Raw genomic sequence first — 115,638 nt, 5'->3', positions numbered from 1 at the left:
TCAGAGCACACTCCACAAGGGGTGTCGCCTCGTCGTGGGCATGGTCTACTGGGATCTCCTTGCAGGATATATGTATGGCGGCAGGTTGGGCCTCGCCATCTACATTTATCAGGTTCTATAACCTGGAGGTTCCCGCCTTGCAAGCAAGGCTGCTGTCGGTATAGTCGAATCAGGGCCCTGATGGGAATTCTGAGTTTGTGAGCGTTATGCGCTGCCGACTGTTATATGGGCAGTATTGCGTAAGACCTGCATTACCACATTGGTCAGGCCTTGCCTCGGCTGTGTGATGTCATATTGCCGCATCTACGGGTGCTGCTAGATATGGGACGGAGGGCACCCCCCCCCCTCCTGTCCTGGACTCTCTGTGAGTCCCTCTGGTGACTGTGCACTGTAAATCCTGGGCGTTGCTTCAGGTTTATTGGTGTGTGATCCCTGCGCACACGGCGTTTTACATGGGGTTCCCGTAGTGTCTTAGCTAAGACATAGTACGAGAGAACTCTCGTAAGAGAACGTACTCGGTTACTAACGTAACCTCGGTTCTCTCTAGAAGAGGGAACGAGTACTGCATTCTCTGCCGTGCGTACGATTCACTCTGGTTCGCTTCGGCGATGAAATAAATCAGGTGAGTCAGCCTTTTCGAGCTCCTCGGGTTGGGCCACACCCGTTTCGGCGGGAAGTGGCATGAAGGGCGCGAAGCCCTTGGTCTGATGTTGCATCAGCCTGCGCTCGATAGGCTGTGCAGTTGCCGCAGAGCAGCCAATGAGCGAGCGAGCCGTCTCGCCTATGGCTGTGTGCTGCTGCAAATGCGCTTTACAAAAATTCAAAATTAAGGATAATTTTTTGCTTCAGTATTTCGTGAAAAGAGACTTTTCATGTGCAAAGAGCAGAAAGGACTCATGGGGACAACTACAAGCTGGCACAAAAACAGGCAGTGAAGGGTAATGAATGAAGCTGGTAAGTCAAATTAACTAACACCAAAGTGACAAAAGGCTGTACCCAGATATGAGACCAACAGAAGAGCTAATGGGAGACAACAACAAATAAAATATCATTTAAATAAAAATTTAATTTATTCCTGTGATGGCAAAGCTGAATTTTCAGCATTATTATTCCAGTCTTCAGGGTCACATGATCCTTCAGAAATCATTCTAATATGCTGATTTGGTGCTCAATTCTTCTTATTGTCATTATTATGGAAATCATGATACATTTTTTTCAGGAATCTTTGATAAATAGAAAGTTTTAAAAAAACTGCTTTTATAAAACCAAAAACAATTGTAACATGACTTTACTGAAACTTTGGATCTATTTAGTGCATTCTTGATAAATAAAAGTATTAATCTTCTTTTCTTTCTCTTTTTTCTTAAAAAATTAATCAAATAGATGTAATGACCATTTCTTTTATGTTTCATCCACCTTCAGCAGTTATGTAAAAAATCTTGAGTTGTGACTGAAGAACCCCACATTGAGTCCGAGGGTCATGTGTACAGTAGGTTCACATGTTATTAATGGTTAAACCCATACAAAATGGCATATATAGTGCATGTATAAAATGTGTATATACATTTTTGTCATAGTTTGTTATTCTGCAGCCTGTGCCAAAATGCTTCATTTTTTTCACATCAATACACACTCCATACCCCATAACAAAACAAAAAAACTGATTTGATACACATTTGATGCACATTTTGATGCACATTTTGGCAGCAATTACAGCCTCAGGGTTTTTTGGGGTAGATCTAAAATGCAACAAGCTTTTAACATCTGAAGAAAAGACAAACCCCTCTAAACATGCTAATTGGTAATGACCATCTTAATTTTTTGTACAAATATTTTATGTAATACAAGCCAATAACTGTCATATCAACTACCCATGAGTCTGTACAACATCAGTTATTGAATCAATGTGTTGAGGTAGCTGCTGAACAAATAACTTCTTTGTTTTGAGGGAAAACCAAAGGAAATGCACCTGAAACATCTACTGGCAGGAGTATGAAATGTGCAAAACTGCATATATGAAGTGATGAATCAAGAGCATCAATATAAAATGGATTATCTGTATGTTCTCTTAGTTCAACTTGTGGTAAAAACTCCGAAACAATAGGTTTTAATTCCCAGATAAAATTAGAATGATCTGGAAGTCGCTTTAAATTACCTTGGACACAAACTAAAAAACACAACTCTGCCTTTCACTGGTTTGTAGACTGAATAATATGAGGCTTGTTCCTTTAATATCCATCCATAACAAGATTATAAATTCAGTAACTTAAGGTGAATGGGGATCCCGGATTTCTCCTAGTGCGAGAGACTATTGGATTATATGATTGAGCAAATCACATGAAGTGGGTTTCCTTCAGGACCATTGTGAGAAGAGGATTACATTTGGAGGCACAAGTGATCATCTAAGTTCATTATGAAAAAAAAAATGCATTCAGTAGATGCGCAGCAAGACAAACAACAGACAAATGATTTACTTCCACCCTCAGAAAAATCTCCAAAACTGTATGAAAAATGTTTAAAAAATGTATGTTTAAAAAAAAAAAAAAAAAGCTTCCTCACTATTTAGACTAACAGAACTAGAAGTATAGATACCCCAAAATAATTTTTAAAGGGATAGTTCATACAAAAAACGGACATTCTTTCATCTTTTACTCATCCTCACGTTTTTCTAAACCTCTAGGAGTTTCTTCCTTCTTTGGAGCAATAAATGTTATCCGTGTGGCTACCAGCAACAGTTTGGTTACATAAATTCTTCAAACTATCTTCTTTTATGTTCCACAGATTCACTCAGGTTTTGGACAATTTGAGTTGGAGTAAATGGTTGCAGAGTGTTAATTTTTGGGGTGGACTATCCTTTTAAGAATAGTTAAGTGTTATTTTGTTAATTGGAGAAAATAGCTACACACAAGAGTGCTTTTACAGACAAAAAAAAAGTAGAATAATTGATTCCTTACAGATTGTTTACATTAATGTTGATTAACGTATTACGAACTAACAATATCTTAAATGAAAATTGGATCAATACATGCTCTAAACACTGTTAAAGGGGTCATATGATGTTGCTAAAAAGAACATTATTTGGTGTAATGAAATGTATAAAAACATTTTTTTTTCCACATAATGTACATTATTGTTGCTCCTCTACGCCCCGCCTTTCTGAAACATGTTGATTTTCACAAAACTTATCGTTCTGAAAAGGTGTGCTCTTATTAGCCAGCTAATAAATCCAAAGTTTCACAATTCTTTCTTTGCATGAACATTTGGGTGGTGTTATGCAAATCTTGCCACACAGTGACGTTAACATGTGGGGGTGTGTTTAAACCAGGCATTTTAGGAGGGGTGGACGAGTCTTAACTTTTATAAAGATCTCCTCTTTGGGTTTGAGACTTTAGTCTTTGCAACTTTATGGATCTTGTCTATGCACAATCAGCTTGTAACACTCCAAAGAGAAAGGAAAAATTGAAATTGCATCATATGACCCCTTTAAGATATGTAATGCACTTATAACAAGACTACATTTATAGTTACCAAACAGTTTTATTTGAAAAAAAAGTTTTGCAGTACATTTCAAATCAAGTTCTGTTTTGGCTTTTACATACTGTACAAACTTAATTCTTTACAGTTCAGTTTCTCACAACAAATTCAAAAATAATCGTCCTTATAATTCATCCTGTTTGTAATACTATACATATTAGATTCTTTCTTTTGTCTTTGAATGGCTCTGTCTGAGACAAGGATCTATGAGTTGTCTTATTAAGATGCAGGCCGTCCCAGAAAGTGTGATGTCTGGGCCTGCTGTCTCCAGATGCTGACGGTGCATCAACGGGCCGTGAGGGAGTTCACTTGCGGAAGCGTTTAAACAGAGGATGGACATTCTTGATTGCTGAAGACTTGCTACCGCGGGATGCCTGGTATTCCATGTAGACGGTATCGTCTGCACCAGACATGGAGCTCATAGTTCCCATACGGCGAGAGAACTATAGAAATGGGTCAATTAAAAAAGAAAAAAGACAATCCTTACTTATACATGTTAAGCAGGTTAACAGAAATACAGATTAACCCACTCCTTGGAAAGCTTTAATGCACGTCAACACTATAAACCAGAAGCAGAAAGGTGATAGGCTGAGGGCATGTGGACGAAGAACTAAAATGGTTGGCCGGTTTCTTAGTTTATCTAAGCTTTTATTCATTTTAAGTCATTCCAAAACCTGCCTTTCTTTCCTTCGTAGGATAAAAAAAGAAGAAATTTTGAAGAAAGCTGTTCTCTATGTTTTTCCAAAACGGACATAAAAGCACCATAAAAGTAATTCATACAACTCTTTGATTTCTGAAGCCGTACAATGGTTTTGTGTGAGGAATAGACCAAAAAATTTTGAGTGAAAATGTCACTCTTCATTGCTGTAGTCAATTTGCGTCTGAACGTTCACACATTCAAATTTGTGAGAGACAAGAACCGCCCTATCTGAAAATACCAAATGCGCGAACAGTGTCTTAATTAAATCTAAAATTACTAATATAATTCTATTAAAACCTATTAAAGCTAAAATAAATATAAAATGAAAAACAAACTAAATGAAAATTCTAATTGCTAATTGTGTAGGCAACTAATTTAAATAATTGTAATTACTACAATTACTAACAGAAATAATAATTTAAAAAACATTTATTGTTATTTTTTCATTTTAAAGAATAAAAATTACAATAACGCTTAAAATTACTAACAATATAACCAAAATTAAAAATGACAACTGGAAACATGAAAGTCATTTTAAATCATTCAAAATGTTCATTAAAAACTGTAGAAGTAAATAAATAATACTAAAATAACACGGCAGCTGCAGGGAAGAGATTTTCAGTGAACAGTGAATAACTGGTTAATTTGGTCTGTTCCTCACGTATTGCTTCATAAGATATAGCATACAAGTTATACTGATTACTTATGTTTTCACTCCCTGAGTTGTTGTTTTGGGAAGTGTCACAGAGCTACCCTCTGCTCTTGTGACCCCTTGTTAGCCCTTTCAACAAACACATGTACACACATTTGGTTTGTAAAAGACTCTTTATTTACCTTGAAGTACCAGCAACAGGAGAGATGGATTAGCCACAAAAATGTATACCTACAACTATACTGTTGTGTTTCAGACTGGCCATCTGAGCACTAACTCAGAGGACATTTAAAGTTTGCTACAAACTGTTGATTATCGCATGGATCAGCATATATGGGGGCGGCCATCTTGATTTGAGTAAAAGACTGGAATGGACTTTTCTCATGCTTTTTATACCTGTACTGTGTTGCATCATGGGGAATGGGAGATACCAAGTATGGTGGGAAAAGAGGGGGAAGTGGTTTGATGTTATTGATGTTTATTTCCTCTAATTACTATTGAAGTTTATGTATGGAAGCTTGTACTGTTTTTTAAATTTGTGTGGTGAAGGAACTGGTTACTTGATCACATACTATTGTGACTTGGAATGTATTACATGTTTATGGTCTTAATTACTTTCCCATGTGATTATTGCTGAGAAATGGTTGTACCCAGGTGTATAAATTCTCACAGAATTGAGTGATCAGGAGGGCTAAGACTGTTGGTAGTGAATGCAGTATCTGCTGAGTACTCTGATTGAAGGAACCAACCTGATACAAGGTTCTTGTGTTTTTATATTGAAGTTTTTTTTCCTCTTTTTGAATTTTTCATGCCTTGGCACCTGTGAGCACCCTGCACTTTGCTGGCTTGGGAGAACCTAAAATAAATACTTTAATGGCATTTAACGACCTCCATGCGTTATTCTGAAGAACAGTGAATGGTCCTTGTGACAGGAAGATCACCTATGAAGAGTAATAACATAGCTACCCGACCTTTCCGGAGATCAGGGATTCTCTATGTATTCGTGTTGTTATCTGTCTGTGCAGGACCAGTTGCTACCAGTCTTCAGGGAGATTCACTCATGAGTGCAGACCATATGTGACCCTGGACCACAAAACCAATCTTAAGTGGCAATTCAGCTTATGTAAAATTGAGATTTATACATAAGCTGAAAGCTGAATAAATAAGCTTTCCATTGATGTATGGTTTATTAGGACCGGACAATAATTGGTCAAGATACAACTGTTTGAAAATCTGGAATCTGAGGAAAAATCTAAATACTGAGAAAATCTCCTTTAAAGTTGTCCAAATTCATTCTTAGAAAATCTCCTTTAAAGTTGTCCAAATTCATTCTTAGCAATGCATACTACTAATCACAAATTAAGTTTTGATATTATTTACAGTAGGAAATTTACTAAATATCTTCATGGAACATGATCTTTACTTAATATCCTAATGATTTTTGGCATAAAAGAAAAATCGATAATTTTGACCCATACGATGATTTTTCTGGCTATTGCTAAAAAAAATACCCCTGCGACTTAAAGACTGGTTTTGTGGTCCAGGGTCACATATGGGTATCTTCAGTCACCCTGGTGTCTGGGTGGCAGATATACGTCTTAGAAGAACGTTGCGCGTGACCTTTAATCACTTGTCACCTAAATAACCTTTGGAGAAATGCTTTATTAACCTTATGTACATCTGTTAAGACACTTGTTTTTCTGCAGACTGACCAATCAGAATCCGTTTTACCTATGTATTTTAATTACCCATATATGTAATTTCTGTGGTTCATAATCTAGATCATACAGCAACTTACACCTAGCAAACAAATGAGGCAGCAGAGAGGAACAAAAACGAGTGGAGATACCTGCGGCTTCCCTCCCACGTCTCCTATCACAACTTCCTCTTCTGCGTCAAGATCAGATGCTGCCAGAACCTTCTGCAAGAGCTGCTGCTGTTCCTCACGAGAGGAGAACATCAGGTCTTCCTCCTCCATCCCAGCCAACTTTGTGATCACCTAAAATGAAATGACAAGAATGTGACAGACTGAGACTCAGCATACCTGGTATTACCATCCAGTTTGGCTAAGGTTTCCAATCAGCATAATCAAATTCAGGGGTTGGCAGCTCAAGTATTGCCTTGATACCTTGAAACTGTATCCCTGGTCCACCAGGAAGCGCTGTCTCTTGGTGGAATAAGCCATTTCCTGTGTGTCCTGAGAGACGAGGGAGTAGAAGTAAGCATTGTATTCCTCTGCAACCATACCTGTGCAAAAAAAAATTTAAATAAAGAATGACAGTTCAGTTTTATATACAGATTTGAAATTTTGTTGAATTAGTCCAAAAATATTGCATTGTAATTTCTTCACTAGAAGTTCTAGATGACCTCAGAAATCATGTATTATATCAATTTACAATATCAAATAAAACTAAAATGTTCTTTCCAGATATCCCATAACGATGTTCAACGTGTTGACTTCCTATGGCTGGTTACCTTTCTTGGCTCGCAGCACTCTGCCCAGTCTCTGAGCTTCCTGACGACGGGAACCACCGTGAGAGGAGATCTGGATTAGCACGTTTGCCTCTGGCAGGTCAAATGACGTATCTCCTACCTGACAGAAGAAGAAAACAAGAGAAAGCATGAGAATAGAAGCGGAAGACAGCCATTCTGAAGCAGTCTCAATCAAACCTGCTAAATAGGACTGTAAAAAAACAAAATGCCTAAATCTTTAATGGGAAACCAGATAAAGTGAACATATGAGAATGCCAGAAACATAAGATAGCTTTGGCATATTGTAACATTTCAGAATGTAACGCACTGTAAAAATATGATTTGAAGCCTTTAAGTTAGTTTAGTGAATATACTAATAAATCCTGGAGTTAATACATTTCCTGGAGTAAAAAAAAAACTAAAACAATATAGTAGTTTAAATGGATACTCCACCCCAAAATGAAAATTGTCATTAAATCACTTACCCCCATGTCGTTCCAAACCCGTAAAAGTTTTGTTCACCTTCGGAACACAATTTAAGATATTTTGGATGAAAACCGGGAGGCTTGTGACTGTCCCATTGACTGCCAAGTTACACTGATAAGGTCCAGAAAAATATATAAAGCATCACCAGAAAAGTCCATCATTAGTTCAACCGTAATGTTATGAAGCGGTGAGAAAACTTTTTGTATATGAATAAAACAAAAATAACTACTTTATTCAACAATTCCTTTGTCAACCTTGGAACAACATAGGGGTAAGTGATCAATGACAACATTTTCATTTTGAGGTGAAGTATCCCTCTGAAATAAATGCTAATCTGTGATTGACCTGTGAGTGAACAACTCTTATTGGTGTTGTCTACAGTACGGAATACCGCATCTAATAGAGATAAAAAAAAAAAGATGCATATGAACATTTTTAAAAATATATATAATTTTTAAATACATATGGTGTTCTTTGCAATTGTAAGTTTCGGTTATCCAAAGGTGTTTAAGAATATCCATAAATAATAATTATTAAAACAAATAATAAAATAAAAAAATACTCTTATCTTATTTGAATTTGAATAATTTCCAAACCTTTGCATTAGGGTCGAATGTAAAGTTAATTAAGTCAGAACAGCATCCCAGAAGTCCTGAAATCATTGTCTCAATTAATCACATGAACAGTTTGAACCTTTGTTGGATGCAAAATTTCTGAAAAGGTTTTTATTTTTATTTTTATGCCTACAAAGTTAGTTCTCTTGGTACTGCCCAAATGTATGGCATATGTAAAATGAGTAATGCATTTTTTTATATAACTTGAAATAAAGTGTGTCATTTATGCATAACATCAAAATAATAAAGGTTATTTATAGGGCTGGTAATTTAACACGTTAATTACATTAATTAATTATGGAGAAAAATAACGCGTTAAAATAATTAATGCATTTAATGCACTTGCCCCGCCCCAGACCTATGTGGATCATCTGCTATTTCATACAGTCGATTGATGACTAATATGCAGGGGGGCAGGGTTTCATATTTTATTGAAGCACCCCTGGGCGCTGCCATTGGCTAGCGGACCCCCACCTGCTGTTAGCATTCCATTGACTCCCATTCATTTTGGTGTCACTTTGACAGCGAATAACTTTACATCTGAGGCATTTGAAGACTCCTTTTGCTCATTCATTATTTCTACAGAAACACGAAAATGTATAAAAGGCTCCATTACCTTGTATCTTACGTTATGGTCCCATAGAAGCAGTTTTTGTAAAAATAGGCTAACGATTGCATCATAACCAGTGACTCTCTGTCGCACAGTAGAGAAGTTACCGTATGGACAGGAGGAGAAGCTCGCAGGCAATCTTTTACTGTCTATGAGGCAATCGGGGGGACGTGGAGGCATGAAGTCAAGGGAGAAGCCCATAGAGAGTCCATAAAAGACACGGAACAAAATTGTTCAACAACGTCTGCAAGATTCGGTGGGTGATTCAGATTTCTCTTGGCACAGTGGTTAGAAGACTTACAAGTTGCTCACGTGACATCGACGTCATCAAGTTCAGTTTGACTCTGCGCAGTACGTCCGACCCCCAGGAAGTGCATGCTTCTAATTGACTTCACTTGTCTCCCGTTGAATCCAATGTGGTCGCTGTGTCCATTTCTTTTACTGTCTATGCTAATATGAGGCAGAGCAACAACTTACTGTGTGATGGAGCCTAGAGAATGTCCCTAAAATTCAAGATATAGGGCAAAATGCCCGTTTGAAATTTTGTCTCTTATTTACATCACAAACATAAGAAATATCACACGAGCTGTAGGCTAAGTGCAATATCACATGCGTGCAATTGTGATACTCATCTCATACAACAATTCATTAAGAAGTTAATATTGTGTTATTTTAGACACAATGTTGTCTGTTTTGCACAATTTTGACAACCAAAATATAAAGAAAAATCATCCCCGAGCAACCCACAGTGGCATTTCATTTCTTAATCCACGTTTTGAACAAATCAGACCTCTCGATGTATGACATTACTGCGAGAGCGATTCATAAGCACAAGGAGTCGTCCGCTCTCGAAGCTCTCGCAGTACTTTGATGTCACACACCGATCGATCTGATGGTGATGATCCGCTTCAAGTCTACAAGCCTAATGATTCAATGAACCATTCATAAAGAACCTTTTACTTCACTCCTGACTGAATAAGCCATTTGAACGAATCAAATGAATGAATAAATGACTTAATCATTAAGACATTTACCACCACCTACTGGCAGTTTTAGTTCATTATTTAGAGTATCATTTCATTAAAGAAATAATTTACTATTTTCATGGTAATAATAATAAAATTAAGAAAATTTATTTTTAAAGTTATAGTTCACCCAACCAAAAATGACAATTCTGTCAAGAGTATATTTAAATTTGATCAAACAAAAATTTCTTGCTGAACCTACTTGCTGTAATCTCTGTCTGATGCTTTACACAACAATGACTTTAAATGATCTTTTCAGAGTAATTTATCCAAATTTGATGTGCGATTAATTAGGCTAATTAATCATCACATTGTGTAATAAATTAGATTAAAAATGTTAAATCGCTTACCAGCCCTAGTTATTTATTGTTTGATTTACTTACCATGACTTGTGGACACAAGGGTTTACTCTATGGTTTACTCATGACAACATTCAGAAAGGTATTGTTTAGTCTGCTAGGATTTTAAAGATATATAGATGTATGGTATTTTAAACAGCAGCAGAGTGATTGCTTTGTTAAATGATTTATGTAACAAACAAAATGTTTTTTTAAAGATTATGGTAAAAAAGGTTTTTTTCCAGGTCCTAATACATCTTAGACACATGAATGTTATTAGCTTTTCTAAATCACCTAAACTGTAAAACTGTGTGTTTATCTTGAAATATGGCTAGAACGCCAAGTTCTGAAAGGAATTAAAGGCTCACATCAGTGTATCAACACTTCTGCTGAACTTGCATTTACAGCAACACACCAACTTCTGACTGTGTTAAAATCATTTTGAGATTCAGTTAAATGCTATTTACATAGAATAGCATTATTTATTATAAGTTGCCGACTTTTCATTTGTGTGAAACAGGCTAAGAATAACACCTCAAAAATGAAACGTTAACAATTCTAAATGAAAATGTTAAAATTTACATTTTCACAGGAAAGTGGAAAAAAGAAAGCCATTTACCTTGGAGATGAAGATGGTATTGATTTTGGGATTGTGTTTGAAGTTTTGAAGGATCTGCATACGTTCTCCTTGAGATGTGGGTCCATAAATATACGGTCTGATGAGAGAGATCAAAAGAGAATGTATGGGAACACTATTTTAAGGTGTCCTTGTTACACATGTTGCAGGTACTAACTATTATACTAACAAATAATTATGCATAATTACATGCAAGTAACCCTAAGCCTTAAGTATATGTACAAACCCGATTCCAAAAAAGTTGGGACACTGTACAAATTGTGAGTAAAAAAGGAATGGAATAATTTACAAATCTCATAAACTTCTATTTAATTCACAATAGAATATAGATAACATATCAAATGTTAAAAAGTGAGACATTTTGAAATGTCATGCCAAATATTGGCTCATTTTGGATTTCATAAGAGCTACATATTCCAAAAAAGTGGGGACAGGTAGCAATAAGAGGCTGGAAAAGTTAAATGTGCATATAAGGAACAGCTGGAGGACCAATTTGCAACTTATTAGGTCAATTGGCAACATGATTGTGTATAAAAAGAGCCTCTCAGAGTGGCTGTGTCTCTCAGAAGTCAAGATGGGCAGAGGATCACCAATTCCCCCAATGCTGCGGCGAAAAATAGTGGAGCAATATCAGAAAGGAGTTTCTCAGAGAAAAATTGGAAAGAGTTTGAAGTTATCATCATCTACAGTGCATAATATCATCCAAAGATTCAGAGAATCTGGAACAATCTCTGTGCGTAAGGGTCAAGGCCAGAAAACCATACTGGATGCCTGTGATCTTCGGGCCCTTAGACGGCACTGCATCACATACAGGAATGCTACTGTAATGGAAATCACAGCATGGACTCAGGATTACTTCCAGAAAACATTGTCGGTGAACACAATCCACCGTGCAATTCACCGCTGCCAGCTAAAACTCTATAGGTCAAAAAAGAAGCAATATCTAACCATGATCCAGAAGCGCAGGTGTTTTCTCTGGGTCAAGTCTCATTTAAAATGGACTGTGGCAAAGTGGAAAACTGTTCTGTGGTCAGACGAATCAAAAGTTGAAGTTCTTTTTGGAAAACTAGGACGCCATGTCATCCGGACTAAAGAGGACGAGGACAACCCAAGTTGTTATCAGCGCTCAGTTCAGAAGCCTGCATCTCTGATGGTATGGGGTTGCATGAGTGCGTGTGGCATGGGCAGCTTACACATCTGGAAAGGCACCATCAATGCTGAAAGGTATATCCAAGTTCTAGAACAACATGTGCTCCCATACAGACATCGTCTCTTTCAGGGAAGACCTTGCATTTTCCAACATGACAATGACAGACCACATACTTCATCAATAACAACATCATGGCTGCGTAGAAGAAGGATCCAGGTACTGTAATGGCCAGCCTGCAGTCCAGATCTTTCACCCATAGAAAACATTTGGCGCATCATAAAGAGGAAGATGCAACAAAGAAGACCCAAGACAGCGGAGCAACTAGAAGCCTGTATTAGACAAGAATGGAACAACATTCCTATTCCTAAACTTGAGCAACTTGTCTCCTCAGTCCCCAGACGTTTGCAGACGGTTATAAAAAGAAGAGTTGGCCTTGTCCCAACTTTTTTTGAGAAGTGTTGATGCCATGAAGTTTAACTCATTTTTCCCTTAAAATTATACATTTTCTCAGTTTAAACATTTGATATGTCATCTATGTTGTATTCTGAATAACATTGAAATTTGAAACTTCAAATTTGCATTCATCATTGCATTCTGTTTTTAAATCACAATTTGTAGTGTCCCAACTTTTTTGGAATCGGTTTTGTACAAGTACATGTAGTTAATTAATATTACTCAGTAATTTATATGTATAATTACACTGTAACAAGGACATCTAAAAACAGAGTGTAACTGAATGTATTTGTACATATATACCATCTTGTGCATGTTCAACAACGCATCAACTCTTCGTACAAGGGAGTTCACACGCCTACAATTTAGGTACAATTTTATTAGTGACCAATATAATATAATATCAAGGTATCAACTTAGAAAAAGCATATTTCTAGCAGAATCATACTGTATTCACATTATTAAACATACTTATCTATGTAGACCTTTATATAGCCTAAATATACATACCTATATATAAATCAATTTTATAAAGAAACCACTTGAAGTTGCGAGCTTCACCTCACAAGCCCTAAGAGTCCTTCAGTGTCTCCATACAGAATGAGATGAAAGTGAAAGTGACGTGACATTCAGCCAAGTATGGTGACCCATACTCAGAATTTGTGCTCTGCATTTAACCCATCCGAAATGCACACACACAGAGCAGTGAACACACACACACACTGTGAGCACACACCCGGAGCAGTGGGCAGCCATTTATGCTGCGGCGCCCGGGGAGCAGTTGGGGGTTCGATGCCTTGCTCAAGGGCACCTAAGTCATGGTATTGAAGGTGGAGAGAGAACTGTACATGCACTCCCCCCACCCACAATTCCTGCCGGCCCAGGACTCGAACTCACAACCTTTCGATTGGGAGTCCGACTCTCTAACCATTAGGCCACGACTTCCCCTAAATTTAGAGTATAGTCTTTCAAACACACTTTCAAACACACAAACACAAACACACAGATTTAGAGTATAGTCTTTCAAACACACTTTGCACACATTAAGCCCATTCATTTGGCAAAGTTAAAGGTGATTAACAGCAAAGGAAAGCTGATTACAGGTTGCACCAGGGCCAGTCGCATATAACTGCCTTCTAGAAAACCCAGACACAAAGACGGGTTTGCATCATGGCCTTACAACATACATAGTTCTGTTAAGTACGTTTTTTGTGGATCATTTGAGCTCATGCGGTGTGCTAAGTTCTTTTGTGTAAGCTGCTCAGTACCAGCTTTTAGAAAGTTTATGACTTTGTTGATGCTGCACGTTTCTGGAACTCGGAACATGGTTCTGAGAAACATTAAAATGATTAAAAGAAAAAAAAAATCACTACAGTCCTCAAAAGACCCTAAAGAAAAGCCATGAAAAAAAATCCCATTCATTTTTCGAAAGCACATTATAAGTGGCGAAGCATTTCCTCACACACACACACACACACAAACTAACAGAGCCAGTTGAAATTATTTAAATGCAAAACCAAAAAAAATATATATATATTAATGCCAACAGTACAGTCCTCGATTAAGAAATCATGATTTCTTATCGTGAATTGTGTGAACAGCAGATATAGTGTTTTTTCTGGAAAAATCAATCAATCGACCAAATTTTATGTTTGAACGAGGCTAACGAGTAGTTTGTTCATGTATAAAGGAATTGTATTACATTTCTTTTTCAGATTTTCAAATACCTTTTCACATTGAATCAGTTTTTACTGTTATCCTTCATGAAGCTGGTTGGTTTGATTTATCTGAAAAATATTGATTGTCTATAAAGCAGATTAAAGGGACAAATACGCCTTAAATATAAGAGGCCACTTTAAGTGATTGTTGAGCTATACAAAAAAACCTTCCAGAAAGAATTGGCATGCATAATATTGTTGGGGAAAAGCACTAGTGTATGCATAAGTGATTGTGCACAAATAAAACTAGGCATTACTTGTTCAGGCGGATGGCATATTCTTTCAGAGCAAAGACGTTGTCGGCAAAAACGATGATCTTGTCGTTTCTCCGCTCATGGAAGCGGATCAGGAACTGACATGCACGGAACTTGTTGGGATTCATGGTGTAGAGCAGAATTCTCTTCTTCGTCTTTATGGCCACATATTCACGATAAAACTCAGGAGACATGGGACACCATACCTAGACACACATAGAGCAAGAGGGTAATGTACTGTAAGCTTAAAGCAAAACCCATTGGATTACTGCACCCCTCCAATTAGTTTAATTAACAACATGGATTAGCTCCTCAAAAGGGCAAACTCCAACAAACTCTCATAGTCACTAATGAAGCTGCCATTTAATTAAAAACATATATGGAAGTTATTATATACCTTATCTATACATCTGTAAATATACAAAAACTGAAGAAACAAAGACATCTTGGACAACATGGGGGCGAGTAAATTAGCAGGAAATTTTATTTCTGTAGTGAACTATTCCTTTAAGGGCTATAACAGGGAAGGAAATGTTTTTTTTTCTTTAAAATAACCTACAGTGCTTTGCATTGGAGGTTTTTAATATCTACAGAGCTTTTTTGTAAAGATGGTGTTTTGAACACAGTGAACAATGCATGGATGGCACATGTGGTTTTCTGCTCATGTGGCTAAAGGGCCTACTGGGCTTTTTGTGTAGGAAAATCAAAAAATGAGAGGCAATGCTGAATAACAATATTGAATTTGTTTGTACACCAGGCTCCAAAGCCTCCCATCACGGTGTTTCACAACTTCACGCGCATTGTTGACCCTCGACAAGGTTCAGACACAATCTAAGTTCACATTATTAAATATGCACGTGAAAAGGTCTTTTGTTGTAACATTTGGGGAAATGTTCACTTTCTTTCCTGTTACATATTTGTTATAGCAAGATAATTATATTTTTAAAAACTCACCTCAGCACACTGGACTTTAGCAATGTAACCATTGTTCTGTAGTTCCATCCAGTTCGCCTCATAGAGCTTCGGCCCAATCAGGAAGTTAAGATCGACAATCTTATCGTCCTCTCTCACTAGTGTGGCAGTGAGACCCAGTTTACAGTGAGCCTGGACTATGGTCAGAACCCGACGGAACATCCTTGCTGCAAGACAAACATAAAACATTCAGAAATCTGTCTGGTTTTCATTTATATAATTATGTTATTTGTGTTTAAATAATTTCTCTGTTCTCAATGAAAGTGAAATGCTGAGCTAAGTGACAAATCCAGCCAATCAGAAAATATTTCTCCGATATTTACTTTAATTTTGCTTCTCCACAATTTTCTGAAATTAATTCAGACTAAAACAGTTTTAAACAGAAGAACAGATATTTGAGCTTGATGTGAAAAACAACCTCACTGGTTCTGCAGGATTTTTAGGCTCAAATTTAAAACTATATGAATACCATATGTAGGGAAATGTTGATGGTAAGATATTAATCGTTAAAATGACTGTAAAAGCAGGTCATATACAGATTTCCACAAAAACAAAGTTTTATAAGTTTATAATAAATATAAACTTCACTTTCAGTCTTTAAACCATTTTTAAAAAACTGGATGAATCAAAAATATCAATAATTATATAAACTTGAACAATTATTATGAATCCATTATTATATTTATTAAATAGCATTAAGTAATTAACCATTAAATATTTTACTTTCTTAATTTTTATAATGCATTTTTGTCTTGTCGATCCACCAGTCCACATTTACGTGTTTTCAGATATTTCAGTACAAATATTCGATTTTCGCATTGGTCTGATCAAAAACAGCAAATAGCTGATTGAAAATGCGGATTCATTCTCTGCCAGCAGGAGGCTCTTTTGGAACAGAAGACATGGCGGTTTCCCTGGTAACAGCAGAACAAAGCAGCGCTCAAGTTTACTCAATGAAGTTTAATCATCACACTAAACCATATCGTGATTCTTGTCTTTACATCCCCAAATTTAAGACCTCTTGAAATCATAATTTTTACTTTCTTGTACAATTTAAGACTTTTTTTGGCCTTAAATTGGATACAACTACATTTAAGAATTGTTAAGGACTGCAAAAACCCTTTACCATATTTGATGTGCACTATGCATGTGTGTATGTTCAACTCTAAATAAAAGCCTAAATTAATTCTCTTTATGATATAAAATGATTTCTGGCTCTTCAGAAGAATTGGATTAAATCAAGTATATATTAATTCCATTAAATGTCCATTCACTAATTGAAGTTATAAGTAGTCATTTTTGGGTGAATTGTCCCTTTAAGACTGCAATAAGAAAATGTTAAAAACAAAGACAGCAGGGATGCCTTTTTAATATTTGCACTCTGAATTACGATTGGTTGTCTGTCTTGAAATTAGTGGTCTACCATTGTATCGCCATGACCGATATATCGGCCGATATTTGGCATTTTTCAAATATCGGCCGATATTTGGCATTTTTCAAATATCGGCCGATATTTGGCATTTTTCAAATATCGGCATCGGCCGATAAGTTTTTCTGCTTGGCCAATGTGTTATAGGAGGGACTTTATTTTGACGGCATTTATATAATTTAAACAAATCTTTGAATGACTAATGAACATTTACATTTATTCATTTAGCAGACGTTTTTATCCAAAGCGACTTACAAATGAGGATAGTGGAAGTAATCAAAAACAACAAAAAGAGCAATGATATATAAGTGATATAACAAGTCTCAGTTAGCTTAACACATGTAGCAAGGGCTTTTAAATAATGTAATAAATAAAAAGAAAACAAATAGAGCAAGCTAGTGTTAGAGGTCTTATATATATATATATATATATACACACACACATACACACACACATATACACAAACACATAATTGCATAACAAATGAAAAGAAAATAGAATACAAAAAGATGAGAAAGGTAGTTACATTTTTTTTTTTTTTAAGAATAGAATTAGAATAGTGAGTGCTAATAATATGAGGGTCAAATAAAGATGGAAGAGATGGGTTTTAAGCCGATTTCTGAAGATGGCTAAGGACTCAGCTGCTCGGATTGAGTTGGGGAGGTCATTGTACCAGGAGTAATTTACATTTATTCATTTAGCTGACGCTTTTATCCAAAGCGACTTACAATTGCTATATGTCAGCGATCGCACGCCTCTGGAGCAACTAGGGATTAAGTCTCTTGCTCAGGGACAATTTAACCATTTAATTTAACAAACCTTGCAAACTTAGTCAAATCCAGCTGTGAGACCTTGTGAAGTGTGTATGTGTATCCAGCATGATCACATGTTCTGTGCGATAGTCGGTCCGTGTGAATTAAATGCTTTAAACTTTAAGCTTGTGATTTCAAATTATGCTGCGCTTTATGCATTTGCCCACTGTCATATTCATGTAATTTTCACTGTGTGCTGTGTGTAAAATGAGGGTTACCCTGGCTATTTGAAAAATATTATTCCCAGTGCACACAAACTTCCCAGAATACTGAGTGCCCCGTTGATTACAGTTTACTTCCTTTTTATATTTTTATTAAATATTTATTTGTGAAAAATACCTTGTATAAGTATGTTTATTTTACACATTTATTTTTTAATCCATTGCATCGGCTGTCAAAAAACATATCAGTCGACCACTACTTGAAATTACTGATATTTCACAGTGGGTGAGCCAACTGATAAAATAACAAATAAAATAAATAAATAAATAATTGCACTGATGACATGAATTCTCACTTGATATTTTATCAAGTAGCAGTCATGGTGTGTGACCTTCACACACTAAACCTACCTGGGATTGTGTGCACCTCATCTAGGATAATGAGCCCCCACTCCTGACTTCTCATCCACTCCATGACCCTCTCAGCCTCCCATGAGCGTTTGGTGGTGTGCCCTAGCATAGAATAGGTGCTAATGGCCACTGCGCAACCGATGGGTTTGTCTTTTGCGTCTGAAGTAAAACGGCAGATCTGGGAGTCATCAATGGTGGACCACATCTTAAACTGAGCCTTCCACTGTTCCACTGACACAGAGGAGTTTCCCAACACCAGACAGCGCTTACGCACTGTGCAGGCAGCCGTGACGCCCACCAGTGACTTACCAGCACCTGTAGGACAGAACAATACAACAACAAAAGACCATAATATAGATTCGTTTGGTTTTACCCCAATAATACCATTATATATATCAATCAACATCTTCTGGGAAAAATATGGTTTAAACACTGTACATATGTTAAGAGACTGTTTACCACAAGGCAGGACGATGACTCCAGATCGAGCTCTGCCGTTCCCAAACATCTTCCTCAGACTCTTTTCCTGATATGGTCTCAGCACAGCGGTGGGCTTCAGGTCCATGTTGATGTCCGGGTTCACCGTGTCGTTACGGAAGTCATACTCGGCCAGGAGGGGATACTCCAACTGAATGCAACGTTTCTGAAGCTCCTCTATCATTTCCTAATAAGGGCCAGCACAGATAAGAAGAATGAATATGCATGAAGTCTTCACTGAATGCTCTAATCTAAAGGATAGCCAACATGAAAGTTTCAACTCAATCAGGCCTGTCAGAGGTACAGTCAAAGATAAATTAACTTTTAATTGACAATGAAGAAACATTCTCATCCAAGCACAGACACACACCTGACGGATCTCGAATGACACTGTTTGTGTCTCTTCCTCCTCCTCCTCCTCTTTATCCATCTGTTCGTAGTAACTATAGATGTCCTCTGGCACCTGATTTCCTGTGCGCTGCCCATCCGAAGGCTGGGAGGTGGATGGACCACCACTGTCCTGCTGAGACTTTGAGATCTTGACAGGATGACACAACAGGTTTTGGTAACAGGTATGAGCCTTTTGCTCCACTGGGAATGTTTAAAGTCATTATGTTTACACCCAAACAACATGTTTTGTGCTCACACTCACTGCTGATTTGCTAGAGATGGTCTCGGTGATGAGCTCAGTCTCCTCACCCTCAGCAGACCGAAGACGACAGTCCCGAATCACGGAGTCCTGTAAGAGCCTTTGAATGACATCAGGGAATGCACTCTCCACGAAGTACCTGTTCTCAACACACACACAAAAAACTTTACCTTCTGCACTATCAATGGCATGTGTCTGTTGCACAGTCAAGCTTTTAAGGACTCACAGGTAGCAACCAAAAATTTGTGATCAATAAAAAAAAACAAAAAATGTAATAACAGAAATGAATACGTTTACATACAAGCCAAGGAAGCATTAAATCGATCAAAAGGGACAGACATCTACAATGTACAAAACAAAACTTTCCATTCATTAAATAAGAAAAATACAATATAATGTAATATAATATAATAAATATAATATTCAATATACAACATGCTCTTACACATCTAATTTTCTAACCTTCTTTAGTAAGAAGTTAAGAATGAGGAATTTTAGCAAAATGGACTGACCTGTTATGCTTCAGGACTAGTTTGACTTTCCCGTAGCTCACGGTGCACAACTACAGGAGAAGACAGAGAGCAAATTAGTGGCTTTGTTCCACAGAAATTGAATATAAAATAGAATTCTTATATTTATGCATTTATCCTAAGCAACTTACAAAAAGGGCAGCAAAGCAATTAGAGCCAACAATACAGTAGTCGTAATAATAGTCATGCATTGGTCAGTGGTCATGCATTGGCATATGCTCATGGTTCAAACAGACTTCACTGCCAGCTCACACATACCTTAATAAACTGCACTATGCCGTCTGGCACAGAGGTCTTGCTGAGTTTCTGCAGGTACTCTATGATGTCAGAGGTCTGCAGGCCGACGCTCACAGCGGCGTATAGAGAATAAGCTGTCAGCTTGTACTCGTGCACATGGGTAGGTCTGCACACCGGCTCCGATATGGCCACCAGGAAGTCCTGAGCATATTTATACACAGGAGAGAAACCCTCTAGGAAGATGTGACCATCTGGAGCCTAGAGAGTCAAACACATGGATAATGATAGTTCAAACTAGTCTTGTCAACTTTAGATCTAGGCAAGTTAAGATGATAACAAATACAGCTTTCTGTACAGCAGTATAGACAGTATATTTGAAGCAAAATATAGGTCCTGAAACATCTCTACACCCAGTCCTTATTATTAAAAATTATTATTTAGGCAATAATAATAATAACAAACAAACAAAAATCTCTAATTCTCCCTTTTCGTTCCCATGTCAAGGATCATGGATCTTGAGTCTTACCACCCATAGGGGCCGGGAAGTGTAATCATTCTTGAGAAGCATCTGTAGTCTGTAGTCTTTGGCTCCATACTCATCCAGTTTAGTGCTGGATTCATCCACATGCTTCCCAGCAGCGGCTGGAACAGCCTCCTGAGACTCACTGCCAATCACCTCTTCATCATCTTCTTCCTCATCATAATAACGTTTCTTCGACTTTTTATCTAAAGTGAACAAACAACCATTTCAGCCATTTAGACTAGTGATGATGGACAACCCTGCTACTGGAGATCAGGTTTTAGTTTAAAAATCAGGTTCGTTTTGGAACTCACAGACGAAGACCTCGCTGGTGAAGGCGTCTTTGGTGATAGTGTGAGTTAACAGCATTCATAACAAATGTCTGAATCTACACTCGACTTTTGTGAAAAATGTACATTTGACCATGCTTTTAAAAAGAGTGACTCTTACTTAATGCCTAGAATACTTAGGCTATCTTGATTCCATTTTTTTCCCATATCGGTGCTTTCTTGAGTCGGAATTAAGTATATCTTTATGTAATTTCATAATTACGTAAAGTCATTTCTATTTAAAAATGCATATTTCATCCATCTTACCTCGATCACTCTTATCTTTCTTTCCCATGGTGTCAGCCCTTGTAAGCACACCCCTATTGTGAATTCAGTGATGGTCAAACACAATTTAATAACAAAAACGCAGGAGAATTCATTGAGTCGTCACCGCTAGCGCTGTCATGTCCATATTGGATCAAAACCATAACGCGCTATCTCTACGGATAAAGCGCTGGAGAAATTTAAAGCAACATACAACAGTAGCGCCACCTGCCGGCTGGACGTACACGCGCGCAAACGTCACTGACTGCACGGTCAAGAAACTGTCCAATAACAAATGACTAAAAAATTCGAACTCGGTTGTCACCATTTTAACTGTAATTTAGAATTTATTTCACTTCAATACAGTCCAAAGATCAGCATAATTTGGAAAAGTGTAATATTGAATGACAGGGCATTATGTGTATTAAAACTACAGAATACTTCAGTTTACCAATTTACCACACAGCTAACCAACAAATATATCATTTAATATTTGTTATGAATGAAAAGGCATAAAACCTGACACATGACTGGTTTCGGACGCTGTATTGAGCATCACAGAATTTAACACTGAATATAAATGCAAACAAAAACATAAGACCATGTGCCTCACTCATAAGACATGATGAAAACATATTAATTTGTGTGTAAATCACTGCTAAACCCATTATGTAAACTTTCACATTTAATTGAATGAGGCTGGATGAGTCAAAAAGCCTAATTCTTTGAACAGAAGCTCATCAAATTAGTGCAAATGATTCTTTAAACCATTCTCATGTAGAGCATCCCACTGAATTGAATGTGACAGTTTACATAAGAATAGTTTTAAACATGATTTACACAGAAATGTGTTCATGAACTACGTGTTTGTCTCTTGCAAGGCAAATATTTATTTTGTAAGTAAGATTTCTGTGGGTTATGAAGTCAAAGTTGATGTTTCTTTTGTTCCCATGATGATCTTGAGGTAAAAAGACAACCGGCGACAGAGAAGAGTAATCTATGCCCCTGCATCCGAGACGTATGTCGAGTATCTGTATGTGTAGAGTTTGTTATCTGCTCCTCCACTCAAAATCAACTAGAAAGAAAAGCAGACAGAGAAAAGAAATGGATAAATCCACATAAAAATATACTCCAAGTTAACTCACTGTTAAAGACATGAAATGGTTTAAAATACAGCTTTCTTTCTCATGTTAATGCAGTTTCTTTTGAAACAGGTAGAGGACAAACTTTTTGACCCTCTTTTTCCAAGACAATATTTGAAGGCTGTCATATCTAAGCTGATAAGTACCTCTGGTTGTAATAAAAACAAACTCAAAATATGTTTAATGTTAGATCTGTTATACATCTTTATAATTAGGGGTTTTAACCATTTTAATTAAAATTGTTAGTATGAGTAAATGTTAACAGTTTTCTGACTTGGTAATTTGTTGAGGGCCCCTGGTTGAGAACCAGTGCGGTGTACTACGGATAATTAAACACTTTCAAAATGAGCATTTCACCATAAACAATTGTTAGTCGTGCAAACCAACAACTCATTTATTGTGACTATAGAGATTGATAGTCAGAAGCAAGCGCTATTCATATTTTATGGAGAAGAGACATTGCCATTCTAGACTGACTGACTTCAGTCATCAATACTGTTTTTATTTCCAAAATACAAAACAAAAAGGTCTAAGCATGCTAGCACTTTGATAGCTTTAATGCTAACAGATGTAAACTAAAAGCCTGTTCACACAAACATTAATTTGTTTCATATTAGCAAGGTGCTAAAACATGGCAGCAGTGTTAAATCATGCTAGAAACATGATAGCAACCTGCCATGCTACCAGTGTGATAAATCATGCTACCTATGAGATAAAACATGTTAGCAGTGTGATAAATCATGCTATCATTCAATATTTTTCACATTTTTGGAACTATTTTAAACTTTCAGGCTAGGCTTTTCCAAGCCAACGTCAAAGTTTGTCTACAAACTTTACTATCTAGTTCAAAATAAAATGTTTATCACACAGAGTATGTGGTGTGAACAACCCATGTGATTTCTTGGGGTGTTTAACAGTGCTAATAAAACAAATATTTGGATGGTTTGTCGTACCCCATTCTCTGTCCAGTCAACGCACAGAACTTTGTCTTCATGGGCAGCAAGATCATAGAGTGGAGCTTTACAGCTGTAAAGAAGAAACCAGGACTGTTAGGGACAGATATGTGGGAACAGGATGGTTTTGGGTTATAATGTATCTGTAAGTCACACACCTCCTCGTGTCCCACAGTTTGACCACATTATCTAGAGATCCTGACACAAGCTGATGCTCGTGCGATGGAGACCACCTGACCGCTGTCACCCAACCGTTATGGGATGTCAGAGACAGAAGGACTAGAGAGCCATCTGGAAAAAACAGAGATATGAGCAATTAAAATAACTGTAAAGGGGAGAGGGCATCATTATAAGGGATCTCTGATAGTCACCTTTAGATCTTGGGTCCCATAGACGCACATGTCTGTCAGTGCTGCCCGAGGCCAGACGGCGACACAGTGGAGAGTATGAGACACAGCTGAAGACCTTATTCCCCGTCTGCAATACAAGAACATCAGTCTGTAAATCCAACAGTCCTTTAATGTAACGTGTATATATTTATTTCTTAAAATACCTTCTCCTGACCCAACTTAATATGCAGAGACTAGTAGTAGTAAACTGAAACCATGGTGGTGCTTTAAACATATTGCTGTATCTTTGAGCATCCTGATCAGCCCAACAGACCAATTTCTGTTTGTCTGTTTGGGAAACATGTCTGAAAACAGACGTTATTTTATGCTTGGTGACACAAGTGGTGCAAAATTAAACACTTCACTTTTCCAGAATCCCTCATCCATCATAATTATAAATAAAAATAATAATAAAAATTATTATTATTATTACATTGATTATGAATAAGCTTTTTAAAAACATATTTATAGGTAAAGAATAAGTATAAACTGCTATTTATAAATAATAATTAATAATGCATAATTTATAAAATACATAACTTCATTATTTTTTATACATTTTTATTTACAAACATTAGCATGTATTATCATTATTTTACAAATAGCAATTTATAAACTTTATATAACTAACATTTTGTGCTCTCCTGTCCATATCTATGTAATACAGGCACTAGAGAACAAAAAATTGTATTGTTATGTTTTACATTTACAATAATTAATTTAGCAGATGCATTTATGCAAAGCGACTTAATATGAGCACATTGAAAAAAAATAAAACCAACAAAAGGGCAATAATATGTAAGTGCTGTGACAAGTCTTAGCCTAACACGGTACACAAAGCAAGTTTTTTTTTAAATAATAAATAAAAAGAAAAACAAGTAGATAGAATAAAAAGAAGAAGAGGGAACGCTAGTGTTAGAGGATCTTTTTTAAAAATACAAATAAAACATGTCAAAAGAATAGGAAAAAAAACAGAGAAGACAAGTGTTAAAAGGGTCAAGGTTATTTTTTAAGAAAGTTTATAAGAAAAGCAAAAACATAATTACGATCACTTTCAAATAAAAAAACAAAAGGATCGAACAGTTGTCACTCACAAGCGTACTCTTCTGCCCGCCAGTCTCTGCATCCCATAGACGTATGGTGTGATCCCATGATGCACTGCACAGCTCCTCAGCATCCACCCAGAGCACAGAGGACACTGCCTCATTATGACCAGAGAAAGTCATGAGGGGAGTCTAAAGCAGAATAACAAGCATTTATAAAACTGTAAAGCATTAATTAATAACCAGAATGCGCAGACACTAACCCGTGTGAGCCCCATCTGTTCTGTTTTCTGTTTTTTGCGTGGCCTGTTGGGTTCCTCCATCTCATCCTCTTCCACTGTTGGCACTGAGGACAACAACAATACGAGTAAGGTTTTTTTTTTTTTATGTATTATCTTTTTTGAACTTAGATATTTATCTTGTCTTTTTGAATTAAATATCTCACAGAATGCATGTTCCCAAGAAAACATACCTGCTGACCATATCTTAAGCATTTTGTCCCATGAGCCACTGCAAAACTGAAGAGAAAACAAAACATGATACACACATATGTAGAGTAAATCAAATTTTGGTTAATATTATTATAAAATGTATGCACTACTGTTCAAAAGTTTTGTGTTGGTAAGAATTTTTTGAATGTTTCTTAAAGAAGTGTCTTATGCTCACCAAGGCTGCATTTATTTAATCAAAAATACAGTGAAAATATTATTCCATTTTAAAATAACTATTTTATTAAACATATTTTAAAATGTAATTTCTTCCTGTGATGGCAATGCAGCCATTACTCTTCAGTCACATAATCCTTCAGAAATGATTATAATATGCTTATAATAATTATAATTTTGTGCTCAAGAAACATTTCTCATTAGTATGAATCTTGAAAACAGTTGATGCTTAATATTTCTGTGGTAATAGTTATACATTTTTTGTCAGGAGTCTTAAATTGATTGAAAGTTTAAATAAACTGCATTTATTTGAAAAATAAATATTTTGTAATAAATTTTGTATAGCTTTGTTAATAATGCATCCTTGCTGAATATTAATTTCTTTCAAAAAAAAAAAGGGAGTACCAGTACATAATACAGCAAAGGCAAACAAAATTAGCAAACACACACAAACCTTCGTCCTGGTGGGGTCGACGGCAACTGTGTCAACACTCCCAGCGTGTCCACGGCAACAGTGCCGGGCCTTCACTTCATTCCGTTCGGAATTCCACTCCCACAACATGATTGTTTGATCCAGAGATGCGCTCAGGAGCAGAGAGCTCAGACCATCTAGGAGGCACAGAAGCATCAAACACAGGTAGAACTGACAGAAACCTCATGCATCATTAACTCTCAGATTCATACATTTAAATACATGTTATGCATCTCATACTGGGAACCTATCAAATAAATGCACTAATGAGCCAGTTTGAAGATTCTCACCTCTCTTCACCCAGGCTACATCCTTCACAACATCAGTGTGTCCAGCCACAGTCATCACAGCCTTCCCTTCCATAGACCAAATCCGTGCAGTCTTATCATAAGAGCCTGTGAGGATCCTGGGATTCGGGAAGAGGAGCGAGTTTAATAGATCAGCCACAATTCTGTCTAAGCAAATCAAATTTTGGCTCTGCATGAAGCGCACCATTCAGAATCTGCCTCCACCGAACTGATCCAGTCATCATGCATGATGCACTCCTCCGGCTGTGGGGCTGTGAACTTCTCAACGTACTCTATTTCCACCACTTCTTCCTGTTAACACACACACACACACACACACACACACACACACACAAATGAGCATGTAATCAAACTGCTAATATATTTTTGCAAGTTTTCATAGCAGTTTAAACAGCTTGAAAAAGGCTAAACAATTACACCAATTCATATTGATTACTTTTACGGTGTCATTTTTCGTTTTTACTTTTGAAGATTTAGTTTGCATGTACTTTCAATGGATAGATAAAAATGATGAGCGAACATTAAAACAGTAATACTACAATCTAAAATAACTGTTTTCTGTTGTAATACATTATAAAATGTCATTTATTCAGTCATCACATGATCATACTGAAACCACTCTAGTAATATGCGATTTGAAGATCAAGAAATATTAAAATTATTATTGAAAACGGCTGTCCTGCTTAATATTTTATATCCTTTTTACATATTTTTTCAGGATTTTTGATGAAGAGACAGTTTTTTTTTTGGTAATAAATAAATTAATTAATTGATTAAAAGTCTAGTATGTTTTAATAATATGAGAGTGACTAAATGATGACAGAATTGTAATTTTTGGTTTAACTATCCATTTAAATTCAGTCTCAAATAGTTTGAATGAAATTATACTTTCTGGTCAAGCAATATGATTTGAGCTTGTCATTTTTGTGCACAAACTATGCATCACAGGGTCAGTGAAAAGACTGTATATATGTGTGCACTGCCATACCGTTGAGATGTTCTCGCTCTCCATGTGATTGGCCAGTGAAGTGCGGAGAAACTGACCTCGAACCAGGAAATCAAACTCAACATGTTTGTGTCCATCTGTAAAAAGACACGAGTGAAGTGAATCTAATCTAAGAAAAATACAAGGAAAATATAACCAAGCACTGCCACTCTAACAGTCAGGGGCTGTATTACAGAATCCTTCTATTTCACTTTTTGAAATTTTCAATAATTATGACAGGAAGTTTCTGTATTACAGTCCATGATTCTTAAATCGGTGAGCGTCTTATTAATAGATCCCACAGTTTTTGGAAAATGATTTTTAGGAGGTCCTGCAGCATAACAATGTGAAAACAGTTGATTCAAATAAACTAGCTGACCATTCTTGGCTTCCAGCAGCTTGTTGATGACTCCACTGAGATCCGCCACCTCCGAGGCAGCAGGGATGGAGAAGGGAACATCATCTATCAGATACCTGCAGAAAAGAGGACAACATCTTACATCTCGTACAAACACAGCCCACGTCGATTTCACTGTTCAACAGATAATTCTGAGCACAGTTTATAAAGAGGAATTGTCACTGTATGTCAACAGCACTATGAGTAACGTTCTACCAAGCAAAAATCTTATCTAGCTAAGCTAAACGTTTGAGCTATTTGTAATATTCACACCAAATATACTCACTTTTTGTTTTCGGTGAAGAACCGGGCCTGTACCTGCGACATTTTATCTTGTTAGACTGTAACGATTTAGAAAACACATCAATTCCGTGACGAACTTCACTGTAGACACTTAGCCACCACGTGGTTCTCCAAAGCGTGCGGGACTGCGGGTGGAAGACATGAGAGTCGATCACAGAGCCATCGATGGTCGACAAGCGCGCTTGCAACTGTTCATGTCTGATTTGAGATCCACGCTGAATCCATATAAAATAACACGAGATGCTGCACAATGGAAACATTTTACTGTTCTCCCATGCATCTCAGATATTTTCCTGGAAAAAAAAAATCTAGTGTCAAAAAAAAAAAAATGTGTAGAGTTACAAAAGAGATCTTAACCATGTATCACACTGAGTCTGAACTTTAGAGTGGCTGACTAATTCAGGGGGTCCATAGACCATGACCGAAATTCAGTGTATAGCTCCAACCTGACATAAAAACCTTGAATTAATCCTACAATTACTGATTACTTCACATTACCCCACATTAGCTATACATCCTACCATAACTTCACATTGTTGTCGATTGGAACTTATTGTTCTTATTTCTATCATCTGATTAACCAGCGGTTGAAGCAAATGGTCTAACATGAATTAACTTATACAGTGAATTTTGTAAATGTTGTTCAGGAAACTTCAGCGTACTTCAAACAGGGCTTCCAACTTTTGAGTTCACCCTGGAGTGAGAATTATTTAGGAATAATTAACAAGCTTGCGATTAAGTATGTTATTTTTTATTCTCTTAGTTTCTCTTAACTAAACAGGGAGCCCTATTGTTAAGGTTAAAAGTAACAACACATTTGTATACAAGTTCATATTAGACAATTTTTATTATAACTTTATAATAATATACATTTTTATAAATTATTATAAAAAAGTAATTATACAAGTAAAAATATAATAAATGTAATTTTATTATAGGATATATTTTTCTTGATAGTTTATGGACACTGAATGTATTTATGTGTCAGAGTTTTCAAGCTGCTGTCTTTCCACGGTTGAAACACTCATTGAGTGATTACATGAGGCACTAAACATTAAGTATAGTTAAGTCCTCGGATGTTCAGGTTAAAACTATTATTTCAATGTTAAGACCAAAGCTTAGTGCTTTGGCTTTGTTTTTATTTATTTATTTATTTTTTTGACAGAAGAGTTTATGTTTATATAATATGGTTCTAAAATATACTTTTCTGTGAGCAAAATATATTTTCTTTAGATTTTTGGATGAAATGCAACCTGGGCATGCTCTGCCATGGTTTGCCTCATGCTCTGACTATATGTTAACAGTTTTTTCTTATTCAATTCTATTGTTATTTTCTCTACAGAAGAAAATAATATCACAATATGAATACCTTTATATGTAAAAATGTCTGTATATATCTCGAGCTTTGAAAGAACAACCGCTGATCAATAATGTTTTCTCTTGGGAAATAGTATTTTAGTATTTTTTATATTATAACACAGACTAGACAAAACAATTTTTTTTTTTACTTCTAGAAACTCTGAATCCATAGTTCAATAAATTGTGCAAGTACAGAGGAACTTTGTTCCATGTTCCTGCGTTCTTTTCAAATATGTGATGACAGCCAGTGGCAGTTAAACAGCAGATGTGATATGTATTTCATACTTTGTCTTTTTAAAAAGCCATGTCCTTCTACTTACTGTTGTTGTGCTCTTGTATACACCACAGTTCTGAACGAACAGCAATATTTCATGTTTACGCACAACACCACATCTTTTTATCCAGACATCCTTGACAAACACGTCCCAAGCAGTCTGATCAACACCCATCAAGCTGACAGCCGACATAGTAACTTTGCATTGTTTAGGTCACGTCGTCCCAGCAGGCCGAGGGGTCAAGGTTGTGTCTGGTGTGGGTCTGCAGCTGCAAAAAGGCCTCTCTGTTTTTCCCAAGACTCTCCGATGTTGCCGACCTGTCTGGGGACACCATGCAACTCTCCTGAGTCCGCTCCCTTGGCAGTGAGCACCCGTGGGAGGCAGTTTGAGAGATAACGTACCGCTTAAAGATCCCCACATTACCTCACCAGATAAGGGAGGGGATGGAGCTGAGCGGGGTGGACATTGGGCCTTTGGGTGGAGGAGAGGGCCGAACCCCTTCAAGCATTTCGAAGGAAACGCTCAAATGCTGTCATTTACACACTGTTTCAGTGGTCTGGCCAGTGGTTCTCATGGCAGAGCGAGCGCTGGAAGAGGATGTGGCACAGGAGAGGAGAGAGATGGGAAGAAAGAGTGTGCGGACACAGAGATGGACACAACCATGCATGAAACAGGGAACGCATCGAGAGCCAAAGAACTGGGTGAGTGAAGGAAGAAGTGGATGAAGTGGCTTGCGCTCAAAAGGATTTAAAACGGTGATTACGAAGAGAAATAAGACATCATGAGTTGGGTTTTATTGTGTATCAATATGCGCATCAAAAGTGAATATCATGGCTTTTCACAAATTAGTTCCAATTTTATTTCTAAAACTATATGAAAATTGTAATATAAATATTTAATTTTTACTTTTCACTTCTTTGCTGATAATATCATATATAATGAAAAGTATGTATTACAATGAAAAATCATGGATTGTTTTCATCAGCTGTCCATAACAGATTTTTAAACCCACTTTAGATTATATTTAAATACTAATGTTGAAATTAATCATTTGATACATTAAAAATGTGTAGAAGCAATTTTGTCTTAGAAATTGCTTAATTTCACACAAACATTACAAAGAAACACCAAGTAAAATAAATGAAGTAGAAAAACTAATTTCAACTAAGTAGACTAATTCAAAACAAAAAGTAAATGATTTACTTTGATAGAACATTTTTCAAAGTGTACAATGCAATTATTGTGTAGACAAAGGTATTTACATTATATTTTAAAAATACATTCAAATAATTACGGCTGTAATTAAAGTAAATGCATCTGTAATTACACTGTTGACCCCATTACCACCCTTAAACTTACCCATACCGCTAAACCTGTCCTTAAACTACCCGTACTCAACATCAGTAGCAGCAAAAGTGTTTTGCATTCCCACATGAACACAATAAATACATCGTACCTAACAATTATTCTTTTTTGGATAGCATTTATTTAACATTTTCTTTATGTACATACCATGTACTTATTATAGCAATTACAATAACTTTATAATAACTAGGTACTAACCCTGATCCTGAACCTAACCCATGTAGCTACCTTATACTACAATACTTTCTTGGGTAAGGAAGCACTAGTAGTTTGATACTACTAGTAATTAAAGATACATTATATAAATTGGGAACCACCTTTAAAGACTCACAAGACATAAGAAGTATTCCCTCATTCCCTTTTGACTGACTTCTCAGGTAAGGTCTGGACCGATAACTCCATCCAGGGCATGTAAGACCCAAAACTCTCCTGAGAATGCAGCGAGAGAGAGGAGTCGTGTTCGGAACCTTAGACAAGCCTTCCACAGCCTGCAGGCTGCTTTACCCTCCGTCCCTCCCGATACAAAACTCTCCAAGCTGGACGTCCTGGTACTGGCCACCAACTATATCGCCCACCTGACCGAAACCCTGGACCAGGGTGGGATGTTGGGTGACCATACAGTCCTGCAAAGAGCAGAGTACCTGCATCCTGTGAAGGTGAATGCTTGTTAATATTAGGTCAATATGATAACATGTTAAATATTGATTTATAGTTCTATCTATTTAAAAATGTACATTATTGTACCATTTTTCTAGGTTTTTTAAGGGATTCAGTATCTTGTGTATTTAGTATATAACTGGAGAAAGATTAAAGTGATGGACTTGTGTGTCTTCTTTCGCAGAAATGGCCCATGCGTTCTCTTCTGTACTGTGGGAACATAGGAGAGCGACTGACAGGAGCACAGATCAGTCGGGAGGCATCTTGTCTGCCTGAGGTGAAAGCAGACTAATGGACTGAGAAGACATTTCAGATACTCAGTAATAGTTGGATAACACTGATGCATGTTAGAAATTGATCTGAGCACTTTTTTTGTAAATATGATTCCTTGTTTAGTTATGTCTTGAACATACAAATACTAGATATTTCCACATAATTTTTCATTTATTTTGATGAAACACTAGTATATAATTGTGTTTATATACCATTCCACATTTATACTGTAGTCGGTTATGAGAGAAAATATTGGCTGTGGTTATAGACATCATGACACAGAGACAGTCAATAGAATATTAATCTGTGGTTTTTAACCATGCGAGTCAAAAACACAGAGCATTCACTTTTTTAAATATATTGTCACATAAAGTTGTCTATTCATTTGCATTCCATAAATTCTGTAATTAAAGCTGCATTCCGTAACTTTTTTGTGTTCAAAATTGTGTGTTCTTCGGCAAGACGCACACAGTTCTGTTTATTGACCGCTAGAGCGCAAAAAGTTACGGACTGCAGCTTTTTTTTTTTTTTTTTTTTTTTTTTGGTAATTAATGTTACTATTTAAAAATGGTTTAGTAAAAAGAAAGGATGGTATTTCAAGTGAACATGCATGTAAAAAAAACCTAACTTTTTTTTAAATGACATATATTAAAATATGTTGAATTTTTGACCTACTTGAATACATTCTAGAATAGATACCTTTTAATCTAGAATATTTGTTTATGTTCTTACCCATTTAGAGAATAACTAAATTAACAGGTCACTTTATCTCTACTGGCCGAATCTTGAGTATTTGGGTTTAATGTGCTTGTTTTGTACTTGATAGTAATAAAATGAATGTCTTGATTAGTGGGAAGGGAGGATTATCATAAGGAACACTTGGCAACCACACATGAGTGGAGAACCCCCATGTCCTCTCAATCATGGGTAGCTTAGCAGATCCACACTAAAAACACAGCTTTTCTTATTTATTTAACTGCACAAATCCCATATCATTACAAATTATAAGAGGCAGTAAAAAACTAATATTTCCCCTGCCAAAAGTGACAGTGTTCTTTACAGTATTTGCTTGGAACTGTGCTGCCATATTTTGCATTGTTTAATTAACTTTCAACCAAACACACGTCTGTGAGATTTATATGACTCTATGATGTACTTTTGCAGTTTTTTTGCTTTGTTTTTCTGATGAGCATGACAATTTGTGATATAGTCTAAATTCTTGCAATGCACACTTCTAGTCAATAGATTTCACACACTTGGCTGAATTGGGCTAAAGCATTATTTTAATTCACAAGAAAATATGTTACTTTTTCAAATAATGATGCAAGTTACTTTTTTCCCCATTTATTGACTGACAGCTCTCCTATCTTCATTTTGAGATAAATTAATGTAAACATGATGCTTACTGTAGTTAGACCAAATGTGAACGTGCACTTACTCATCTCACTCACACAAAAACAGAATCAGTATTCCTTAAAATGAATAAAGGAAACTCAGAATATGACGCAAGTGTGAAATAATTAAATATTAAATAACACAAATATCCTTTATTTAATCCCATTTTATCAATCAATTTCTTTGCTGCTCACCTTGAATGTCATACTAATAAGCAAGGTCAAAGCATAATGCTAAAGGTCAAAGATCATCACCTATGTCATCTATATTATTTAATAAAGCCAAAGTCTGACTTCTCATTGATGTAAAAGACCATGGAACTAATTTTTCAGCACTCTAAATCTAGATTTTTTATTTGACTTGTATTATACTTTGCTACTTGCATCAGTTATTTTACAAAATAAACGCTCTTTCTAGAAAGACAGTGGTTCAACCAACATAAACGTGGCTAAATTTGTGTTGTGTTTGTGTAGAGAGCAACATGACCATTCTCAATTATTCATATCCAGAGCTTTGCAAAACAAGGGCTCCCATCCATAAGAAATGGTCAAGGCCAACTCCGTAAATCTGTCTAAGTTCCTGATAAAACCATTTTCTCATGTTAATAGCCAAAATGGACCAGAGAGAACTGCACTAAGGCAAGGGTTATGGAGTCAGAGAACAAGGGCAAATGTTTGCTGCGTTAGAATTTCTGCCACCACAACTCATTCTCACCATTTAAGGAGTGTTCTCACCAAGTAACGTTAAGCTGGAGATGAATGGATCTGGTTTTAATGATAATAATACTGTAATTGAGGAAATTCTGGGATGTATGGGATAAACTTGTCAAAATAAGGATACCGGTTAGGATTGATTTTTTTTTTTTTTTATTAACAAGCTGACACAATATTAGCACCTATTTAAGTTGTTTTTAAAGAAAATTATCTTGATTTTAGATGTAAAAATAAGACAAAACATAAAAAAATAATTTCTTTCATTCACTCCATTTAAAAAAAAAAAATCTGACTACTATGTGGATGTAAATTAATACATCTATAATAACTAATTCATAATAACTCTTAATTCCACAGCCATTTTTATAACAAACATACAATTTTCTACTTACATTTAAAACATTTTGTAGGTTTTGGAGTAAAAAAATGGAAAATCCATTGAATTTGCTGGTGAAAAACAAACTGAACGTGGTGTAACATTTTTGCATTTCACACTTAAATGCAAACTGATTATTAAGTTCTATTCCTTTTTGCTTACAAATATTAAAAATTATCTGCTTTCTCCTTAAGAAGTGATTTACTGTAGCTTGGCTCAGAGATTTCCAGATTCTGTCACTTCCTCTCATGTTAGAGAGATAATCAAAATAGCTGCTCTATCTTCTGCTCATTAGACCTAGAACATACTGATGGCTTGCTAAATTTATGCAGTATTTTGGCCAAGTTTCTTGACTCGGCCTGATCTTACTGGAACAAGGATAGAGGAGGAACCAGAGAGGAATGTAAAACACACACACACAAATAAAACATGAAGTACTCCATCCTAAGGTTTGGCTAAATGTCCTCACGGTCCAGAGTTTAATCTCCACTAAATTTGTAAGCAGCATTTTATTTCCTCTCTGGGATTAAGATCATCTGGAACAAAGTGCTTTGGATTTAAATCTAAAATATTTTAATTAAAACGGGTCAAGTGCAGCACTACAGATTTGGGCCAGCAGCCCTGTGGCTGAAGTTCAACGGACAATATTTTTCTAAACTACAACTCAATGTTACACTTTGAATAATGCACTAACCATGAAAAAGGACAACACAAAAAATGAGCCCACATGCTAGAAACATACAGTATTTAATAATCCTGAGACACAAATGACCCAGTTTTACATCAAAAAACATTCTCATCACAGATATTTCTAATGTGATCCCACTCACTCACTTTAAAATGGAAACATTCACTTAAAAAAAGAATAATTAAACTGTATGATCCAGTACAACTCAAACAGGAGAAGCATCAAATTATATAAATCGTATGGACTTTTCTCTAGCAATTAAAGCAATATGGAGAGAAAAATGTCCTATAATTAAAATATATATATTTTTTAAAAAATGACAACAGTCGACTGGAACGGTTTGTTGTGAGCTGGGCCAGACACACAAAAAGTGGATGTGACCATCATATGATGTCAAAAAAACCCATAAAAATGTCATTTTATATACAACAAAGTTCATGAAAAAAAAAAAAAAAAGAAGTCCAATTCATCTATTCGTCCTCTTTAACCTTTTTCTTCTTTTTCTTTTTCTTTTCTGTTGTCTGTAAAACAAAAACAGAAAAATGTTAGGATTTATAAAACAAAATATGATTGTGTTTGGCATCATGGTCCTCACCTCTTCTGCTGGACTGACTGGCGCTTCTTCCGCCTCTTCCTTTGGCTCCTCCTCAGACGCTCGTTTCTTTTCCTTCTTTTTCTTTTTTGTCGTCTATAAAGCATGAGTAGTAACATGTAGAAATTGCAAGACATACTTCTAACACATCATATACCGATAAGTGTTCAAAGAAGTGTTTCAATGTAAAATCTGGTCCCTAGATAAGCTGGACTTAAAGGGATAGTCCACCCAAAAAGGAAAATTACCCATTATTTACTCATCCTCAAGGCATCCTTGGTTTATATGACTTTCTTCTTGCAGACAAATCCAATCAGAGAAAAAAAAAAAAGTCCTGGATTTTCCAAGCTTTATAATGGCAGTGAATGGGTGTTATTTATCAATAGTCCAAAAGAAATTCAATAAAGCCCATCCATCAGAAAGAGTGTCCCCATATTAAAACTTTATAATCTCTAGCTTCAGCTAACTGTCATACACGTGTTACACGAGAGAGTGGCATCCAGCGGATGACGCAGACATAGCGCAAGGTTCAGTGAAAATATGAAGTTTTGTGTAAAGGAGCAAAGTTTCCTTGGTTTAGCAAAGGAAAACCTGTCTCCTCTCAGCTTATATTGAAATCCTCTGACATTTTTCTTTACAAATCCTCATTTTGTACTTCTAATTCATGACTGGTGTTTTGCTCTTTCCTCTGTGCTTCTGTGTTCGTCACTTCTATTGTGAACATGGGGAGACATTACGGTTTATAAAGTTTTAAAAATGTTTGTTTTTCTAACAAAAACACATCGATTCGCTTCAGGAGGCCTTTTTATGATGGATGGATGCACTTTATTGGACTTCTTTTGGACTATTGATAAAAAACACCCATTCACTGCCATTATAAAGCTTGGAAGAGCCAGGACATTTTTAATATAACTCCGATTGGATTTGTCTGAAAGAAGAAAGTCATATACACCTAGGATGAGTAAATCATGGGGTAATTTTCATTTTTTTGGGTGAACTATCCCTTTAAAGAATGGTTCCATGTCAGCATATTAATGACTCCAGAATTAAATGCATCATCAACCAGAGATTAATTTATCTTTCCACCCCTCTCACCTTCTCTGCTGGGCTGATGGCTCTCTCCTCCTCTTCTTGTTTGGATTCCTCCTCCGCTTTCTTCTCCTTTTTCTTCTTCTTCTTTGGCGTCTCTGTTTCTGCTCCTTCTGTGATTAATATTTAATGTTCATCTGTATTGAATGTGCGTCTGCAAAACCAGTTAAGCCATAGTGTTATGCTGTATGGATGTTTACCTTCTGTGGGGGCTTCCCTCTTTACTTTCTTTGCTTTAGCCTCTACTGGCTTCTCTTCCTCCTCGCCCTCATCTACCTCTTCAATCTTCCTCTTCTTTGACACAGTGGGGAGTGTGGAGTCTCCAGATGGGTCGTATACCTTTACATCACTTGTAGGAAGTAAAAAGAACAAATGAAAATCTAAGACTGTCACAATTCAAGTTTGGCAAGTTATTCAAAGTTATTTAAATAATTGCAATAAAATTTTCCTGTATCAGTAACAGATCTTACAGGCAGAAAGTCAATGAATAGCATATTTCATGAATATAAACTTTAGATGTAAAGTTAAAAATATTATGTAAATAATATTAAAATATTAAGTATTTCTGTAACAAATTTCGGTAGCAGCCAAAAGTGAAATCACAGTGTTACATTCATAACGCACAATATGCTAACTGAGATGATCAAGAAAAAAAAAAAAAAAATTGGAACTTTATTAATATGACCTTTGATTAATTTAATGCATCCTTGCGAAATAAAAGCTAATTTCTTTCATCAAAAAAAAAAAAAAATCTCATGTCCCAAAACCCTAATGATAGTTAGTCAAGTGTTGTTGTGAAGATCTAAACAGCGTGGATGAAGAAACACTCACCTCTTGTGTTGATATTTATCAGCCCTTGCCAGAGCTTTTCCTGACCCGCTGATGCGTCTGATCTAGGACAGAAAAGAGACAAAACTATTTATCATTCTGACTGCAAATGCAGATGCACAGAAGTGTTGCTTTACTTTAGCATGCTTTCCTCTGAAAGAAGTTCTGTATACAACAACTGCATATAAAGAGCAGACAAAACCAAGCTCAGAAGAGATAGTGACTAAATGACCCACATGGTTTTTTCAGGACTGTGACATGAAGCCATCTTCATCACTGCTTGCGATACATGATTACAGAATAAAAGGTACCCCATATCAACTAACCCCTTTCTCCTCCAGGTAACGTAATCGCGCCTCCAGCTTGGCTCTGTTTTCCACTCCCATCTCCGCATTGGTGTCTTCTCCCAGCGCATCGTAACGGATGGCAAGGGCTGATTTAGCAGCCAGCATTCTGGAGATTTTACCCTTATTCTTGGCTGTGGTTTGCCCCACCAGAGAGGCGTGATAGATAAGGCCGTATTTGGGTGTATCCCGGCGTGTTTTCAGAGCGCGGAACAGAGCTTTTTCTGCCCCGAGAATCTGTACAGTGGACGCAGGATGCTTGGCCAAGTTCAGCAGAGATCCTGAAGAGCCCAGGACAAGGAAAAAGAATTCTATATTAGACACTGGGTTGAGGTTTCATCCCAAATCACAATCCTGTCCTATCCACCCTCCCCCAAATCATGCTCACCCGCATGTGAAATGAGACGGGCTCCCACTAGTTCTCCCACCATGACTGTCAGGTTGGGAGCAATCGCCATCATACGATTCTTCAGATAATCATACAGCTGTGTGCGATACTCTGTAATTTCAATCACCTAGAGAATGAGAAAGAGAAAAGAAACTGCATAAATACACTAGAGGTGATAAGTTTCCTTAAAGGGTGGGAATTAAAATAAACAATGGAACTACTGTTAAAACTAATGTAAACCAATTAAAAGCAACAAGGTGCTGAAATATGTAAACTAAACTTTGTGTTTTTATGTTTAGCACACCTGGTCACACAGGTGCATGATGTTGGCAATGTCCTCCTCGGACACCTCTGTTCCCATGGAGATCTCTGCAGCTAGTTTAACCTCTGCCTCAATGTCCTCAGGCAGAATGTCAGACAACTCCATCGATGCCACATTGGTGCGATCACCTAGACATTTGAAAGAAGAAATATACAGTTCAACATTGCATTTAAAACATTTGTGCATACTATTCAAATTTTCCTCCCACAAAAAAAAAAAGAAAAAAGAATTAAAAAAATCCTAAAACATTAATTACTTATTTAATCTTATTTTAAATGGTTCAGCCAAAAAAAAAAAACTTAACATTTACTCAGGCCAATTTACAGCCTTAAGTTAAAGTCTCAATGATGAGGTATTTTTATTATTATCATTTTGTAATATAATTTAGAAAATGTTGAAGCTTTTTACTTTACAAGATATTAACTGATGGACTGCAGTCACATGGATTACTTGTGGAATAATGTGATGTTTATAACAGCTGTTTGGACTGACGGCACCCATTCACTGCAGAGCATCCATCGATGAACAAGTGATGTGATGCTAAATCTGTTCTCCAAATCTGTTCTGATGAATAAAAAGCCATCTACATATTGGATGGTCTGAAGTCAGGTAAATTTTAATTTTTGGTTGATCTACCTGGTTTATATCTACTTAATCTGCGACTTTTAGACCTACTTTTTTGGGAGGAAAACTGAATTGAAAAGTTTTTCTTTCCAACAAAAGGGAAAAGCATCTTACAGATCTGATCTAGACACCTTCATAAAATGTGTGTACTAACCAATCTTGCGGACACTCTTGCAGTACGCCAGGTTATCTGTGATGATCTTGCCAAGCTCTGGGAAATGCCAGCCGTACCATTCCCTGCAGCGCATGATGTAGTTATTGAGCTCCTTATCCAGATCATCCAGCAGAGCTGCAGACGGGCAGCAGAGTAAGACACTGAACCAGGTATATAGCCTTTTAAGCCACTTCCAATCTATAGACGGTCTCAAGAATGCACAAATGAATACAAATATTTCTTACAAATGGCTTGAACAATCATGGTGTCCACCTTGTCTGGGCTGAACTTCAGCTTGTACCGTGAAAGACTGGGAGGAAACATGACAAGAAAACCAGTCAATCGCTGCGCAAAACCATGAATGTTGAGAGTAATGTGGATGTGAAGTCTCAGTGGTAGTGACGAATGCTGATTAGTATCCTCAAGAGAAATCAGTCAGCAAGATTAATCATTGACAAGAGAAAAAAAATCTTGTAAATCTTGAGATTTATCGGTTTAACTGTAAACTAACCTGTGGGCCAATCCGAGAGACATGGCACTGATCTCTCTGGCAGGAAGACCTGTGATAAGCCCCTCCATCTGGTTTCTGATGCCTCTCATGAGCTCAGCTACAGCAGGGCTGTGGACACAGCTCAGGCTCAGCTTCTCCTGCGGAGGGTGACAAAGAGTCTCAGCTCAAGCAACTTACAGTGCAAAAACAGCAGAGAATTATAATGACAGTCCTAGAACTGAACTACAATATTTGCATATTACCAGCCCCTGATGCTTAACCATATATCAACCACTACCAAATGATTCTTCAGGAGGTAGACACAAGCTCAGATGAGGTAGTGACAAAAAAAGGCCTCATGATTTTTCAGCAACATGACACAATGGGCGTCATCATCACAGCTTGAAGGGTTCCATAGTGCAAATATCTCTAATATGAAATGCATATAGCAAACTGCACTGGCCTGTACTCACATACCCCCCCAATATTTAGAAAATCCACCATTTACCTTAATGACTCCTCCTAGTTTAGCATCAGTGATGGCCAGCTGCTCATGAGCATCTTTGGCCACAACTTTCTTGAGAACTTTTTTCAGACTTTTCCCCAATTTCCCCTCCACCATCGCCGTGGCCGCTGATATGGACACAAGAAAAGAAACTTTAAAAATATATACATATTAATGTTGTTTTACATTTAAATCTTATATTTAGAATCAGATAAATGACGTGAAATCTGTGGTCTCAGTGGTAGTGACGAATTACTGTTTGGTGACCTCATGCTTCACATTCATTAATAAAGCACAAATAAAGGATAACAGGTGTTGATGTTTCAATTCAGCACCTGCAAGAGCTTCTGTTGTATCCTGGAACTTCTCAAAGTGCTTCAGTTTTACACTGAAAAAAACAAACAAACAAACAAATAAAGTGTTACTGACAATACACAATTATTCACAGACTAGGACACAGTGACAGATTACCAAGATTTGTAAAAAAAAAAATAAAAAATTTAGCTTTCCCACACATTTCAACCAGGGAAATGCTGTGAGATTCCTAGTTGTTTGTAATCGTGTTATCTTAATGCTAGCAAAAAAGAAAATATCCACCAGAAATTGACATTTTATTAATTCCAATGACTTGTCTAGTGATGGACAACACCATTATATGTTTCCTGTGAAAGGGTGAATGCTTAAAATGTGTAGCTATGCAATAAACAATATTATTTCTTATCATGGACATTCCTGAGACAAAACACAGTTGAAAAATTACATTCAGAAAAGTACAACCCACATTTTGTTGGCTTTTTCTGGAGTCTCAAACTCCTTCCACAGGCTGTCCACCTGCTGGAGTTTCTGTTCATCCAGGACCTGCACAAAACAAAAAGCTGATCGTTAAATCTATCTTTCATGACAGAGATCCTAAAGTTACCATCTTATAATGGCTGCTGATTACCATGTGGACCCTCGTTCCAGTAGTAACACTGTAACATACAGAGCTTCTTTAATACCAGCTCGTCTATGTAAAACAGCATTTCTCGACTATTTAAAAATTTCTGAACACTAAATGATATTTTCTACGACTGACTGATTTAAAAACCGTCCCAACGCGAAGAACAGGCAGAGAAGAGCTCTCATGAGCAGCCCAGAAGACACAACGTGGCTGGGCCACAATCTGACCCGTAACTTGCTGACCTCACTTAAAAATCTGGTTAAATACATATTTACAAGAAGTTCAGCACGTACATTCACGAACTTAGTACTTAAAAGTTTTAACTTGTGCCTTTCCAAAAGGTTTGGTTCCGATAGCACTGCTAGCTAATAGTAAACCCAAAAACTATGAATAGCTACTTCTGCAAAAACATCATGATATCAACTTTAACAACATAAAAAATGCGCTTACCTTGAAGATGGCAAAGCCAGCGGCTGTTTCAAATAACACTAACATTCTGATTTTTTTTCTTGCACTAAATAAAGTTCACTCCCGTGCTCGCCACATTGAGAGTGTTCCGCTACAGCAAGTCACTCGCTCGTCCACGCGGTGCACATGGGGACAGTGTGCGCATGCGCAGCACTACCAATGAAATGTGCGCATGTACACTCTCGTCTGAACTAGAGGAATCTCATGTTGTTTTCATTGTAATTACAAGACCACATATACACTTAAAACACCAACTCCTTACTGTTCATGTTCAGATTTTCAGCTCTGTATTTTTATATCGTATTTGAATTATTATGGCTTAATGTTGAACAATCCAAAATAAAACATGTTGTTTATGTATTATTTTAATCTTTTGTATCCCATTTAAAACTCTCGTAAAAAATATGGTATTTTTCCACGTTTCATCGAAGTACCAACACAAACCTCAACGAGGGCAAATGGAGCCAATCAGAAGCAGCGTGTTGAGAAAAACAACACTATTTAGGTCAACGACTCAGCGTGATAGGAAGTCCCGCCCCTTTTCCAATGACGCCAACGGCGCTGTGATGTGAGTTTGCTTGGTAGCAAAACCTCACATTACTGCACAGTACAGTTCGTTATTTTAATCAAGCAATCGTGATCTTAAGAAGGTCTGTATATAGCGGAATATCATGTCAGACACGGTGAGTTTAAACCTGTTTTATAGTATCGAACTTGTTTGTGACAAGAAAACAGAAAGACGGACTTGTCGAAATTGAAACTAAGTGGGCCCATCTTTTAGCCATGCCTGGCTAGCTGGCTGTGTGGTTGGGAAAGTCACACTGAATAAACAGCTATAGCGTTTTAATCACTATATTGTCTTTGGTTCAGGAATTTCGTACATTAGTTCCGTTTACTATGTTTATAAACTTGAAAAACAGGCGAATTTCTTTCTCAAACCCTTCCCTTAGCCTGGGTGCTAGTTAGCTGCTATGGGCCGTGAAAGCAAAGTTCATACTAGCTTGAGCTGATGGAAAATGCGGAACATTTAAGCCACTGTTTATGCATTCATTGTATATACTTTAATTATGAAAAGATGTTATGTTTGGTCTTGTGGTCGCATTATCAGTCCGCAATGCTTTACTGTAGTAAGTTAGGTTTGCTTGTGTGTTTACAATCAAAGCACACGAGCACATCTCATCAGTTTCTTTCACTATAGAATGAAGATGTCAATAAAACACCGAGTAAACAAACTGCATAAGTCTGACCGAATTAAATCACATCTATTTAATAATATAATAAATCCAAGAATTGTTATACTGAACCCACACCAAGAATATGTATTACATTCATTACCTTGCATAGGATACAAAAAACAACATGTCATACAGAATCTAATGGCTCTCACTTTGCTTTACTAGGAGACCAAGCCCTCAAGTGATGGAGGCGAGAAGAAAGATGGAGAATATATTAAACTGAAAGTGATCGGCCAGGTAAAGAGAGGCATATTTCGTTCAGGTTATCAAATCCCAATTTGGTCATCTTTCCAATATGTCTGATTTCATTCCCTTTTGTAGGACAACAGTGAAATTCACTTCAAAGTGAAGATGACGACACATTTAAAGAAGTTGAAGGAATCCTACAGTCAGAGACAGGTGAGTCAACACTAGCACACATATGCTTAGTTTTTTCCTGAACAGGGATTTAAAAAAAACTATTTATTTATTGAAATTTAACTTTTGATTTTGATTATTATTGATTGGATAAGTATGGAATAATATGTGTTTCTTTACCATTTATTGAACTTCATTAATACTTCATGGTTGAGGACTTGAATTAAATGATAACGTCTTATAATAAATGTTTTTATCAATAAATTCATAGTATAGCCAAAATTATTACACTGGATAGCATATCCTGCCACAATTTTGAAACTGATATTTTCTGAATAAATGTTCTGTAGTCAGTGCCAATATTGTTTTGTAAGTTATGAATTGAAAGTATTTAAAATGTATGCGGTCAGTGAAAGTGTAAAAGTATATAAAACTTAATATTGTAAGCTAGCAATGCAGTTTTAGTAGCATGCCGAACATTGATTGAACGTATCTGTTGTTGGAGTTAATTGATTTGCATGAACTTCTTAACCTAGCTACAATATTTCCACAGTGATTTGGCAACAGAAAGCATGCATAGTCAGGGTGATACATACATATTAATAGTTGCAATTAACAGGCTGGAAAAATATGGAATTTTGAAATGAAATGTAAAATGTATTGTAAAAACCCTGAGCTCTGCAGTAGACATGACATACATTTTTTTTTTCAGCCTCTTGCAGGTGCAATTTCCGGTTTTGACATTGTTTTTCTGTTTTATGCAGGGAGTACCCATGAACTCTCTAAGGTTTCTTTTCGAGGGACAGAGAATTGCAGACAACCAGACCCCCAAAGAGGTACATTACATACTTCCTTGAGTAAAACTGCAACAGGTAAAGGAAGAGGTTTCCACAAAAGTTTTGAGCAGCACAACTGTTTTCAACATTTATAATAAGAAGAAATATTTTATTGACACTATTCAGGATCGACTGGAATAATGGCTGCCAAAAATTCAGCTTCACCATCACAGATATAAATTACATTATATAGCTGTAAATTATTTAGAATTGTAAGGATATCTCACAATAACTATGTTTTACTGTATACAAATAAATGCTGCCTTGGTGAGCATAAGAGAATTCTTTCAAAAACATTAAAATGTTACCAAGCCCAAACTTTTGAACTGTAGAGAATTAACTTAAAGGGTTAGTTCACTAAGATAGCAAAATTATGTAATTAATAACTTACCCTCATGTTGTTCCAAACCCGTAAGACCTCCGTTTATCTTTGGAACTCAGTTTAAGATATTTTAGATTTAGTCCGAGAGCTCTCAGTCCCTCCATTGAAGCTGTGTGTCCGGTATACTGTCCATGTCCAGAAAGGTAAGAAAAACATCATCAAAGTAGTCCATGTGACATCAGAGGGTCAGTTAGAATTTTTTGAAGCATCGAAAATACATTTTGGTCCAAAAATAGCAAAAACGACGACTTTATTCAGCATTGTCTTCTCTTCCGTGTCTGAGTTCAAAACAAAGCAGTCTGGATATCCGGTTCGCGAACGAATCATTCAGTTCACCAAATCGAACTAAATCATTTTAAACGATTCACATCTCTAATACGCATTAATCCACAAATGACTTAAGCTGTTAACTTTTTTAATGTGGCTGACTCTCCCTCTGAGTTCAAACAAACCAATATCCCGGAGTAATGCATGCACTCAAACAGTAAACTGACTGAACTGCTGTGAAGAGAGAACTGAAGATGAACACCGAGCCGAGCTAGATAACGAACAAAAGACTGACTCGTTCACGAGTCAAGAACCGGTTGCATCGGTTTTCGGATCACCAGTAGTTCTTTCAGACAGTTCGATTCAATAAACCGGTTGAAGAAAACGGTTCACCGGTTCTTTTGTGCTCAACGTAATGGCATCATTTGCGATGATTGCCCTTGATTCAAGCCTTCGGTTTACCTGGGCTCATAACATTAGCACAGAATCAGTTCAGAATCAATCACCAAAAGAATAGGTTCTGTTCATGCGGTCTGTGTGTCAGTTTACTTCACGCTGAATCACACATGCGCAGTATCATCAGCTCCTCGATTCTTCTTATCTGGCTCGGCTCGGTGTTCATCTTCAGTTCTCTCTTCACAGCAGTTCAGTCAGTGTACTGTTTGAGTACATGAATTACTCCGGGATATTGGTTTGTTTGAACTCAGAGGGAGAGTCAGCCACATTAAAAAAGTTAACAGCTTAAGTCATTTGTGGATTAATGCGTATTAGAGATGCGAACCGTTTAAAACGATTCAGTTCGATTTGGTGAACTGAATGATTCGTTCGCGAACCGGATATCCAGACTGCTTTGTTTTGAACTCTCTCACAACAGACACTGAAGAGAAGACAATGCTGAATAAAGTCGTCGTTTTTGCTATTTTTGGACCAAAATGTATTTTCGATGCTTCAAAAAATTCTAACTGACCCTCTGATGTCACATGGTCTACTTTGATGATGTTTTTCTTACCTTTATGGACATGGACAGTATACCGTACACACAGCTTCAATGGAGGGACTGAGAGCTCTCGGACTAAATCTAAAATATCTTAAACTGTGTTCCAAAGATAAATGGAGGTCTTACGGGTTTGAAACAACATCAGGGAAAGTTATTAATTACATAATTTTGCTATCTGGGTGAACTAACCCTTTAATGCTCACATTTTCTCAGAATAATAATATCTAGCAGAAATTGGTGGGATGGAGTTCTAAAATATCTAAACAAGGCATTTTTTTTAGCAATTATTATATAATTATTATTAAGTGTTATATTTATAGTTATATTAGATCTGCAGAATCTCTTTCAGTTGAATAGAAATTTTATTCTGATTGCGCTCAGACGATAATTTTCTTCCTTATTGAGTTGTTCTCATGAAGGCTTTTTTGATTGAGCTAATCATTATTAACGGATTATTATACTATATGTAAAAGTAGATAATTTCTGTTCTGTAACAGGATAATGCTTCTATTTTTTAAAACTGTTATAGGAATAGTTCACCCCAAAATAAAAATTTGCTTCACTGGAACAGATTAGGATCACTTGCTCTGCAGTGAATGGGTGCCGTCAGAATGAGAGTCAAAAAAGCTGATAAAAACCCTGATAATAATTCAGACAACTCCAGTCCATCAATTAACGTCTTAAGAACCGAAAAGCTGCGTTATGTTTTTATCAGCTGTTTGGACACTCATAATGACAGCACCCATTCACTGCTAAGGATCCATAGGCGAGCAAGTAATGTAATGCTAAATTTCTCCAAATCTGTTCATTTTGGGTGAACTGTTCCCTTAAGGTTGCTACAAGATTACAGCATAAACGCATTACAGCAGCATGCTCCTGCTCACATCTCTCTCTCTCTCTCTCTCTTTCAGCTGGGAATGGAAGATGAGGATGTGATTGAGGTGTATCAGGAACAGACCGGTGGCTGTCGGAATGACTAGACCTTTATTTTCATGCTTTTTATCTTAATTTTGTATGTATGACATGTATTTCATCTGTTTCCTTTTGCTGTCACCTCAAAGGGAAACGGAAAACCATCTGGATCATAATCTGTCAGGGCTGCTGTGTCTGAAGGAGTCAGAAAATGTTTTTCTAGCCATATCCCACATTCACTGTCCTCTGTCTGTCTCGTGCTAACCCATCCCTGCCTTCATACACATCTTTTAAAGGATTCTGGTCATGTTCTGCAATGACACGTGTAATGTTGTGTTGTGCCCTGAGCTGATTGAAAACAGTCTTGTTTAGCTGTAGAGTACTGCTCCAAATCTTTAATTATGCTATTAAATCCAATCAACAAATCAAGATGAATATTTGATGACTGCTTTGGTGTTTTCACTTTTATAAGTAATTAAGGCATTGTTCATTTAGTTGGCCATCATTATATGTTCTGTCAATTCGTAGCTTTCATAAAACACTTGTTCATTTAATGGTTTTTGACTCATTTTATACTAGTGAACACATCTGCCTTAATGTAATAGTAAAAAATGTACATTGAGATGCTTATTTATGTATAATTGTTGTCTGGTGTTAGAAAACCGTGAAATATTTGTTTGCTCTTCATGCATGTGTCTGCAGCAACTGTGTACAGTTGTACTGTAGCCTATATTGGCACACTATGAATTGCAACAGGGAGGTCACTGTATAAGTGACAAGGTGTTTTTTTTGGCATGGTTTTGTCTAATGTTTTAGAATTTGTACCCCTGTCTGAATTTGTGTTGTCACCTACTCTTCTGCCAGGTTTTGGATATTTGGCTCCCTTTTAGCCACAATAATTGATTTCAAAACCTGAAAATAATAGGTAACTATGTTGTTTGATTGGTACTCAGGGGCGTCATTCTCATACACACAATAAATACAGCAACAGTGTCACTGTACTCATATTTCTTTTCCTACACTTTTATACTTTTTAATTATATGTGAGATGGGAGGGATATTTGGTCCAGATGGTTTTGTGGATATTGGAGAATTATGACTTTGCTTTGTCTTGTTTTTTTTTTAAATAAAATGTGTCATAAAACAGTTTGTGGTAACTTGTGTTCTTTCAAATCTTGGCCTTGTGTATGTTCCTTTTATGAACACTAGATGGCAGCAAGTTTTGGATAACAGATTGATAAATGCATAAATTCAAAATATATCCAAAAATCCACAGAAATCCTTATTTTAATCTTTATTTTTTTTAAAATCATTTAATAATAATAATAATTCATTACATTTATATAGCGCTTTTCTAGGCACTCAAAGCGATTACATAGTCGGGGTATCTCCTCATCCACCACCAGTGTGCAGCAGCCACCTGGATGATATATACAAAGAAGATCTAAAATGCAATATGCCATGTAAATTCTCTTTCCCCACTTTCTAATTTATTTATCAGACCAAGACCAATATAAGGATAGTACATGTGCAAAGTTATATTTAGAGTAATTTAAAAATAATAATGAAAACAAAATGAGTAATATATAAAAGATTGTTATGTACCAAAATTTGTTAACACTCCCTCTTAGGAAAAACAACATCTCTTGTTTTGCTTTGCATTTTTTTCCAACTCAACATGTTCTTTTTTGATATGTTAGTACACAAAAATATGCAATTGAATTGTATTAAATTACAATTAAATAAAAATATTTATAATTCAATTATTTACAATAAAATAAGCCCTACAAAGTTAAACTAAGCGTGCTGTCTCCCACAACTTCATAAAACTAAAATACAAAATAAATTAAAATTATAAAAAAATAATATGCTATGTCAATCTGTAAAGTGATTATTAAGGCAGGAGTAAAAGAGTGAGATTTTTGTGTGTGTGTGTGTGTGTGTGTGTTAAAATGGAAGCATCTGGAAGTTAAAAATGGTGTTGGAAAAACAGCAACGGATAGATAAAGTGATGAGAAAGAGAATGATACAAAAGCGAGAGGGATGGAATGAGGTTCTTGGAAAGTAAGGGAAAACTAGGAAATAATGTCCATGTGATGCTACATAAAAATGTCATAGGGGTCTCTTGTAAACAAGGTTGTGTTTTCCTTTTTGAGATTGAAGTGTTTTTTTTTTTCAAAATTGGTCTTCTTTTATCATTGTTACAATTGTCTTATTGTTACATGCTTATAGTGTTCAAACATAATGCAATGAAATTTCATGAATAATGTGTGTGCTGGTGTTAGGCACAAAGTGTTGCCATGGGGGCCTCCGCTATAGCCGAAGCCCAATGGGATGATCCAGTTTCTGTGCCTGGGATAGAGCACCTCCGAAACCCTAAACACTACCAGATGAGGCCTCGCAAACGCTGGAGGAGGGCTGGCGTGTGTTTATTCGGGGGGAAGGGTGCAGATCACCTATCAGCTCACATTTTCATTCAAATTTAGCTTGCATTTGAAGGATGCATATGTCTCTGTTGCACATGTACATTTTAAAAGGATCATATCATGGGGAATCATTATTTTCTTTTAAATTAACGGAGTTGTACCTTGAAAGCATAATGTAACCTTTAGAACTCCTTAAAGATCATACATTCAATTAAACTGCAAAAACGTCTTCATGCATGTTTACATGCAATACCTATCTGGGGTTCAGAAACTTGGTCCAACCCCTTAGGAAGGTTACAAAATGTTCCTAACCCCAGAAAACTACTAATAAGAGAAAATTATATTATTATATAACATTGAGCCTGCATTAGAAAATGGCTCATGGTTATTTTAACAGTTTCTAATCATTTCATGTACATTTTATCAGACATTTCAACAATAACAGAAACCGTGAAGGGTCACAGGATGAAGAAATCACAATGTTTTGACTGTTTTGGCACAAAACCCTGCCTAAGACTATAATTGGACATAATAAAATGATAACTTTGGTGCCCTTCAAGGTTGCAGAAGGTACACAGATATTTCTGGCACAAATACTTGCTGATCTGTACTGTGGGAAACTTAAACTGGTGGAAAGATTATGTATCAAGAAGGAATGGGTCCCTGGGCAACCCCGCCGTCAACTTCCTTTTCATATTTCTATCAAAGAGAGAGCACAGAATAGAAATAAGATACCTAAACTATCAGCTTAGACAGCTCTTTACACAGGTAAACATGTTAACACCTTGAAAAACATCGGTCAAAGCTTTGTTTGTGGGCTGAGTATCGAAACAAATTCATGTAATTGTATCTTAAGGGATTGAAAGACTGTTCCTATAAAGGGTGTGCAGTTACCTGTTTCTTTCAGGAGGTGGAAAGCACCTGGGACACACAATAGATTTCCACAAAAATGTGGTCAAATGCTCATCACAGATGTACTTGTTAACCCAACAGGCTTGAACTGTGGGCAACCATAACTTGTCAATGCGTGGCCATATTCAGAGAACCTGAGGGCTCTATTGTTAGCTTGTGTATGTATGAAAACAGAGCTTGGTTTAGCATCTTGGTTTAGCATCTTGTTCATTTTGTACAATATAAATTCAGACATGCTTCTTGTGTTGAATTGCATGCATTCATTCATGAAAAATACATCTGAATTTGTCTTAAGGATGACTTTTGCACTCATACATGGGTTATTCTCAGGAACCAGAGGCATTTGTTGCTTCACTGTTATACTGTTGAACTTTCAATAAATCCTTTTTTTCACTTGGGGGCCAAAGTATCATTGCCCTAACCAGCCGTAGACATACAAAAAAGGGCTATATAGTCCCAGATATTTAGATTAGTGGTCGACAAAATATTACTGAATACTACCTTGAAAGTTGTGAAGAAACAGCAATAGATTTGTTTACTGTATTGTGACGAACATCCATGTAAAACGGATTAACTTGAATGAAAAATTTTAGTGAGACATTTGCATGGATAATGCATTTAAAAAATATTTTTAAAATGCATTTCATGTTGACTTTAATGGACATTTCTTAAACTAAAATATGATTATTGTCTTTTAAAGTGTCAGTATTTATCATTACTAGCTTTATAACCAACCCTAAAGTGCTGAATTTCTCTTAAGTAAGACTACATTTTCATACTATCACTCAGTTTTGGTGTGCTTTGTATGAAATCACACATTATAATTTAAATAGCCCGTGACATTAGTCTATAAAATATGTCAACCCTTGTGAATGTCTTGGGGTTGAATGTTACAGGAATTTAAGATCAGTGCAAAAACTGTCTATTAACAGTCTTAACTAGCAAATATCAGTGTGAAACACATTATTTAAAAATTAGTAGTTTTGTGCCAAGAACACTATTTCTTCCCATAAAAGAGCTGAACTATTGAGCTTGACAAGGTAATGTGTACACATAATGAAATACTGATAAAGACTTTATCAGAAATGTACCTCTATTTGAACTATGTGGTAATTTTTTTTTACATTTTAAATGTTCCCCAAATGAAGTCACAAAGATCAAATCAAAATGTATTTTAAAAGGGGAAATGTCACAGCAGGTTCAGCGCCAAAAAAACCCAACAAAGATTATTGGGGCATATTTTGCAAGAAAATACTATTTTAGTTTATATGTTTAATTCAGCATGTTACTTGCGGTTTCTGCATATTTTTTTTTATTAAAATTCACCAATTTCTAACTCGGACGTGAGCAGAGCGACGCGGCGCGCGAAAACTGTCGCATCCAGTGTAGACACCATTTAAGGGGAAATTTTTCTATATCGTTTTTTTATTGTAAAACTAAAAATACAAATGTAACATTTTGTCAAAGTTAAATTGATCAAATAATGTGAGTAAGTTTATTTTCAGTTAATTAAATCAGGATAAGAACACATGAAACACACGAATGATTATATTTTGTTATAAGAATGCCCCATATCTCACCTCGGTAAAACCGCTGCTGGTATGATACAAACATGTATGTGTGTGTGTGTGTGTGTTTATGGGCTGGGATCAAATCGGAAAAAAATTCAGAAACCTAACCGTCAATCCAAGTGATGGACGTGTCTGTGAATTTTACACACTTCACATCCCTAGAGGCAATGAGTGCCAACACACCCAATCACAATCAGACACTGGGGTGCATGTACCCACACAAATCATCACGTTACACTGGAAAAACTCCTGCATGATCTAGTTTCTTTTTGAATCTTTTGTGAACATCATTGTTTAAAATACAAATTAAAAACATGTTTTACAGAACCTGTTTTGTAGCATTATGGCTCACTGCCATGTAATCATAATCCTGTGCAATTCCGACACGGATGAAACGTGGTACTCCAGATACCAACAAGAATTCTGGATTCTTCTTGATCATTAGTGAGGAACCTATTCTCGAAGATACTGTAACCCATCAACCCCCTACACCCTCCAAATGCCCTTACAGAGAAACATCCCCCAACTCTCTAGGGGAGAATGGGACATGGGATGGGGCGTTTCCCTCACCCTAAAGAATAAAGTGGTATCCAGTTTCATCTGGTGAGGAAGGGAAGAGATCTTATGCTTTGGTGCATCTCAGGGCTTCCTGTTGTCCCAGAGGCAGGGTGGCAAACTTCACACCGTTCGTGATTATATCCTGTTTTTGTAGGCCACTTGTATGTTTCTTTCTGTTTTAAGAGAAATGTTTACTTTTAGTCCCCCTTGATTGGTTTGTTCACCCTTATTCTGTTGTTACCCTATAGCTTCTCCCCTCTTAGATTCATTCTACAGACTGAAAGCATTAATGGACTCAGGACACATGGAGGGTCTGTTGTTGTAGTAAATTATGCGGCGATCAGTTTCAACTACTTGCTAACAACTGTTTTGGGGGAAATATCAAAGGCTCGTCAGGGCATCGACACGAGTCACCATTTGTGCAAACGAAATCAAGCCAAAGCAGCTTTAAAAAATCAAATCACTTTATTAAGTGAAACTGAAAAAGCCCTTAAACAAAATTAATCTGCTTAAATACATCATACATCTTTTGACAGAAATGTGATATTTACAAATTATGAAACATGGTGACATTTCCTCCTATACGGACTTCTCCGCTAAACATTTATGATCCTGTGAGTCTCTTTCACATCGCAAGGCCTTTAAAATGGCAGAATATTAAATTACTCGATGAGACCTGGCTTGATATGGCAACATGGATGAATAAACCACTCATGAACATTAAACTGAACTGGTTCTAAAATCTAAATAAATGGCCATGTGCAACTAAAATACTAAAATATGTAATCTATGAGAAAATGACCAAAAATGTGGTAAAAAAAAAACAAAAGAGACATTCATCCAACAATGGGAATTTATCAGTACTGCAAGGCACAAGACTAAATTGCAGACATTTTTGGCTGCCATGGTAGCGTATACTCCTGATAACAAAAGTCATCATTTAAGTCCACACATCAGTATGGAAGATGAGAGTTCTGCCATCTTTTTCAATGAAATCATTAGTAGGGTTTCCAAGGCTTAACGTTTAAAAAGCATTTTGAGATTGTCAATTGGAAAAATGCATGTTCTTTGGAGTTGTGCTTTCAAAAGTGTTGGAAAAGCATCATGCTGGGCTCACACAGCAGTGTCGTCTACCATGAGCATGGTTCAGCATAGTATGTGTGACCTGACTGGAGTTCACATTTCCTTTCAATATTGACCTGTATTTCTCGCATACAGTCCACAAAGTTCAGTTTACACTGTCGTCTCACCCTGGTTGTTGCCCAGCCGCTTGTAAAACCTGCGCCATGACTGTAGAGTTTTTCCAGACCAGATCCAGAATCCTGACGTGATTCCTACGATCATTGTCATGAGGTACTTAATCATAAACACAGTGAAATCTGGTGTCATTGGTGCAAAGTTGTTGGCCGGGCATGGCACGGCAAAGCGCTTGCACGTCTGCATGTGCCAGGTTTTTTCCCATTGTTCACGGAACGCTTGTTCGTAGAAGTAACACGCGATGACGATGGTAGCTGGAACAGTGTAGAGGACGCTGAATACGCCGATACGCACCATCAGCTTCTCCAGCTTTTCTGTCTTGGTGCCGTCATGCTTCATAATGGTACGGATGCGGAACAGTGAGACAAATCCTGCCAGAAGGAAAGACGTTCCAATGAAGAGGTAAACGAAGAGGGGGCCGAGGACGAATCCACGTAGGGCGTCAGTATTGTAGATGCCGACATAGCATACGCCGGTCAGAAGATCGCCATCCACATGTCCCAAGGCGAGGATGGTGATGGTCTTCACAGCGGGGACGGCCCATGCTGCCAGGTGGAAATATTGAGAGTTGGCTTCGATAGCTTCATGGCCCCATTTCATTCCAGCAGAAAGGAACCACGTGAGAGACAGGATCACCCACCAGATTGAGCTGGCCATGCCGAAGAAATACAGGATCATGAAGAGAATGGTGCAGCCCTCCTTTTTAGTCCCTTGAGCCACAGTTCTATAAGCATCATCCCTGAACTTGTCAATGCAGACCACTTTATCCTCCAGCAAAAACCCGGCTGCATAAGCCACCGCCACCATAAAGTAACACCCAGAGAGGAAGATGATGGGGCGTTCCGGGTAACGGAACCGGCGCATATCCACAAGGTATGTGAGGACCGTGAACAGGGTACTCACACAGCACAGGATAGACCATATTCCCACCCAGAGCCGGCCAAATCTGATCTCTTCCTCTTTAAAGTACATCACACCATGTGGCTGTTTGTGTTCACAAGGGGCGCCACAGTTTTTCGCCCCCAAGAACTGGTAATTGAGGTAGGAAGGGACTGTGAGTTGAAGAGGGCAAGTGAAAGCCTGACTTTGGTGTGACGGATGCATGCGTGGAGTGAACGGCTCTGGTATATATGGCGTGGGGTCCGTCGTTGGGATGTCGGGGTCTGATTTATTCTGTCCCACACAGATCTCTCCAGCTCCGTGTACGGGAAAGTTCTCACAACGGAGTCGTTCGGGCCACTGGAAACCGAACTTGTTCATGAGGGCCTCACACCCTAGTCTTGCACGCTCACACAAAGAGCGACAGGGGGGTATTGCCTGTTCTAGAACTGTACACACTGGCGCATACATGGAACAGAGGAAAAACTTCAAATCTTGAGAACACTGAACTTTGACCAGGGGGTAGAACTGGTGCACCTCCAATCCTGCATCCTCCTGGTTGGTGTGTCCCAGGAGGTTTGGCATGATAGTTTGGTTATATTGGATGTCAGTGCACAGGGGGATGGATATGGGTTGGCAGAACCCATGCTCCGGGACGGAGATACCCATCTCTCCGTGATACTGGGCGGAAGACAGTCCAAGCAGAAGAGTTGTGATGAATAAGAGGCATGGACTGACTTCCCATACCGCCATCGTGGATTGCCTGGAAAACACAGAAATATAGACCATTTTACCATTTATTCCTTACAGCCAGTACTTATTTTAAGTATAAGTAATCAAGTAGTGACTACTATCTTTAACAATTTTACTAACAAATCATGAGATACTGAATTATCTATTGAATTAGTCCCTATCCAAGTAGTGGCAAGCAGCTGTTCTTTTGTTCCTGGAAACGTATCAACAACTAATATATACCAACTGTTCACTTATAGAATAGTACCTATTCTAGTTTTACTAGCACCACTTCATTAGTTACTAATACTTATTTTTTAGTACTTGTAACCAGTCAAATAGTTATTAGAATCGATTTCAGTTTTCTTTGTACTAACTGAACAGGCACACCTTACTAGTAACTAATCTTACTAGTAAAATTTTTAATTGTAATTATTAAAGTACCCATTCTAGTTTTTATACGTGACGAGTACAAAGCAATTGTTACTAGAGAGAAAAGCTAGTTACTGATTAAATTGAGACAATTCAATGCCAAAATTAGCAATTTGTTTCCAGAAACAATGGGAAAATTAAATAATCTGTATAAGGTTAATGACTAGCAGGAAAGTTATACAACTAGTATGTAATAATTAAGTACTAGTGAATAACTGGATAAACAATAGGGTGGTTTTTTTTTATCTTTTTTTTTTGATAAACACTTAGTCACAATACTAAGTAGTCTCTATAAACAATTAACTTATTAGTGAAATGGAAAAATATAAAAGTCACTATCGCATTACATGCAAGGGAAAAAAATGTATAGTAACGTTAGCTGTTTCAAGAAAAAAATGCAAAAACGAGATTCGGGAAACTTTCAAACAAAGGAATGTTTCACAGACTAAACTCGTGCGATTAAATCTATCTACACACATAAAACTCTATACAGAGACTTATAATAAATTCATTATCTCATGGAAACCGAACACAAACTAACGTAAACTTACTAGAATTTGGGTGTTTAGCGAAACTTCGGCTTGTGCTAGTTACTCCTCCAGACGTGTCCGATCACTCGTAGGCTACAAGGCGAATCACAAACTATCCTCCAGCTCAGAGTTTTTTTGCGTTCAGGTATTCATGACCCCTTTTTCGAGACGACTCCACATATTTCATCATCAGAATTCCCAAATATCAGCCTCCCTTGAGCTCGGCCCTCCTTTCCCTTACAAAACACTGTAAAAAACTTTTTCCGCCACTCCTGTTGAATCTGCAGCTCTATCTCTGTAAAGTTGATACGCTGACTCCACATTGCGCCACAGTAATGATAAAACGGTTTCAAGCTGCCCTTCATTCACAGTCCCTGGCGATTCTCGGCGGGGCGCCTTGAAACCCCCTGCCTTCCGACCAATGGGAAGATGTGTTTTTCTAAGCGCAGTGTTCCTTATTGGATCGGAAGAAATATTTTAGAAAAGTGTGGGATTGTAGTGTCTTCTTCTCCTAAACTAATATTCATTTTAAAATGTGTGAGAATGTATTGGAATCTTGGGAGTCTGTCTGAACGAGTGTTATAATTCTCCAGTGCAATGTGAATGCTTGGGGTGATTTAAAATGTGTTCTGAATTTGGTCATATTTGGAGGGACAATCTTTTTTTTTATTGATCTGAGATTCGGGTGCAAGAGCTTTAGAAAGAGATGTTTGTGTAGTAAAACTAATGGATTTATAGCAGTGACTCCTCAGCTGAATGTTATTTCTGCCACATAGATCATAAAGCCATTTGGTGATGAAGTAGGAGCTGGACTGAATTATTACTCTCGAAAAAAATATAAGAGGACATTCAACTTGTGAAAAGTTAAGTCTGGTGAATTGTGACCTGAAAATGGGCAGAAAGCCTGTATGGGTGTATTTGTGATGAATGAGAAATCTGTTTATGAGAAATCGCTGGCCAAGTATTAGAAACCAAAGGCCAAACAAGTGACAGATTCCTTCTGTAGTGGCCATATTTATAGGGATGTTTGAGCTCAGAGATGTTGATAAATCTCAATGGTATTTCAGTCTTGTGGATTTATACAGCCAGAAACACATCTGATGATGAAACCAGGAAAAATGCATAATATGAAGACTCACTTCAAAACGCTTTTTTTAACCTCTAAAAATGTCTAAGCCAAAAGCAAAGCATATAACAGATGCTGTTAAGAGAGTATTATTAAAAAAAAAAATCAGTCCTTCAAATTTTCCTTTTTTTTTGGTGCACCTTTAATTGAATAGCACAGTCATGTGCCTGTTCTCAAAATCAAAATGAATCTAGCAATCTAAGTGTAAATAAACATAATCAATGATTTTAAAAATATCATTATGTTTGCTCTTTCGCAAAGATATCTGGATCCAGTGTCTATTGTACAAACATTTGTCTCTCTCTTTCACATTCTCTAGAATATTTTATTCATCTGTCAGCAGTCTTTATCTCTTGCTTTCCCATGAATTAATTACATAAATACACAGTATTTGACCAGGCCTTCAATATCACTTCAGATTGATTCATGGATCTTGCTAGCAGCAGTTTTAAACTCAGGATGGGCTCACATCTGAAAGAAAGTTGTTCAGAGAAATCAGATTATGTGAGAACAGAACATAGCAGAATGTACTCTTTGTGTTTAAACAGAGGGGAGCAAAAGCTTTTGGGCAGATCTTTTAATAAAAGATGACATTTTTAGTCTTTAAGAATACATTGATGTGAAGCTAAAGTAACTGTTTGTGATTTAACCCCAGGTCATAAGAAGCGCTATATCAGAATCACAGGTCGAAAACACTCAGATTATATAGCTAAATCTGAGACTTGATTACTTCAATGTTTATCTCCTTTCTTTCTCAATTCTTTCCTCTCACACACACTCTCTGACAACAATTTGCCGTTCCTAACACTGTATTGTGGCTTTCGTGGTGCCAAAGAAGCATTTGGTTTTCTTTTGTTGTGTAAGAGAGGTGAGATACATCTGTTTAACCTAAAATAACAACTAATGAAATTTTATCAACAGTGAAATAAGTATCTTTAACAAAAGGCAAATCCAAGCTTTGAAAAAATGATTTCTCATGCTGAAGATCAAAAACAGCTGTGTAGAGTAACCCCTGTTTCACACATGACACCACACCTCCTCTTTTTTGGGATTGACTAAAATGTCTGGGTTTTTGCTTTAATATCCTATTGACACGCTCTCTATGGTTCTCATACATTATAGTGTATGTACAGTATGTGTATTTGCATTGCTTTGACTGTCCTCTGTATTTCCCACCTTCTTGCGCACTATGATTGATCGATTATGTCTAATTCCTGCATGATATTGGTCAAACCACTTTTTAGTCATTACCTTTAGTTAGTATGAAAACAATAGGAAAACAAAACCAAAACCATTTTAAGCAATTTAAAAATCCCGTTCAAGACTTGTCAGGAAAAAAAGAGGACGTATGTTCACCCTAGTAGACACGTAAGCAGAAAATCAGTTGCACACTAAGAAATGCTGCTAGTGTGAAATCACATTGAGCTTATGCTGCTTACACTTCACTTAAATGCTACTTATGTGTCCAGTGTGAAATGGGTTTAACATTAACCTAGTCTGACTCCAGATTATAGCTTGAGTGTTCACTGTATTTCCATGGGGGCCACATTAGATAAAGGTGAGAACAATGGAACTAGATATTTACATTTTCTGAAGAAAGAGTATTTGTCATTGCAAAACTCGATCGGGGTGTTTAACACTTGTTTCTAAGTGGTTAATTAGAGTAGTGGCTTACTGACCAAAATCTAAAGAGCCCCACCCAAGTTTCTATGATATTCTGGTCTCTAAGGGATCTTGGGTCTCTTTACCATTGTTAATCTGCACTAAAAAATAACATTTTTGTGATTTTTAAAGAAGCTAAAAGGAAAAACATGTTAATTTGTTTACTGTAAATGACCTTCCTAGATATAGTGAAAAATTGTAATTGGTTTAATGGCATTATGTGTAATTTTACTGTAAAATAGTATAATTATATTTTATTTTTTTGCAAATAAAAAAGAGGAAAAAAGAGAAGGAATTAGAGAAAGAGGGATGCTGGAAGAATTGTCGCTGGAATGGAGCAATGACTGCTGCTTATATATGGTCGTAGCGACTGGATTACCGGTAGTAGGCTCCTCCTGAACCGTTGTTGGGAACAGGGGCGCTGCACAAGATCCCGGGCCCTATGCATAGGCAGTCCTAATAGCCCCCCACCCCCCTTGAAAATATATATTCCAGACTTTTCAAGGGCCCTCTCTTCCTTTGGGGCCCTGGTAATCAGTACTGGTTTTACCCCCAGTACTGATTACCAGGATAATTTGGGAACTTTAATTATTCTTATGGTGGAGGTTACATTTTAAGGTTTTAGGTTTAGTAGTTCAGGTAGTTTGTTATATGTACATAATATACTTATAAGTTGTAAAGGCTTAAAATGATAAGTTGTACCCAGGCTTCCCATAATACACTATTAAAGTATTTTATGATTAATGTCTTGCAACCACAGCTGCTAGGTTTTTTTTTTTGCATGAATTTAACAGGATTTTTCTCTCTTTCTTAATTGGGTGCAAAAGTCAGATTGCTTAGAAAAGAGGTCATGGAAAAGTCTCAAAGTCATTTAAAGATCAAATTATCACATGATTGTCATAGTAAGAATGTTTTCTGAATTAAGCCCGTCATTAACTTATTAACTCACCTGATCCTCAATAATCCCAGCTTTCATTGCTGTACAACAATATATTTGCAACCTGTGACTAAACTAACATGGGGAAAATGTTCAACAGAATAATACTTCAGTGCATGCCTGTCTATCCATGTGACTGTCTCTCTCTCTCTCAATCTCTCTCAGATACACACTTACTTAACAAAAGAATGTTAATAGGTGTTTCATAATGTGCAGCTGTTTCTTGGGTGCTTTTTTTGTAATTGTTAAGCCCTTTAATTCATTTCCTCACTTGCGGGTGCACAAGTTCGAGTGATAACAGACCAGGAAAGTCAAACACAGATATCCAGGCAGCTCCATTTTAGGAAAAACACCTCATGCAACATTGTTTCTGTGTACAGCAGCGCTAATGGGCTGGTATACATTTGATTTGGTCTGCTCTTAAATGGTAATCTTCTCTCAAATGGAGGAAAAGTACATTTACACACTTCACCAACAGCTCTCTGCTAACCGAACACAGGGAAAGTTCATTCTACAGTAAATGGGTGGTTGTATTAAAATCTGGCTTAGAGCAGAGCAGGGGTGAGCACAAGAAGTAATGCAGGAAAGAGTAGCACTCCAGTTGGCCCAAATCTGACCACAGATTTAATATATATATATTAAAATGTTTTATTTCTTTTAATTTTGATGATTATAACTGACATCTAAGGAAAATCCCAAATTCAGTATCTCAGAAAATTAGAATACTGTATAACTTAAGACCAATACAAAGAAAGGATTTTTAGAAATCTTGGCCAACTAAAAAGTATAAAAATTAAAAGTATGAGCATGTACAGCACTCAATACTTAGTTGGGGCTCCTTTTGCCTGAATTACTGCAGCAGTGTGGCGTGGCATGGTGTCGATCAGTCTGTGGCACTGCTCAGGTGTTATGAGAGCCCAGGTTGCTCTGATAGTGGCCCTTCAGCTCTTCTGTATTGTTCGGTCTGGCATATCACATCTTCCTCTTCACAATACCCCATTGATTTTCTATGGGGTCAAGGTCAGGCAAGTTTGCTGGCCAATTAAGAACAGGGATACCATGGTTCTTAAACCAGGTACTTGAAGCTTTGGCACTGTGTGCAGGTGCCAAGTCCTGTTGGAAAATGAAATCTGCATCTCCATAAAGTTGGTCAGCAGCAGGAAACATGAAGTGCTCTAAAACTTCCTGGTATACGGCTGCGTTGACCTTGGACCTCAGAAAACACTGTGGACCAACACCAGCAGATGACATGGCACCCCAAACCATCACTGACTGTGGAAACTTTACACGGGACCCCAAGCAACGTGGATTGTGTGCCTCTCCTCTTTTCCTCCAGACTCAGGGACCCTGATTTCCAAAGGAAATGCAAAATTTACTTTCACCAGAGAACATAACTTTGGACCACTCAGCAGCAGTCCAGTCCTTTTTGCCTTTAGACGCTTCTGACGCTGTTTCTTGTTCAACAGTGGCTTGACACAAGGAATGCGACAGCTGAAAACCATGTCTTGCATACGTCTGTATTTATATCTGTGCTTAGTGGTTCTTGAAGCACTGACTCCAGCTGCAGTCCACTCTTTGTGAATCTCCCCCACATTTTTGAATGGGTTTTGTTTCACAGTCCTCTTCAGGGTGTGGTTATCCCTATTGCTTGTACACTTTTTTTCTACCACATCTTTTCCTTCCCTTGCCTCTCTATTAATGTGCTTGGACACAGAGCTCTGTGAACAGCCAGCTTCTTTTTCAATGACCTTTTGTGTCTTTCCCTCCTTGTGCAAGGTGTCAATGGTCATCTTTTGGACAACTGTCAAGTCAGCAGTCTTCCCCATGATTGTGTAGCCTACAGAACTAGAATGAGAGACTTTGCAGGTGTTTTGAGTTAATTAGCTGATTGGAGTGTGGCACCAGGTGTCTTCAATATTGAACCTTTTCACAATATTCAAATTTTCTGAGATGCTGAATTTGAGATTTTCCTTAGTTGTCAGTTATAAATATCAAAATTAAAAGATAAATTAAAAGATAGATTAAAAAATAAACATTTGAAATATACCGGTCTGTTTTTAATGAATGAATATAATATACAACTTTCACTTTTTGAATGGAATTAGTGAAATAAATAAACTTTTTGATGATATACTAATTATATGACCAGCACCTGTATTATCAAGAAGTAATATTTTCCTTATGGAGTTGATTTTCAGGGGCATTTTTGACCCTATGCTGGCATGTTTATTCTTTCAAATGGTTAGATATAATCAGTTTTGAAAATAAATGTAAAATTCTGAAATCATTTTCTTTTCTGTTTTTGTGCTGCTTTTTATATTTATACTCGGGTTATGGCATATTAAATTGCATACCACTAACGTGTGTTGGCATCTTGTGTTGCTGAACTTCTTCCAGTCTTTGCCATGTAGTTACTATATCATCTGTTGCAGACATGGAACATATTTCAGATTTATCAGTTCCTCTATGATATCTTTCTTTCTCTACAATACATATTTTGACATTCCACCTGGGACAAAGTGCAGCTTACAAAAACCAGGCAAAAGTCTCCTCCATGGGCATTTATACCTCTTTTTACACGTTTCTCTGATTTTGTTCAAGTAATGTCTTGCCTGAATGGAGACACCAAAAGTGATGTTCGGGCCTCTCTTGTGTCATTCCTCTGAGTCCAGTGTCTGTGTTCTTTATATAGCAGGAAATCCTGGCTAATACCTGCATTTGATGGCAGCAGTGGCTGGCCTGGTCCCCCATGAGCTGCCCTACTTCCATGTAATGTAAACGATAGTATATCAAACTACACAGTCAGATGCTTGATGGGTCAGTGTAAAGGAGAACTGGAAGATGGGGGCAGCATTGCTTGGCAAAGCTGATGTAACACTCTGAAAGACAGAAAGACATTATGTGCTGATTGGTGTGTAACAAAGTGTTGGGTTGCTATACAATATATATAGCTGTTAATAAAGGCACACTCTTCAATAAATAATGCCTTTTGAATTAATAGTCAGTGAGCTCTGCTTAACTGTTGTCAGAGGTGGTTTGGCAGTGTGAACAATTGCTAGAAAGCAACGTGTGCTTAAAACATTCTGGAGATAAAAGTTGAGGCAGTTTAACAGGTATATCTTATCAACAAAACCAAAAAACTGAAGGGTTTCAATGAGCCGCCAAAAGACAATAAGCCCCTTCCCCCAGTTAAAATCCCATTATGTTAAAGGAAACCCACAGTCCTCCTGCAGACCCCCCACTTGGCCTCACTCTTTCTCTCTCTTTCTCCAAATAACTATATAATTTGCATGCTAAGTATGGGTGGCTATTTTGTTGATAATGGTCAATGGAAGAGTGATATGCAGATTAAATGAGCAGGCAGGGGGATCTACCTATTGTTTGAAGACTTCATCTCACATGGAGAAGGCAGGAGGGAGGAGAGAAAGACAGGAAAGAAAGAGCAGAGAGGGATCGGGAGGAGGGTACGAGGAAAATATTCTCAAAGGGGAAAAAGCCAGTGTTTCATGAGATTCCAGATTGTTGAACAATGTAATAAAGTAGAGATTGTGTGTCTAAAAGTTCTTTTGAATTGATTCAAGGCCATGTTAATGAAAGAAGGAAAAATTCACAACAGTTTTAATGGAAGATGCCACACATAGCTGCACTGTTTTAATTCACTCTGTGCTCCAAAAACACATTATCTTTCACCTTCCACACAGGGATTAACCGCAAAAAGTTTCGTTGTGACAGTTTACACCTCCCCAGACCCACAAATCCTCACACTCCAACCAGATACAGTGACACCTATCTGGCTGGTGTGTGTAAATCCAGCCCCAGGCTTGTGAGTCCTGCATGGAGTTTGGCCGTAACAGCTGTCTCTTGCATGTGTTTGAGAAGCCATTAATAAACAGAGAGCGCCACAAAAGCTGAGAAAGCCCGAGACCACACACACACACACACAGAACCCAAAACACTTTCTCACACTTCACAGTCGCCTTGCTCAGCTACATATGCTGCCAAACAATTGCTACTGCAGCCTTGAAACGTTACCCAACAGGCCACATGCCTTTCTCATGTTTATCCTCCATGTGAAAGGCTAATGCAAAATCCTTATACATCGCATTCATGATTTAGTGCCTGTGTCATTTCATATAGTGTCATATGCCATTTGTTTCTTCCTTTCTTCATGTAGAGTCAACACAGTAACATAAATCTGTTATTAATGAATTAACGTAGATAGTAGACTTTTTTTCAAAGCAACTTGCACTTAAGCAGCACGTTTTCAGTTCATGCATAACTCTCTGGTGCTCTTTGGTAATTTTTGACTGTTTTTGTTTTCACTTCATCGGAATAGTAAAAGCTATTATTGGTTGCTGAGGCATTGCTAGTTGCTAAAGTCTTCTTATCGGTTGCAGATATAGATGTTAGTTGCTAGGGTGCTCTGAGTGGTTGCTATGGCACAGTGTTTTGCGTGGTTGAAAGTCATTTGTTAGAGAGTTCTGGGAATAATTTGCCTTGGAATAATTCTAACTAATCACTCTGATGATAGGATTTCCAGTAAGGACTGGACTGTACACATCTACTGAGAAGTGTGACTCAAGTTTTCTTTTCAATTGTAACAAATCATTTTTAAGTGGAGGGGGTGTTAGAAGAAGCTAAGAGGAGATCTCAGGGTGTTAGAGATACTGTAGTTATTCAGGCCAAAGTATCTTATAGTGGGTGATGACAGATGAACGGTTAAATGGAATGTCTTCATGCATTCTCAAATCGTCAGGATATCGGATGAGATGCCTGAACACTGGAGACAGGGAACAGGTTAAATTTTGTTCTTTTATGCTCAGGTCTTCAGGGATCCTGACCTATGTTTCTGTAGGAATACGCTGAAACTGACTCTCCTCGAATTGAATAAAAAGAAACGAGCATGTGCACCATCGCAGATTGCTTTAATTCAACAGTGAGTAATGGATCTCCATCACGGTATTTTGCACTTTATGAGTGAGTTCTGGCTTGTGTGACGTTTTTTGGCTTGTACATGTGTTTGTACAGGCCTTTACCATTTTATATCTGTCAGAGCTTTACCAATGTCAGTAAGCACTTTATAGTTTCTACTTTACCTAACGGCGGTCTTATGACCTTGTGCTTTGACATTAATTAATATCATAAATCCATATAAAACCTGGCTGGCGCTGCAGAAACGGTGACAAGACCACATCAGAGCGAGTTAAGCCTTGGAAAATACATACTGAGAGAGACCATCTGAGCTTTCAGCTTTTCATTTCATGGCCTTGAGTCACTCCATCAAAACTCTCTCCACCCACTGACTCCCGTGACGGAAACCAACACACATTTCACAGACTTGCTGAAATCAGCTTTAGGGAGAAGGTGTAGGACGCTAAAATGTCTGCAGATCTAAGTGTGAGGCTAGACTTAAAAAGCAATTGAATATTTCTAGTTCGGTTTCTATTCTAAAACAGGTAGTTAACTAAAAACATATTAACATGTTGACCTTTAACACCAACATGCCATGCTAAAGGCACATTTTCACCAACAAATAATTTATAGGCTATTCAGCAAAATGTAAACATGAACAAACAGTCTTAAATTAGCAAAACCATTAGCAAAAACACCTAATCTGTTTTCTTTTCATTTATTATATTATTTAAAAGCCCTTACTATGTGTACTGCATTTAAGCTAACTGAGACTTGTTATAGCACTTGTGTATCATTGCTTTTTTGTGATTGCTTCCATGGTCCTCATTTGTAAGTCGCTTTGGATGAAAGCGTCTGCTAAATGACTAAATGTTAATCTAAAACAAATTGTAAAAACAAATATACATTTTATTAAATAGTGGTCATTTGCCTGCATTTATCCAGTGTCGAGTTATTATGTTAATTTCTTTACATTTTGGAGTAGCCTATACATTACAATTTTGTAATTTTAGAGATTATTATTATTTCTATGAGATGTTTGCAACCAACATACAAAATCAGCGTGTATGCGGACTTTTAGATCAAAACCTTTTAGTTATTAAAACTCTAGTGACAACTAGCCCCGTCTTCTCTAGGTGGATGGTCGTGTGAAAAAGAGCGACCTCTCATGGCTACTACAGGAACCGCAGGAGCGCTGCATTTAACAGCCAGATGGAAACTAGAAAAGAAAAGACTGGAAGAAGGGAAGAAAGACAGAGGTTGTATCTTCCTGTATATGTGTGTGTAGCCCTTCAGGTTTAAATGAAATTCAATCTCTTGAGAGCTTGTTGGTACACTGTTTTGCCCATTTAATGGTTTCATAACGAGACAGGAAGTTCTATCCTCCACACCATCTTCAAACAAAAATTCCAAAAGTTGCACAACTCACCAGATCCAGCCCAATTCAATCTCTCTCTCTCTTATCTGTATTATCTTGTCATGTGTTTTCCATCCATTTCGTTGTAGTCTCTCCATCTGGATTGTGTTTTATGGATGGTTAGCATACAACTACTACTAATAGTAGAAGAACCGGAATGTTCATTATTTGTTGCAACACTGATTTCAGATACAGTCATAAAAACAAAACAAAAACTGCGGCTGGTAGGAGACATCTTGTTGTCTAAATGGGCGGTAATTGGCCAGAAATAATAGACCATGCTAGTCCAAAAAATGTAAATAAAAAAAGGCAGCTGGGTTGATAGGAACGAAAATTTCCATGTAACAAGTGTAGATTTATGATCCATTTACACTGTAAAATACAAAATATACTGTAAAATATATTCAAAGTTTTATTTTAAGATTGTGACCTAAATTTTTTTCCCATCATTAATTGATCCATGTATAAACATGAAGAGAAACATACTGCAATCAACAAAAAATGTGTGTGTGTGTGTGTGTGTGTGTGTGTGTATATATATATTTCATTAAACTTCATTTTTATTTATGCATTATTTCACTACCCCATTCAACTGAAACTAAAGAACATACAGGCATTTTTTCCAATATTCTAAAACAGGTACAGTTTTAACACATGCAGTTTTCACAGTATTGCATGATGTTGAAGTGCGTGGATGTACTCCGGCACATTGAGTGACTGGAAGTGTGATTCAAACTGTTGTTGCTGGTGACCAACATTGAAGTACACCACTACTTTAAAAAGTTGACTGAGAAGCGGCAATTATTTGAATCTCAGCATCATATACATACATTGCAAATAAGTAAAAAAAAAAAAAAAAAAAAAAAGTACAGATACTAAAACTATTTATTATCAATTTGATACAAACACAGCTAAAAAACTGTTCTGAACATGTCCCGACAGTGGCCATCAGCGTACAGGAGAAATATGAGTATGTGCTGTACGAAAACAGGTAATTTGGGGTGAGATTCTCTCCAGGTGTGTTTTATGAATGCATACAAGTCATTTTTTTCACCTGAACACTACACAATAGAGCTTTGGAATATTTGTAGGTATATTCTTCCACATATTTTCATATCATATTTCAAAATCATCTCTCGCACACTCATTCTCTTTTCTGTGCAATATATACAAAAACTAAATTACATATAAAAATGAAGTGCATTTAATTGAAACTTATTCACAATGAAAGTGTGCTGTAAACAGTCTCTGGACATCTGTTTGCAAAAAGGGGCAGGAAAACGTAAAAGTAAGCTATTCTCTGCGAATACGCAAAACTTCCAATTCATCAACTGCTTCAGGTAAATAACTAGAAGAATAAGAAAACGCTGTAAATGGTTAAGCAAACTAGTCGGTTTATGTTTACAATAATGAATTCAAATAATATGGTGGATATTGATCTCAAAATATAGAATGCGTTTGAAATGAATTGGATCCTGATGAAATCAGCTTTGACTTGGATCACCATGATCGACTGTAAAACATTTTTAGTTAATACTGGTCCAAAATGTAAAAACATGAATCTTTTGAAAGAGAATCTGATATATTTGAAAAAGGTGATTATGTTCTGAATAAACAACATACAAACTGACCGTCATGCTGCAACAGTGTCACGTTTACTCATGCTGGTGTGTTTTTGGTTTTACAAGCACATCAACTATTTACAAAGGTGAGATTTTCACCAGCACTTGGCCAGCGGAGCAAGAGGCGATTTAATTCGTCTGCTGGGGCTGAAGATATCCCTCGCTTCCGTCTCTAACCTCACGTCCGGCACCTTAAAGATTGACACAGCTGACGGAAAGGAAGAAAGATTAGAGAATGAGAAATAAGACGTTTCTAAGATTGCATAATCTTGAGTCGGCGTTGAAAAGGTTGCCAGTTTTGACAGTAACTACAAGGGATTTAACTTTGATCTTGTGTGGAATTGTGTGGAAGCTGGAATTGCGTGCATTCCGCTCATATAGTGAAATTCTTCAGCACTTACTGTCCCTTAGATGCATTAACGGAGGTGGAAGTGTGTTGAAATATGGATGTAGCAATGCATCCTGGGCTGAAATCCTGTCCTTTGGATTCATCATCAGCATCTGCTGGGCCAGATCCTCCGTCTTATAAGGTAACTGAGCAAGTCTGAGCCAATGTACACACACACACACACACAAAGAGAGCTATGGGTCAGACATCCATTAGAGATGGGGGTGGAGGAAGGGAGATGAAGACCGCTATACAAAAACCCTTCTGTTCCCACTTGGAAACCAAAACGCACACATATACGTGCACAAGCATGCTCGCATAAACTGGTCTTACCTTTTCCAGACATCTCGAAATTGCTTGGGCTTGCAGGGCAGGAACCACTCTACAGGAACACAAAGAGACCTTTTTTAGTTAACAGACCACCAGAACATCCAGCTCTGATCAGGTATCTTTACTAAGAGCACGTTAAGACAATGAGCCATGAGACAATCTATGAAAGCCTTCATTATTTACTATTCTTCGTGTTGTTCCAAGCTCATATCTTCTGTGGAGCATGAAAAGAGTTGTTTAGCAGAATGTGCACTCTGCTCTTTTGCATTCAAAAACAGTGAGTGATGATTGGGGCTGCCAAGCTTCAAAAAGGAGCATTATTAAAGTAGGCATGAGATGAAAATTTTATATCCATTCTGTGAACTATATATTCATGTACCTGCTTCATTTTTCTTTTTTGAAATCATATAAATTGGTCTTTCAGTGAAAACGAATAATTTAGTCTGCTTAAACCCTTCACTAATACAATGACAACATTAAAATGAAAATATAACAAATAAAAAAAGCTAATAATATTAATAATTTTTTTAAGAACCCTATAAATGTAAAAATGGTTCTTGCTATAAAGATGGTTTGAGGAAGCTTTATTATGAGTGTCCTTCTGTCAGTGTCTGTGGTCACAGGCCACCCGGTCATTCTTGGCTGAAACCTGAGGCCACACTTACGCTTCAGCACACCTGGATATACCCGAGAGACCACAGCGGGTTCAGGTTGCTTTTCTCCAATACACAGTATGCACACATACAGAGCAGCCTGGGGCTTGGGTAAACCCAGATTCATGGAGAAACACAGCAAACAAGGCCTGCCAGCAGTTTACCTACCACACACCATCTCCATCAGTACCCACACACTCTAAATGAGGCATATTTCCCAAAGTCACCTCACATTTCTCATTTGCGCACCTGTGTAATAAGTTTGCACTTCATTTCCAGGACTGCAATGGAAAGACGTCAACCCCCTTTCCTGCATGAGTGTGTGAAGGTGTGTGTTTGTGTCTGACTCAAAGGTGTCAAGTCAACTCACGGCCAACACAACCGCTAACAGAACACCTATACACACAAAATGATTTATACTGGAAACACAGCTTCAGCACAACTCTGTGAATTTGCTCTAGCCATTTTCGATTTGTATGACTGCATGTTATTAAAACGACAGTCCCTTGGCAACAAGTTTACACCTACACATCGCCAAGCACACACGCAGTGCATACAGATGACGGTGTCTATGTGTAGTTCAAGTCTAAATATGTGCATGTGTGAATGAGATTTGAGAGCTATGATTAAAGGGAAGATTATTAATGAATAACAACATAATTCCAAAAATATTTTCTGTTCCACAGAAGGAAGTCATACAGCTTTGGAAACACATTAGAGTGAGTAAATGATGAGAGAATTTCATTTTTGGGTGTACTCACCCTTTAAAGACATATTTCTTCTTGATCTAAGCCCTAAAATCCCTTTCAGTCCAGTAACATAATTTAGTCAAGTTTATTCAGTCATATTAAAACATTTCTTTGACTTAAATAAATTTTGATGTTAAAACGTTAGTACAGAGACAGATGAAAGAAGGATTTTGCACACACCTGGTTTATAGTTCGGTAGATCACTGACACCTGGCCAGCCCTCCTCGGTCGGGACCCCGAGGACCTCGGACGGAAAGAAGAGGAGAGATGAAGAACGGGAGGAGAGGAGGATAAATAAATGGATAGAAGAGACATTTCACACTATTCTAGTACATTCTCACAAACAGACTCACTGCCCAAATCTTCAGCAGTTGCTCAAAGACATCAGCTAGTCCAGGAAACGCTGGTGACCCCTGTAGCATCTCAATAAAAATGCAGCCGGCTCCCCTAAACATCAACATATTTCATTTGCATATCTTAAATGGAAAAAACATGAATCCAAAAGTTCTGTAGACAAATATGTAAAATACAACCTTGTACATATGTACATATACAGGGCTGAATGTTCAAATTTTGGTTTTTCATTGTGTTTGACACATTTAACCTTGTTTCTTAATAAATAATGTTAGATAAAGACAAGTAAACAGTCAGTAATAAACTTAAGAACAAATGAACACATTACTAGCAATAGCACAAATAAAGACAATAAAACTAAGTTTTCAATTAAATAAATAGTGCTTTATGGTTTTTTTTGTTTCTTGTTTAGGTATGTAGGTCAAACAGTATTATTCAGGTACGAAATAAAACATTGTATAAATTTTAACCAGTTATTTAGTCAAGAGCAAATGTGAATAGAGTGATTAAAACATTTTTTAATTATTAACAGTAATGCCACAGACAGCAGCAGGTATATTAAACTGCATGCATCGGATTTTCTCCCAACTGTTTACGTTCATTTAATTCTTTTCAGTCTAACTCAGTTAAGACTGTGCTTACAAGGATACTCCCCAAAATGGGCATTTTGATTTGATTTTGTGTGTATTTGTCCATTCAAGAACTTCAGTAATGGCGCTCTGTCTGAGACGTGGCTTTCTGCATGTGCGCACACAGAAAACAGTGCTGAATTGAGCACAGAATCTTTCGCGTCCTCTTGTACTTGAACAGTTTAAAATTATTTGAATGCTTAAACTAGCAAGACTTAAAAACACGTGCATATGATACACTTTCGCGACGAGTCAAAATGAGAGCATTAAGCTGAAGGGCAATTCAAAGAGTGGGGGGACACTGGGGGAAAAGAAAAGTCTGTGTGTGTATGTGTGTGTGTGTACAGGGACTCACCAGATGTCTAGGGCTGTGGAGTAATCAGTGGAGCCCATGAGAACATCTGGCGGCCGGTACCATAAAGTCACAACCTGGGAAGAGTATGTTTGGCACGGTATGGACTTAGATCGGGCCAGACCTGACGAAATAAGACCCACCATAGTTTAGAATGTATGACAGAGCATATTATAAGCATGTTAGTGTTTGCATACGTGAAACCTACCAAAATCTGCTAATTTGAGTTCCCCCAAATAACTGATGAGCAAATTTTGAGGTTTGAGGTCTCGGTGCAGAATTCTTCTGCTGTGAATGTAAGACAATCCTCGCAGCAACTGAAACATGAAGAGCTGAAGAAACAGACTGAGCGTGAGAAAGCCCGCTTATTTCTTCTGACCTTTGTTTAATTTTTACGCATTCATGTGTTTGTTTACCCTGATGTTGTACGAGTGAAGTCCGCCAGGATGCTGAATCATGTATTGAGCCAAATCAGTTTGCTGAGAAGGAAAAGGATGTCAAATATGACTGCGGATAGACAAAATTAACAAAATAATATTGTAAGGCGACAGCCAAAATCTTAGACTCACCACATACTCAAAGACAAATGTGAGAGAGTCTCGCGTGTGGATGATGTCGTGAAGCAAGACTATGTTGGCATGTTTAAGGCCCTTTAACAAGGAGGCTGGGAATAATCACAAATAAAACAGACATGCAGCAGCAACAAGTCACATTTTTAGTCTTGATCACCAAGCTTGCATTTTTTCCCCCATCAGAAATTGTTTTCTATTTTAATTAACAGTTTAAAAGACAATTTATTTTTAAGTGGCCAGTTGTCAATGTCACATGACCCTTCAGAGACCCTTCAGAGTTGATGCACAACTCCACTATTCATATTTTAATCACATATATCTTTATATAATGGACACTTCATAAATAGATTCTTTGTTGAGATAAAGTGGTATTCTAGATTGTGTACAACAAACACACACACACTAATTCATCACACCCCACTTCCCTTTGCTTGTGTATAAGCATTTTTGTATCTTGTCTGTGTGTTGTGCTGTTGCAGTACCTTCTCTAATAGCTGTGAATGGAATTCCTTCCTCAGTTTTCATGTGAATCACCTTTAAAGCCACAAGATGACCATTTATCCTGTCAGAAACACAGAAAAAACTCCACAAAAACTCCGCATAATCCACAAACATGCATCTGCAAACAGTTTACCTGGCATTTACTTTCTGGAGAATAACCACCATCCCAATCTCTCCCTTTTAAAGACCTTATGAAATTTATGAGTTTTTTACTATTAGCTATAAGGTTATTTATAGTTTAATTCTTAAAAGTTGACAAATGTAACAAATGGCTTTCATTTGTAGAAAATGTAAAAAAGTTTATATTTTATTTTTGGTCCAATTTAATGCGAAGAGAATGTGCCTTTGATCTAATAATTCACGCCTATGTCTAGCAACAGCACATAGCAAATCATAGCTCATGGCTGTAAATTAAAGCCTACTGGGTATTTAAATCTAAAGGGGTGAGCTCATGAATGTCCCAACCCAACCTTCTGTTTCAGTAGGAAATACTGCAACACAGAAAAGAAATCAGCAATGTTATGGGGTCTTTAAAAGCCTCTCGCCTTGTCTGTCATTTGAATCATCTGCTGGGGTTTAGTAGTAGCTAAGTTCATGACGCCATTTATGGATACAAATTCCACCTACTATTCCAAAACCATCTTTAAGTGAGGTAACATTGTTCCTTTAACCACATAAAAAAGCAAAAATGTTACTAAATTTAAAGCTCTCTATCCTAAAACTGCTGCAAAGAGATGTATGGGGCTGTTTCTTATTACAAAATATTGGTTGTTGTACAACGACATCAAACTGCCTATCAGTGTGAGCCTCAGGTGGGTATCCATATGTTGCAGGTTGACCTTACAAAATGAATCCATGTAAAACAAGCTGAAATAGAAGAACACAACAATGCCTACAGGGAGGCAATGAAAAGAATAATTTGCAGTCTATTATACAGAAGAACAAAGCCACAGGGTGGTGTATCTGAATAATGTGCTTGCAAACTGAATACTGCCATAAAACATTCATCTGCACCAGTGAATACATTTCCCTCTACTGGCAACATCTGATCTAGAGTGTCTACTAACCTGCTAATACCTTTGTACACTGAGGCATATGTGCCCTCTCCAAGTTTTTCAAGATTCAGATAAGATGTTGCATTCCCAAACTGCAGACCAGTTTTCTGTGAATGAAATGCACACGCATTTATTTCGCCAGCCAAGCAACTGCCATTTAAATAAATGACAGGAAGCTTTTATAGACCCCCTTGGTGTAGCTGCCATACATATTAAACTAAAAACAACTGAACCAATAAATTAGTAAAAAAATGTGTGAATGATTGCTGTGTAAATACACTTCTAATACATTACAAATTTGGGAAAGTCGCCTTTTTGTATTACAGCCTTCATATCATTCAATGCAAACTTTTTTGTTTTATATCATATTTGATAGATCAGGTTTTTATGGCTTTTATCTTTAGCATATGGTGCTCATACTTGAGGAAGAAAAGAGTTTTATTCCAAGGCCCAAACTGAGCAAGAATATGCCATATATAGTGCAGATATTGTTATTTATATGGCCTAAAAGAAAGATGAAATTCTGATGGCTTGTAATGTAAATCAACAAGATCTTTATAATAGTATAACAGACTACTTACACGAAATACATCTAAATATCAATTGTCAGTCGACATCTCCCAATAATCCTGGGTAAGATGAAATTGAAATGCTCAGTTTTATGATCAAGGCTGTTTGTTTATTTCTGTGAATCCGTGAAGATTGTTAAATCCCCCCTAAATATCTCACCCACTGGAAGTCTTGCTGGAAGCTCTTTCCTCCCATAGGATCGCTGTTACTGCGGCCCCTCTGAACTCGGAGCCGTCGCACCTGCAGCGTGTGAAACCAGTGCGGCTGTGGTTTCTCCTCCCCGTCCAGCTCTCCCAGCTGAAAGCAGAGACAAAGAGAGAGCAACACATGGAGATAGTTTGATCTGTATCAGATACAGCATGAGATGTTATTACACCTCGTCTTACTGTATCCATCACACCAGTCTGTGTGAACCGTGTCCTCATTTTCATGCCTATGTGGCTTCAGGTTTTTATTTCTACCAGCTCTGAATCCTAAATTGCTTTACATGCTGACTGATTGTAGATGTTCTACTGTTATATTTCAGAAAAATGCATTGATCAAAAGTAAACATTTATAACTTTACAGAAGATTTCTCTTTCAAATAAATGCTTTTATTTAATCTTTACCACAGTTTCTACAAAAAATATTAAGCAGTGGAAATGATTTTCAAATGGCTGCTGTAAATTTACCTAATAAATGAAAATATGTTAAAATAGAAATCAGTTATTTTTATTTGTAATAATATTTCACAATAATCCTGTTGTAACTGTCTTTGAGCAAATAAGTTAAGCTTTTATTGCTTACATTTCCATCTTTTATGGTAAAAAAGTCTATTTTAGCTGAAATGTTCCCTATTTCTCTCTCCTTGCCTATATTCTATTCATCCGAGCGATTTCTTCACACACAGGAACAGCTGACATTCTCAGAATTGACTTCAGGGTTCACTGCACAGAACGTACTGTAACCAGACAATTGTATCTTCAGATCATTTGGAAATAAAATGGCTTTCCTTCAATCAAATACATTACTTTCGACTTAATATTTTCTTGGAAGTGACACAAGAACACTAAAATAGTTGGAAATGCTAAAATAGTTTAACCCTTTAACATAACAGTAAATCAGAGACCCTTATGATACAACATTCAAAACCAGACCTATTTTTCAATGGCATTTTTAGGAGACATTCTACTATAATGTTTCAAATTTCAATGTTATTGTAATTCAAAAAGACATAATCATATAGCCATATTTGATGTCAAACACACGCACACTCTCTCTCTCTCTCTCACACACACACACACACACACACACACACACACACACACACACACACACACACACACACACACACACACACACACACAAACCCATCTGACCTCAGCAACTGGGAGGGAGGACACACTCCAGGTTTTTGATGGTCTTTCTTCCATTTTCATTGCTTCTTTTATCTCTTCCACTCTCAACTCAAACATTTCCTCTTTTTCTTCCCTTCTGACTTCATTTGATTTATCTCCACAACACCAACAACATCTCCTCCAGCTCACAGATGCCCAAACCCGCATTCTCCACAGGAAATCCTCCATCTCCAAATCTTCTCCTCTCTAACTCACTCTGACTATCTCTGATTAAGCTGTACAACTCATATGACTTGCATGAGAAAGTGTGTGTGTGTGTGTGTGTGTGTGTGTGTGTCTGCAGGCCTGGTCTTATGACTCAATCTCCAATCCATGACAGCCAAACACAAACAGCCATGTTATATTCGCTAAGGGGAACAAATGCATCCATTCAACCACAGGAGAGAAAAGCAGGATGAGACAGACAGTAAGAAATAGTGAGTATGAGAGAGAAAAAAGATAAGAGAGAATAAGAGGACAAGACAGAGAATCTTTTCATTCAAATTTTAACCCAAAAGTTGGGTTAGTCCATATTTGACCCAAAGTTGGGTTGAAACAACCCAACATTTTTTAAAGTGTGTGATGCAAAGCTGAAATTTCAGCATCATTATCCCAGTCTTTAGTGTCACATGATCCTTCAGAAATCATTATGATATGCTGATTTAGTGAAAAAAGAAAAATGTTTAATCTTTGTAGAAAGAATATTTATTCATTTTGTTCAATAAAAAAATTAAAAGAACAGCTTTTTTATTATTATTATTTATTTTTAGACGTTTAATCTAAGCCACATTTAAATACCTGATTAAATACCATGTTTGTGTTTTCACATGCTCTGGACATTACTTGTAGGCTACTAGGGTTACTGGAGTGTAGTTGTTAAGAGAAATAGCATGATGGATGTTTTCTCTATTCTTTATTGTCTTTTGCTATCTGGACTCTGTATCCAGATGGGACATGCTTGACTGAGCAATGATTAAGGCACCAAATACTGACAGGAGGACAGATGTACGCTGCTGTGCTGCCACTCTCCCTAAGAAAATACTAGCTTACTACTTACTACTACTGAATTCTGTGCAGTATATTGCATATGCATTGTTGTCACGTTCTCCAAAATGAAAACAGTTAGTGTGCAACAGTTGGGACAGGGTCGACTGACTCTGTTGTATACTGAATATTTTAGTAAATATAGTAGGTTATCTGGGTATTCTGTGCATAAAAAACTATGTTCATACTGCATACATACTATACACTACAGAACAAGTAAGAACAGAACAGTAGTGTACCATTCCAAACACAGCCTCTCTTTCATTCCCCCAGTAGAGGGCAGTGCTGCTTTTTTTCTCAGCTTGTTATTTAGTTTTTCCTATCTTCCCTCTTTTTCTCTGTATTTCCAGTAGTGCTGTATTTCCAGCTGTCATCTGTCCTTTTTCTGTGGGAGGAGGGATGTTTGTTTGTGCTCATAATATGTTGTGTAATGTCATGTCAAATGTTCTTACCTCCTCATAGCCCAGATGTCTTTGTTTTAACCCTGAAAAACATTAAAGAGCCATTTAGATGGACCAAAACACTTTAAATGTCCAGATACACAGTGTTGTTCCCTGCAGCACACATCATGTGTAAGAAATGAGTTAGCTATTTGTAATGGTTTTATAAAGATATTTAAAGACTTTTTCAAAGGAAAAGGCCTTTATACACACAAACACACACACACACACACACACACACACACACACACACACACACACACACACACACACACACACACATACACACACACACACACACTCTCTCTCTCTCTCTCTCTCTCTCTCTCTCTCTAATGCATGTGTATTAAATATATTTATATATAATAATCTTATGATATAATCACAAATTATATATAATTTGTACTTAATATGTTTATATAATCTTTTATATATTTAATAACTATATATATTAAATATAATCTCATTTCAATACAAAAATTAAACAAATGTAATCTATGCGTCAAACACATAAATACATAAATTAAATACAAATTATAATAATGTTATATATTGAATTATATTAAACACATTTACATGCATTACTTCCATTTAATACATCTGATAAATAAAATATTGCATTCACTGTAGTACCCTTCATGTGTGATAAATTAATTTTGGTGTGTTTGTAATGGATTTATAATGATATTTATAAGAACTTTTTATAGTAACAGTGCTTGGATACAGTGAAATATGAAAGCAATCCTACTACTATTATGTCAGATGAGAGAGAGAGAGCGAGAGAGAGCGAGAGAGAGAGAGCGTGTTTGTGCTTATCAAGTCATATATCAAACAAAGTCAACAGTATAATTACAGATTTAATTACATTTCAATTATTTATATTTAAAAAATATATAAATAATTAAAAACACAAATATATTTAAATATAAAAATGTAAAAACATGTATGTACTATGTACACAAGTGCACTGTATCAAATGATTAATGCTAGTTCATAGTATTTTCAGACTGGGTCCTATAACATAAATATTTAAACTACATAAATATAATGCATAACAGTATAATATCACATAGTTAATTTTATTGAATACACACTTTCCTTTAATACATTTATTAAATGAAAAAGCTTTCAGGTCAGCAAGCAGACAGACTGGCTAAACCGACCGTCTGCTAGCTGCCTCACGTCAGAGAGGTCAGCTAATTCTCAGCACATAGAGACTCTTTCACCTAGATATCACACTATAGAGACTGTGTCTGTTCCCTGAACTAGAAAATACAAAAAAACGTCCAAACCAAGTTAAGATTAACAATTTAATTGAGGTTCAAGAAATACAAAACAGATGCAATATGGATAAACAAATGATAAAGCTTGGCTTATTGAATATCAGATCCCTTTCTACGAAAACACTTTTTGTAAATAATATGATCACCGATCATAATCTAGATGTGTTCTGTTTGACAGAAATTGATTACATTATTTTAAATGAGTCCACCCCTCAAGATTACTGTTATAAACATGAGCCGTGTCTAAAAGGCAAAGGGGGAGGTGTTGCTTCAATTTATAACAACGTTTTCAGGATTTCTCAGAGGGCAGGCTTCAAGTATAACTCATTTGAAGTAATGGTGCTTCATATAACATTATCCAGAGAAACAAATGTTAATGATAAATCCCCTGTTATGTTTGTACTGGCTACTGTATACAGGCCCCTAGGGCACCATACAGACTTTATTAAAGAGTTTGGTGATTTTACATCCGAGTTAGTTCTGGCTGCAGATACATTTTTAATAGTTGGTGATTTTAATATCCATGTTGATAATGAAAAAGATGCATTGGGATCAACATTTATAGATATTCTGAACTCTATTGGGGTTAGACAACACGTTTCAGGACCTACTCATTGTCGAAATCATACTCTAGTTTTAATACTGTCACATGGAATTGATGTTGATAGTGTTGAAATTATGCAGCCAAGTGATGATATCTCAGATCATTTTTTAGTTTTGTGCAAACTTCATATAGCCAAAATTGTAAATTCTACTTCTTGTTACAAGTATGGAAGAACCATCACTTCTACCACAAAAGACTGCTTTTTAAGTTATCTTCCTGATGTATCCAAATTCCTTAGCATATCCAAAACCTCAGAACAACTTGATGATGTAACAGAAACTACGGACTCTCTCTTTTCTAGCATTTTAAATAGAGTTGCTCCTTTACGCTTAAAGAAGGTTAAGGAAACCAGTATGACACCATGGTATAATGAGCATACTCGCACCCTAAAGAGAGCAGTCCGAAAAATGGAGCGCAGCTGGAGGAAAACAAAACTAGAGGTATTTCGTATTGCTTGGCGGGAAAGTAACCTATCCTACAGAAAAGCATTAAAAACTACTAGATCCGATTACTTTTCTTCTCTTTTAGAAAAAAACAAACATAACCCCAGGTATTTATTCAATACAGTGCCTAAATTACCGAAAAATAAAGCCTCAACAAGTGTTGACATTTCCCAACATCACAGCAGTAATGACTTTATGAACTACTTTACTTCTAAAATCGATACCATTAGAGAATAAATTGCAACCATTCAGCCGTCAGCTACAGTATCGCATCAGACAGTGCACTATAGATCCCCTGAGGAACAGTTCAACTCATTCTCTACTATAGGAGAGGAAGAATTGTATAAACTTGTTAAATCATCTAAACCAACAACATGTATTTTAGACCCTATACCATCTAAGCTCCTAAAAGAGGTGCTTCCAGAAGTCATAGATCCTCTTCTGACTATTATTAATTCCTTCACTGTCATTAGAATATGTCCACAAAACCTTCAAACTGGCTGTTATTAAGCCTCTCATCAAACAATCACAACTTGACCCCAAAGAACTAGTTAATTATAGACCAATCTCGAATCTCCCTTTTCTGTCCAACAGAGGTGTTAATTATAGGACCAAAAAACTCTGCATGTAATAACCTAGAACACTGTCTAAGACTTGATGGTTGCTCTGTCAATTCTTCGTCATCTGTTAGGAACCTAGGTGTGCTATTTGATCGCAATCTTTCCTTAGAAAGCCACGTTTCTACCATTTGTAAAACTGCATTTTTCCATCTCAAAAATATATCTAAATTACGGCCTATGCTCTCAATGTCTAATGTAGAAATGTTAATCCATGCATTTATGACCTCAAGGTTAGATTATTGTAATGCTTTATTGGGTGGTTGTTCTGCATGCTTAGTAAACAAACTACAGCTAGTCCAAAATGCAGCAGCAAGAGTTCTTACTAGAACCAGGAAGTATGACCATATTAGCCCGGTCCTGTCAACACTGCATTGGCTCCCTATCAAACATCGTATAGATTTTCAAATATTGCTTATTACTTATAAAGCCCTGAATGGTTTAGCACCTCAGTATTTGAATGAGCTCCTTTTACATTATAATCCTCTACGTCCGCTACGTTCTCAAAACTCAGGCAATTTGATAATACTTAGAATATCAAAATCAACTGCGGGAGGCAGATCCTTTTCCTATTTGGCGCCTAAACTCTGGAATAACCTACCTAACATTGTTCGGGAGGCAGACACACTCTTGCAGTTTAAATCTAGATTAAAGACCCATCTCTTTAACCTGGCTTACACATAACATACTAATATGCTTTTAATATCCAAATCCGTTAAAGAATTTTTAGGCTGCATTAATTAGGTTAACCGGAACCGGGAACACTTCCCATAACACCCTATGTACTTGCTACATCATTAGAAGAATGGCATCTACGCTAATATTAGTCTGTTTCTCTCTTATTCCGAGGTCACCGTAGCCACCAGATCCAGTCTGTATCCAGATCAGAGGGTCACTGCAGTCACCCGGATCCAGAACGTATCCAGCCCAGATGGTGGATCAGCACCTAGAAAGGACCTCTACAGCCCTGAAAGACAGCGGAGACCAGGACAACTAGAGCCCAAGATACAGATCCCCTGTAAAGACCTTGTCTCAGAGGACCACCAGGACAAGACCACAGGAAACAGTTGATTCTTCTGCACAATCTGACTTTGCTGCAGCCTGTAATTGAACTACTGGTTTCGTCTGGTCAGAGGAGAACTGGCCCCCCAACTGAGCCTGGTTTCTCCCAAGGTTTTTTTCTCCATACTGTCACCGATGGAGTTTCGGTTCCTTGCCGCTGTCGCCTCTGGCTTGCTTAGTTGGGGTCACTTCATCTACAGCGATATTGTTGACTTGATTGCAAATAAATGCACAGACACTATTTAAACTGAACAGAGATGACATCACTGAATTCAATGATGAACTGCCTTTAACTATCATTTTGCATTATTGACACACTGTTTTCCTAAAGAATGTTGTTCAGTTGCTTTGACGCAATGTATTTTGTTTAAAGCGCTATATAAATAAAGGTGACTTGACTTTAATTTTACAGAAAGAGGATAGAGGAAGAACACGTAATACTTCAGAATTCTCAGTATGTAACTGTGTGTGTGTGTGTGTGTGTGTGTGGTTTGATAAAGCAGGTACAAGGTGAGTCACGCTCCGTGTTTAAGCTCCTGACAGGAGAGGCGAAGAGGAGCAGGTGGCTGTGTACAGGGGGTCTGAGATTTACCCTTCACCTTCATTTAAATTTCAGGAGCAAATTCAACACTAAACGGGATCAGAGAGAGAGGAACGGACAAAGAGAGGAAGAGAAAGACCCCATGATCACAGTTCAGCTGATGGGTGCTCTGCAAAACAGCACTCAGCATTTAAAACGTTCATTTCGGTGATGTATATTTGAAAAGTGTCTCTAAGAGGCAGAATGTATCTGCTATAATGTGTGATTTGATATGTTCTGACAATCACTCACAATAAAATGAACTCTGTTTAGGTAAAAGATACAGGGGATATAAAAATAAGCCCATCTTCATATGTTTTAAGGCTCAATGTGACTCCAGGAAGACAGTTATGCCCTAAAACTGTCCAGTAAATTTTACAATGTCAAATACTATAGAGAACCCCTGTTAAGAAGAAAGTTTTTTACAATTTTTTTTTTTTAATTTTAGCTAAAAAATGATAGTGATATAGGAAGGATTTCATTAAAGGCTCCATTTATAGTTGACTGCATTAATTTTCATATAACTACATACCGTTAGATGACTGAATTAAAAAGCACTGTAAGTTGACCCAGAAGACTGTATGTCTCTGTTGGATCGTTCCAGATCTAATTGACTAAAATCTCTTTTTGGCACGGGTGCAGGTGTGACTCTGAGGAGCTCTGCTGACATCAGATTAGTGACATTGTTGACAGGGAAGAAAGGTCATCATCCAGCAATGCCCAGTCTACATTAACCAACAACTGCCATGAAACTCATTCTAGAGAGGAGGTTGTAGGGAGTCCATTTCACATCAAGCATCTATTCAAAAATATATTTAACAGAAATACATGCCAAGGGAAGCATGAAATATTATTTATAATATTTAAAGGAATAGTTCACCCAAAAAAGAAAATTGCTTTATGAAAGAAAATATACTTACCCTCAAGCCATCCAAAATATAGATCAGTTTGTTTCTTCATCAGAAAAGATCAATTTAGCATTACATAACTTGCTCACCAGTGGATCCTCTGCAGTGAATGGCTGCCGTCAGAATTTGAGTGCAAAACAGCTGATAAAACGTCACAATAATCCACAAGTAATGACTACTGTCCAACAATTAACATCTTGTGAAGTGAAAAGATGCGAGTTTGTGAAAAACAAATCCATCATTTGTGCATTTAAACATTAAACCTCTGCTTCTGGCTAAAATATGAGTTCATAATCCATAATAACGCTTCAGCCAGTGAAAAAGTCCATCCTCTGTTCTCCTCTCAGTTCAAAATCCACCAACTTATTGAACCATTTTGGAGTTTTTTTTTTTTTTTACTGTTAACTGTGCTTTATCTGTATATATTTCTCTCCTGATTCAGATGAGATGACTTTTTCACTGGAAAGGCAATATTATGGATAGAGGAATCAATGGTTTAAAGTTAAGTCCCTTCTCTCTCTTGATCTGCACATATATTCATGAGTCAGGGAAAGGGAGGGCTAAGAGAGCTCATAACTCATGCTCAGAAGCATCATGGCTTCCTGCTCTCTGTTTTCATCCTCTCATCCATCTATACACTCCACTCTTTCTGTCTCTGCATGAGTATCTTTCCTTATTCCATCAAGTTTGTTCTCTCCTTCATCAACACTTGACGTCCTTTGCTTACTGTTCTGCATTCTGTTGCCAACTCTCCATGTTTTCCCTCCTTCACTCTCTCTCGTTGCTGATCTGTGAGCAGTGTACAGCAGTAAGTGCTGTTTAATATGTTGCCAGCCACCCATCACTCACATATTAGACAAGTGCAGTGATTGGTTGGATGTAGTCCAAAAAACTCAGGTAAATTAATCAAGTTTAAGACCCTAATAACATTTTTAGTATTTAGTTCTTAACTTATTTCAGTTAGTTACTTAGTCTAAATTATATATATATATACTTGAGCAAAGCACCGAACCCCCAACTGCTCCCCGGGCGCCGCAGCATAAATGGCTGCCCACTGCTCCGGGTGTGTGTTCACAGTGTGTGTGTGTGTGTGTGTGTTCACTGCTGTGTGTGTGTTCTTTGGATGGGTTAAATGCAGAGCACGAATTCTGAGTATGGGTCACCAAACTTGGCTGAATGTCACGTCACTCACTTCACTTTTATTTCAGCTTTATTTCAATTACCAATTTTTTTTTAAATAGTTTTAGTTAATAATAACTGGGAGATAAATGGGAGACCAGATAAACCAGCTTAAAACAGCTCAGATGGCCTTAGATGGGTTGAAACTTATTTTTGTTTTGTTTGTTTTTTTCCCCAGTAGGATATGGTCTCTAGAAATTTAAATAGATGTCAGGAGCTGTTTCACTGACAATCAAACCATCAAATTTGAGACAGGTTGATTTATTAGGTTTATAAGCTATTGGGGTTTATCACATTAAATTTACTATAAGCAACATGTATATTCAATTAAATGATACAAGAAATGCAAATTAGCACAAATACAAATAATATTATCTAATATTTATGTGAGGCACAAACAAGAATGTAAATGTAGCCATTATATGCAGCTCAGGGTACATACATGAATCAAGTTATTTACAGTTTGAGAGATGCTGGGGATGGAGAAGATTGTTGTTTTATCTCTTTAATTATGTACTATTCCTACTTCCCACATGATGAGACATTAACACACGTTATTAAGGACAGATTTTCCTACTGATTGTAGATTCTTAGATACAGCTGAAATGTACTTACCGAGACGCTGGAAAGCTTCAGAAGCTGCATGCCGGAGGTTCTGCATGCTGTCTGCTTCTTCTGATGGATCTTGATGGATTTAATGTTGTTATAACAGGAGGCTCTCACTGTGACCTGGACATTTATCGGCCATCATCACTGCCCCTTTATCCAGCATGTCATTCTCCTGCTTCAGCACCCACGCTGACACAAGTTCCCTTCTCTGTCCTCTTACAATTACTCTGAGCTCTGCTCCTGTCTCTCTGTACCACTGTCTCTCTCTTTCTGTTGCTCTCTTGCCTCCTGCAGCTGCCACTGCCGCTTGTGTACAGGCCAATCAGAATTCTTCTGCAAACTACCATCCAGTTGGCTGAAAAATAAAGACAGGCAAGGTTTGTATCTAATACACCCAAAGGGTGCAAGTGTGTGTGTCTCATTATGAGTATGTGAGAAAGAGAGCTGAGAAGCTTGACCCCCCCCCCCCCCCAAACGCACACACACGAAACAATACATGAATTAATGAATTAAATTATAAATAAATAAGCGGTTTCTGATTGATGAAACGCTTTAACCACAGCAAAATAAATATACAAATATGCTATAACCTGCTTTATTGTTTATATCGTCGCAAAGTGTAAACTTATCGCCCAGTGACATTTTTAAAGTAGGATTTATAGTATATTTTACTTTATTCGCATATAAAGCAAATCTCGGCTGCATAATTTGATCAACATAAAAGATACTGTTCATTCTTCGTATATATCCTAATTAACTATTAGGATTTAAGTGAATTATCATGATCGCAGAATAAATCCCGACAGTATAAAATATTACTTGTACCTAATTTAGCTTACTGGGTTCGCTAAGAAAAATAATTAATAATAATTAATTGCAGGAGCAGCATTAGTCAATTTATTATTATTTTTATTAATATGTAATCCAATTTACAATTTCCAATTTTTCTATCGACTACTGAGCTAATATATTTAGCTAACATTTTAAGCAACCAACCCAACTCTCCTCTTCTGCTACCGATCCTAGTAGAAAAAGCGAAAGCGTAAATACTCGGTGTTGTATGTCCCTGCTGCTTCTCCGTCCGCTGAAGCACTCGCAACAGCACCACAACAACAACACACCCGATTGTCATCATCATAATCATCACGAGCTTCGCTCTGCTGGGTCTCATATTCTCACCGGCTTATTTTACTTCTCTGGTTAAGTGTTTTAAAAGGTGACAAGCTATATTAAGCCAAGAGTCATTCGCTTCCCTCAGAGATCTTCAATCTGACAAATCGTGGTAAGAATGAACGAAGCACCATATTTATTAGCTTGGGTGATGTTAAATCAGCGAATAGAATGAAAAATATAAATATTTATGTCTTCTAGAGACTGTATTATGGCTTTACAGTGGTATTTTCAATTCATGAGTTATTTAACATGATCCCGAGGGGATGTAACATTAATTCCATATTTGGTGTGTTTTCCTTTTGCTTAAATGCATGACTTCTATTTATGACCATATAAACATGCTTCACAGCATGTGTTTTAAGCAATTCAGAAAATAAATTGTTAATATTCATTTTGAGTATTTATTAAACCGTAACTGTTCTTGATCTGCTGTTGTGTGTTTACTAGTTCAACTGATTTCATCACAGCTCTGCGTCACCTTTGACCCTGACCAGTGTGTGTACATGTGTGTTTACACTCTCAGGATTCTGTGCTTGGCTCAAATTCTGGACTCAAAAATATTTAATTGACTTATTTGACAATTAAAAAGAAATATAGCCTAGGTACAGAAATGTTCAGAATTTGCTCAGTCACATTCTGACTAATTTTATGAAACATTGGAAAATTAGTTTAAACATACAAGTCATTGTCGAACACTTTGTTGTCATCCAACATGTGAAATCATACATCACTTGTGTGTTCTTACAGGGCATTCGTCCACAGTGACAAACACAACAGCTGTGATATGGGGAATGCTTAGAGATGGAGAAGCAGATAAGGTGAGGGTGTTCAGTTTAGAACAATGCAATGTTTGTACACTTCTTAGTTTTTCTTTTTTGTCTTATGATTTTTCTGAAAGTGTATTCATCACTTCGTTTCTAGTTGTGGTGAAGAGGATGGTTCTGGAGAGAGAGGACTTCTCCACACGTGGATGGGATACTCCTACAGCACCACACCGGAGAGGATTCTTCTCTCGCGGCCGGTTCTCCAGGCTGCCCTGGGAGCTAGACATGGGGTTCTACTAGTAGAGGGTAACACATTTATTATTCACACTGGATACACATGCAAATTTGGCTGCCCAACCCTCTGCAAAATGCAAATATTAGATGAGCACTTTCTTAACAGGTTAAAGTCAATATCAAAATAGACTATTTATGTGGTCTTATTGTTAGCAAGTTATGGATTGCAAAGAAAAAATGTTTTTCTTTATGATCTTTTATCAAAATGTAATAGCATGATCTGCCTTTAAAACGCCTTGCCAAGCTGACTTATTCAGCCGTGACAAGCCTTTGAGTAGTAACAGTAATTTAACGCGATAGTTTAACCCCATAAATAAATACTCATCGATTACTCATGCAGTGAAATTCATTGTTGTCTAGGTTTGTTTTAGACCCTACTGACTTTGTATGGGTTCTACAGAAGTCATATACTGTAGGCTTGCATTTTATTTTTTGGCAAACTATCCTAAAATGAATGTGACCTGCAGCCTCCACGTCATGATAAAAAAAAAAGTTTTTCTTTTGTGTTGTTGAATGTTTGTTTCACAAGAGAACTGTTGAAAATGCTTCATGTTCACAGCGATTTTCAAACTTTATGAATCTTAAGACTGCCCCATATCGGCTAAAGGCCCTTTCACACCAAGAATAATAATTAGAATGATAACTACAACTAAATTTTAATAATTGCTCTAATTCTGTGAGATAAGGAACTCATAAACACAACTATAATGATAATTACATAGAGGAACGATATTGTTGCAGTGACTTTCAGTTTGATAATTTTTTCAGTTGATTAACCATAAAAACTTTGACAGCCAATCAGAATCCACTTGACTTTGAAACATTCAAGCATTTAAGATGGTAGATTACAAAACTGCAGCGTATGCTCGCAATAAACAAATCCATGTGACCAGTTTAAACCCAGTAATGGATTTTGTGTGTTTTTAGAATTTTAAATAAGTTATATTAAATGAATATAATTAATTGAAATAATTTTAAGTCATCCTGTGGCCCACTTGGAAGTTCCCCTAGCTGGCACCGGTACCAATTGTGAAGGTTGTGAAAAGACTATTGATTATTGATTCTCATACATTTTTCATTAATATTGCAATCCAGAAATGTAATCATTTATATACTATATTTAGGGGGGCAAGTCTACAGCTTTGGCGAGCTGCCATGGAAACAGAACCAAACATCATCAGTAGTGACTGAGCCTGTTTCGGAGGCGGCTCTTAGTGAACAACGTGTTGTTTTTGTGGCTGCTGGCTTCGCCCACAGTGGAGTTGTGACAGAAGATGGAGGCATGCACATGTGGGGAGAAAACACTCACGGGCAGTGTGGCCTATCAGGACTCTCTGTTATCCCTAATCCCACCCCTGTGTGTGTGCTCGACTCTGAGGCCACGCCCCCTCAGACGGTGAAGATCCTGGAGGTGGCGTGTGGGGATCAGCACACACTGGCTCTTTCAGGAAAGCATGAGGTCTGGGCTTGGGGAAGCGGGTGCCAGCTGGGCTTGAACACTTCAATGTTTCCTGTCTGGAAGCCCCAGAAGGTAGAGCACCTGGCTGGAAGGCATGTGTTGCAGGTGGCCTGTGGAGCCGCTCATAGCCTGGCTGTGGTGTGCTGTCTCCCCCCTCCGCAGGAGCCTCGGAAACCCCCTCAAGACAAGTGCGGTCAATGCCATCAGATGCTGTACACTATGACAGACAAAGAGGACCATGTTATTATCTCTGATGGCCATAACTGTCCGGTAGGTGTTGAGCTCGAAAGTGGTGAGACCACATCTGCATTTGAGGGCAGCCCAGATCAGAGCTCAAGGTTTAAGCAAGGCAAGAGCTCACCTACAGAACATGTTCCATCCATGCCAACCCAGATCCCAAAATCCCCCACTTTTATCGCTAACCCTGAATCTACAACACCTAGTGAGAGCAAACCTGCCTCTGAACCACAAAATGAGGTTCCTGCATCTAGCCAAGAACCTGTAGAACCAGCCATAGAAGACCCAGAGGAGCCTGAAGCTCCGCCCACAAATGGAGAGGTTTGTGTCGAAGCCTCAGAGACCAGCATTTTAGAGCCGGACAACTGTAGAGCCACAGGAGGGAAGTCCTCCCCATATCCTGATGAGCAGGCAGTGAAGGCCTACCTTAAAAGACTTTGTGATCATGCCCTGGCAGAGCACACCACCAAGACTCCCAGCACACTTCATCCGGCTCAGGTTAGTCTTAGACACAACTTCCAACCATCATTAAGTTGATATATGAGCACCATTTTGGGGGGATTTATATAGAAAAACTTTTCTATATATTTAAAATTAGTTTTTTTTACTGTGTAAAATAGTGTGATCATTTTGATCAAAATGAATTGTGGATTAAACCCGTACCAGAATTAAAATTTTGCCTGATACTTGTAAGCTGGTAAATAGTTTAATGACCAATATAAAAATTATTAATACTAAATAAATTATTAGTGTTTGTTAAGATGTGAGGAAAGGGGAGATCAGCATGCACAGCAACATATATTTATCTATATCTACAATACCATTCAGAAATTTAGGGAGGGTAAGAAGTCTCTTCTGCTCACCAAGGCTGCAATTATTTGAACAAAATTACAGTAAAAAGGGTAATATTGTGAAATATTATTACAATATGTGATTTATTCCAAAGCTGAATTCTCAGTAGTCACTATTCAAATTTTCTGTGTCACACGATCCTTCAGAAATCACAATATGCTGATTTGATTCTGTTCTTAATATCCTAGTTTAAAACAATTTTTTTTTCATTGTCATTTAATTTTTAAAGATCCAAACAGCTTTTGTAACATTATAAATGACTTTACTCTCATTTTTAATCAATTTAATGCGTTTTTGCATTATAAAAATAAAAAAATAAAATCTTATTGACCCCAAACTTTGAATGACAGTGTATGCTATGATGCATAAATTCACTCATAGCATTTACAGGACTAATTTATTTATTTAGTTATTTTTTGCTAAATTTATTTATACTAAATATTTAAATGCATTTTCACAAAATAAAAGTATAATTAAAAAACAAACAAAAAAACCTTACTGACCCCCACGCTTTTGAACAGAAGTGTATGTATGTCTATGATTAATTTAATTTAATTTAATTTAATTTAATTTCACTTGTAAAAAATATTATAGTTAAAAATACCTAGATTTTTATTAAGTTAAAATCACTAACCTGCCATCACTATCCAACTAGTTGACTCTTCCAAGCCATCATAAATCAAACCGTTTAATTGCTTCTAAATGCACAATTCAAGTTCTCATATCTTTCCTATCACAGCTCTCCAGTGACTGTGCTGATTGTTTCACCTCTGACCCCTTGATCCCGGTCGCCCAGTCTGTGACTCCAATGGGCTCTGCGTTTAACAACTTGGTGGTGTCCTGTGCCTCTGCAGTGGGGGAACGTGTAGCATCCACATACGAAGCTCTTTCTCTGAGAAAGGTGATTGGTTACTGGGTAAGTGTGTTTTCCAGTTTTTTTCCAAGTTTGTTACATCTCCTTAAACATCAACCCTTTATTTGATGTGTAGCCACTTTTATTGGGAAGAAACTGTGAAATTGTAATCTAGCTATGATGCGTTGGAACAAATTGTTTGTGCTCCAGGTTCCAGGAGACCGAGTAGAGGAGAGACTGCGTCAGGAAGAGCCCATGCAGGGGAAGAAAAGCTCCAGCCTGGGGGACATCCGAGAGGAGGAGGCGGAGCTCAGCCGTCGCCTGTCCCTGCCCGGCCTGCTCTCTCAGGGTACACACGCTCTCCTTCTCTTACACCCAGTGTGTCGTCTCCGTAAGTCTGCATGGGCATGTCGATGAGCATCTTGTAAGTTTTGCCTCTCTCATCCATCAGCTCATTGCACGCTTGGTGTTTCTACTGCAGAGGCTATGAATAACTAACAACTTCATTCCTTTTTGTAGCAAATTTCATAAATATTTAAAGAAAATGGTCTGAGTGTAGAGAGTCTGTTCTGCCATTTAGACACATAAGAACCAGAGGAATGATTGCTATAAATCTATTCTTTTATTAGCTGAATATGTGAAGTTTAATCATAATCCTGTGCAGTGTGTTAAGACTTAGTTCATTCAGTTCAAAGTAAAAACCCTGCAAATCGCTGCCTGGCCAATTTTAACTTGCAGTAATATGTTTTTCAGTGGCATAGGTTGTTTTGCCATTGCTCTTCACATTTCTGCCCATGGCACTTGTGGATAGGTTTCCAATATATTACTATTGCCATGGTTACAGATAATGCAGAGTTTGAGGTGGAGGAGTCGTTGGAGTCCAAGGCAAAAACTCAAGGTATTTTTATGTAGTTGCATTTCTGAAATTTTTTTTTCATTAGAAGTAGTTTCAAGTTTAGACACATGTCTAAACTTCAGCTCAAAATCAATTGAAAAAATATTTTGCATAAAAGAAATTAAGCTTATTTTTGTACAATTAACGTTATTGCTTTGTGATTATTTTCCTGACACTAAATCATATTTTGCTTACTGCAATGTGTCTGCACGTTACTTTTCATCACTTTAGGTTTTTTTTATTTTTGCATTAGTTTTTGTAATTTTCATTGTAAGTGGTCATTATATTAAAAACATAGTAATACTGTAATAAATAATACAAAAATTTTTTTAATTGAAATTAGAATAAATTAAAGGAGGCATAGCAATTTCTTGAAATTGAATAAAATATCTTATATTTACACTACCATTTAAAAAAGTCTGTGGTTAGTAAGAACAGAAATTTTGGCAACACATTATTGGTTGCACTTTTTTTTACAGTACGTGTACTTACATGTACTTATAGTGTACTTACAGTTTATTTATCTAAAAAAAGGTTCTGGTAATACAAGGTAACTACATGGGGTAGGGTTAGGTTTAGGAGTAGGTTCAGGGTTAGTACATAGTAATTGTAATTACTATAATAAGTACATAGTATGTACATGAGATACAGGACTGTAAAATAAAGTGCTACCACATTATTTTATGGTGTTCTTGTTACATGTTAAATGTACTAACCATAGTAATAACAGTTAATTATGCCTATTTACATGCAACTAACTCTAAACCAAACCCTCATCCTAACCCTATAGTAAGTGTAGTAAAGTAAGTATAGGAATATTACTCCGTACTTAATTGTATAATTACTCTGTAACAAGGACAACTTAAAATAAGGTGTAAGCAAAATGTTTCGCTGTATTTCCAAACAAATAATTAGTGAGCATTAGAGACTTTCATAAAACATAAAATCTTACCAACCTAAATTTTTAACGGTAAAGTAAATGTTACTAAATGTTAATATATATTATATATACTGTGTGTATATATATATATATATATATATATATATATATATATATATATACAGGTGCTGTTCATATGATTAGAATATCATCAAAAAATTTATTTATTTCACTAATTCCATTCAAAAAGTGAAACTTGTATATGATATTCATTCGTTACACACAGACTGACATATTTCAAATGTTTATTTCTTTTAATTTTGATGATTATAATTGACAACTAAGGAAATCCCAAATTCAGTATCTCAGAAAATTAGAATATAACTTAAGATCAATATAAAGAAAGGATTTTTAGAAATCTTGGCCAACTGAAAAGTATGAAAATGAAAAGTATGAGCATGTACAGCACTCAATACTTAGTTGGGGCTCCTTTTGCCTGAATTACTGCAGCAATGCGGCGTTGCATGGAGTCGATCAGTCTGTGTCACTGCTCAGATGTTATGACAGCCCAGGTGGCTCTGATAGTGGCCTTCAGCTCTTCTGCATTCTTGGGTCTGGCATATCACATCTTCCTCTTCACAATATCCCACAGATTTTCTGTGGGGTTAAGGTCAGGCAAGTTTGCTGGCCAATTAAGAACAGGGATACCATGGTCCTTAAACCAGGTACTGGAAGCTTTGGCACTGTGTGCAGGTGCCAAGTCCTGTTGGAAAATGAAATCTGCATCTCCATAAAGTTGGTCAGCAGCAGGAAGCATGAAGTGATCTAAAACTTCCTGGTATATGGCTGTGTTGACCTTGGACCTAAAAAAAAAACACAGTGGACCAAAACAAGCAGATGACATGGCACCCCAAACCATCACTGACTGTGGAAACTTTACACTGGACATCAAGCAACGTGGATTGTGTGTCTCTCCTCTCTTTCTCCAGACTCTGGGACCCTGATTTCCAAAGGAAATGCAAAATTTACCTTCATCAGAGAACATAACTTTGAACCACTCAACAGCAGTCCAGTCCTTTTTGTCTTTAGCCCAGACGAGACGCTTCCGATGCTGTCTGTTGTTCAAGAGTGTCTTGACACAAGGAATGCGAAGCTGAAACCCATGTCTTACATACGTCTGTGTGTAGTAGTTCTTGAAGTACAGACTCCAGCTGCAGTCCACTCTTTGTGAATCTCCCCCACATTTTTGAATGGGTTTTGTTTCACAATCCTCTCCAGGGTGTGGTTATCCCTATTGCTTGTACACTTTTTTCTACCACATAACCTGCAATAACCTTTTGTGTCTTTCCCTCCTTGTGCAAGGTGTCAGTGGCCGTCTTTTGGAAACTGTCAAATCAGCAGTCTTCCCCATGATTGTGTAGCCTACAGAACTAGAATGAGAGACCATTTAAAGGCCTTTGCAGGTGTTTTGAGTTAATTAACTGATTGGAGTGTGGCACCAGGTGTTTTCAATATTGAACCTTTTCACAATATTCTAATTTTCTGAGATACTGAATTTGGGATTTTCCTTAGTTGTCAGTTATAATCATCAAAATGAAAATAAATAAACATCTGAAATATATCAGTCTATGTGTAATGAATTAATATAATACACAAGTTTCACCTTTTGAATGGAATTAGTGAAATAAATCAACATTGATATTCTAATTATATGACCAGCACCTGTGTGTATATATATATATATATATATATATATATACATTCTGAAATTATAAATATAAATATGTATACATACACACATACACACACACACACACACACACACACACATTTTTATACAATATATATATATGTATGTGTGTGTGTGTGTTTGGGGATAATTATATGTACAGTACAGACCAAAAGTTTGGACACACCTTCTCATTCAAAGAGTTTTCTTTATTTTCATGACTATGAAAATATGTCATATTGTAGGTTCTTCAAAGTAGCCACCTTTTGCTTTGATTACTGCTTTGCACACTCTTGGCATTCTCTTGATGAGCTTCAAGAGGTAGTCACCTGAAATGGTCTTCCAACAGTCTTGAAGGAGTTCCCCGAGAGATGCTTAGCACTTGTTGGCCCTTTTGCCTTCTGTCTGCGGTCCAGCTCACCCCTAAACCATCTCGATTGGGTTCAGGTCCGGTGACTGTGGAGGCCAGGTCATCTGGCGCAGCACCCCATCACTCTCCTTCTTGGTCAAATAGCCCTTGATGCCTTCAGTGGGACTCTACAATTTTCATAGTCATGAAAATAAAGAAAACTCTTAGAATGAGAAGGTGTGTCCAAACTTTTGGTCTGTACTGTGTGTGTATATATATATATATATATATATATATATATATATATATATATATATATATATATATATATATATATATATATATATATATATACTTTTTTGAGAATCATATTTTTTCATATGACAGTAATTGAACTTGTGCATAATTGTCAAGATAATAATGTCACAAAGATAAATCAACCAAAAAAATGCTTCATTTTATTAATTCAAAATACAATTTCTTATTTTTCTGCTTGTGTTTGGGGAGATATATGAATGTAAGTCATGTGTTGACACTGTGAGATTCATAGTAGTCCTTCTGGTTTTAAGTCATCAAGCAGGTTGTATTTAATACATGATACATAATTACATTACCCCCCTTTAAAAACCCTAATTAAAACAAGTTCAAGTCTCCAGAGGTGTCAGAAAATTTCTGCTCTAGTGCTTTGCATGTGTTTAAAGTGATTTACATTTAGTTTGCTGCATTAGAAATTGTAATGCAAGGACTTTTTAAGGTCTCTCTGCTCATGAGACTCCAGGATACCTCAGCCTGGTGTGATTGTCTGAGTTCATAAATCAGCTGAAGGCTGATGCACATGCTAGAGAAGACAATGGTGGCCAGCTACCTGCCACACACACACACACACACACACACACACGCACGCACACACACACACCTTTTCTCATCTTCTCAGCCCCACCTATGAAACAGATGGACCCCAGTGGGGCTGGAACAGAACTCAGCACGGCAGCAGTCTGTCTGTGTTTGTTCGTGTGTGCACCTGGGCATACTGTGTTTGAACGAGTGTGTGTGTGTGTGTGTGTTTTGCAGGGAGTAGAATTGGAGTTGGCCAAGTCTTTGGGTCTGCGTCTGTGCTGTTAAATGATTTATGTGTATTTCCCCTATGCTGTTTGTTTGTGTTTATATGGCAGAACTGAACTAATGCATATTCAGTGAGGAACAAACTGCCATGAGTTACAGTTTCTTATGATCTATCATTTTGGTTAGTTTGGATGTGGATTGTGTTCTTCCTCTGGTTATTGATGTTCCAAACGTTATAGATTTTTTTTCTTTTTGTTGCTGCTCTCAGTGTCTCCACGTCTATTGCGGAGAACGAGCCGCCACCGTGCACGGGCCATCCCGCTCGCTCCAGGTGGCATTCCTGAGGCCGATGCCCACCTGCCGCCTTTGCAGACAGAAGTGTGGAGCTGGGGACATGGCCAGGAAGGGCAACTTGGACATGGAGACCTCCTTCCCAGGTCAGAATCCTCCCATCAGCAGAGCGACATGAGAGCAGCTCAGTCTTAACTAACAACTCATAAATTACATAAGATTCCAGGGGTTTAAAATATAAAGTGCTCTGCTTTCTTTCTCTTTCTTTTCAGACCGCAGCCCGTCTGTGTAAAGAGTCTGATTGGTAAAGAGGTGTTGAGAGTGGCTGCTGGTGCTCATCACTCTCTCGCCCTGACCGCCCAATCACAGGTAACATACTTCACCTGCATAACCGTGGCTTGAGCACTGTATAAGTGTAATCCTCCTGTAATTTGTGTGTGATGTATGTGTATGGCAGGTGTTCTCCTGGGGCTGCAACACTTCTGGACAGCTGGGACACATGGAATCCCCAACCACCCTTCCTCACTTAGCCAAGGTGTGCACACATGCACATAAAACAGAAAAAATATCACAAGAGGGAGAATAAAATTCCCTGCCTTTTGAAATCTTAAAAAAAGTTTAGGAAAATTTTAATTTAAAGGTCCCGTTCTTCGTGATCCCATGTTTTAAACTTTAGTTAGTGTGCAATGTTGTTGTTAGAGTATAAATAATATCTGTAAAATTCTAAAGCTCAAAGTTCAATGCCAATCGAGATATTTTATTTAACAGAATTCGCCTACAATGAATAACCCGTTTGGACTACATCCCTATAGTTCCTGCAGTAATGACGTCACTAAAAAAGTTTTTTGACTAACCTCCGCCCACATGAATACTAAAACAGGGGGGGGGCGTGGTCTTGTTGCGCTCGCACAGAAAAGAGGAAGAGTTGCGTTTGTGTTTGTCGCCATGTCGTCGAAATGCTGTTATTTTCATCTCGGAGTCCAATCACCTTTTTTTGGGCTTCCCGGGGACGCTGTACTTAGAGATTAATGGTTACAATTTATGTTTAACTCGGTTCCCGAAAATTATAATCCACATGTAAAACTATGTGCAGCACATTTTGCTGAGGACAGCTTCCTCAATCTCAATCAGTCTAATGCCGGATTCGCACAAAAATTATTCCTGAAAGATGGAGCAGTTCCCTCTTTGTCTGGAGAAGGCGTTGTTTATGGACCACAACCGGTAAGTGTATTTTATTATTTAAGTTGGTGCGTTTAACAGTTTCTGTAACTTATTACACAAAGGGCAACGCTGTTTAGCTTTGTTAACTAGATGTTAGGGCTGTGCAAAAAAATCGAATGCGATTTTCATGCGCATCTCGTCAGTAAAAACGCTCCTGTGATTATAAGTACATCTCCAGCACATGCTCCTGCCCACTTGCTTCTCAAAACTACTCCAAAACTAGCCCAATTGCGTTTCCAGGAGGGCAGCGTGTGCTAAGCTGGTGTCGAATCACAACACAGGAACCACTGGCACAATCAGAGCTCGTTACGTATTTCTGAAGGAGGGACTTCATAGAACAAGGAAGTCATCAGCCTGTTTTTATGACCGTGAAAACAGTGGTATACAGATGAACAGGTGAATTGTGTGAAAAATACTGTGGTTTTTTAGACGCGAAACATGAACACATGTTATATTGCACACTGTAAACACAATCAAAGCTTCAAAAAAGCATGAAAAACGGGACCTTTAATGATGGCACTATATTTAATATCATCTACAAAGAAAAAGCATGATAAACAAAACGATTCATATCAATAGGATATTGTTTGTGATGTTATTGATATACCAATGACATTTAATGTGCAGTCACAGAATGATGTAATAGTAAATCGAGTCATTTGTGTTCCAGTGTTTAGTGGGTTAAAGCCTTAGCTATTGCCTAAAGTAGAATTGACAACATACTGATTCATGACAGGTTTGCTTTGTTTGTCCTCTTTTGTCTTTGCACAGCTGTCAGATGGGATTCGTGTGTGGGATATTGGGGCGGGGCAACAACACACTGTCTTATTGGCTGATGGCGATTGTATCCAGCCAATCCTGTACTACAGTGGGCAGCAGGTGAAGGAAGTGATGGAGCAAACTGAGGAAGAGGAGCAAACAGGAGAGTACACACAGCAACCGGTGCTTCTGCCCTTTTGTATGAATGTGAGCAAGTCATCATCATCATTTTCAAATTGCTATTGTATAGAATAAATAATTTTGAATTCTACTGTGCTCTGAATCATAATGCTGTTATTTACATGACTTGTTCTGACTCTTTTCATTGTGTGTGTTTGTGGTAGTTGGGCTATGTAAGCAGTGTGTGCGCAGGAGGACAGAGATGTGCGGCGCTGACGGATTGTAATGTAATGGGTTTTATTGCCAGTCTGCATGAGCTGGCGGCCGCAGTGAGGAAATATTACTGCAAACTCAGCAATATCAGTAGTCTTCTGCTCCAGCCTCTGCTTAAACTGGGTATGCCAGTGTGTGTGATGATTTGTTGTTTTGTACGATTTAGACTTTAGCATATCTCCATTATAGCCCTGCACGAGCTGCACAAGTACGGTGTAATTTAGTGGCAAGACTAGTGGAAGAGAAACAGCTGAATCAATTAAAGTTCCTTAATGTATGCAACAGGTTAGGTTATTGTTAACTGAAACAAACTAAAACCATAAAAAATTTTTTAATTGAAATAAAATGAATGTTAACTACAATTAAATATATTAAAAAAAATCTAAATTATTTTCCCCCTGTTGCCAAGGTAACATTTCAAATTTTTTATAGTTTAAATAATAAAATAACTAAAACTAAATAAAGTAAAACCTAATTAATAAAAATCAATAAATACTATATAGTATGTAGTATACTCATACATGTATACATACGTGCGTGTGTGTGTGTGTGTATATATATATATACACACACACACAACCACACACTATATAGCATAGTCAATACTATATAGAAATATAAAATTGACAAAAAACAACATAGTAACTAAAATTAAAGTGAATGCAAGTTATACAAATTATATATATATATATATATATATATATATATATATATATATATATTCAAAATAATCTAAACAAAATATACTATAAGAATCTATGTTAATTAATATATAATATGATATGATATAATATAATATGATATATCACATTATATCATATATCATATCATATCATAATATAATATAATGATGACCGTCCTGTTTGTCTGATTCATTATTTGGGATTTTTATTTGTCATATCATCAGTAATTTTATTATTATTCATTTATTTATTCATTTTTTTGGCGTTTAGATTCCCTAAGCTCCGCCCTCGGTCAGTCCTCTGCAGAACGTCTGCAGAATCTGATTAGACGATTGGGCCGGCTGTCTCAGCTCACTGGTCAAACCTCGGCCTCTCTAACCTCTTTCCTGCGGCGTTCACGTGATATCCGAGGTCTTGTTATTCTAGATGATGCACATCTGTTCCTGGACACATATTCTGAGTACGTATTCAGCACACACACAATTAAAGAATGACGTGGTTATTTTGGTGATGAGCTCAGCAGATGGATTAAGAGATGTTGGTTGTTGTTCCTTACTCCATGATGAAACGAAGTGTTTTTAAGTTACAGTGTAGACGTATTCTAAAGTTACCAATGCAAAACTTTCCCACCCAGTCCATCTAGGCCATTTGTTGGAACAAAGCTGGAAAATGAGTCATTTAAAAATAATTATGATTATGATGTCAGTCATAAACAGATTTAATAATCAGCCAAGTTTGAATACCAATGCTTATTCAGTGTTTATCAAGACCAACTAGATGAACACAGTTAATCTTAAAATCAGATTATTGTAACTGTGTTATCAATACATTAATTTCATTAACCGGACATTTCTATTCGTGGCTGCAATCTCTAACAGTCATTTAGAATAAGTGTATACATATTACTCATACTCATTTTCCTAGTTGTAATAATGTCCTTATTCTTTTAATTGTGTCATAAAGGTACTGTTCTGCAGTTGGTGATCTCTTAGTCATGGGAGGATTTCAAGCCCTTGTCAAACCTTGTCAGTAAGTAGTATATGTCTGTGTTTGACCCTGTTCCAAATGTTTTCCTAAGACTTTGCTGTTCTAGGATGCCACACTTGCTGCAAAACTCTAGAGTAATGGAAATGATTTGCCATTGCTCATGCAGTGTTCATATTTACATAATTACAAACTGAATTATAGCATGTATATTAAGACTCCCTGTCTGACTCTGTTCGAAGTGATGTGTTTGGCAAAGGGGCCGAGGTTGTACAGAAGTTGTCTGAATGTTCTGAAGAGGGTTTGCCCTTGGCGGATGTTCTGGCGCATCTCTTTTACCTGCCCATAAAACACCTGCATGAATACGGACGACTGCTGCTCAAACTGGCTACCTGCTATGAGGTGGTGGGTACTCACTAGAAACACAGCAACACTTCATGTACCTTTTTAAAATGATTAGTGGTTGACCAATGTATCACCAAGGCCGATGTATTGGCTGATATTTGGCATTTTTCAAATATCGGCATCAGCCGATAAGTTTTTCTGCTTGGCCGATGTGTTCAATGCGGGACTTTTATTTCGACGGCGCTGAGAGCGGCAGAGACTGAGCACGCACAGTGCTCACAGTCTCTCTCTTGTTTGTCATCGTCATGAAAGTTTTGTCTAATGAGGATAGAAGTCTGTCTAATAATCAGATTAGAACGGTTAAACAAAGGAATTAATTTTTACAAAAAGTATTATAACGATTGCGTTTATATTAGGCCTATTAGTAATATAAAGGCAAGCATTATAATACTTTCTTGTTTGCCATCAGCATTAAGCAAATATGCATTTATATAATTTAAGCAAATTTTTAAATGACTAATGAACATTTCATCTCACAATCCTTGCAAACTTAGTCAAATCCAGCTGTGAGATCTTGTGAATTGTGCATTTTATCCAACGTGATCACGTGTTCTCTGTGTGATGGTCGGTCCATATATAATTCCACATGTGTTAATTCATAGTTTTGATGCCTTCAGTGTGAATCTACAATTTTCATAGTCATGAAAATAAAGAAAACTCTTTGAATGAGAAGGTGTCTCCAAACTTTTGGTCTGTACTGTATATATATATATATATATATATTTTTTTTTTAATCATAACGGCTTTATATCGGCCATCGACCCCCCGGCTTTCCAAGATATCGGCATCGGCTGTCAAAAAACACATATCGGTCGACCACTTAAATGTATTCATGTATTCATTGTACATACGAAATATTAAACCAGGCTACCTTATAAGAAAATGTATGTATTTATGGTTCATTATACTTTATTTAAGGTGTCCTTGTTACAATGTAATTATACATATAAGTACTGAGTAATATCAATTAATTACATGTACTTACTATATGGTTAGGGTTAGGATTTGGGTTTGGCTTAGGGTTACTTGCATGTAATTATGCATAATTAATTGTTATTGTAATAGTAAGTACATATAACGTGTAACAAGGACACCTTAAAATAAAGTGTTACTGTATTTATTTATTTGTTTGTGCATGCTTATTTTTTTGCTTTATATATTTGCTTTCTCATTTAGTTTTTGCTTATATATTGCTTATGTATTTAGTGGTCTTTTTGCATTTGTTTTGCTTGTTTATTTACTATTTTGCTTATTATTATTATTTTTTTTGGTTATTTATTTGTATAGTTATTTATTGCCTATTTAGGTTTGTTTGGTTATTCTTTTTTGTTTGTGTGTAATTTTGTAATAACAGGATTGGCTGTATTGCCCACTGATTTTCACTCAGTGCACTTATGTATCTTTGTGACAGAGTTCTGTGGATTATCAGAAACTGCAAGATGCCAGCTCAAAATATGAATCCATGGCTCTTCATCTGAAGAGGAGGAGGAAGGAAGCTGAGTACACGCTCCACTTCTGGAAGAGCTTTCCTGGAAAGATGACCGTGAGTCACCTTGCTGCTGTCAGGCCCTTAAAAGCACTTTATCCCGTGTCAAATGCCAGTCAGTTTAATGCACTCCAGACAGCCAGGTGCTCTTCCTACTGAGCACATAATTTTATTTCGGTGCACTTGTGGAGGAGAGCTAGAATGTGGGTGACTGTTAATGAAGAGTTCTCCTCTTCTTTCAGGACTCTCTTCGTAAACCGTCTCGCCGGCTGATCTGTGAGAGCAGTAATAAGGCTTTGACTCTTCAGAACGCAGGACGTTTTTCCGTCAACTGGTTTATGCTTTTCAACGACGCGCTGGTTCATGCACAGGTTTGCTCTTTTCTATAAACTTTCATTTCATTTCAGTATCACCTTTTCTCTGCCTTTTCTGTTGATCTCATCCTTCTTTCTTTACACAGTGCTTTCATTTCAGTTTTTTTATTTGCTTACAGGGCCAAACTAACAAACTGTTTCCAATGACTGAAGTTTTAGTGATATTTATCTTTGTTTTGGTAGGGCATGGTCCCCTATAAGAATCTTGTAAGTATGGGCTGTTTGAATGAAGAGTTTCCTCCATAGCATACTGTCCCCTAGTGCCCAAGGATGCACCCTACAGCTGTAGTGTTTTGTTTGTCCAGTGCTGTTGTTAAAGGAATATTCTGCGGTTAAATTAATTTCCCCATGTAATAAGTGAGAAACACAATTCATCCATGTAATGTGCAAGGTGCACAGGAAAATTTTGCTACCCCATTGTAATTTTAAAATTACACTGACATAATAAGGTCAAAATCTAAAATGATCAATGCATTCAACAATACCTTAATATCTTTATGATCTAGACTTATTACCAATCATGTAAAAATAAATATTTTAGGCATTTTGCTTACTTGAATGTAGATTTATCCAGTCCAGTAAAACACGATGATGTGCTTCAAAGGAAGTTTGCTGGTTGTGTGAGTTCATGGCCAGGTAAACAGGCCTATGTTTAAAATCTAGCATCTAATAGCATTGCAAGGCTGAAGAATAGGACCTGTTAGTTGTGTAAATGGGGTTTTCGAGAAAAAAAAACACACAGGAGCAGCTTTATTTTAGTCCCGCTAAAAGATGTTGTAAACTGATGTTGTGGACCCTACAGGGTTAATCCAGAAAATAATTTAGACACATTTTACAGTAAAAACCAAGACGAAATGTAAATGCTAATCAGTGAAATTTAATATAATTGAGATACTATTATTGGTTTTATGAATATTTATTTGTATTTTATTTTAGATCAAATTTTTGTTTATTTTTTAAATTTCCATTTTAACTATTTTAGTACATCAAGTTAAACTAATTTAAATTGAAAAACGTTGTCTTGGCAAGTTTTTAAATTTTTTTCTTACCTTATTAATTCCTGGGTGAATGTTTGCTTCCCTAAAAAGTACTTAACTCATAGTCACATCAGTTACATGATGTTATTATACTTTTGCATCAGTGTGACTTTCATATTTTCATTTGTTTGTTTTACTGTGCAATCTCTGCATATGCTTTAATTTGAAATGCATTAGTGGACGAAGTGATGGATGTGTCAAAGTGATTTTCTGTGGCCACAGATGCTGTCAAGAGATTTGAAGTTGTATTTAACTCTGAATATTCCTTTAAAGAATGTCATCAATTAAAATCACATAATATCTGTAATAGCTCGAACTTTAAACGTCTAGTTTTTGGCAGAAATTCCTGTAATGCTTAATTTTAGACTCTACCTTTTCCAAAATGTAGTGTTCCTGTGTGGTTTAAAACCAAAGTAAGATGACAGTACATCTGGTTGGGTACATTCCAAGGCTTCCTGCTTGCAAACCCTTTGTAAAAGAAATGTTATAGCACATATGCATAAATGTACCTGGCTGTAGTGAGGGGCATGTTGTGCTGGATGGTTTTATGTTGAACAGTAGTGGTTCTGTTTAATGCTGAGTCTCGTCATAGTGAATGTGCCAGTGAGTATTTGAGATGATAAATCATTGTTTTCCTCCCTGTTGTTTTTCCTTGATATTTTTTACAGTGCGTGTATGTCTGTTTTTCCTTTCATCAGCATTATCCCTTTCCATCCTATTATGCTGTTTGGAAAAAAAAACATACCTACAAAAACTGTAAACCAATTGACAGTTTGTTCATGCTTGAGATGCGCTTGTGTCAAGTTTTTGACAAATAATGAATGACAACAAGATTTTCACCATCATTGTTATTAATTAAATCCTGTTTAGTCTAAATGCAATTAATTAAGCAAATGATTCAAAACTGGCAGTAAATACATCAATAGATCTCCTAACTGATGGTACTGATATATTGTGCATCATTAATCCGGAGTGCACAGAATTGTGTACAATCCTAGTGCATTTATTTTCCGTATGCTGTTCTTGCATTAGTTGCATTTCTTTTTCAACCCCTCTTAGTTTTCCACTCATCACGTCTTCCCATTGGCTACATTGTGGGTGGAGCCTATATCCGAGGAGAACACCGGGATGTGAGTGTGCCAGTCATGTTTATTAGCTTTATATAATTATCAAGTGTTATGAAAAGTTATGAAGTTTGTGTGGTTCTCTGCAGATATGGTTTGAAAGTGACTTCACCTGAAGAGAGCTTCACTCTGCTGGCCTCGTCCCCAGCTGAAAAGGTAGACCTGACTTGATTATTTACAAAATGAATATTTACAGAAACCTGTATAGTTGGTTAAACGGTGATGTTCTGATTCTAAGACGAAGTGGCTGCGTTCTATAAACCAAGCGGTGGAGCAAGCGCTTAGTGGACTGGGGCATGATGGGATGCCTCCTTCTACAGGGGTGACGCAGAGAGCAGATCCGCCCATTTCACGGACAGCATCATACACATTCTACAAAGACAGTCGCCTCAAGGAGGCCATTTATGAGGGCCGATGGGTCTCAGGGAAACCTAATGGGAGGTAGGTCATTAGAGAGGGAATTGTGGGTGTGTAAGTCTTCTTAAAACGTTGAAGTTGATGATTGGCTATGTCTGTGTTCTAGGGGCGTGGTCAAATGGCCCGATGGACGAATATACACAGGGACATTCAAGAACGGCCTTGAAGATGGGTAAGTGATAACTCTCTTTTTTTTTTTTTTGATTATTATTCTGACGTCTCTTAATTCATTTGTAGTTTTGGAGATTACGTTGTGCCAAGCAAAAACCTGAGCAGCTGTGATCATTACCAAGGGCAGTGGAAGGATGGCAAGATGCACGGCTTTGGAACATTCAGGTTTGTGGTAGTGTTTTTACTTTGGCATATTATTTTTTTGTATGTAGAGTGGAGAACAAATTTTAAAAACCAAATAACCAACTAAATTTTAAGGTCAGTGCTTTGTCCTATTTAAAGTTAACCTGACAGGAGTAGACAGACATTTTTTTAAGCATATTTCATAAATAATTTGTATTCTGAAGCACAGTATAAAAAACTTAAATGAGATATTTGAAAAATAACTCTGATCAGAATTAGAGAACACTACAGACACACTACCTCCAGGCTGTTGGTGTTGTTCTGGTTCCTGGTACTAATTTCTTTAATTATATGACAAACCCTATTTAACGGGCAGCACACCTCTAATTTTCACTGAGATTGCAAGAGGAATAAAAAAATAATAATCTTACTGACGCCCAAGAACTTTTTAACTGTTGTTTGTTGATGTGATTCGATGTCATAAAACTGAAAGTGTGTGTGTGTGTTTGTGTTCAGATATGCCTCTGGTGAAATATATGAGGGTTTTTTCCAAGATAACATGCGTCATGGTCACGGGATGTTGCGTAGTGGGAAGCTGAATTCCACCTCGCCCAGTGTCTTCATCGGACAGTGGCAGTATGACAAAAAATCCGGCTACGGAGTGTTTGATGACATCACCAGGTTTGCAGATTCAAAAATGATTGTGGCACTTCTATGCCTTGAGTTGAAATGTGTTGTATATATTGTAAGTGTGTGTGCAGTATACTAACGTTTTTTTTTTATGTCAGAGGAGAGAAGTACATGGGCATGTGGCTGGATGATCAGCGTCAGGGGAACGCAGTTGTTGTTACACAGTTTAGCCTGTACTATGAAGGTGCTTTCAGCAACAATAAAATGATGGTGAGATTGACATGCACACATTTGGTTTGATTTTAGAAATGAAGGTACGAGACACCATGCATATTATGACTTTATTCACGATATATCATGACCTCTCATGCTTTATTGCTTTTATAAAACAGTTACTACAAAATAAACATTTTATGGATAAAGGTTTTATTCAAATTATATTTTTGAAACAAACTGAAGAAAGGAAAAAATAGCTGCTATTTTTTTTTTTTTACCTATTGTCTCGTTTTGATATACGTTTATATACGTTTTGATAATACGTTTTGAGGTGCATTTGATTATACAAAAATGACTAAACCTCACACACACACACACACACACATACTAAAGTACTAAAGATTTTATCTTGTTAATTGTTTCTCTCAAAGGGAAATGGGTTGTTACTCTCTGAGGATGACACCACATTTGAAGGAGAGTTTTCAGAAGACTGGACTCTAAACGGAAAGGTGAATGTTTTTTTGGTTCTTTTGTTTTTTTTTATAAAGAAGCTACAACTTTTTTCAGCAAGGGAACATTACAATGATCAGTACTGACAATAAATACAATTAAAATGTCTATTTCAAATAATGCTTTTTAAAAATATCTGGCTACTGAAAAATCAGCTTTACCATCACAGAAATAAATTATATATTAAAATGTATTAAAATGAAAAATGCTATTTTAAATTGTGATAATATTATAAATCTTATATTAAAAATCTTATAATACTATTATATTAATACAGCTGTATTAAAATAGTGTTATTATAAATATTTAAACTAATATTACAACTCTCTAATATTATGTAAAAAAATAATAATCGTAGCAACACTTTTAAATAGTAATCTTTGTTTTTCTCTTTCTGCAGGGTGTGTTGACCATGCCGAATGGAGACTACATTGAAGGCTCTTTTAGTGGAGTCTGGGGAAGCGGACTAAAGATGTCAGGATCCTACTACAAACCCACCCTCTACGACTCAGACAAGGAGAAGACTCGTGCACTGTAAGAGTGTGTGTTGATCTCTGTAGCACAGTTCAATTTGAAGCGGCTTTATCAATGTTGATGGGGAGCCGATGTGTTTGTGCGATTGCAGTAAGCTGGGCAGGTTAGCAGTTCACTCTGAAGAAAAGTGGAAGGCCGTGTTTTTGGAGTGCTGGAACAGGCTAGGTTGTGATTCTCCCGGACAGGGACAAACCACTACTGCATGGGACAACATCGCCGTGGCACTCACTGCTAACATTAGACAGCAGAGAGACAGGTACACTTAAACACACAAAGCCTGACTGTGCCTCATTGTCTATTATTGCATGAAAAATGGGGTGGTGTTAGCGCATGCCTTTGGTGTGAGAGACCTGGGTTTGAATCCACTGTGAGACACCAATGTGTCCCTGAGCAAGACACTTAACCCCTAGTTGCTCCAGAAGCGTGCGACCTCTGACATGTATAGCAATTGTAAGTCGCTTTGGATAAAAGCGTCAGCTAAATGAATAAATGTAAATGTAAAAACTCCCCTGACACTTACATATGATTCCAGCAGAGTCTGACATTAGTTAGCCAACAAATCGGTGCTCTAATAAGCTGAAAAATATTACATATTATACTAGGGCTGGGTGGTTTGACCAAACTCTGAAATTACAGTATGACTAGTGTTATACAACTGTAATTGTTTATATCACAAAAAAACCAAAATCATTTTTATATTAAATCACAATGAGCAAATGCCTGTTTTTGATAATCTTGTGAACTGATATAGTAGTACTTCATCAAGAAAAAAAACAATTATTTGTAAGTTGATAGGTTTAAAAACATATGGAAGGCCATTTGGGCTAAATAATTTTTGTATTATTAATTAATAAAGTCAAAATTATGAAATACTAAATTAGAATTATGAAATGTCATAATTATGATTAATCCATTTTTTTTTGTAGGAATTTCTACTTTAAAAAAAAAGTGTCATAATTATAAAAAAAAAAAATGTATGAGATAAAAGGTCTAAATTATGAAATAAAAGGCCATAATTTCGAGAAAAAAATGCTGCGAAATGCTTTTTACAACATAAGAGTAATTAACATAAGAGTAGCAGAAATAAAATATAAAAAATGTTTTTGTCACAATTTATACTTATATCTTATCTCATAATCATAGTTTTTTTATCTTATAATTATGACTTTTACTGCAATAATTATGACTTACCGAAACATGATTTTTTTTTTTACACAAAAAAAATTATTTATAGCAAATTAATGTAAATGTAAACAAAATATGTTTATATTCTTGGAGGAAAACCTATGGAACATGAGTATCAGGTGTGTATTGTTAAATGTATAAAGTATAAACTGAATGTATGTGTGTGTGTGTTTCAGTCCAGAGTTACTGAGTCGCTCTCATCACAAAACGCTGGAGAGTCTCGAGTTCATTCCTCAGCATGTGGGTCCTGTGACGTTAGAGGTGCATCACAAAATCCGCCGGTACCTTGTCAAGGTATGCATTGCCTGATGTCATAATTTGTCCCTTCTAGTAGTTCCATTGTCTGATGTTTTCCACTAGAAGTCCTTGACCCCTGATGTTTGACCGCAGGCATGTGATACCCCACTGCATCCTCTGGGTCGGCTGGTGGAGACATTGGTTTCGGTGTACCGTATGACATACGTTGGTGTTGGGGCCAACCGCAGATTACTGCCCCAGGCTGTCAATGAGATCAAGTCGTATCTCAGCCGCATCTTCCAGCTTGTCAGGTAAATGTGTCAGTCAGACTGATGACGAATTCTGTTTTAAATTCTGTTTTTAAATTTATATATGTGGTTGTGTTTAGATTCCTCTTTCCTGATCTGCCAGAGGAAGGAGGTTCACTAGCTGACTCTCCAAAAGAGAAAGGCGGTTCAGACCCTGCTGGGAAGCAGCTGGAGTCTCCTAAACCTGGGTATGTAAGATGAGTAAATGAGTAAAATAATACATAGCACACCGGAGGTGGTTGGTTTGACCAAACTCTGATATTACAGAACGAGTAATTTTATTTTCTACAACTGTAATTGTTTATATCACATTTAGAGTTTTTATTGTTGTTGTTACTTGAAATTAAATACAATTATGTTTATATATTCAATCACCATGAGGTAATGCCTATTTTTAGGGAATTTATCAATTAAAAGTACTTAACTGATTTTGATTATTTTTTATTGAAACTTGATGGGTGCAAACCTTGAGAAGCCTAATTCTGGCACATTCGACAAAAAAATCTCAGAAACCATAATCACGACATTATGGGATAAAAGGTTTAATCTGACAAAATTATGAAATTAAGTAATGATGAGATAAGTTGAAATAATGAAATGCAAAAAGAAAATGATGAGATAAAACATCATAAATTGAGACTGATTTTCCTGTGCTTTTTCCAGCCTTCTTCAGCACGTCATTTTTACCAGTTACCTGATGCATTGTCTTCGTGTGTGTGTGTGTGTGTGTGCATGGCAGGTGTGTGGTTAGCAGCTCTGCTCTCCTCCTGCCGGTGCTGTTGCCTCGTCTCTATCCTCCTCTCTTCACTCTCTATGCTCTAGAGAAAGAGAAGGAGGATGATGTGTACTGGGAGTGTGTGCTCCGACTCAACAAACAACCAGACCTGGCGCTGCTCGCCTTCCTCGGGGTGCAACAGTGAGTCAAACACACAACTACACAGAGAAATACATACAGTAGATTTTAATTATCCTCTAGGGATCCATGCATCCTACTGCAACTAATACCTGTTTTCATAGGAAATTCTGGCCTGTGACTGTCACAGTACATGGAGAAAAACAAGAGGTAGTTATATGTGACTGTAGGGAGACTCTAAAGGGCCGTTCACACAGAATGCATCTAAAAACATGAGACGCCGCGCTCAGGAATGGCTTTATAAAAAGCGCGACACAGAATGCCTCATTCTCCATGTCAACTTGCTTCTGTTCTTAAAAGCTCACGATGCTTGCCCGTCTCCAGGGTTCTGATTGGTCCACAGCTTCGGAGCTGACATTGATGAGCGGTGCTGCATGTTGAAATTCTTTTAACTTGACACGGTGTCTTAAAAATGTAGCACTCGTATGCATTTACATAGATAAACAATGAGAAGTAGCGCATTGTAATGGAAAAATGCATTCTGTGAACGGCCCTTAAAGGGTTAGTTCGCCCAATTTGCTAAATTATGTCAATAATTTATGTAATAACTTACCCTCACGTTGTTCCAAACCCGTAAGACCTCCGTTTATTTTTGGAACACAGTTTAAGATATTTTATATTTAGTCCGAGAGCTCTCAGTCCCTCCATTGAAGCTGTGTGTACGGTCTACTGTCCATGTCCAGAAAGGTAAGAAAAACATCATCAAAGTAGTCCATGTGACATCAGAGGGTCAGTTAGAATTTTTTGAAGCATCGAAAATACATTTTGGTCCAAAAATAGCAAAAACTATGACTTTATTCAGCATTGTCTTCTCTTCTGTGTCTGTTGTAAGAGAGAGTTCAAATCAAAGCAGTCTGGATATCCGGTTCGCGAACGAAGTGAAGTGAAAGTGAAAGTGAAGTGACATTCAGCCAAGTATGGTGACCCATACTCAGAATTTGTGCTCTGCATTTAACCCATCCGAAATGCACACACACAGAGCAGTGAACACACACACACACTGTGAGCACACACCCGGAGCAGTGGGCAGCCATTTATGCTGCGGCGCCCGGGGAGCAGTTGGGGGTTCGATGCCTTGCTCAAGGGCACCTAAGTCGTGGTATTGAAGGTGGAGAGAGAACTGTACATGCACTCCCCCCACCCACAATTCCTGCCGGCCCGGGACTCGAACTCACAACCTTTCGATTGGGAGTCTGACTCTCTAACCATTAGGCCACGACTTCCCCAGCCACGAATCATTCGATGTAACCGGATCTTTTTGAAACAGTTCACCATATCGAACTGAATGCTTTTAAACAGTTCGCGTCTCCAATACGCATTAATCCACAAATGACTTAAGCTGTTAACTTTTTTTTAATGTGGCTGACACTCCCTCTGAGTTCAAACAAACCAATATCCCGGAGTAATTCATGCACTCAAACAGTACACTTACTGAACTGCTGTGAAGAGAGAACTGAAGATGAACACCGAGCCGAGCCAGATAATGACTTGTTCAAAAAATGCTTTAAAAAATTCTAACTGACCCTCTGATGTCACATGGACTACTTTGATGATGTTTTTCTTACCTTTCTGGACATGGACAGTATACCGGACACACAGCTTCAATGGAGGGACTGAGAGCTCTCGGACTAAATCTAAAATATCTTAAACTGTGTTCCGAAGATAAACGGAGGTCTTACGGGTTTGGAACGACATGAGGGTGAGTTATTAATTACATAATTTTCATTTTTGGGTGAACTATCCTTTTAAGTTTCTTTTAAAAAGTTCAAGTTTAATAAAGCTCTCATTATATTACATCATATTACCTGAAATAAGACTTTGAAACATGAAGCAATACTCATGGAGGTATTTTGGGGATGTGTAGGTTCTCTCAAGCACTAAGGACGCCTGTTTTGCCTCAGCAGTTGAGACTTTACAGCAAATAAGGTTAGAGATTTACAACAATTTTTTGGCTAAAACGTTTGTCATTTTTCTCTGGTAAATAGTTTTTAAGGTTGTTTCTCTTTTTATTTTGACAGCACAACTTTTACCCCCTCAGACAAGCTTCAGGTCATCCAGCTGACCTTTGAGGAGATAACCCAGGAAGTACTCGCACTACTGAAACAGGATTTCTTGTGGTCTATGGATGACCTTTTTCCTGTCTTCCTCTTCGTTGTTTTGCGTGCACGGTAGGGATGAGATCACAAGGTTTCTAAGGTCATGTTTTTTGGAGCATGATTGTACACTACCTTTCAAATGTTTTGTATTGAGAGATTTGTAATGTTTTGAAAGAAGTCAATTTATATATATATTGTACATTTTTGAGATATATATATATATTTACTTTTTTTTGTTTTATATATATATATATATATATGTGTGTGTGTAGTAAAATGTAGTAAATCACTATATCAAAAAATATAGTAAAAACTGTACTATTATTTCACATTATTAAAATTTAAAATTACCATTTTTCATTTGAATATATATTAAAAAGTAACATGTTTGTGTGATGCAAAGCTGAATTGTCAGCATCATTGCTCCAGTCTTCATTGTCACATGATCCTTCAGAAATCATTCTAATATACTGATTTGGTGATAGATAGAGAGGACGTGTTCCTTTAGACATCCAGTTTCTTTTTTTCTGCATACGCTTCAGCACAGAAAATAACACTTTGTTAAAAAGGCATGTTTTAGTTGACATAGCTGTTGTTCTCTACAGGATAAGGAATCTGGGGTCAGAGGTCAGCCTCATCGAAGACCTAATGGATCCATGTGTACAACACGGAGAGCATGGCATCATGTTCACCACACTCAAGGTATAGTCAACAGTTCAAGGGTTTTTCACAAGGAGTTTTTTCTTTTAAACCTTGCTGCAGATGTGAAACAATGCAGTGTTAAGATGCGATAAAAATGTAATATATAAAAATTAGTCAGACATTGGTAAATTTGACCACAGTTTAGAATATAAAGATAGTAATAGAGAGCCAAACATAAACTGCCTCAGTGCTGATCTTATTTATCTTAATCTTATTAAATAAATTGTTAAATTGCTTTAAATATCAGTATTAAGTATTAATTTTTTTTGTATAGTCACAGGAACTTTTATGTGATGTGTTTACCACTAAGAGAAACGGTTACAAATGTCTAACGCATTAATTGGAATAATTAAGATTTACTTGATAACATTTTGACAGATGGTACACACATATTGTGTTGTCATCTACTCAGCCATTCATCTCATAAATATGCAAATAAGCACAGTGCGACAGTAACTCTTCCTCTTCCTCACTCAGGCATGCTACTATCAAATCCAGCATGAGAAGATCACATAGTGAACGCATCTCTCCAAACCCATCTGGTAAGGCAGTGGAATGACTGAGAAACAGACCAGCCAATCAAAGTGTTCGCTCGCCATGATGTGTGAGGAGCCAATCTCTGGATCACACGGCCAGGAAGAGTGATTCCATTGGAATCTGTGCTGTCTGCATTCATTAACGTGTTCTTTTTATTCTTGTGTCTTCCTCACTCAGAAAGCCATTATCGAGACGTTTTAACTGCTGGCATTCCATCATGTTCCAGATATGTTCTCCAGCTCAGTGTTCTTTTATTAAAGAGCTCATGCTTTGTTGGCTCAGATTGAATGACGTTCAAGAACAGCTTGTCACGATCACCTCTCCCTCCCTGTTCAGCACACACTGACATATGAAGTTCATTAATGTACTGTAAGCCATCCGAAATAATGGTCATCTACCTCTGTCTTTGAAGTAAACTACCACATTCATTTTCCTGAACTTATTACATCATTCAGTGCAAACAGCAAACTGCATTGGATCCAAATCACGAAACTGTTCACATAAATCAAAAAGATGAGCGTTTTATTAATGAATGTTCCAAGCGAAAAAAAAACCCTAAAAAAATAAACTTTTATTGCTGACTTTGATCTGCTTGGAGCTTTCGTAAGAAACTGGTGACCTGCTTCTTTATGTATAAATCTTTGTTTACAACCTTCTTTGTTCAGCCAAATTGAACTTAGTATTGAAACGGTTGATACTAAACTGAGATAGCGAGTGCTTGTGGATCAACACCCACACACACAAACACACATTTATTTTGTTCTTTCTCTATGCACTAGGCACAGCAGTTTTGTTTTGATGCTCTTCTTTAGGGGAAGTTAAGTATTTTTACAGTCAGTTTTATGAAAATGTTCAAGCCTTTCAGAAAATATGTGAAATGGTTTCAGATTTCCTCAACATATGAGTTTTGTAGTGGATGTCACTGGCACACATTTGAACAAGAGGTTGAAGATCTTGCTCTCTGATGAGCCACAACGCTTTGCATGCTAAACTAATTTGGTCATGAGATGTATTTTCTGCATTTTGCTGTTGTTAAATTAAGCTGTTATATCAGAAAGGTCACTTGACACATGCAAGCACTGTAGTACTCAATGCTATAATCAGTGCAGTATTCGGAAAAGTGCCTCTGACAGTGTTATGGACTTGTGTCATTACATCTCTATATCTAGCAATAGATTCGAGTTGAGCCTCATGTTTTAAAGCTCAACAGCTTAATATGTTATTTTGTTTTATTTATTAGATGGCTATATCTGGCTACAAAACAGATAATCTGAGCATTGTAGGGTATTGCACGTACAGAGCACCAGAAGGACGATGAGTTTGAATAAATGGTCACAAAACCCATTTCCAAGTATCAGAGATGCTTGCGTGTGATTGTGTGTTACTAAATGTAATTGTGAAAACTGTAATGATGAAGGAATGTTGATGTTTACATCCATTGACACTTGAGATGTTGCACGAATATCATGGTTCATGTTGTGCTTTGGGTACAAGAAGGTACGGTTTGTACTTCCACATCAGTTTTTCTATGCTGAGCCAAGGTGTGCATATTAACCTGTGTTTGAATGTTTGTGTGTGCAAGTATGTATGAGGTTTATGTGTGATTTTTGAAGAATATTGTTTGTGCCAGTCATTTACTGACTCATAATTCAAATGGATGACAATAAAATGGTTGGGAATTGAAATTGGCATCTTGACTCTTTTACTTGGCCTTTATCACAGCAAACAAAGCTCCCTTTTTTCTAATTCCAAACTAGAACAGATTTTGATGGATGTTTTGATGTCAACAACAAATGAAGAAGAAATGGAAAGTGTTTCTTCTTTCTTATAAAAGTTCATAAGCCTATTTAGTAGCTATCCTATGATTAAATTGTTTGTTGCATTTTAGGTATTTGTGTATAATATTTGCAGGCTTGTCAGAATGGACAAATCTGTGATGCATCTTTTGAGTGACTGCTTTGGCACTAAATGGTAGTATCAACATCTGTTTGTACTTTTTATGTTAAACTAATTTTGAATAGTAAATAGAGCGATGTACGGTGGCCCTTTGAGATCTCAACATGCTGCAAATAAATAAAGCACCCACAAATTAATTAAACAACTTCATTAATTTGACAGAACACACACTGCAAATGCTCACAACACAACCAAATAAAGCACTGCAAAATGCACTTGTGTTATGTTGTGAGCATTTGCAGTGCATTTTTTTTTCTTGTGTTCTGGGTATTTGCTGTGCGTTTCTTTATTTGGTTGTGTTGAGAGCATTTGCTGCGTGTGTGTTGTCAAATTGATGAAGATGTTTTCTTGATTTGCTGGTGCTTTTTCTATTTGCATGTGTTTTCTAAAGTTGCAGCGCATTGAGCTCTCTCGGCCACCATAGTGCGATGAGATTAAGTAACAAATCATGAAAATTGGAAAACATTTTTTCCAAATCAGCTAATGCCTGTATAAATATTTTTTTGCATTATTTTTCAATATATTTTACACAGAGAGTTTATGCGGCATCATACAACCCGCAATCAAATTCCGGAAAAGTTGGGACGTTTTTTAAATTTTAATAAAATTTAAACTAAAGGAATTTCAAATCACATGAGCCAATATTTTATTCACAATAGAACATAGATAACGTAGCAAATGTTTAAACTGAGAAATTTTACACTTTTATCCACTTAATTAGCTCATTTAAAATTTAATGCCTGCTACAGGTCTCAAAAAAGTTGGCACAGGGGCAACAAAAAACAAAACAAAAAAACAAGCAGTTTTGCAAAGATTCAGCTGGGAGAACATCTAGTGATTAATTAAGTTAATTGATATCAGGTCTGTAACATGATTAGCTATAAAAGCTTTGTCTTAGAGAAGCAGAGTCTCTCAGAAGTAAAGATGGGCAGAGGCTCTCCAATCTGTGAAAGACTGCGTAAAAAAATTGTGGAAAACTTTAAAAACAATGTTCCTCAACGTCAAATTGCAAAGGCTTTGCAAATCTCATCATCTACAGTGCATAACATCATCAAAAGATTCAGAGAAACTGGAGAAATCTCTGTGCGTAAGGGACAAGGCCGGAGACCTTTATTGGATGCCCGTGGTCTTCGGTCTCTCAGACGACACTGCATCACTCATCGGCATGATTGTGTCAATGACATTACTAAATGGGCCCAGGAATACTTTCAGAAACCACTGTCGGTAAACACAATCCGCCGTGCCATCAGCAGATGCCAACTAAAGCTCTATCATGCAAAAAGGAAGCCATATGTGAACATGGTCCAGAAGCGCCGTCGTGTCCTGTGGGCCAAGGCTCATTTAAAATGGACTATTTCAAAGTGGAATAGTGTTTTATGGTCAGACGAGTCCAAATTTGACATTCTTGTTGGAAATCACGGACGCCGTGTCCTCCGGGCTAAAGAGGAGGGAGACCTTCCAGCATGTTATCAGCGTTCAGTTCAAAAGCCAGCATCTCTGATGGTATGGGGGTGCATAAGTGCATACGGTATGGGCAGCTTGCATGTTTTGGAAGGCTCTGTGAATGCTGAAAGGTATATAAAGGTTTTAGAGCAACATATGCTTCC

The 115,638-nt window shown here is 37.0% G+C and overlaps 8 protein-coding genes and 1 non-coding gene across 17 annotated transcripts; 3 read left to right on the top strand and 6 right to left on the bottom strand.

Moving 5' to 3' along the window:
* Positions 1-3,709: 3,709 nt before the first annotated feature.
* Positions 3,710-21,598, bottom strand: LOC132152111 (general transcription and DNA repair factor IIH helicase subunit XPB-like). 2 transcript variants are annotated; one of them, XM_059560819.1, is made up of 15 exons: positions 21,438-21,598; positions 20,848-21,047; positions 20,343-20,579; positions 20,067-20,116; positions 19,552-19,693; positions 19,276-19,443; positions 18,888-19,092; positions 18,429-18,743; positions 15,598-15,782; positions 14,647-14,849; positions 11,051-11,147; positions 7,362-7,479; positions 7,015-7,133; positions 6,736-6,885; positions 3,710-3,977 (listed from the first exon to the last, which is right to left on the bottom strand). In XM_059560819.1, the coding sequence occupies exons 1-15, from the start codon at positions 21,463-21,465 to the stop codon at positions 3,840-3,842; spliced, it is 2,355 nt and encodes a 784-aa protein (XP_059416802.1). In that variant the 5' UTR covers positions 21,466-21,598; the 3' UTR covers positions 3,710-3,839. The 2 variants fall into 2 exon arrangements, with proteins under 2 accessions (XP_059416802.1, XP_059416803.1); XM_059560820.1 differs by having other exon boundaries at positions 19,558-19,693.
* A 163-nt stretch (positions 21,599-21,761) lies between these two features.
* LOC132152110 (ribosome biogenesis protein wdr12) lies at positions 21,762-28,237 on the bottom strand. The gene is made up of 13 exons (XM_059560818.1): positions 28,075-28,237; positions 27,771-27,865; positions 27,395-27,489; positions 26,591-26,697; positions 26,389-26,504; positions 26,081-26,235; positions 25,434-25,479; positions 25,225-25,307; positions 25,013-25,153; positions 23,901-24,006; positions 23,688-23,820; positions 23,530-23,602; positions 21,762-22,509 (listed from the first exon to the last, which is right to left on the bottom strand). The coding sequence occupies exons 1-13, from the start codon at positions 28,113-28,115 to the stop codon at positions 22,432-22,434; spliced, it is 1,269 nt and encodes a 422-aa protein (XP_059416801.1). The 5' UTR covers positions 28,116-28,237; the 3' UTR covers positions 21,762-22,431.
* A 1,916-nt stretch (positions 28,238-30,153) lies between these two features.
* Positions 30,154-33,256, top strand: LOC132151365 (transcription factor 24-like). Its single transcript, XM_059559471.1, has 3 exons — positions 30,154-30,426; positions 31,468-31,746; positions 31,932-33,256. The coding sequence occupies exons 1-3, from the start codon at positions 30,169-30,171 to the stop codon at positions 32,037-32,039; spliced, it is 645 nt and encodes a 214-aa protein (XP_059415454.1). The 5' UTR covers positions 30,154-30,168; the 3' UTR covers positions 32,040-33,256.
* A 1,976-nt stretch (positions 33,257-35,232) lies between these two features.
* On the bottom strand, positions 35,233-42,080 carry nop58 (NOP58 ribonucleoprotein homolog (yeast)). Its single transcript, XM_059560816.1, has 15 exons — positions 41,919-42,080; positions 41,310-41,386; positions 40,864-40,916; positions 40,532-40,656; positions 40,045-40,181; positions 39,779-39,843; positions 39,534-39,668; positions 38,738-38,883; positions 38,434-38,560; positions 38,028-38,326; positions 37,705-37,766; positions 37,074-37,222; positions 36,880-36,986; positions 35,788-35,880; positions 35,233-35,713 (listed from the first exon to the last, which is right to left on the bottom strand). Exons 1-15 carry the CDS (start codon positions 41,961-41,963, stop codon positions 35,663-35,665), a joined length of 1,671 nt encoding a protein of 556 aa, XP_059416799.1. The 5' UTR covers positions 41,964-42,080; the 3' UTR covers positions 35,233-35,662.
* On the bottom strand, positions 40,345-40,430 carry LOC132152325 (small nucleolar RNA SNORD11B). The gene has a single exon (XR_009436490.1). It is a non-coding gene; the product is annotated as a small nucleolar RNA SNORD11B (small nucleolar RNA).
* A 381-nt stretch (positions 42,081-42,461) lies between the features above and the next one.
* Positions 42,462-48,068, top strand: sumo1 (small ubiquitin like modifier 1). Its single transcript, XM_059560817.1, has 5 exons — positions 42,462-42,619; positions 43,337-43,408; positions 43,493-43,570; positions 44,293-44,364; positions 46,922-48,068. Exons 1-5 carry the CDS (start codon positions 42,608-42,610, stop codon positions 46,988-46,990), a joined length of 303 nt encoding a protein of 100 aa, XP_059416800.1. The 5' UTR covers positions 42,462-42,607; the 3' UTR covers positions 46,991-48,068.
* A 4,767-nt stretch (positions 48,069-52,835) lies between these two features.
* Positions 52,836-56,558, bottom strand: LOC132152106 (frizzled-7-like). 2 transcript variants are annotated; one of them, XM_059560814.1, is made up of 3 exons: positions 56,241-56,558; positions 53,098-55,288; positions 52,836-53,065 (listed from the first exon to the last, which is right to left on the bottom strand). In XM_059560814.1, the coding sequence occupies exon 2, from the start codon at positions 55,276-55,278 to the stop codon at positions 53,623-53,625; it is 1,656 nt and encodes a 551-aa protein (XP_059416797.1). In that variant the 5' UTR covers positions 55,279-55,288; positions 56,241-56,558; the 3' UTR covers positions 52,836-53,065; positions 53,098-53,622. The 2 variants fall into 2 exon arrangements, with proteins under 2 accessions (XP_059416797.1, XP_059416798.1); XM_059560815.1 differs by having other exon boundaries at positions 53,101-55,288.
* An 11,129-nt stretch (positions 56,559-67,687) lies between these two features.
* LOC132152105 (cyclin-dependent kinase 15-like) lies at positions 67,688-84,553 on the bottom strand. 2 transcript variants are annotated; one of them, XM_059560813.1, is made up of 14 exons: positions 84,199-84,553; positions 76,920-76,951; positions 74,207-74,344; positions 73,490-73,584; positions 72,404-72,483; positions 71,919-72,013; positions 71,766-71,828; positions 71,558-71,681; positions 71,353-71,473; positions 70,368-70,461; positions 70,195-70,258; positions 68,616-68,664; positions 68,296-68,438; positions 67,688-68,102 (listed from the first exon to the last, which is right to left on the bottom strand). In XM_059560813.1, exons 1-14 carry the CDS (start codon positions 84,242-84,244, stop codon positions 67,990-67,992), a joined length of 1,257 nt encoding a protein of 418 aa, XP_059416796.1. In that variant the 5' UTR covers positions 84,245-84,553; the 3' UTR covers positions 67,688-67,989. The 2 variants fall into 2 exon arrangements, with proteins under 2 accessions (XP_059416796.1, XP_059416795.1); XM_059560812.1 differs by lacking the exons at positions 76,920-76,951; positions 84,199-84,553 and adding an exon at positions 75,406-75,946.
* Positions 84,554-85,277: 724 nt separating this feature from the next.
* On the top strand, positions 85,278-112,701 carry LOC132152102 (alsin-like). 6 transcript variants are annotated; one of them, XM_059560806.1, is made up of 38 exons: positions 85,278-85,474; positions 86,113-86,183; positions 86,287-86,435; positions 87,548-88,617; positions 89,711-89,887; positions 90,035-90,173; positions 90,669-90,722; positions 95,008-95,176; positions 95,303-95,399; positions 95,488-95,565; positions 97,023-97,217; positions 97,355-97,526; positions 98,357-98,546; positions 99,050-99,115; positions 99,313-99,475; positions 100,887-101,018; positions 101,204-101,332; positions 101,519-101,542; positions 103,432-103,502; positions 103,586-103,652; positions 103,735-103,937; positions 104,020-104,085; positions 104,151-104,249; positions 104,724-104,888; positions 104,996-105,107; positions 105,485-105,562; positions 105,964-106,097; positions 106,189-106,353; positions 107,459-107,576; positions 107,673-107,830; positions 107,908-108,015; positions 108,567-108,743; positions 108,845-108,890; positions 110,605-110,666; positions 110,759-110,908; positions 111,442-111,538; positions 112,016-112,080; positions 112,251-112,701. In XM_059560806.1, exons 2-37 carry the CDS (start codon positions 86,167-86,169, stop codon positions 112,052-112,054), a joined length of 5,136 nt encoding a protein of 1,711 aa, XP_059416789.1. In that variant the 5' UTR covers positions 85,278-85,474; positions 86,113-86,166; the 3' UTR covers positions 112,055-112,080; positions 112,251-112,701. The 6 variants fall into 6 exon arrangements, with proteins under 6 accessions (XP_059416789.1, XP_059416788.1, XP_059416787.1 ...); XM_059560805.1 differs by lacking the exon at positions 112,251-112,701 and adding an exon at positions 85,813-85,967 and having other exon boundaries at positions 112,016-112,174; XM_059560804.1 differs by lacking the exon at positions 112,251-112,701 and having other exon boundaries at positions 112,016-112,174.
* Positions 112,702-115,638: the final 2,937 nt, after the last annotated feature.

Source organism: Carassius carassius, chromosome 10 (assembly GCF_963082965.1).
Source record: "Carassius carassius chromosome 10, fCarCar2.1, whole genome shotgun sequence".
Classification (NCBI taxonomy): Eukaryota; Metazoa; Chordata; class Actinopteri; order Cypriniformes; family Cyprinidae; genus Carassius; species Carassius carassius.
The sequence above is the reverse complement of the archived record's forward strand: the minus strand, read 5'-3'. Positions and strand labels throughout refer to the sequence as shown.

Excerpts from the sequence above, each read along its gene's own strand:
- LOC132151365 (XM_059559471.1), top strand. The coding sequence starts at position 30,169 with ATGGAGCTGAGCGGGGTGGACATTGGGCCTTTGGGTGGAGGAGAGGGC. Across the intron at positions 30,427-31,467 it reads ATCGAGAGCCAAAGAACTGG|GTAAGGTCTGGACCGATAAC; the intron begins GTGAGTGAAGGA and ends CTGACTTCTCAG. Across the intron at positions 31,747-31,931 it reads AGTACCTGCATCCTGTGAAG|AAATGGCCCATGCGTTCTCT; the intron begins GTGAATGCTTGT and ends CTTCTTTCGCAG.
- LOC132152105 (XM_059560812.1), bottom strand. The coding sequence starts at position 75,612 with ATGGAGGATTTCCTGTGGAGAATGCGGGTTTGGGCATCTGTGAGCTGG. Across the intron at positions 68,665-70,194 it reads TCTACCGAACTATAAACCAG|AGTGGTTCCTGCCCTGCAAG; the intron begins GTGTGTGCAAAA and ends GTGTTCCTGTAG. Across the intron at positions 68,439-68,615 it reads TTTCGAGATGTCTGGAAAAG|ACTTGCTCAGTTACCTTATA; the intron begins GTAAGACCAGTT and ends ACATTGGCTCAG.
- LOC132152110 (XM_059560818.1), bottom strand. The coding sequence starts at position 28,115 with ATGTCGCAGGTACAGGCCCGGTTCTTCACCGAAAACAAAAA. Across the intron at positions 27,490-27,770 it reads GCTGCTGGAAGCCAAGAATG|ATGGACACAAACATGTTGAG; the intron begins GTCAGCTAGTTT and ends GTCTTTTTACAG. Across the intron at positions 23,821-23,900 it reads ATGGGACCCAAGATCTAAAG|ATGGCTCTCTAGTCCTTCTG; the intron begins GTGACTATCAGA and ends TGTTTTTTCCAG.
- sumo1 (XM_059560817.1), top strand. Across the intron at positions 43,571-44,292 it reads AATCCTACAGTCAGAGACAG|GGAGTACCCATGAACTCTCT; the intron begins GTGAGTCAACAC and ends TGTTTTATGCAG. Across the intron at positions 44,365-46,921 it reads ACAACCAGACCCCCAAAGAG|CTGGGAATGGAAGATGAGGA; the intron begins GTACATTACATA and ends TCTCTCTTTCAG.
- LOC132152106 (XM_059560814.1), bottom strand. The coding sequence starts at position 55,278 with ATGGCGGTATGGGAAGTCAGTCCATGCCTCTTATTCATCACAACTCTT.
- nop58 (XM_059560816.1), bottom strand. The coding sequence starts at position 41,963 with ATGTTAGTGTTATTTGAAACAGCCGCTGGCTTTGCCATCTTCAAG. Across the intron at positions 40,657-40,863 it reads TACAACAGAAGCTCTTGCAG|CGGCCACGGCGATGGTGGAG; the intron begins GTGCTGAATTGA and ends TGTCCATATCAG. Across the intron at positions 35,714-35,787 it reads CAGTCAGTCCAGCAGAAGAG|ACAACAGAAAAGAAAAAGAA; the intron begins GTGAGGACCATG and ends TTTGTTTTACAG.
- LOC132152111 (XM_059560819.1), bottom strand. The coding sequence starts at position 21,465 with ATGGGAAAGAAAGATAAGAGTGATCGAG. Across the intron at positions 20,117-20,342 it reads GCATAGTGCAGTTTATTAAG|TTGTGCACCGTGAGCTACGG; the intron begins GTATGTGTGAGC and ends CTTCTCCTGTAG. Across the intron at positions 15,783-18,428 it reads TGAGGTGCACACAATCCCAG|CAAGGATGTTCCGTCGGGTT; the intron begins GTAGGTTTAGTG and ends TTTGTCTTGCAG.
- LOC132152102 (XM_059560806.1), top strand. Across the intron at positions 101,333-101,518 it reads ACGCGCTGGTTCATGCACAG|GGCATGGTCCCCTATAAGAA; the intron begins GTTTGCTCTTTT and ends TTGTTTTGGTAG. Across the intron at positions 104,086-104,150 it reads AAGAACGGCCTTGAAGATGG|TTTTGGAGATTACGTTGTGC; the intron begins GTAAGTGATAAC and ends ATTCATTTGTAG.